The sequence below is a fragment of the Panicum virgatum genome, chromosome 6K (genome assembly GCF_016808335.1).
Source record: "Panicum virgatum strain AP13 chromosome 6K, P.virgatum_v5, whole genome shotgun sequence".
NCBI lineage: Eukaryota > Viridiplantae > Streptophyta > Magnoliopsida > Poales > Poaceae > Panicum > Panicum virgatum.
In genome coordinates this window covers 26,958,643-27,101,976 of record NC_053141.1, presented here as the reverse complement: position 1 = coordinate 27,101,976, position 143,334 = coordinate 26,958,643, and the positions used below count along the sequence as shown (strand labels likewise).

Here is a 143,334-nt window from a genome sequence, read left to right as displayed (position 1 = left end):
GCTAGGTTAGGCCTTGCAAACGGGTTGGATGATCCGGTGACGTATTAGATGCTTTGCCTTAGTCTTAATAGGGAATTAATAAGGGAATCGGCTTTAGCTTGTTCTTAGGCCTCTATTCTGGTTAAGGTTCAGTTATTTATTACGCTCATTAGGCCTAACTACGTGTAGGATGTTCCGATCTAGCAGTGAATCTTTTTACCGTTGTGGATTAGATTAGCTAGATTTAATCGAATCAGCTTTACAGTTATTTGCTTTATTTATCAATATCTGGATACATACAGATCCAATCTGACACCGGGACTCGATCGGCTCTTTAAAGCCGATGCAAGAGTCGTCCCGGGGAGCCGATCACGGCTCGGACTTATGTTTGCACGTGTTTGTGTATGCAGACAAATCATCGCAAGCACGTTCGCACCTTCCTGATCGGGTATAGGTCAGGTGGCACGCCCTGCGTCTTATAAAGCCGCGGCGTGTGCCAGGATTGCGGGCCGTTGACGAGGGAGCAGTGCCTGCCAGCGCCCCGGCGACCTCCCGGCTCTTCATATTGCCTGTCGCTACTCGCCGGTGGGTTTTGACCGACAACAGTGCTCCGCTAGCTTTGTGGCCCACTTGCCAATTCTGCCGGAGGCCTTTCTATTCTCAAACATGTTCTGAAGAGGGAACGAAGTTGGAACTTTTATCTTGTGACTTTGGAAATAATATCGGATCTTCCACGAAGCCATGACAACTACATATGCCATTTTCTCCATTTCTGAATACAAGAGTTTTGATCCATTCAGGGCTTCAAAGACAAAGTAGATGAGGACCTGCTTGAGTTCGCCTTCGACTGCGCGCTCTTCCACAAGAGCTGCGCTGACTACTGCGCCTGATGTGGCGATGTACAACAGAAGCTCTGCCTTCTCCGAAGGGCTGCACATGATGGCCAGTTTTTCTATGTATGCCTTCAAGGCTTCAAAGGCCTTCGCTTGTTCTTCGCCCCACTGCATGTTGCCAGATCCTTTCAGTGCCTTGAAGAAAGGAAGACATTTTTCTGCCGATCTGGAGATGAATCTGTTCAGCGAAGCTAGTCGGCCTGTCAACTTTTGGACCCCTTTCTTCGTAGTTGGTGGTTTCATCCGCCTAATGGCCTCAATTTTTTTAGGGTTTGCCTCTATGCCCCTTTCAGTGATCATGCAGCCTAGTAGCTTGCCTCTTCGGACGCCGAAGACACACTTTTCAGGATTCAATTTCAGCCCATGTCGGCGAAGGTTTGCAAATGTTTCACGAAGATCTTGAATGTGATCTTCCCTTTTCCTGCTTCGAACGACCACATCGTCAACATATGCGGAGACATTTCTTCCCAGTTGGTCTCTGAGCACTTTCTTAATCATTCTATTGAAAGTTCAACCCGCATTGCGAAGGCCTTCTGGCATTCTCCCGAAGGGAGTGGTGAAGCTAGTTTTCTCTTCGTTCGCCTTGTTCATGAAAATCTGATGATAGTCGGAGAAACAGTCCCATGCTCAGCATTTCTGAACCAGCTGCCATGTCAACCAATGTGTCAATGCGGGACAAAGGATATTCATCCTTCGGACAAGCTTTGTTGAGGTTCGTAAAGTCAATCCACATTCACCACTTCCCATTCTTCTTCGGTACCATAACAACATTTGCCAGCCACTCTGGGTATTGCACTTCGCGAATAACCCCCGCATCTAGTAGTTTCTGGACCTCGGCCTGCGTGGCCTTCTGGCTTTCTTCGGACATTGACCTCTGGCTCTGCTTTATTGGTTTTTCCTTTGGGTTTACTGTGAGCGTGTGTTCAATGACTTCTCGACTGACTCCTCGCAAGTCCGACGAAGACCAAGCGAAGACATCTTGATTATTCCGCAAAAACTCTAGAAGTCTTGCTTCTTCAGCCTCCTCAAGGTCCTTGCCGATGACCACCATGCGGTCGGGCACGTCTTCGCACAGCGATACCTTCTTTGTGTGTTCCGCTGGCGACACCCCTTCGTTTTTATGGTTTCTCTGCATGTCTTCAGTAGCAAATGCTTTGGCATCCTCTTCAGACGCTTCAATGGCATGCACCGTCTTGTTGGCACTGAATGTGTTGTCTTCGCATCTGTGCGCTTCTTCTTGATTGCCGTAGACAGTGACAACTCCACCTGCCGAAGGCATCTTCATACACAAGTATGGCTAATGAATCACTGTTGCGAACTTTACTAGTGTGTTGCGGCCGAAGATGGCGTTGTAGGGGTAATTGATGTCCACCACATTGAAGGTTATCGCTTCTATTCTCTGTATAGCCCCTTCGCCAAACATGACGTTGAGCTCTATCTTGCCGAGGGCTTCAATTCTCTTGCCTCCAAAGCCAATAAGAGGGTACTGCGATTTCTGCAAAGCTTTCTCTGTGAATCCCATCTTGACGAAGCACTGCCATACCAAAATATCTGCGGGAGCTACCATTGTCGACTAAGATCCTCCCTACATCATTTCCTGCGAAGTGTACTGAAGTTTTGCCGAAGTTGGGTCTGATGACGAGGGGGTCATTGTGAGGGTAGTATTGCACCCGAAGATCCGCCTGTGTGAAGGATATCGGGACATGTTACCACGGGGTTCGGAAGCATTTGCCTTCGCTCACATGAGACACAGTTCTAAAGTATTCTTTGCGCCGCCTCTTCGTCTCATGCACTGGTTCGTTGGATCCTCTTCGTTGGATCTTTCCAGTATCTGTCCTGGTTCTAGCTTTGGTGGTGGGGGTAATGGCATGGAGCTCTTTGACCATGTGTTGGCGTACTGCGGAGCGGGTAGCATCGGCATCGGCTGGTGCGAAGGTGGTGGCATGGATTGCTGCGAAGGCAATGACATTGGAGGTGTGTATGATGGGTTGTAGTTGTAGACTGGGTATGATATTGGCCAATTTGGTGTTGGGGTCCAAGTGGTGGGTGGAAAGGAAGCTTGTTGCGGTTGTTGCGAGGTGTAGTTGACTGGTTTTGCTGACAGGGCATTCTGGCGCTCGAGCTTTGCTTTCCTTTCGATGGCGATGGGGCATTCATTGGTCCAATGGCCTTGATCTTTGCCATGGAAGTAACAGAATGGTGTTTTTCCTCTTCGGTCCCCCTTTTCTCTTCGGCCTTTACGGTCTTCGTGGTTGTATCTGTCTTCGCGGCTAAACCGGTCAACACGGCTAGACCTGTCTTCACGGCTAGATCTGTCGTCGCGATGATCTCTGTCACTCCTACTCTTGTGATGCCTGGATTCTCGTGACTCCTCTTCGGAGACACTGCTGACAGTTTTCTGTTGCCTCGACTAATCGGAGTGTCATGGCTTCGAGTGCGACCTCTCACTATTCCGTGACTTCTTCTGCTCATTCATCTCTTCGAGTCTTCGCCTCTTCACGTGGTCGGATACACAATATTCTTGCATTATCTCGAACAACTTGGTGACTGTCTTCAGCCTGCGCCAGGATAAGTATTCTCCGCATGGGGCCTAGACTGATCCCTTTGACCACTGAGTCAATGATGCTCTGATCAGCAACGTCTGGCCCTCTTGCGCGAAGCTTTATCCGGCTCTAAAGGTACTCATGTATAGTCATGTTGGTGGAGAGCGCCTTCGGAACGGACGAACACTACAACAGTGAGGAACGAGCGCTCCAGGCGAAGAGAACAAATCAAAATAGAACACAAAGGCTTCACACAATCAAGCGGAATTCTCTCTCTCTATTCAATGTGTCCCATCAATGTACAGTGGTCCGGGTATTTATAGGTGACGGTTCACCTACCAATCCCCATAATATACACCGTAATACCCTCCAACAACTATATTCCCAGAATATTCCAAGGACAAGATGGTATTTTTACACCACATAGTGGAGCACGACTGGACTCTCTACTGTTCTCCGGGCCTAGCCTGGTACGTCATCAATCGCCAGCCCGGTCTTCGTTACCTTCAGGAACGCCACCTTCATGGAAGCCCTTCGGCCTTCGCCCGAGGGCTTCGCCTCTCCGTACGGCTTCGCTAGATGTCTTCGCTTGACGGCTTCAGCTCTTCGCCAGGCTTCGCCAGATGTCTTCGCTCGACGGCTTTAGCTCTTCGCCAGATGTCTTCGCCCGCCGGCTTCAGCTCTTCGCCAGGCTTTGCCAGATGTCTTCGCCTGCCGGTTTCAGCTCTTCGCCAGGCTTCGCCAGATGTCTTCGCCTGCCGGCTTTAGCTCTTCGCCAGGCTTCGCCATCAAAACCGGAAGGCTGGGTCGGTGGTGATCTTCACTCTGACTCTGACGGCCCGCGGGCCTTTGGTCGATGGCCGAAGGTGGCGACCCCAACAAGAGGGCACCTTGCTGGGCCGAAGGGCGCCTTCGTTGAAGCAGGGGCGCCCACTGCAGGGCCGCATTATCGCTTTGTGGGCCGAAGACGTGGCGCAGCGTGCTGGGCCGTCTTCGCCTATGGCAGAAGCCATGGAGCGCCGTTGGCCGAAGGCTGGAGGTGGCCGCTTTCTGCTGCGGGCCGAAGCTTTGGCACGTGTTGGACGGGCCGAAGCCAAGACGCTGGGCCGAAGTTTGATGAAACGAAGTGGGCTTCATCTTTGAGCCGATGATCGCTTGACTAGTTCAGTGCCTGCACTTGGAGCGGGCTTGCTGGAGCAGAACCGAAGGCAAAACCTGATGCCAACGCCTGGTGACGCTGGTTGGAGCAGGCGGTCGGGCCGAAGGAGTCAGCGCGTTGCGCAGCTGACCGAAGGTAGTGGATCATCGACAAAGACTATTTTGGGTAAAAACTATTTCTGACGAAGGTCCATGACCGACGAAGGCTGTTATTGACTGATGAAGACCCATGGATAGTGTGGTGAAACGAACCGACCGGTGGGCGCCAAACTGTTGAGGAAAAGGCTCCGCCAAGCAGCAGGAGAGAAGAAGGGCACAAACAGTACACAAATATGAGTGAACTCAGGAGAGAGAGCCCCCTTTGACCCCTTGGGTCAGCTATATATATAGGAGGCGAGGAGGTGGCAATTTGCCCCCGGCCCCTTGACAAATATAATATTTACAAATAGATCCTTGGGCTATCACATGAGGCCCATTTACAATATGGGTTGGGTCATTCCCCCAACACATGGTAAGGGAGTTGTGAGTCTTGCCGTCAGCCTCCCAGGCTCTTGTAGGTCGCCATGCCAAGTTGTAGGTCCTGCATTGAGAAAATTGTTATTATAGAATCCTAAACAACAGGCTTCGCTAAAATGTCACCCGAAACATTTGCACTTCGGAATATATGACATTGTGACCATTTTAATTCATTTGATAATCCTAAATACATGTGTAATCTAAGCCTCCTGGGGTGCGGCGTTGGGGCGGACGTCTCTGTACATCGTCGTGGGTGGCAAGACATTCTAGGTCCGCTCGCCGGTGTGCCTGGCGGAGATCTGCGGCTCGACGGCGGACGCCACGGCGTCGCCCATCACATTGCTTGACAACGAGCCCGCCATGTTTAGGAAAATGGTCGCGTTCGTGAACGCTGCCGGCCGAAGACGACGAGCTCGGGGAGGCGCGCATCAAGACAGTGTGGTGCGGAAAAGAACACCGCTCCTTCTGCAAACTGCTCTTGTTTTGGGCGACATGTACCGCCGCCCGGAGCTGAAGGGCAAGTGCAGAGACTCTGTTTGCGGTGGAGAAGAACATGCATGGCGACTGCTACAGAGGCGGCCAGCAAGCCATGGATAGCGGCAAGGCACCCAGAGAGCAGCCAAGGGCCACATCCAGCCAAGGCCAAAGGGCCACGTCCAGCCCCTTTTGAATGAGTAATGGCAAAATTGTCATCTCAGGCCATAATACATGTATTTAGGATTATCAAATGAATTAAAATTGCCATAATGTCATGTATTCTGAAGTGCAAATGTTTCGGGTGTCATTTTAGCGAAGCGAACGTTAGAAGTCCTATTTTAGCGAAGCCAGTTGTTTGGGATCCTATAATAGCAATTTTCTCACCTGGATCATGCCCTTTTCTTCCTGTTCTTATTATCATGGATTCTGCTTCATGTAGCTAACGTAGGTTTTAGTTTTGTAGGAGGGAAGTGTCGTTTTGGGTCTTCTGCTGCTTGACAAAGGGAAGCAACGCCTTCTAGGCTTTACGTTAGGTAATTGCTGGTGAATCTTTCTCCTCACCTGCATATTTTTCTTTTTGTTGCTCCTTTCTCACTACGGGAAATGGCACGTTTGCCGTGCCCTTTGCTAGTTACCCTGCAGTTGTTATTAGTATGGATTGTTGGTTACCTCTGCAGATTGCTAAGTTTGTTGGAAAGCATTGTACAGGTGAATGAGTTCTATGACCTGTGTATTTCTGAATCCAGGAAGGCATTCTAGCAGAGTTATGTTTGTGTAGTAATTCCCTCTTCCTGATAGTTCTTTTAGTAATTCCTTCTTCGTGATTGTTGTATTGGTAATCTTGTGAACTAGTTGAGTTGAATTGAAAAAAAAAAGACCTACAGGTAATTTTGTTCTGGTAGTTAAATAGGTGGTCATTTTACAAGTCAGTGCTTTCTCATCATGTACTGCTGATTCCAGCAGTGTCTACATTTGCTAGCTGTTTGTTTTCTTCATCATTTTATTTAGAATAACACTTGAATGCTATTATAACATATAGGCTAGTTGCCATGGATCTGTAGTTGCTTAAGGATCGACTAGGACATATACCTTTCACAAAAAAAAAACGCTGATAGTGCTGTGTTGATTCATTTCAGAATTTAGAGCAACTTCCTCACAAGACAAAAAAACTTCCGCGGGGCAACAAACTCCATGCGTTGCATGTACAGAAAAATGAGTGAAGGTTAGAATGTTAGAATCCCTTTTTCTTAAGTGTTCTTTTTCCTGCTGCATCGTTTCGTAGTTTTTGCTTTTTTTTTATTTTCTGGTTTTGTTGCCCTGAATCGTTACATGCTATTTTATGTGAGTTTTGATTGACTAATAATATTTTCCTCACAAAGTATAGATAGGGAATACATAAGGTTAATCAAATATTGCATCCTGCCTGATAGTTTGCTTTAACCCTCATATGTACATACATGTGTGAAATGTAGCAACTAGCATCCAGCCTGATGGTTTGTTTAAATACAGTTATATTTTCCTTTGACTTTATCGCTTGTATACATCCTGAAGCTTTAACTTGAACATCATTTTCTGACTTCTCTTTGAACAGCCCGTGTGAAGTATGACTGTTGGCTAGTGGATGCTTGTGGGAAGCAAACATGGTGGCAGCGAGGATGGATCAAACATATATACCATGCACAACTGCAGAAAATATTTTTAGGGGCGGGTAAAACAGCATTTGTAGAGGCGGGCACGATACCCGCCCCTGTCTGTCGCAGCTACAAATCATCTTTGTAGGGGCGGGCCCTGTAAATGTGTTTCTAGGGGCGGGTCAAGACATCAACTGCCCCTAAAGATTTATTTCTAGGGGCGGGTAATCTGCTACAGTACCCCCACTCCTTTTGTAGGAGCGGGGTACATTTGAACCCGCCCCGAAAAAAACCGGGCAATGCTACAAATCATTTCTGTAGTAGTGATGCATGACTTAATATAGGAGCAAATAATTGTCTTGTGAGGGGGAAAGAAATGATACTCTGATAGTTCTGTGATGTTAATGTTGAATGCTTTTTATTTTGGTGGAACTTTTAAGTTAATTGCTACCTATGTTAGCTATATAATTGTACCTATGTCGCTTAGCTGGTCAATTTTAATGGTCCAGATTTTTTGGATCCATAAAAATGGTTGAATAAGTGGTTTTGTGGGCTAGAAAAATATTTAGTCAACATTAGTGGTCTGCTTTTAATATGGGCCCACTAATAAAATGGGTTGCGTTTAGTCACATCTATGTCATCAGCCATGTCATCATTCACATAATTGGCAATGTCAGCTTCCACGACAGTGTCCATGTCAGCAACCACATCATCATCCATGTCAGCAGCCATGTCATGTGGCTATACAATCTATTATGTTCATTTTTGTCGTAAACACTAGGCCTGGGCTGGGCTACGCGGACTCAAAACCAATCTATGATGGTTAAGAAACATCATGGATTGCTTCAATCCATGACGATTTTGCTAAAACCGTTGATCGAGAAGCAATCCATGACGATTTTGCTAAAACCGTTGATCGAGAAGCAATCCATGACGATTTTGCTAAAACCGTCGATCGATTTAAACTAGGAAAAAGTCTAAATTACTCCCCTCAACTATAGTCAAAATTTGAATAACCCCCTAAACTATAACTTGGTTCGGTTTACCCTCTAAACTATGTCATTTAGTTCATTTTACCCTCGTAATATAATTTGTCTTTTTTGTTTTTTATACACAAATTGAATTTTAATTTCAAATTTTACAAAATAGTAGTGGATATTACAATAAATATTTTAAAAAATTATTAGAATTTTTCTTGATATTTTTCATATAATTTTGAGCTCCAATAATTAATTTATTATTAATTACCCTAATGTGATGTATTTTTCTAATATGTTTTATGATGTGTACTATCATCATGTAAAATTTCAACTTACAACTCCACCTATGCATGGAGAAATAAAGACGAACTAATTGTATTAGGGGCTAATTTGAACCAAAAATCATAGTTTGAGAGGTAAAATGAAGCAAACAATAGTTTAGAGTGTTATCCAGACTTTGGCTATAGTTGAGGGGAGTAATTTAGACTTTTTTCTTGAATCTATGATGCTCAATTCATAATCCATGACGTTATTCAAAATATTCATATACACTGTTTTATGACGTTTTGTTCAACGATCTGCTACGAATTTTTCCGTCAGAGATTAAATAGTCTCTTGTAGTGCAATTTGAGAAGTTTCTAGAGGATATTCAAGTTTCTCTATTCCCTGTCAACTGCTTGTGGAGATTGGTCGTTCCACTGCAGGAATAAATGCAAGGTTGAAATGCTTATTTATTTATTTCTCTTCATCAACCCATTTTTGGTTTCTAATAAATAACTACAATACTTATGATATGGCTACTTATTCACTTTTATTGTTATATCTGTGTAATTTTAATTCTAGCGCAGATTTATTGCTCAGTTTATTTCTTCAAAAACAGGTGTGACGAAGTGGAGCTACCACGTTTCGACTGAGTATTGGACTGTGTGAATTCGTAAATATGCAATGACCTGACAGACACTGGACCTCACCACTTCGAAGCTCAGGCCTCTCGCATGGGCGTAATGGGCCGGCCGTATACAAAAAGGAGGCCCGTGTATGAGCGAACTACTGGGCCTTGGTACTTCATTTATAAGGCTAGCAACGAGTTATCTACATACTGCCTCCGTTCTAAATTATAAGTCATTTTAAAAATCTTGGAGAGACAAAGTTTTTCAAATTTGACTAAATTTATATAATAATATAATAATATTTATAATAATAATTAAGTATCATTAGATTCTTTGTTAGCTATATTTTTATAGTGCACTTATTTGATGTTATAAATCTTTATATTTCTCTCTATATTTTTGGTCAAACTTTGAGATTGTTTGACTCTCCAAGATTCTTGGAATGACTTATAATTTGGAACGGAGGGAGTAACTCATTTGGCAATTTATTGTAAACTTCATGTTAGCGAGCACTTATAACAAAATAATATTCAAATAAAGGACAAGCACGTGAGAGGATAAGCTAAATTTATTAATGATGATTGTACGTACCACTCCTACATGGAAACCCACTCTCCATTTTACAGAAATGATGAACCATTTTACATTTAACGACAATGTGGGACCAAACTTTACTGTATCATTAGCGGTGAAACATTACCTACATGTGCCGCCGCGACGCAGGCGCGTGGCTGCTGTGTCGGTGGAGCAGCAGCAGGCGGCGGCGAAAGCTACATTCCGAGAGTGCACCATGCCGAGGCTGTTTCTGAAGTGCGGCACGAGCACGGGCGGCGCCCCCGAGGCTGCGGACGCCGTGGGTGCACAACCTCCCGGCGTTCGACGTGGCATCCAGCACGTCGAGGGCGAGGCCGCTGGAACCCGCGCACGCCCACGCGCCGCGCCACGCCCGGTCCGTGTTCGAGCTGCCGTTCGATGCCGCGGCGCTGGAGGAGGAGGAGGAGGCGAAGGCGAAGCTGGGACCCGGCGGCCGTGGCACGACATGCGCTGCCGGTTGGACGGGCCGGCGTCGTACGACGTCGTCGACAACTTCGAGCAGCGGTGGAGGAAGACCAAGAGGTTGCGCCTGCGGGGGGTGCTACCATTCGGCGAGAAGGCGCACTGGATGGACTGTATAGCCTGAAACTGTTTTGAGATGTTGGTTTGACTGTTGCTCGCATGTTCTCGCTTTGCAGCTAAGGACTGTATAGCCTGAAACTGTTTTCAGATGTTGGTCTGACTGTTGCTCGCATGTTCTTGCTTTGTAGCTAAGAGCAGGTAGCAGGACGAGAGCAGCAGCTGAGTGCTGAACTGGTGGCTCTCGAGTTGAAGTCTGAACACGCTGCGTCTTTTCCGCAAGCCATCTGTGTAAATCTTCAAGCAGTTTCTTCTTTCACATTAGTTTGCCCATCATGAAGCAAGAACCAAGAGTTGATCGGTGCTGTTAGAATCATGTAATGCTCGGAGCTGTGTCACAAATTATTTTGAACGAAGTTGGGCAGTGCTCTGTTAATTTCAATCGTGAGTGTTGCTTGCTCTGTTAATTTCAATCATGAGTTTATCCACTTGGGGACCGGATATGATTCCATGCTTCGTTTTTGGACAAGCAGTGGCCTCTCTGACTTCGCAGTCAGGGTCCAGTCGAGCTGTGTAGGCTATAGCAAAGTTGGCATTCGCTTTATTCAGTTTCGTCAGAGCTACGCAAGAAGAGGTGCTGCAGAGCAGTCGGCGTTTAAGCTAACAAGTGGTCGACTTCAGCTCGTCGTCGTCCACTCTGCATCCAACGGCCAGTAACCGTGTCTTTTACCTATAACTTTAAGTCTTTAACCCAGACAGTGCATTATAGGCCTGGGGGATCTGGGTGGTATGGTATTCCGTCAATGAACTAGTATGAACCCTAGGTAGAAATAGGATAGTTTAGCGCTCGTCGTCTCCCTGGCGGCATGAATCGAGATCTTGTATCGGATATTTATCTTGATTCAGTCAGCTAGCTATCCGTTCCTGCCATATCAGTTCTTGATCTGCAATTTTGTTCGAGTTCTCGTTTTCCTTTCTACTTTTTCCTCTCAAGCTGATTTGTCTGAAGCTCTGTTACTGCAATTTATGTGGCAATTTCATTGAGGCCAATCCAGATGATGTCTACTGGTGCATGCACGCCGAAACCACATTCCCATGGACAGAAGGTCGATGGCCCCCGCGCCGCACAACTCACAATCACCGGGTCAAGTGTTCAGCTCGCTCTCGTAATTCTGTTCGCCGACCCTGAAGACCCTGACTGAACCCAATGATGCACGCGTCGCGGTGTCGTCGTCAGATCAGGCAGGCGCTTCTAGCAAAACCAGCCCCTCTCCGCCGATTGGCATGACAATCGACTGCGGGCGCAGCGTGAAGCGCACGAGACCTCCGCTGCCGCCGAGGTTACTTCGGGGCATGCATGAGGCGTGGTTGGCTGTGCTTGTTTCAATTACTACAGTATCTTTCATCAATTAAATTTAATTAAAACTACTAATTTGGATGAGCACCTATAGACATTGAAAAGCACCCACAACCACAGTAAAAAAGCTCTATGACTAATTGGATTGGTCATTACAATCCAAAATAGACTCGATTAGTTCAGAATTAGTTTTTGTTTAACATATTATCAAACATCGGGCTAAACTTAGTCCGATTTTAGTCAATCCAAACAGGGCTTTAGTGTGCACACACAAGCCTAAGTGTATGAGTCGGTAATGTACCATTTTTTTGTCCATGACAATTTGTTCCGTCCTCCTGAAACTTTCCTTTTTCATTGACATGTACCCTTTCCACATCGTTGGCGCCTAATGTGAATATGATTCGTGTTAAGGATGTGTTTAGTTGGTGAAAAAGTTTGAATTTTGGTACTATAGCACATTTTGTTGTTATTTGAAAAATAATGTCCAATTATGGACTAATTATACTTAAAAAATTCATCTTATGGTAATCAGTTAGACTATGTAATTAGTTATTTTTTCAACTGTATTTAATGCTCCAGGTATGTGTCCAAAGATTTGATGTGACGTATACTGTAGGAAACTTTTTCGAAAACAGGGTCTAAGTGTTGTATGACTATCTCTTCTACTAGATGAGTTTTGTTAGTTTTGTTATTAGTTTTTTTGTGTTCTTACTGTTATGAAGAATTAGAATTAATGATTAGTTTCTGTAATAGTTAATTAGATTAGTCATTAGACGGTTATCTTTCATGAAAGGGCCATCATGAAAGGGCTTCCACGAAAGGACCAACTCACGAAGGGACATGTCCCTTCGACCTCCTTGGTCTTGTATATAAACAGTGATGTCTATCAATCAAGACAACCAATCATTCATTCCCTCAATTCTCTTGCTCTCTCAATTCTACACTTACAACACTTACTAGGGGTGGTAATAGGCCATGGCCGTAGTGGCCTCTTCACATCCCATCAAGGCCTTTAAATTTTTTAGCTCAAAATTATATAAGATTAAGTCTGGCTCTTAGATTTTCTAGTTCAAAATTTTGGGCTCTTTACCACCCGTTCTTACTCCTCGCTTAAAGTGCAATTGTGGTTATATCCTTATTTTTAACTTTATGATTTACCTTTATTTTTCACGAGTTATTACGATTTTACACTTGGTCTTGGGGTAAAATTGCAATGACTTGAAAAGAGAGCCTCTTTTTTATAGTTCTATATGTGTTGGACCTTTTTTCGAGCAACTTTACGTGTTGGACCTTGAAAAGCTTATTATTGGTAAATGGTAAATGAGAAAATATTGGCACACTAGTCGATCTTGGACCAAGGCCAGACAAAAAAAAACCACACTACCACGGACCCGGGCGCCATCATCCAATCGTCATGGATAAGGACGGCCTTGAATCTACCCAGGGAACAGATTCGCCAAGCGGGCCCCACTCTTTGAGGCCAGCCCGGCGTGCCGCTGCCGGTCCCGCCGCCCCGCCGCCTTCTTCCCGTGCACACGATAGCGCTCGGACCTCGGAGGTCGCTGCTGGAGGCTTGGAGCCTTGTGCAACGTACAGTGGGAGCCACCCCTTCCTTATCCCTGCCCTTGCCTGTCGTCCCCTGAATTATGGAATCCCCTTCTCCCCGTTTGCCAGATATTTTCCCTTCTACGTCTGTATCCCATTGGTTTGGAGCAGTTTGAATTCCATCTTGGATAACATTTTGTCTCCTCTTTCTGGAACGTTTACTAGACCTTCTCCAAAAAAAATTCATTCTTTAGAGTTTAGACTCTCCCAAATAAAAATCTTTATACCTAACCTTTTTTAGGTGAGAGCCAAATGAAGACGTGGGTCGTTCTCACGCCTAGTGCTTAACAAACACAAATAAACTAAACTATACTGCGTAACAGCGAGCTTTCGTGCAACTTCTTTATTTCCTCTCAACATTATTGAGGTCGTTGTACGCGTACTAGTCAGCTATCACTCCTATTGTGCTGGCAATCAGTAATAGTATTTTTCTCTCACACAAATCAGCAGCAGCCACCAGTCAGTCTTTCGTAACAAATCAGCACCAGTCACAGTCAGTCGAAAAGAGTGCAGATGTTGAGATTAAGACGTTGACGTGATGAGCTAGTGCTAAAAAATGTGGTTACCCACCTCTACACGGCTTCCTTGGTCCCAGCGATGCAGCGCAACCACATCTGCCTGACTGTCCATTCGTTCTAATCAAGCTGAATGCCGTTGCCCACACAATCTGCATTTATATGTTGAGCTGCTGCACATGATACGGCCTAATTTATGCCTTGTTTGGTAGGGATCTTGGTTTTTATTCTCATAAGAAACAATAAGATCCTTTTCATACGGTACCACTAGCAAGTATCTAGAATCAGAAACAGCCGAAACCTGTAATTTTTCATTTTGAACGTTGCTGGCAGGATCCTGCCAAGCTTGCATTAATATAGGAGAGAAATCTGTGTATTTTCCTTTTTCTACAAAGAAGAACAACTTAAAATAATATTTATCACAAGATTCTCTTCTGCCCCATAGATACAATATATTTTTTCAGGTAATACATACAATTTTGAATGAATCCAAAATCATCGTATCATCCAAACGGTCGGACAAATCGATTCTCATTCAACAAACCAACATTTTTAAGAGAAAGAAAGTAGTAAAAAAAAAAAGAATGCGAAACTCCACCAATTGGGACATAACTTTTCTTTCGCTGAGATGTTTACATCTGCTATAGAAACAAGCATAGGTACAATTTAGTTTTCCTTATTTTATTTCCATAAATAAAAGATAATACAAAGTACACCTATTTGGGAAAAAAAAGGTGAAGCGGAGGGCGGTAAAAAAATCCGTTTAAAAGAGCCCTAGCCAATTTTAATGGATGATTTCATTTTGTTATTTCTAAAATTGCCACATCAACTAAACACAAATACAACCTAGTTGAAACTCACTCCAAAAAAGCATTGTTTCATGTGTGCTATTTCATAGGCTCTGTTTAGATGCGTAAACTATGGGGTGTAAAGTACTGTAGCACTTTTGTTTGTATTTGGTAATTATTATCCCGTCATGGGTTAATTAGGCTCAAAAGATTCGTCTCGCAAATTATAGACAAACTGTGTAATTAGTTATTTTGTTTAGCTACATTTAATACTTCATGCATGCGTTGAAACATTCGATGTGATGGGAAATCTTGTAAAGTTTTGGAATTTTAAAGGCAACTAAACAAAGGCCTTAATTCTTAGACTCATTAAAAGTTGGTAACCGTACTTATATGATTTCATCTAGATGAAACTCATTTCCACTCTGTTCGGCTGGCTGTGGCTGGTGGTTGTTGCCGATTTGTTGTGAGAGAAAAATACTGCTGGCTGACTGGTGCTTATTGTTGCTGATTTGGTGTGAGAGAAAAATATTATTGGCTAATTGCAACCGAATAGAGTGGATCTCCCTCGTCATTACTCAAAAGTCGCATCATCTAAATTGGTGACACGCTTTTGGTATGATGATGTAATAATCGACAATGGCTGTATGAATTGGATGATGCAAAAGGACAAATCTTTCATTTTTTAAAAAATTAAATTGGTGATATGATACTCTATTTAATATGCATAAAACTCTAATGAAATTTTCACTAAAAATGACCTACTCCTTCCATCCCGAAATGACCGCCGTTTTACCGTTTGAATTTCGTTTTACAGGTACGAGGCAGCTAGGTCTATTTGGACCCACACCTAGTACAACACTATAATATTCATCCCCTCCTGTCAAAAGAGCTAGACACGTGGACACATTTCCCTCCGTATATTTGCTGGCTTTCTGGTTCCTTGGTCCCGCACCTCCCTATTCCCCGTCCAATCTCTAGCTCTTTTTTTTGTTTTTGAGTAACTATCTCATATCTGATTCATATCAAAAAAAAATAATTGGTAGTATAATAAAATGACAATTTGACACAAGACGATATAAAGAAAATATAATAACACCGAAGAGTTATCTGGTCATCTTCTTCATCCGATTGTTCATCGTCCACCGGAGCTTAAAAAACACACTGAAAAAGATAGTAAGGGAAAGAGATACCTGCAAATGGCATCGCCACATAAAACTTTAAAGACCACAAAAACCACTCGCTACTTGCAACGAGATCTAGCAATCGCTGAAAAAATATCGGCTTGGGGAACACCCCGAGCAACACAGACTTGCAAGGAGCAAGGAGCAGGCCGATGCAAGAATACGGCGCTGGGTAGTGTGCGAGTGGGACAGGTCATAGATGTATTTTCGTCATTTCTCATATACATTGATAGGGAGTAAATATTTAACATTTATAGCTTTATACATGGTCTCAAATCATGAAATGCTTAAATTCATTGCAACAGTCTCCACATGGAAAACTAAAAACCACAAAGTAATTCACGTCCTCCCCGGAGCACGTGGAGTCCAAAATTACACCTTCCGGTGCCTTGCATCAGTTGGACGAACACAATTTTTTTCACAGAAAACGGTTTTGACAAAACAAGGAGAGAGAAAAGGAGAGAGAAAGGGATGGGTGGTGCTGGAAGGGAAACTGGACCGGCCTTATCCGATCCACCGCAAGTCCGCAACGCCAACGCGTCGGCCTGCGCGCGCTCCTTGGCTCTTGCCCTGCCAATGCAGAGAGAGTGGGAACAGACAACGCCCTGACCACTCACGACTCTTCCTCCCTTGTCCAGACCTTACTCCGGCGTGTTTATATCCGTAAAATGGTAGTAGAAAGATTACATCGGATGCTGTAGTATTTTTGTTTGTTTGTAGTAATTGTTGTTCTACCATGACCTAATTAGGCTCAAAAGATTCGTCTCGTCGTGTACATCAAAACTATACAATTAGTTTTTTTATTTACCTACATTTAATACTTCATACCTGAGACAAAAAATTGATGTAATAAATGAATAGTGAAGTTTAAAGATAAAAATTTTGGAGCTAAACACAGCCTCCGGCGTCAGCCGTCACAGGCTCACAGGCCGCCGAGCGAAGCGAAGCGGCTGCCGGTGGAAAGACGCAAATGCCCCCGGTGGACAAGGACGCGGGGGTGATTGCATCTTCGGGGACAGAGTGTTCGTGCGTGAGCAGGTAATGGCGTTAAGAGGGCTTCTAGAGGATGATGCTAGTTTGACATTTTTCGCCCCACTACGTGGCTCCGGGGCTGGCTCTGGGCTCTTGTACAGTACATCGGCTTAGTTTATTTGCCACATTTGTAGAGCCTACATGCATTTTCTCTTGGACGTTAGGATACTTTAGTTTATTAGGATGTGTTTAGTTCCCCCAAAAAATTTACGCCGTATCCGTCACATCGAATTTTTGGACATATGACTGGAGTATTAAATGCAGTTAAAAAAATAACTGATTTCTACAAGATGAATTTAATGATGCTAATTAATTCATGATTAGACATTAATTGTCAAATAACAACGAAATGTGCTACAGTAGCCAAACCCAAACTTTTTCACCAACTAAATACCCCCTAATTGTGTGTATGTGTTGTCGGTCAAAACCTACCGGCGAGCAGTGACAGGCAACACGAAGAGCCGGGAGGTCGCCGGGGCGCTGGCAGGCACTGCTTCCTCGTCAACGGCCCGCAATCCGGCACACGCCGAGGATTCCGGAGAATGTAAGGCGTGCCACCTGACCTATACCCGATCAGGAAGGTGCGAACATGCTTGCAATGATTTGCCTGCATACACAAACACGTGGAAACGTAAGTCCGAGCCGTGGTCGGCTCCCCGGGACGACTCTTGCATCGGCTTTAAAGAGCCGATCGAGTCCCGGTGTCATATTGGATCTGCATCTATCCGGATATTGATGAATAAAGCAAATAATTATGGAAAACTTGCTTCAATTAAATCTAGCTGATTCGATCCACGACAGTAAAAGTGTCACTGCTAGATCGGAACATCCTACACGTAACTAGGCCTAGCGAACATAACAGATAACTAAACCATAATAAAAAATATAGGGCTAAGAACTAGCAAGAGCCGATTCCCGGAACAATCCCTATCAAGGCTAAGATAAAGTATCTATTACATCACCGGAACATCCAATCCGTTTGCAGGGCCTAACCTAGTAGATATTGAGCTAATTCTTAGAAAATAAGAACAAACTGTAACAGATTGGATCTACTAGATAGAAAAGAAACAAGGTGTTAACTCTATGCAACTAATCCTCTACGATGAGAACTAGCTTAAGATAAAGCATGAACACAGAGAAAACATGATATTCGTAGATGGTAAGCAATAAGAGCATATAGATCTACTAAAACCCATGCTACGAACATCAAGATAACTAGCACTACTCGCCATCAAAAACGTTTCAGTACGAGTAGTACCAAGGTAAAGGCAAGAACAATACTGCCCTGATCGCGAGAAGCGATCAGGGCAGCATGGCGCTTACTTGGATGAAACCCTAAGATTAGGGGTGGCGGTGTGCCGAGAGTTGTTGTTTGCGAGACGTGATGACGTTCTCTTTTTTACGAATACCATAGGGTACATATTTATAGTCCGGAGACTTGGGAAACAATCTAAACTAATGTGTCCATATCAGACTTCATCTCTAACTCAATCTGAACTAAATCTAAGGATACATGGCCCACATGGCCCAAATGCTCGCGCAGGAGCCGATTCGTAACCCTTCTTTAATTTCTTCTTTAAGCCCAACTCACTCGCGGCCCATTAATTAACCCTGTTAATTTATGGCGATAACACATGCCCCCCTAGTTTTGGCAATGATAATTCCAAAACCACTCCGTCGCTTCATCTTCCCGTTAATGCTCATTAAAACACACTGCAACCACTAAGGAAGACGCAACGTCTCTGCAACTGGCTCCTCGTAGAATGTGAAACTGCCGATCCGTCTTCCATCCTTTTACTATTTAATCTCATCCCGAATCGGCTCTCTTCACGGCAAACTCATCTTCTTCCCAAAGCCAAGTAGCACAGAAAACCCCACGTCCAGTAACCATGGCGATTTCGTCCTCCTCCGGCTCCAACTCCTTCGAAGATTCTCCCTCCTCCTCTTCTCTTTCTTCTTCTTCCCTCTCCGCTTCTTCCATCGACTCCATCCCGGAGAGCCGAGAGCCGACTCCTGAGTGGAACCCGATGGCAGCGTACGAGGCGCTGGCTCCTCTGCATTGGGATGCAGAGGAGTTCGACTTCGGGGTCGTCTCCGAGGAGTACGAGCCCGAGACCGAGGGCGAAGACCTCCAACTCCTGTTCCAGGAGGAGTTGGAGAGCAGCGACGAAGAAGACTCCTCCTCGGATGGAGCCGATTCCTCCTCGGAAGAGGAAATCGGCTCCTCCTCCAGTGACGAACCGATGGGCGGAAAGTCCTTCCGGTTCCTCGGGTCCTCCGAGGAGGACAGCGAGGAAGAGAGCGGCGGCGGCTGCGGCTGGAGCGACGACGTCGAGACGGACGGCGGCAGCAGCGCCTTCGACGGCGCCAGCGACGACGACGACGACGGTGGGGATGCGCCGGCCCGAAGCCCCAAGCGCCGTAGGTACTAGGTACCTACGAGCAGTAAACGTAGTACTGTAGGAGTAGGATTGTAAAGCCGAAGGATTATTCCTTTGTCAAATCGGCTTTCCTCTGTAAAAAAACCTTTCCTTTTAATGAGGTTCATTGTCTTTCAATTCTATGTGTTCGGTTTACTCCCCAAAAAGCCGATGGCAACGCATCTAGCTTCCATTAATACCTAAGAGCCGACGAAATTCAAACTGGAAGCAACCCGCATAAGAGTAGAACATCACTTCCACTTCGAACCCAACTCAAAATACACTTCCAAATCCGAGCGTAATTCGAAAATCCAGCTCTACAAATTCGAGCAAGAACTCTCTAATCATCCGTAATTCGAATCAGAGCCCACAGCAACCAAACCCTAAGTCAACAGATCTGAACCATGACAGACTCTGCAGCTCAGACAACGAATTCTGCAACCGATGATGCGGCAATCTGCGGCCTGAAGGTAACATCCAACCCAATCCTTTTAACTTTCTTCAGCTTATCAAGCCTCTGAACAAATTAAACTCTGAAACATGACACCATATGTAAATTTCTGAATCTCTGAACTTCAGGTGTCAGTCATCCTCCTGCCGCATCCTTCCAATCCAAAATCTTTCTGTCTTGGCCCACGAGCTTACGAAAATCCCATAGATTTGATCTCTTGTAAAGCAAATAGGATCCCTTTCGTAAGTCAAAACATTGATTTGAACCTCTGGGCCGACTGCTTAAGAGCCTGGCCTAACCCCCTTGAGAGCTGGACTACATAGTACAGCAGAGTAGCAAAAGTTTATATGCCCTTGTGGCAGGAATTGAACATAGCCGATGCACTTAGCTTATCATTATCTCCTCTTGACAAAGATGAAAATCTTCTGAAAACCATCGGCTATTTTTGGTCTGATGCTCTGAACTGTTTCTCCTTTGGCCACAGTCCCATGACCCCTACTCTGCTAGATGTCACCATGATCACTGGCCTAGACATTGGATCTCCTAATCCAGCTGCCCACAAAATGGCAGAAGCCCCGTTTAAACTTTCATCCAAAGCTAACTGTACAAACTGGGGCACTTACATGTGCCAGCACAGGAAAACAAAAGGTCCAGTGACTGAAAAGGAACACACAGCCTTCTTAAATCTTTAGTTAGAACATTTCATCTTCTGTGGTCCTTCTTTAGCTCCAACTAAGAATTACCTTTCTTTGGCCTACCACCTGGCCCATGGCAACCGCACCGGCCCAGGCAAACTTTTTCTTGGAGAAACATACAGATGTCTCCACTTGATGACAACCAATTTGCTTAACCAAAAGAAACTCAGAACTGGAGGTCCTTGGTGGTTCATTCAGTTATGGGCACAACTTTACTTTAAGCATCAGATCCCAAACTTTCAAAGCCTAACCAATAACTCCTTTCTCGACGAAAACGGCAAGCCAATTAGATGCACTAGCTATGGCCAAGCCTTATTCAGCCTTCCTGGCAGCAAACTGAATCCAACAGATGCAGCAAACTGGTTCAGAGTTTTCTATAAAGGCTTAGAAAATCCCCTTTATTTCCCATTCACTGAATCTGAATCTTTTGAGAACCCAACTGCCTTCAGACTAGGATAGTTTTGCTGATGACAACAGCACTCGGCATCTATACTCCCTGATGATTCGACCTGGCTTCCTTCCTGTTGGCATGAGTACTTCCAATAGAATTATCAAACCAGGCTATGAAACCTATCAACTAGTCGTAGCAGCTCGGCAATTTGGCTTAGGACAGGTCCCTCCCCACTTCCATATTCACCACTTGGTGGAGAGTAGAGCCGATCTGCCTGACGGTCTCACCAGTTCAAGATGATACAGCATGTTTGACAACCTTCACATTCCAATACCAGCCGATCTGTCCTTCACTTCCTCATCAATCGACTTCTGCACATGGTGGGGAATGTGGAAAACTCACATTTTCAGAAAAGCTCTAGGTCCTCGACTGCAGCAAATTGACCCTGAATATGTAATCCCCGAGGAAGAAGTACTGAATCTGTGCACTTTATCCCTTCTGAGTCCTCTATCCATTTATTCGTCTAATTCTTGCTCACCTCTCTTACAGCAACAAGATGATCCAGCACCTGTGACCAGTAATGGGGAACCATTCCACTTTCTTCCAACTGCTCCTGATGTCCTCTTTTGCAAGGGATCACCATCAATGAAGAAACTGATAATGGCTGTTCAGCCAGACTTACTTCAGTCGGCTTCTAAACGAAGACAAACTTCTGCAAGTGCTGCCCCCCGAGTGCCAACTAAGAAAAGGAAGATGATCACGAGGCGAGTCATCAAGAAATCAGCACAAGCTTCTCCGAGTCCATCAGAGTCTAACACCAACCAGGTAACTCATCTTTCTAAAAACCTCTCCTTTATTGTGTATATATGTATTCTGGTTGACTGTAATTCTATTTCCAGGACGCAGCTGAAGACATCCCTAATACTAGCAGCTCAATGCAACACGAAGTCATCATTCACAAAGCTGCAACTGGAGCAACTGAAACTCCCAATGCTCTAACGGATGTGCATGATGAACAGGTTGACATAATCGAAGCCCCTGTTATCACCTCCAATCCAACTGGATCGGCCACACTTGAACCGATCATCACTCCTTGTTCAGAACAGGTAACTCTACGAGCCGATTTAAATCAGCTGATCACTCCATTAATGCACTTCGCTCCCAACTAATCTTCATTATATCGGCAGGGCTTCAATATTTCAGACCTGCTCTCCTTTGACCCAGCATCAATGGGACTGAATGCACCGAATGCAGAGGTGCAATCACCACAGCAGCCGATTACAGTTACAAATCAGCTTCAGAATATCAAGCGTCTGCTCTCTGCTCCAATTACTGCTCTAGTTAGTGATTCCAACGAAATAAAGAACATCTTCGAGCAAATAGAATCCCAACTCCCGGAGCCATTGCAAATCAAGCTCTGGCCAGCCAGCAATCTTCCATTCTTCCGGGTAGAAGTGAATAGAGCACAACAAAGAATAGAAGCACGTCATTCTCAAACTTCTCTGAAAGTTGACATTGTCCAAAAATGCAAGGCCCTCAACCAGAAGAAGGCAACTCTAGATATCGTGTCAGCCGATAGATCATTCTGAAACTCAACACGCCTTGATCCGGCCGTAATCTCCCATGGTGACACAGCATCTTGGCCGTAGACCAAATGGTATGGTGACGTTTTGATGGATCCGTGACACGAAATTCGATATGCCCACAAAGCTTCTGACAACACCTCGTACCAGTGCCTAGGATATTCATCGATCTTTCTTTTGATCAGCTTGATCAGGCTCTGGTTGGATGCATCAGCTTGTCCATTAGCCTGGGCATAATATGGGGATGATTTGATCAGCTTGAACCCCATGTCATCAGGAAACTTTCTAAATTCCTTCGATATAAAGACTGATCCTCCATCGGTCGTAATGGTCTGAGGGATCCCAAACCTATGAATGATGTGCTCTTTAACGAAATTGATCACATCTTTTGATGCCACCGACCTCATGGGTACCGCCTCTACCCATTTTGTGAAATAATCTGTAACAGCTAACACCCATTGGTGGCCCTTGCTAGACGGTGGGTTAATCTGGCCAATCATATCCATGGCCCAACCCCTGAACGGCCACGGCTTAATAATAGGATTCATTACTGATGCCGGCACTATCTGAATCTTGCCGAATCTCTGACACGCCTGACACCCCTTGTAATATTCGAAGCAATCTTCAAACATGGTAGGCCAGTAATATCCCGATCGCCTAATCAGCCATTTCATCTTAAGAGCCGATTAATGAGTGCCGCAGGCTCCTTCATGAATCTCATGCAAGAGCCGATTCGACTCTGCAGGTCCCAGACAATTAAGCAGTAGCCCTTCCAAAGTCCTGTAGAACATGTCGTCCCCAATCAGAACATACTTCATGGCTTTGAGCCTTATCCTTCTGGGTGCCCCCCGAGCCGAATCCTTCAAATAACTGAAGATATCGGCTCTCCAGTCTCCGGGTTCTAGAAACTGAACCTCAACATCGACTCCATCGGCTGTTTCCTTGTAGCCGGAAGCCATTTGTGCCAAATCATTGGCTTCATTGTTCAGAGTTCTGCGTATCCAGTGGAAATTAATGTACCTGAATCGTGACATCAACTCACGGCATTGCATCCATATTGGGAAAAGAGCTTCGCTCTCACATTTGTATTCTTCCGTGAGCTGAGAAATCACCAGCTTCGAATCCCCAAATATTTCCACTGCCTCTGCACCAGCTTCCAAGAGTAATTCCATCCCTCTGCGCACAGCTTCATATTCTTCTAAATTATTGGTGCATGGAGCAGTCATTCTGATGGAAAAAGAATAAGTCACCCCCTGCGGTGATGCCAACAGAATTCCCACGCCGCATCCATCATCACATGCCGATCCGTAAAAAAACATGGCCTAGGCATGTATAAACAGTGCAGCTATATCAGTGCTGACCCTGTCTGCCACGAGATCCGCCAGTGCCTGTCCTTTGACTGTCTCCGCAGGCTGATATCGGATATCGAACTCCGATAATGCAAACATCCACTTCCCGAGTCGGCCTTTCAGAACCGGAGCCGACAACATATACTTAATGACATCCGATTTGCATATGACAATCGTTTCCGCCGAGAGCAAAATATGACGAAATGTAAAGAATAAACAGAGGCAAAGCTTCTCGATCTCAAGGTACCAGGTCTCGGCGTCTAACATGCGCCTGCTGAGGTAGAAAACCACCCTCTCCTGGCCGTCGTGCTTCTGAACCAGTACTGAAGCAATGGACGTGTCACCCACGGACAGGTACACGTAGAAAGGCCTATCTTGCTGGGGTGGAACCAACACTGGAGGTTTCGATAGATATTCCTTGATTTCATCAAAAGCCTTCTGTTGTTCTGCCCCCCAGTGAAACTCAGCATCGGACTTGATTTTCACCAGACCCATGAACGGCTCGATGTGCCCAGACAGATTGGAGATAAATCGTCTGACAAAGTTGATTTTGCCGATGAGCTTTTGTAACTCTTTCTTCATAGTAGGCGGTCTCATTGTCCTTACGGCTTCTTGACTTTTCAAGCCGATCTCGATTCCCCTCTCGTGCACCAGGAATCCTAAGAACTGACCGGCTGATACACCAAAGACACATTTCTTTGGGTTCATTTTGAGCCCAAACTTCCAAGTCCGCTCCAGGACCTGACGCAAATCTTCCAGGTGTCCCCCAGCCGATGTGGACTTGACCACAACATCATCAATGTAGATCTCTACCAACTTGCCGATGAGATCATGAAAAATGTAATTCATGGCACGTTGATACGTTGCACTGGCATTTTTCAACCCAAAGGTCATGACCAAGTACTCGAACAACCCGACCGCACCTGGTACTCTGAACTCGGTCTTGTGTACATCCTCTGGGGCCATAAAAATCTGATTGTAGCCGGCATTACCATCCATAAAACTCATCATCTTATGACCAGCCGCTGCGTTGATCAATGTTTCCGCAACAGGCATCGGATACTCATGTTTTGGCGTTGCTCTGTTGAGATCTCTGAAATCTACGCAGACTCGCCATCGGTCATCTTTCTTTTGTACGGGGACCACGCTGGATATCCACTCCGCATACCGACATGGCCTGATAAACCCTGCATCCAGCATCTTTTGCACCTCTTTCTTAACCTCCTCTAGGACTTCGGCATTCATCTGCCGTGCTGGTTGCTGAAACGGCCGAAATCCCTTCTTAAGCGGGAGCCGATGCTCGACGATATTTCTATCTAGACCGGGCATCTCAGTATAATCCCATGCAAAACAATCCCGGTTCTCCTTCAACAGTGCTACCATTTGTTCACGCAAGATCGGGTCTAACTTTTTGCTGATAAATGTCGGTCGCGGCTTATCCCCGGGACCAATATCAACTTCCTCCAAATCGTCAGCAGACGTAAACCCGTACCCTAACTTGCCGCCGTCTGAAAGATCGACATCGACAGCAAACACGGGGAGATAACAAGAAAAATTTTCCGGCCAACCGCATGGGCTGGCCGTTCCCATATTGCCATTATTATTCAAAACTGAATGCTCAGCAAAGGCCATTGCTTGTACATAATGTAACAATTGAGACATCAAGTACATATTACTCATTTTTTGGGGCCGGTCGCTGGGACCGGCCTCTTTAACCTTGCTGGATTCTGTAGCTCGCCGGGATGTGTCTACTCTGTGAGGCCAGTGGATAAGACCAGCCTCAGTCCGTTTTTTGTCGCTTCAATCCGATCACAGTCCTCCAGCGCGATCCCTGAGATCGGCTCTTGCCCTTCCGCATCCCAGGCATTCATGTCTGCAAGCGAAACCTCGCTGGAATCATCTGCACGGACCACCTCCACTTCATCGCCATCCCACTGGACCAAACATTGGTGCATCGTGGAAGGGACACAACAATTGGCGTGAATCCAATCCCTCCCAAGCAGCACTGTGTACGTACTCTTGCTGTTGACGATGAAGAATGAGGTTGGGACGGTCTTGCGGCTAATTGTCAACTCTACATTGAGGACGCCCTGCGCCTCTGACGGTTGACCGTTGAAATCATTGAGCATAACGTTGGTCTTGATGAGATCAGCAGTAGAACAACCCAATCGGCGCAGCACTTAGTACGGCATCAGGTTGACTGCGGCGCCAGTATCGACCAACATTCTATTCACAGGTTTGCCATCTATGAAGTCCTTGAGATACAATCCCTTCAGGTGCTTGTAGCTTTTCTCCTTGGGCTTTTCGAAGATGATCGGCTGTGCGCCGAGATCCAGCTGCGCGACGGCCAATTCTTCCGGTTGGGGTGCCCAAAACTCCGATGGGAGCACGAACACCATGTTCACATCAGCCGATGGCTTCTCATCGGCTCTTGGCTGCTTGGGGCGCCACTCCCTCCTTGGAGGATGCCTCTCCTCCCTTCGAGGTCGTCTGACTTGCTCCGCGAGATCTGGACATGCTTTCCTCAGCACGTCGAGGTACTTTGCTTCCGCCTCTTTGAGATTGCGCAGGCGCTGCACTCTGCGCTTTTGTGATCGGCTGAGCCCGTCAGGACACCATCGTGGACGATGATACTTGTCTTCCTCTTCTGGCTTGAGATCATCCCCGGGTGGCCGCCTCACACGGTCACCGTGACGTGTCCTGGGCCCTAAGCGCTGGAACACCGATGTCTCGCCTTGCTGGCGTCCCCGAGGCCTACACTCCAAGCAATCATCTATAGTAGGCAATCGGCTCATGCCGGAGTTCCAACAGTACCTGAAGAACGGGCAATGCCAGTGGTCGCATATAGCCTGGCGTCTCCCCAGCGTCCTCCCTGTGCGGTGCTCATATTCCTCTTCTTCCGATTCATATCGGCGGCGCACTTTGTACTGATACTGGTATTTTTCCAGAAGCTGATTGGAAGCTGGGAGCTGATTGCGGATGTGACGCACTTGTTCTTCAGTAACATGTTGCTGCTCCGACTCGTGTTCATCCTGGGGCCGTTTGCCAGAAACGGCCTCCTTCCTCTGCTCTACACGGCGGCGGATTGGGTCCTGCCATGTTGATCTGAAACGGCAAATTCTAACCCTCAGCTCCAAGATCTGACAGCTCCACCACGTTAGCCTACGGGAACGGTTGACTGTCCACTTTCATTGTGTGTTGGGCTAGAATTAATCGGCCTTGCTCGATAGCCGATTGGATCTGCCGACGCAGTTCCTTGCAGTCATTCGTGGCATGAGTGAACGAGTGGTGCCACTTGCAGTACAGCCTCCCCTGCAGCTCTTGTGCCGTTGGTAGCTTGTGATTCTCTGGGAGCTTCAACTGCTTTTCCTTGAGCAGTAAATCGAATATCTGCTCTGCCTTGGCCACATCAAAGTCAAAGCCCTTCACAAGCCCCTTCTGTTTGACCCATTTGCACGGGACGGGGTTTGCCCCCCGGGTCCACTCTGCTACAGCCAATTCTTGTTCCTCGCCAGAATCATCGGAATCACTAGCTTGGGCCATATTAACATGGTGCTTGTACTTTTCTTGGTACAAATCAGGGTGGTAGTGTTCATATGCCGTAAGCTTCTGCACCATGTGTGCCAGAGAGGTGAATTCCAACTGAAAAGCCAGATCCTTGATCGGCTTAGCGAGTCCAAGAACTGCCAAATCAACCGCTTCCTTTTCTATTATGCGCGACGTGTAGCATCGGTTCTTGACCTCTCGGAAGCGCTGCACGTACTCTGAAACACTTTCCCCTCGCTTCTGCCTGACTTGAGCGAGGTCGGCAATCCCAGCTTCAGCAGCCTCTGAATGATACTGGTTGTGAAACTGATCTTCCAGCTGCCTCCAAGTCCGGATCGAATCTGGAGGCAATGATGTGTACCATCCAAAAGCAGAACCCGTGAGAGACTGGGAGAAGAAACAGACCCTCAGGGGATCTGATACTGAGATCATCCCAAGTTGCATCAGGTATCGGCTCACATGTTCAATGGAGCTGCCTCCTTCTGATCTGCTGAATTTGGTGAACTCCGAAAGCCGATACTTGGGTGGCAACGGGATCAAATCATAGTCACTTGGATACGGCTTGGAATAGCCGATCGCCTTTCTCTTGGGCAGGATGCCAAACTGGTCCCTCAGTATTGCACTGACTTGCTCCACACTAAGAACTCCTGGGGCCGAGGGCTCAGCACTCGGCCCGGTAGCATACTTTGCCAGCCATGCATGTTTCTCTGCGTCTGCAACTGAGGCTCCTGTACCCACCAACTGCCCCGTGCGTGTTGCGCTGATGTTGTCAGGTATATACACGCACGTGTAGCCATGCGGGATCTCCTTGGGCGGTTCGTTCAGGAACTGGCCCTCTCCAGGATCACCGCCGATCTTGTACACGACGTAGATTGGCGAGCTTTGCTGTCCTGCTGCCGCGAGTGAATATGGCAATGGAGGCCCAGACTGGAGCGAGGCTTCCCCCTTGTGACTCCCCAAGATTGGTCTTGACGGGGAGTACTGGTTCTTGATCACCTCCTGGACAACGCGATGTGCCACGCGCTCAAGCTCTTTCACCAGGCTTTCTGAGTGCCGATGGAGCGTATGAGCCACCATATAGTTTATCTCCTGGCGTAGGGCCCTGGTTCGCTCCTCTGACGGCACGGACAGATCAACGTTGTCGAGAGCGCCCTCCGGTGAGAACCCCTTCCATCTGATGCCATGGTTGCGGGTCCTCTCAAAAGAGCCGATGAGATCAGCTTCGAACTGAGCTTTGACCTCATCGTATTTTTGCTTGTGCTCTGGAGTCAGCTCTTCATATGTGACAGGTTTGGTGACCGGCGGAACCGGTGCTTGGTCCTGAGCTCCTGTCATCTCTGCAGCGGGCGTCGTTGTTGATGAATGTCCCACCGGGCGTGCTAGAATGTGTTGTCGGTCAAAACCCACCGGCGAGCAGTGACAGGCAACACGAAGAGCCGGGAGGTCGCTGGGGCGCTGGCAAGCACTGCTTCCTCGTCAACGGCCCGCAATCAGGCACACGCCGAGGATTCCGGAGAATGTAAGGCGTGCCACCTGACCTATACCCGATTAGGAAGGTGCGAACGTGCTTGCAACAATTTGCCTGCATACAGAAACACGTGGAAACGTAAGTCCGAGCCATGGTCGGCTCCCCGGGACGACTCTTGCAGTCGGCTTTAAAGAGCCGATCGAGTTCCGGTGTCAGATTGGATCTGCATCTATCCGTATATTGATGAATAAAGCAAATAATTATGGAAAACTTGTTTCAATTAAATCTAGCTGATTCGATCCACGACAGTAAAAGCCTCACTGCTAGATTGGAACATCCTACATGTAACTAGGCCTAGCGAACATAACAGATAACTAAACCATAACAAAAAACAGAGGCCTAAGAACTAGCAAGAGCCGATTCCCGGAACAATCCCTATCAAGGCAAAGATAAAGCATCTATTACATCACCGGAACATCCAATCCGTTTGCAGGGCCTAACCTAGTAGATATTGAGCTAATTCTTAGAAAATAAGAACAAACCGTAACAGGTTGGATTTACTAGATAGAAAAGAAACAAGGTGTTAACTCTATGCAACTAATCCTCTACGATGAGAACTAGCTTAAGATCAAGCATGAACACATAGAGAAAACATGATATTCGTAGATGGTAAGCAACAAGAGCATGATAGATCTACTAAAAGCCATGCTACAAACATCAAGATAACTAGCACTACTCGCCATCAAAAACGTTTCAGTACGAGTAGTACCAAGGTAAAGTCAAGAACAATACTGCCCTGATCGCAAGAAGCGATCAGGGCAGCATGGCGCTTACTTGGATGAAACCCTAAGATTAGGGGTGGCGGTGCACCGAGAGTTGTTGCTTGCGAGACGTGATGACGTTCTCTTTTTTACGAATACCATAGGGTACATATTTATAGTCCGGAGACTTGGGAAACAATCTAAACTAATGTGTCCATATCGGACTTTATCTCTAACTCAATCTGAACTAAATCTATGGATACATGGCCCACATGACCCAAATGCTCGCGCAGGAGCCGATTCGTAACCCTTCTTTAATTTCTTCTTTAAGCCCAACTCACTCGCGGCCCATTAATTAACCCTGTTAATTTATGGCGATAACACATGCCCCCTGGTTTTGGCAATGATAATTCCAAAACCACTCTGTCGCTTCATCTTCCCGTTAATGCTCATTAAAACACACTGCAACCACCAAGGAAGACGCAACGTCTCTGCAACTGGCTCCTCGTAGAATGTGAAACTGCCGATCCGTCTTCCATCCTTTTACTATTTAATCTCATCCCGAATCGGCTCTCTTCACGGCAAACTCATCTTCTTCCCAAAACCAAGTAGCACAGAAAACCCCACCTCCAGTAACCATGGCGATTTCGTCCTCCTTCGGCTCCAACTCCTTCGGAGATTCTTCCTCCTCCTCTTCTCTTTCTTCTTCTTCCCTCTCCGCTTCTTCCATCGACTCCATCCCGGAGAGCCGAGAGCCGACTCCTGAGTGGAACCCAATGGCAGCGTACGAGGCGCTGGCTCCTCTGCATTGGGATGCAGAGGAGTTCGACTTCGGGGTCGTCTCCGAGGAGGACGAGCCCGAGACCGAGGGCGAAGATCTCGAACTCCTATTCCAGGAGGAGTTGTAGAGCAGCGACGAAGAAGACTCCTCCTCAGATGGAGCCAATTCCTCCTCGGAAGTGGAAATCGGCTCCTCCTCCAGCGATGAACCGAAGGGCGGAAAGTCCTTCCGGTTCCTCGGGTCCTCCGAGGAGGACAGCGAGGAAGAGAGCGGCGGCGGCGGCGGCTGGAGCGACGACGTCGAGACGGACGGCAGCAGCAGCGCCTTCGACAGCACCAGCGACGACGACGACGGTGGGGATGCGCCGGCCCGAAGCCCCAAGCGCCGTAGGTACTAGGTACCTACGAGCAATAGACGTAGTACTGTAGGAGTAGGATTGTAAAGCCGAAGGATTATTCCTTTGTCAAATTGGCTTTCCTCTGTAAAAAAACTTTTCCTTTTAATGAAGTTCATTGTCTTTCAATTCTATGTGTTCGGTTTACTCCCCAAAAAGCCGATGGCAACGCATCTAGCTTCCATTAATATCTAAGAGCCGACGAAATTCAAACTGGAAGCAACCCGCATAAGAGTAGAACATCACTTCCACTTCGAACCCAACTCAAAATATACTTCCAAATCCGAGCGTAATTCGAAAATCCAGCTCTATAAATTCGAGCAAGAACTCTCTAATCATCCGTAATTCGAATCAGAGCCCACAGCAACCAAACCCTAAGTCAACAGATCTGAACCATGACAGACTCTGTAGCTCAGACAACGAATTCTGCAACCGATCATCCGTAATTCGAATCAGAGCCCACAACAACCAAGCCCTTATGGCAGGAATTGAACATAGCCGATGCACTTAGGTTATCTTTATCTCCTCTTGACAAAGATGAAAATCTTCTGAAAACCATCGGCTATTTTTGGTCTGATGCTCTGAACTGTTTCTCCTTTGGCCACAGTCCCATGACCCCTACTCTGCTAGATGTCACCATGATCACTGGCCTAGACATTGGATCTCCTAATCCAGCTGCCCACAAAATGGCAGAAGTCCCCTTTAAACTTTCATCCAAAGCTAACTACACAAACTGGGGCACTTACATGAGCCAGCACATGAAAAGAAAAGGTCCAGTGACTGAAAAGGAACACACAGCCTTCTTAAATCTTTGGTTAGAACATTTCATCTTCTGTGGTCCTTCTTTAGCTACAACTAAGAATTACCTTCCTTTGGCCTACCACCTAGCCCATGGCAACCGCACCGGCCTAGGCAAACTTTTTCTTGGAGAAACATACAGATGTCTCCACTTGATGACAACCAATTTGCTTAACCAAAAGAAACTCAGAACTGGAGGTCCTTGGTGGTTCATTCAGTTATGGGCACAACTTTACTTTAAGCATCAGATCCCAAACTTTCAAAGCCTAACCAAGAACTCCTTTCCCGACGAAAACAGCAAGCCAATTAGATGCACTAGCTATGGCCAAGCCTTATTCAGCCTTCCTGGCAGCAAACTGAATCCAACAGATGCAGCAAACTGGTTCAGAGTTTTCTATAAAGGCTTAGAAAATCCCCTTTATTTCTCATTCACTGAATCTGAATCTTTTGAGAACCCAACTGCCTTCAGACTGGATAGTTTTGCCGATGACAACAGCACTCGGCATCTATACTCCCTGATGATTCGACCTGGCTTCCTTCCTGTTGGCATGAGTACTTCCAATAGAATTATCAAACCAGGCTATGAAACCTATCAACTAGTCGTAGCAGCTCGGCAATTTGGCTTAGGACAGGTCCCTCCCCACTTCCATATTCACCACTTGGTGGAGAGTAGAGCCGATCTGCCTGACGGTCTCACCAGTTCAAGATGATACAGCATGTTTGATGTAACACCCGGTTTATAAAAGGACATAAACCGAGCAATCATATACGTGCCAGGATAAAGTCACACGTATATATAACAGAATGAACAATATATCACAGCACATATCACGTAAAAAGATATAATAAAGCGAGTACGAATGTTATTTATTACAATAATGACAAAAATGTCTGGTACAGAGTATGCGGAAGCGTAAAACATAAACGAAGCCTCTCGGAAGCTGGGCACCACAGGGACGTCGACTGGGAGAGGAACGCCTAGAAGTCCTCGTAGTCCTAGTAGCGCTGAGCGAACTCCCTCGCGTCGGCAGGAACTGAGCAGCAGTAGAGTGTCCCCAAGAGAAAAAAGAGTAGAGTAGGCAAGAGTGAGTACACAACTTGTACTCAACAAGTATAACACAAACTATGAGGCTCTAAGGTTGGCTGACTCAACTTCATTTGCTTTTAAGTCTTGGCAAAATTTTATTAAAGCTAATTATTACAAGTTGATGAATTACCATAAACCCAGTTACATAGTAATTAATCAGAATTAATTTTGATACTACTGAGAACCAAACCGAACCAAACCACCCGGGGAAACCTGCCTCGTCAAAGGAAGATAACCCCACTAATCAAAAGGAGGATCTGGGCTGCTCATGACCGTGAGCACGGCTAGTATTCCAGTTTTACACTCTGCAGAGGTTGCACATCTTTACCCACAAGTCGTGAGCTACACTAGTTGTTCATCACACTTCCTTAGGTGAGATGACTAGCAAGCACACTACGAGGCCTTTACAAAGAATCTCGTTGGTAAGGAGTAACCGCGAGGGTGGATCGGCGACTATGGAGCAGGTCTAGTGGGCGTCAAGACACGAAGCACAGACGAGGCCACTCAGCACGAGGGCCACAGAAGCTTACCGCCCCTGCCCCGCATGTAAGTTACTCCAAACCAAAAAGACCTAATTATTACGCCAAGACCGTCCCATTCTAGTCTTGTGGTAGCGCTGTTGTCCCAGGTTGTCGCTCTATGAACCGGTCCTTATGGAGAGTGACCAACCAAGCACTAAGCACCGTGCTGGCCCCCTAAACCAAGTTTCTAACAAAACATATTTTAACGAGACGTGAGCCATCCAAGCACGAAGCACAGAGGGCCACTCCCAGAATTAAGTTGCATAAACCATTAATCAAATTAATTAAAAAGGACCAAGTGTGTTATAGCGCGGCACCTAGCACAACTAACCAAAATGCAACCCAAGGTAATTATATAAAGGATATAAAGTGGCTAGGAAAGTCCTTATAGGCATACAGTATTAAAATGCAGTATGAAATTGTAATTAAAGGTGATAGGTGGTGTTCATGTTATACTTGCCTTCCTCATACTGCTCCTGCTGCTGCTCAAACTGGTCAGAAGATGGCTGCTCCGGGTACTGGTACTAGGGCTCCTCCGGTAGCTCAACGTCTACTCACGAACACATGGCCAAAAACAAGGCAACAACATAAACATACATGCAAACAAAGGCTAACACTAAGAAATAGTACAACAATACATAAAAACAGCATACTAAACTAATCTAAAACTATTCTACGCATTACAACGATCGCGTGGACATAAAGAACGCCTAAAACGGAGCTAAAACGCAAAATCTAGGCCAAAAACAAGTTCCAGGGACCTATTTGTAAGAAAACTGGAGTTCCAGGGGGTTTTTGGGCAAAACCGCGGACTAAAATGTAAATAAAGGATAGACCCCGGGGCTAACGTGCAAAACCGAGGGCTCTAGACTGCGGGTTCTATTTCTATAAAGATCTGGGGTCTAACTGAATAAAACAGGGCCCGGTTGGAAATAGTTTTGAACGGGCCCGGACTGCGGGTTGAATCCTAAGAAACCGGGGGCTCTTTAACAAAAACACCAGCCCGAACCGGTATCTAGGGTTCTGCATAGCTCTTTTGCCTACTCTGTGCAATCCTCTGATTTTCTCGCACAGCCTGAACCATCTGCTCTGCATCTTCTATGATATCAGGGCCAAAGAGCTGCTTCTCACCAATCTGATCCCAATAGAGAGGAGTCCTGCACTTTCTGCCATACAATGCCTCGAAGGGGACCTTCTTCAGACTGGCCTGATAGCTGTTCTTATATGAGAACTCAGCATACGACAGGCACTTATCCCAACTAGTACCATACTGAATAGCACAAGCTCTCAGCATATCCTCCAACACTTGGTTGGTTCTCTCTGTCTGCCCATCTGTCTGAGGATGATAGGCGGTGCTGAATCGTAGCTTCGTAGCGCAAAAAGAACCGGGGATGGTTGCGGGTGATCACCGGGCTCGAAAACGAAGGTGCTGGCCGGGCGTAGTCAGTGGCGGCGTTGTCCGGCGGCGTGGCGTGGACTGGTGCTCGCGGAACTGGCCGGCGGGTGATCCTCCGGGCTACAGATCTTTACTGATCGACGAGTGAGGTCGCTGCGAAATGGTACGAGGGGTCAGAGAGTCCAGCGGCCAATGGTGGCGAGATAATTCGACGTCGGAGGTGCTCACCGGCAGCGGGTCGGGGTGGAATTCCCGTGCGAGGCGTGGGGCAGAGGGTCGGAAAGGCGGCCGTGTCGATCCTGGCCCCAAGGCGGAGCTCCTGCGGCGGCTCTCGGTGGCGGGGGGCGCGGTGGAGCTGCGGGACCACGGCGGGCAGGGGGCGTTGCATTGCGGAGCAAGGCGGGCGGCTCTAGGGTTTGATGTAGAGGGTTGGTGGCGAGATAGGGTCTAGGGGCTGCGGCGCGGGTGGTTAAAAGGCAGGGCAAGGCAGGGATTGCGGCGGGGCGCAGCGGGATAAGGATCCCGGCGAACTCGCCGGTGATATCGGCCGTCCGTTGCACGGAGGGGGAAGAGAAGGGGGAGGGGGCTCTGACGCGTGGGGCCGCGCGTCAGAGGCGGGTGCACGGACGAGCGGAGGAGCTGGCTGGCCTGTGCGTTCGGGCGTTGACGTGGGCTGAGCGCGGCTGGGCGCGGGGGCGCGGGATGGGCCGCTGGGGTCGAGTGCGAGCGGAAAGGGGCGAGCTGGCATGCGCTGCTGGTGGGCTGCAGGAGAGGGACAGGTTGGGCTGGTGCGGTCTGTTGGGCCAGGAGAGGAGGAGTGGGCCGCCGGGTTGTGCTGCTCACGGGTTTTGGGCTGGGTTGGCTATTGGGCTGTTTCCTTCTCTTTTCTATTTCCTATTTCTACCAAACTAAACCTATTTGAACTCAATTTGAATTTGAATTTAAACCACACTCAAACCAATAAAATTATGCACCAGCATGCACAACTGCGGCTAACTCAAGATCATGAGTGGGATAGTTCAGCTCATGCCGACGTAACTGCCGTGAAGCAAAAGCAATCACTCTGCCCTCCTGCATCAGAACACAACCAAGACCATCCTTCGAAGCATCACAGTACACCGTGAACCTCTTGCTCTGGTCAGGCAGAGTAAGGACTGGCGCCGTAGTAAGCCTCTTTTTCAACTCATCAAAGGCCATCTGACGCTCATCTGTCCATATGAATGCCGCATTCTTCTCTAGCAAGGAAGTCAAGGGCTTCGCAATCTTGGAGAAATTCTCAATGAACCTCCGATAATATCCTGCTAAGCCCAAGAATGACCGGACTTCCTTCACCGTCTGCGGTGTCTCCCACTCGAGCACATCCTTCACCTTACTCGGATCAACTGCAATACCTCCCTTGGAGATGATATGACCGAGGAATGGAACCTCGTCAATCCAGAACTCGCACTTGCTGAACTTAGCATACAGCTGATGCTCCCTCAATCTCTGCAACACTAGCCTCAGATGCTCTTCATGCTCTTCCTCTGTCTTGGAGAAGATCAGAATATCATTAATGAAGATCACCACGAAGACATCCAGATAATCCATCAAAACCATGTTCATCAAGTGCATGAAGAAAGCCGGGGCATTAGTCAAGCCGAAGGACATGACCGTGTACTCATAAAGCCCGTACTTGCAAGTGAATGCCGTCTTCGGAATATCCCCAGGACGGATCCTCAGCTGAAAATAACCTGAACGCAGATCAATCTTCGAGAATATACGAGCACCTCGAAGCAGATCAAAGAGATCCTCAATACGGGCCAGTGGATGCTTGTTCTTGATAGTAACTGCGTTCAGCTCCCGATAATCAACACACATTCTCTTCGAGCCATCCTTCTTATCTACTAGCAACAATGGAAAAGCCCAGGGAGAGAAGCTGCGACGGATATAGCCCTTGGCTAGCAACTCATCAATAGTCTTCTTGACTTCCTCATGCTCTATAGGTGCCATGCGGTAGGGCCGCTTTGCAATAGGAGCTGTGCCAGGCAAGAGATCAATAGAAAACTCGATGTCGCGTTCAGGCGGCATACCAGGCAAATCATCCGGAAAGACATCCGGGAATTCGGACACCACGCGAATACCGTCCGTGGGTCTAGCCTCCATCTGATGAAGAAATCCCGAAGGCTCTGAAGCACTAACTGTCACCTCTTGTCCATCAGATGCCGATAAGTGAACTATCCGCTGAGCACAATTAATACGGACTCCCCATCTGGTAAGTGTCTCCATGCCCAAAATCACATCTATCCCCGAGGAATCAATGACGATCAAACCAGTGCGGAATTCTACCCCCTTTATGACGATACTAACTCTGGAACATATAGAATATGTATGTATCTGGCCCCCAGGTGAGGTAACTACCATAGCTGTCCTCATACAAGAAACTGGTATACCATGCTTCTCGGCAAATGACTTGGAAATGAAAGAATGAGTAGCAGCGGTATCGAAAAGCACTGTAGCGGGGTGAGAGTTGACCATGAACGTACCAATAACCACGTTAGGAGCCTCGGACGCTGACTCGGCCGTAACGTGGTTCACCCGACCCTGTGCTGGCGCCCTAGGCTGAGCTGGGCGCCCCTGCTGTCCCGCTTGCGCCTTCCGGGGGCAAGAGTTGGCGTAGTGCCCCGGCTGGCCGCAGTGATAGCAGGTGCGAGGGGGTCCCTGAGCCTGCTGTCCGGCAGGAGGAGCTGCCTGCCGTGGAGCCTAAGGTGCTTTCGGAGCTGGTGGAGCAGCACGAGCCGGAGGTGCCGGTAACCTCGGGCCCTGACCTGCCTGCTGCTACTGTCGAGGCGGGTCCTGCTGCGGCCTCTGCTGGTACTGCTGGGGAGGCCGGTACTGCTACTGCTGGTACTGCTGAGGCGGCTGGAGGCGAGGACGAGTGTTGCTGCCGGAAGCAACGGGGACAATCTTCCTCTTCTTGTCCTCCATCTCCAGGTGCTTGCGCTCAGTGTTGAGCGCGCTGTCAACCAGATGGTTGAAGTCGTCGAAGCGGAGGTTGAGCAGCGCGTACTGGAGGTAGTCCTCAAGACCCTCCATGAAGTGCTCCTGCTTCTTGCGGTCATCTGCAATCTCGGCAGGGGCATAGCGAGCAAGCTGCAGAAAACGATCACGATACTCTGTGACCGTCATAGTCCCCTGAAGCGAAAAAGACAGATATATACATATCAAAGGATTAATTCATGGTTTAGAAAGATAGAACAAGGGGGTATTAGCTCAAAAGGAAACGCTGAATGATTATTTCTGAGATTACCTGCTTCAGTGCAAGGAAACTGGGTCTAGTGGGCGTTAAGACACGAAGCACAGAAGAGGCCACTCAGCACGAGGGCCATAAAAGCTTACCGCCCCTGCCCCGCAGGTAAGTTACTCCAAACCAAAAAGACCTAATTATTACGCCAAGACCGTCTCATTCCAGTCTTGTGGTAGCGCTGTTGTCCCAGGTTGTCGCTCTATGAACCGGTCCTTATAGAGAGTGACCAACCAAGCACTAAGCACCGTGCTGGCCCCCTAAACCAAGTTTCTAACAAAACATATTTTAACGAGACGTGAGCCACCCAAGCACGAAGCACAAAGGGCCACTCCCAGAATTAAGTTGCATAAATCATTAATCAAATTAATTAAAAAGGACCAAGTGTGTTATAGCGCGGCACCTAGCACAACTAACCAAAATGCAACCCAAGGTAATTATATAAAGGATATAAAGTGGCTAGGAAAGTCCTTATAGGCATACAGTATTAAAATGCAGTATGAAATTGTAATTAAAGGTGATAGGTGGTGTTCATGTTATACTTGCCTTCCTCGTACTGCTCCTGCTGCTGCTCAAACTGGTCGGAAGACGGCTGCTCCGGGTACTGGTACTGGGGCTCCTCCGGTAGCTCAACGTCTACTCACGAACACATAGCCAAAAACAAGGCAACAACATAAACATACATGCAAACAAAGGCTAACATTAAGAAATAGTACAACAATACATAAAAACAGCACACTAAACTAGTCTAAAACTATTCTACACGTTACAACGATCGCGTGGACATAAAGAACGCCTAAAACGGAGTTAAAACGCAAAATCTAGGCCAAAAACAAGTTCCAGGGACCTATTTGTAAGAAAACTGGAGTTCCAGGGGGTTTCTGGGCAAAACCGAGGACTAAAACATAAATAAAGGATAGACCCCGGGGCTAACGTGCAAAACCGAGGGCTCTGGACTGCGGGTTCTATTTCTATAAAGATCAGGGGTCTAACTAAATAAAACAGGGCCCGGTTGGAAATAGTTTTGAACGGGCGCGGACTGCGGGTTCTGGGCCGTTGGATCTTGATCAAAAGGCTCAGATTCATTGGGAGTCAGATCTAATCGCGTGCGTCCGAAACCAATCGGACGGCCCTGGGGCTTTGGGCGCGCGGGCGGCGGCGGAACGCACGGAGCGTAGCGGCGCGCGAGGGAGCTCGCCGGAGTTCGCCAAATCCAGCACTCCGGGGGTCGGTTTGAGCCGGGGATGGGCCGTGGAGGATGCTCGTGGCACGTGTAGTCCACCTGGGGTGCTGGTTAGGTTTGGGGAGGTTCGGAGCACTGAGTTCGGCGGCCATGGCGGCTCTGGGCGGCGAGGCCTCACCGGCGTGCGGCGTTCTAAGGGCTCTAGGGGCTACGGCCTGTACATTCTAGCGCAAAAAGAACCGGGGATGGTTGCGGGTGCTCACCGGGCTCGAAAACGAAGGTGCTGGCCGGGCGTAGTCAGTGGCGGCGTTGTCCGGCGGCGTGGCGTGGACTGGTGCTCGCGGAACGGGCCGACAGGATGATCCTCCGGGCTACAGATCTTTACTGATTGACGAGTGAGGTCGCTGCGAAATGGTACGAGGGGTCAGAGAGGTCCAGCGGCCAATGGTGGCGAGATAATTCGACGTCGGAGGTGCTCACCAGCAGCGGGTCGGGGTGGAATTCCCGTGCGAGGCGAGGGGCAGAGGGTCGGAAAGGCGGCCGGTGTCGATCCTGGCCCCAAGGCGGAGCTCCTGCGGCGGCTCTCGGTGGCGGGGGGCGCGGTGGAGCTGCGGGACCACGGCGGCGCAGGGGGCATTGCATTGCGGAGCAAGGTGGGTGGCTCTAGGGTTTGATGTAGAGGGGTTGGTGGCGAGATAGGGTCTAGGGGCTGCGGCGCGGGTGGTTAAAAGGCAGGGCAAGGCGGGGATTGCGGCGGGGCGCAGCGGGATAAGGATCCCGGCGAACTCGCCGGTGATATCGGCCGTCCGTTGCACGGAGGGGGAAGAGAAGGGGGAAGGGGGCTCTGACGCGTGGGGCCGGCGCGTCAGAGGCGGGGTGCACGCGATGAGCGGAGGAGCTGGCAGGTGGGCCTGCGGTTCGGGGTGTTGACGCGGGCTGAGCGCGGCCTGGGCGCGGGGGCGCGGGATGGGCCGCTGGGGTCGAGTGCGAGCGGAAAGGGGCGAGCTGGCATGCGCTGCTGGTGGGCTGCAGGAGAGGGAGCAGGTTGGGCTAGTGCGGTCTGTTGGGCCAGGAGAGGAGGAGTGGGCCGCCGGGTTGTGCTGCTCACGGGTTTGGGCTAGGTTGGCTATTGGGCTGTTTCCTTCCTCTTTTCTATTTCCTATTTCTACCAAACTAAACCTATTTGAACCCAAATTTGAATTTGAATTTAAACCACACTCAAACCAATAAAATTATGCACCAGCATGAATGTACAAACAAGTTGAACCTAAGATAAATTTTAATTACTTGAGGAACAAAAATTAGATTAAATGGCATTCTAAACACATTAAACCTTAGAAATTTAAATAAAGCCAATTAAATTTATTAAAAAGTGCTGAAATTTAAACTAGGGTGTTACATTTGACAGCCTTCACATTCCAATACCATCCGATCCGTCCTTCACTTCCCATCAATCGACTTCTGCACATGGTGGGGAATGTGGAAAACTCACGTTTTCAGAAAAGCTCTAGGTCCTCGACTGCAGCAAATTGACCCTGAATATGTAATCCCCGAGGAAGAGGTACTGAATCTGTGCACTTTATCCCTTCTGAGTCCTCTATCCTTTTATTCGTCTAAGCCTTGCTCACCTCTCTTACAGCAACAAGATGATCCAGCACCTGTGACCAGCAATGAGGAACCATTCCACTTTCTTCCAACTGCTCCTGATGTCCTCTTTTGCAAGGGATCACCATCAATGAAGAAACTGATAATGGCTGTTCAGCCAGACTTACTTCAGTCGGCTTCTAAACGAAGACAAACTTCTGCAAGTGCTGCCCCCCGAGTGCCAATTAAGAAAAGGAAGATGATCACGAGGCGAGTCATCAAGAAATCAGCACAAGCTTCTCCGAGTCCATCAGAGTCTAACACCAACCAGGTAACTCATCTTTCTAAAAACCTCTCCTTTATTGTGTATATATGTATTCTGGTTGACTGTAATTCTATTTCCAGGATGCAGCTGAAGACATCCCTAATACTAGCAGCTCAATGCAACACGAAGTCATCATTCACAAAGCTACAACTGGAGCAACTGAAACTCCCAATGCTCTGACGGATGTGCATGATGAACAGGTTGACATAATCGAAGCCCCTGTTGTCACCTCCAATCCAACTGGATCGGACACACTTGAACCGATCATCACTCCTTGTTCAGAACAGGTAACTCTACGAGCCGATTTAAATCAGCTGATCACTCCATTAATGCACTTCGCTCCCAACTAATCTTCATTATATCGGCAGGGCTTCAATATTTCAGACCTGCTCTCCTTTGACCCAGCATCAATGGGACTGAATGCACCGAATGCAGAGGTGCAATCACCACAACAGCCGATTACAGTTACAAATCAGTTTCAGAATATCAAGCGTCTGCTCTCTGCTCCAATTACTGCTCTAGTTAGTGATTCCAACGAAATAAAGAACATCTTCGAGCAAATAGAATCCCAACTCCCGGAGCCATTGCAAATCAAGCTCTGGCCAGCCAGCAATCTTCCATTCTTCCGGGTAGAAGTGAATAGAGCACAACAAAGAATAGAAGCACGTTGTTCTCAAACTTCTCTGAAAGTTGACATTGTCCAAAAATGCAAGGCCCTCAAACAGAAGAAGGCAACTCTAGATATCAAAGCTGACGTGTCTGCCAACATGAACCGACTCGACCTCCTGAAGAAAGAATTAGCGGAACTCGAAGAAAAGGTCCGCACCACCAAGAAACTCATCCAGGCCGAGGAAGCTTCTATTGCAAACTCCAAGCAAGAAACATAGGAAATAGCCGAGCAGATACAAGCAAAGTTTGCAGAGATAAGCACCTTGAGTCGACAGATAGTAACAGGCGAAGACAAGGATGACGAAGCAATCATAGCACGAGCAGACTCCGTCCGCACAGAAGCCATCCATGCCACAGAAGAATTTCTGAACTAATAGATAGGCTTAAGAAACATTTAGTATTGCCTGTTAACTTGAAACTTGTAACTGTTTAAAACATCTTAAGTCGATGGTCGCACATCGGCTGTCTCGCTTCTCATATATTATCTCTCTTTCTTTTACTGGCCAACTCAACGTGTTGGCCTCTCACGATTTTTTTTACTGGCCAACTCAACGTGTTGGCCTTTAATGATTTTTTTACTGGCCAATTCAACGTGTTGACCTCTCATGATTCAGCCAGATGGATTTCATTGGCTTTTGTCATTCACCCTCCCACATGCTCGGGAAATATTTCTTGAGGTGCTGGCCATTGACAGCCACATGAAACTTGACACCATCCAACTCCTCAAGCATGTAGGCATTTCCAGGCAAAACCTGATCAACCTTGTACGGCCCGTGCCAAGTTGGAGACCACTTGCCATATTTTCTGTCTTTAGTTCCCAATGGTAAAACTGCCTCCCAAACTAGATCTCCAACCTGGAATTCTTTCGGCCTGACCCTTTTGTTGTACACACGAGCAACTTTAGCCTTGTTTTCCTTAATTTTCTCAAGCGACCAAAGTCTTAGCTCTGTAAGATCCTCCACATTATCGTTCATCAATGTAACACCCTAATTTAAATTCCAGCATTTAATAATAAATTTAAATGGCTTTATTTAATTTTCTAAGGTTTATTGTGTTAGACTTGCATTTAATCTAAAATTTTGTTCCTTAATAATTAAAATTTTATCATAGGTTTAAATTTTGTTGTGCATTCATGCTGGTGCATACTTTTATTTGAGTGTGGTTTGAATTCAAATTTAAATTTGAATTCAAACTTTGTTTGAATTAGAAATAGAAGAGAAGAAGGAATAGAAAAGGAAAGAGATTAGAAAAGGAGCCCAAACCCCTAAACCCACACCTAGGGAGCCCACTAACTCAACCCAAAACCAGCCCGAGCCCAGCTTCCTTTTCTTCCTTCCCACGTCCGGCTCGGTCCACCTTCAGCGACCCAGCCCAGCACGGCTCCGCAGGCCCACGCTTCAGCCCAGCTCGCGCAGCGGCCCGTCCCGCTCCCCTGCAACACACGCCACGCCCAGCTCCGCGTCAGCGCCCGACCTGCAGGCCCACCTGCCAGCAGCCCTCCCCGCTCAGCCGTGTCGCCCCGCGCCGCGCGCGCTTCAGTCGCTGACAGCCCGGGCCCGCATGGCAGCTCGTTCCCCTCCGCGGAGCAACAGAACCGCGGGCGCGGCCGAGATCTCTGGCCGCAATCCCCGCCGCGATCACGACGAGCACCCCCCCGAGATCCCCGGACCTGCTCCTTTAAACCGCCTGCGATCCCTTGCGCCCCTCACATCCACGCGGCAGCCACCCCAAACCCTAGCGCCGCCGCCTTGCCCAGAGCATAGCACCCACCGCCGGTAAGCAACTCCGCCGAGGCAATTCCACGCCGTCGAAGCAGCCCAGGCCGACCTGACTGCCGTGACTCCCTCGCAGGAACTCCACGAGTCGATCTGTGGAGTCCAGGAACCGGAGACGGCCCGCGGCAGCCTCTTCGTCGAACTCTGTCCGTGCACCTCTGCCAGACCTCGCCGCCGGCCGACCTACACTGCAGCAATCCCCACCCTAGGCCCTCGGTGAGCACCAGCACGTCCTCCTTTACTTATTAGGCTAGCTCTTGTAGGCTGTAGCCCACAAAATTGACAGGGACGCCGTTCACCGGCGCTCCGCCGCCGCGCAACCGCGGTCCGCCGTGGCGGGAACCCCGCAACGCAGCACAGCCCCGCATAGTTCTCGCCTGCGGTTGCTTTAGCGCCACGCCCTCACGCATACTTGTTAGCGCCTAGACACGAGCCCCAGAGACGCGTGAGCGCGCGTGCCGTGGAGCACCGCCGCTAAAACCCGCCGCCGTCCATGCTGGCGCCGCCCCGAGCCTCCCCGAGCGCCGTTTAGAGCCCAGGTGGATCACGCATAGCGTGTTGGCCATCCCAGACCCTAAGCCGCGTCGAATTAAGCCCTGGAACGCCGGATTCGCCTACTCCGGCGACCCCTCCGCCGCGGGAGCCCTGTTCCCGACGAGCCGCGCCGCCGCTCCGCGCTCCCTCCACCCTGGGCCGCCCGATCTCAGATGGACGGCCACGATTAGATCCAGTTCCAATCTGTTCTTAGCCATCCGATCCAGATCCAAGCGCCTAGATTCAAACATACCCCTTCGGCCTGGCTCTTTTTCTAAAGAGGCCCTCGGTTTTTCCCTATTTAACCCGCCGTCCCAGCCTGTTCGAAAGTATTTACGGATTAGGACTGTTTTATTCACTTAGGCCCCTGAGCTTTCCCAAATTAGTACCCGCCGTCCAACCTTGGTTCTTTTATGAGTTAGACCCTGGAGTTAACGTTTAATTCTGTTTAGGCCCTCGGTTTTAGCAGAAAAGTCCCCAGAACCCTATTTTTATTACAAATAAGCCCCTGAACCTTGTTTATAGCCTAGAAAATGCGTTTTAGCTCCATTTTAGACGTTCTTTATGTCCACGTGATCGTTGTAATGCGTAGAATAGTTTTAGCTTAGTTTTTCTCGCTGTTTTTATGTATTGACGTACTTTTTCTTAGTTTTTGTTAGAGTTTGCTTGTATGCTTATTATTGTGCATTGTTTTGGCCATGTGTTTGTGAGTAGACGTTAATCCATCTGAGGAGCCCCAGTACCAGTACCCGGAGCAGCCATCTTCTGACCACTTTGAGCAGCAGTAGTAGCCGTACGAGGAAGGCAAGTGTAACATGAACAACCTATCACTTTTAAATACATTTTCATACTGCATTTAATACTGTATGCCTATAAGGATTTCCTAGCCACTTTATATCCTTTATATGTATCCTTTGGGTTGCATTTTGGTTAGTTGTGCTAGGGTGCTGCGCTATAACACACTCTGGTCCTTTTTAATTAAATTGATTAATGGTTTACTTGAACTTAATTCTGAGAGTGGCCCTCTATGTGGATGAGTGGCTCACGTCTCGTTAAAATATGGTTTTTGTAGAAACATGGTTTAGGGGGCCAGCACGGTGCTTAGTGCTTGGTTGGCCACTCTCCATAAGGACCGATTCATAGAGCGACAACCTAGGGACAACAGCGTTACCACAAGGCTAGAATGGGATAGACTTGGCTTACTAATTAGGTCTTTTTGGTTTGGAGTAACTTACCTGCGGGGCAAGAGTAGTAAACTTCAATGGTCCCTGCTCCTCCGGCTTGGTCTGTGCTTGGATTGCGCTCCTGTGCTTGTACCCCTGGAGGTGGGCCCCATCATCGCTGACCTGTCTCTCGCGGTTACGCCTTACCAACGAGATTCTTTGTAACGGCCTCGTAGTGAGTCGCTAGTCATCTCACCTAAGGAAGTGTGATGAACCTCTAGCATAGCTCACGACTTGTGGGTAAAGATGTGCAACCTCTGCAGAGTGTAAAACTGGTATACTAGCCGTGCTCACGGTTATGAGCGGCCCAGATCCTCCTTTTGATTAGTGGGGTTGTCTCCTTCCGACGAGGGAGGTGCCTCTCGGGGTTACCTTGGTGGTTTTGGTTTGGTTCTCAGTAGTAACATGATTAATTCTGATTAATTACTATGTAACTAGGATAATGGTAATTCATCAACTGGTAGTAATTAGTTTTAATAAAATTTTGCCAAGACTTAAAAGCTAATGCAGTTGAGTCAGCCAACCTTAGAGCCTCATAGTTTGTGTTATACTTGTTGAGTACAAGTTGTGTACTCACTCTTGCCTCTTCTCTACTTTTTCCTCTTGGATACGCTACTGCTGCTCAGTTCCTGCCGACACGAGGGAGTTCGTCCAGCGCTACCAGGACTACGAGGACTTCTAGGTGTTCGTCTCCCAGTCGACGTCCCTGTGGCGCCCTGCTTCAGCTTCGGAGAGTCTTTATCGTATTTTTGTACTTCGCTTCCGCTGTATCAGACATTTTGTCATTATTGTAATAAATAACATTCGTATTTCGATTTATTATGTCTTATTCTTGATATGTGCTGTGATATACTGTTCATTCTGTTGTATATACGTGTGACTTGATCCTGGCACGTATATGATTGCTCGGTTTATGTCCTTTTATAAACCGGGTGTTACAGAGTGGTATCAGAGCCATATCGACTGTAGGACGAAGCCTAGATAGAACTGGTCGAGTTTTAGGACTTCTTCTCTCCAATCCTTGTCTGCTGAAACTATTTTACTATTATACCCCTTGACTTCTATGACTTTTTACCCGTCTTGCCTTGATTTCTCTCTCTGAAGAATAGTTTTCGTAGACTTTGGCCTGAATCAGTCATCTGACGACCATGAGTATTAGCTAGTGACCCTTTTATAATAATACGATAGCACGCTCTGCGACGCGTTGTGTTAGTCGAGTCGTATGTTAAACTCGGCTAAGTTGTGAAAATTGTCTGCTTGTTATTATGCTACATGTTTGATTTGGATTTTTGAATGATTGTATAGCTTAGTAGTTTAAATTTGTTTAAAGAAAATCACTCAGGTGTTAAAGTTAACTAATTAATAAAATGAGTTAGATCGTTGGGGGGTAAAACAGTCCACTCTATCCTGTCTACTTTATCATGGCTGAGTCTTTTTCCGCAAAGATTATCATATCCATCTGAATTTATTCCTGCAATGTCCTTACTCGTGAAATCTTTTGTCCAAAATCAGATGGTGAACACCAGGCGTGGTTCTGACCAGCAGGGGCAGAACAACCAGGGTCAGAACACCCAGGGGACCGGGATCCCGATGCCTCCGCCTTTGACTCCGGAGCAGTACTTCCAGCTCCAGATGCAGATGATGGCCACCCTGAACAACACTGTTCAGGCTCTTCAGCAGGCTCACACTCAGCCTCCGCCTCCTCCACCGCCGTAGCCTCGCGACAGGCGTGCTGAGTTCCTGAGGGGTCACCCGCCGACGTTCTCTCACACGTCCGACCCTCTTCCGGCTGACGACTGGCTCCGTGCAGTGGAGCGTCAGCTGGACATCGCCTAGTGCGATGATCGTGAGCGCGTCTTGTACGCAGCAGGATAGCTGCGGGGGGCAGCTTTGGACTGGTGGGAGTCCCACCCGGTTCATGACCGCGAGTCTCTCACTTGGCTCCAGTTCCGAGAGCGGTTCCGCAGTCACAACGTCCCCGCGGGCGTTATGAAGATGAAGCAGAAGGAGTTCCTTGCACTGAAGCAGGTAATCTTAAATATAATCATTCAGCGATTTCTTTTGAGCTAATGCCCCTTGTTCTATCCTTATGAATCTTGAGTTAATCTTTCGATATCTATCTGTCTTTGTCACTTCAGGGGACTATGTCGGTCACTGGAGTATCGTGATCGCTTTCTGCAGCTTGCTCGTTACGCCCCTGCCGATGTTGCGGATGACCGCAAGAAGCAGGAGCACTTCATGGAGGGTCTTGAGGACTACCTCTAGTACGCGCTGCTCAACCTCCGCTTCGACGACTTCAACCATCTGGTTGACAGCGCGCTCAACACTGAGCGCAAGCACCTGGAGATGGAGGACAAGAAGAGGAAGATTGTCCCCGTTGCTTCTGGCAGCAACACTCGTCCCCGACTCCAGCAGCACCAGCAGTACCAGCAGCCTCAGTACCGGCCTCCTCAGCAGTACCAGCAGAGGCCGCAGCAGTACCCGCCTCGACAGCAGCAGTAGGCAGGTCAGGGCCAGAGGTTACCGGCACCTCCGGCTCGTGCTGCTCCACCGGCACCGCAGGCTCCGTGTCCAGCAGCTCCTACCGGACAGCAGGCTCAGGGACCTCCTCGCACCTGCTTTCACTGCAGCCAGCCGGGGCACTACGCCAACGCTTACCCCCGGAAGGCGCAGGCGGGACAGCAGGGGCGCCCAGCTCAGCCCAGGGCGCCACTTCAGGGCAGAGTGAACCACGTGACGGCCGAGTCAGCGGCCGAGGCTCCCAACGTGGTTATTGGTACGTTCATGGTTAATTCATATCCAGCTACAGTGCTTTTTGATACTGGTGCTACGCATTCCTTCATTACTCAGTCTTTTGTCGAGCATCATGGTATTCATACTAGCACATTAAAGAGGTGCCTGTTAGTATCTTCACCGGGAGGACAGCTGAGGTCTCACACTTACTGCCCGAGAGTCAGTGTTTCCTTGAGGGGAGTAGAGTTCAGTACTGATCTGATGGTGCTAGACACCAAGGGCATTGATGTCATTCTGGGAATGGAGACTCTGGCCAAGTGGGGAGTTCGAATAGATTGTGCTCAGAGGACAGTCTTGCTATCAGCTTCCAGTGGCCAAGAGGTTGTTATCAGTGCAGTAGAGCCTTCTGGATTTCTTCATCAGATGGAGGCTAGACCCACGGACGGTATTCGCGTGGTGTCTGAATTCCCGGATGTCTTTCCGGATGATCTGCCAAGTATGCCGCCTGAACGCGCCATTGAGTTTTGTATTTATCTCTTGCCTGGCACAGCTCCTATTGCAAAGCGGCCCTACCATATGGCACCTATAGAGCATGAGGAAGTCAAGAAAACTATTGATGAGTTGCTAGCCAAGGGCTATATCCGTCGCAGCTTCTCTCCTTGGGCTTTTCCATTATTGCTGGTAGATAAGAAGGATGGCTCGAAGAGGATGTGTGTCGATTATCGGGAGCTGAATGCAGTCACTATCAAGAACAAGCATCCACTGCCCCGTATTGAGGATCTCTTCGATCTGCTTCGAGGTGCTCGTATATTCTCGAAGATTGATCTTCGTTCGGGTTATTTTCAGCTGAGGATCCGTCCTGGGGATATTCCGAAGATGGCATTCACTTGCAAGTATGGGCTATATGAGTATATGGTCATGTCCTTCGGCTTGACTAATGCCCCGGCTTTCTTCATGCATCTGATGAACATGGTCTTCATGGATTATCTGGATGTCTTTGTGGTGATTTTCATTGATGATATTCTGATCTTCTCCAAGACAGAAGAAGAGCATGAGGAGCATCTGAGACTCGTATTGCAGAGATTGAGGGAGCATCAGTTGTATGCCAAGTTCAGCAAGTGCGAGTTCTGGATTGACGAGGTTCCATTCCTCGGTCATGTTATCTCTCAGGGAGGCATTGCTGTTGATCCGAGCAAGGTGAATGATGTGCTAGAGTGGGAGACACCGCAGACAGTGAAGGAAGTCAGGTCTTTCTTGGGCTTAGCTAGATATTATCGGAGGTTCATTGAGAATTTCTCCAAGATCGCGAAGCCTTTGACTTCTTTGCTAGAGAAGAATGTGGCATTCATATGGACTGATGAGCGTCAGAGGGCCTTTGATGAGCTGAAGAAAAGGTTGACTACGGCGCCAGTCCTGACTCTGCCAGACCAGACGAAGAGGTTCACGGTGTATTGTGATGCTTCGAAGGATGGTCTTGGGTGTGTTCTGATGCAGGAGGGTAGAGTGATTGCTTATGCTTCACGGCAGTTACGTCGGCATGAGCTGAATTATCCCACTTCATGATCTTGAGTTAGCCGCAGTTGTGCATGCTCTGAAGATTTGGAGGCATTACTTGTATGGACAGTGGTGTGATATCTACACTGATCACAAGAGCCTCAAGTACATTTTCACGCAGAATGAGCTGAACATGCGGCAGAGAAGATGGCTAGAGTTGGTCAAGGATTATGATCTGGAGATTCACTATCATCCGGGCAAGGCCAATGTTGTAGCAGATGCTCTGAGCAGAAGAAGTTATGTCAACATGGCCGTGGCTTTCCAGATGCCTCCAGAGTTATGCGAGGAGTTCGAGCAGTTGAGTCTGGGCTTCTTGCATCATACCTCCAAGTGCAGCATTTGAGGCAGTACCGACTCTAGAGTCAGAGATCAGGCAGCATTAGAAAGATGATGAGAAGCTGCAGGAGATCCGTGAGTTGCTCAAGAAGGGCAAGGCCCCTCATTTCAGAGAGGATGATCAGGGTACCTTGTGGTACAAGAACCGGATCTGTGTTCCAGATGTGAAGGATCTCCGGAAGTTGATTCTAAGTGAAGCCCATGATACAGCTTACTCTATTCATCCGGGCAGCACGAAGATGTACTATGATCTGAAGGAACGTTTCTGGTGGTATGGGATGAAGCGTTCAGTGGCAGAGTATGTGGCTATTTGTGACACCTGTCAGCGTGTCAAGGCTGAGCATCAGAGGCCAGCAGGTCTATTGCAGCCTTTGAAGATTCCAGAGTGGAAATGGGAGGAAATCACTATGGACTTCATTGTTGGATTGCCTCGTACTCAGAAAGGGTACAACTCGATTTGGGTAGTAGTGGATCGTCTGACGAAAGTTGCTCACTTCATTCCAGTGAACACTACTTACTCCGGTGCTAGACTCGCAGAGTTGTACATCTCTCGGATTGTCTGCTTACATGGTGTGCCCAAGAAGATCATATCTGACAGAGGGTCTCAGTTCACTTCTCGATTCTGGGAGCAGCTTCATGATTCTTTGGATACAAAGCTGCGTTTCAGTACGGCTTATCACCCTCAGACAGATGGGCAGACAGAGAGAACCAACCAATTGTTGGAGGATATGCTGAGAGCTTGTGCCATTCAGTACGGTACTAGTTGGGATAAGTGCCTGTCATATGCTGAGTTCTCATATAACAACAGCTATCAGGCCAGTCTGAAGAAGTCCCCCTTCGAGGCATTGTATGGCAGAAAGTGCAGAACTCCTCTCTATTGGGATCAGATTGGTGAGAAGCAGCTCTTTGGCCCTGAGATCATAGATGATGCAGAGCAGATGGTTCAGGCTGTGCGAGAAAATCTGAGGATTGCACAGAGCAGGCAAAAGAGCTATGCAGATGGCAAACGGAGAGACCTGACTTTCAGTGTTGGTGATTATGTGTACCTGAAGGTGTCTCCGATGAGAGGAATCCGCAGATTCAATGTCAAGGGGAAGTTAGCACCTCGGTATGTGGGACCATTCAAGGTGCTAGAGCGGAAAGGCGAAGTTGCTTATCGCCTGGAGTTACCTCTCAGCCTCTCAGGAGTTCATGATGTCTTCCATATATCTCAGCTGAAGAGGTGTCTGTGAGTACCCGAGGAGCAGGCACCACTGGATGGGGTAGATGTCCAGGAAGATCTGACTTATACTGAGCATCCGGTGACGATTCTGGAGACATCAGAAAGGGTTACTCGGAACAAGCGCATCAAGATGTGCAGAGTTCAGTGGAGTCACCACAGTGAAGCTGAGGCTACTTGGGAGCGACAAGATGAGCTGAAGAAGACATATCCAGATCTCTTTGCTAGCCAGCCCAGCTAAATCTCGGGGACGAGATATCTTTAAGGGGGTAGGGTCTGTAACAGCCTAATTTAAATTCCAGCATTTAATAATAAATTTAAATGGTTTTATTTAATTTTCTAAGGTTTATTGTGTTAGACTTGCATGTAATCTAAAATTTTGTTCCTTAATAATTCAAATTTTATCATAGGTTTAAATTTTGTTGTGCATTCATGCTGGTGCATACTTTTATTTGAGTGTGGTTTGAATTCAAATTTAAATTTGAATTCAAACTTTGTTTGAATTAGAAATAGAAGAGAAGAAGGAATAGAAAAGGAAAGAGATTAGAAAAGGAGCCCAAACCCCTAAACCCACACCCAGGGAGCCCACTAACTCAACCCAAAACCAGCCCGAGCCCAGCTTCCTTTTCTTCCTTCCCACGTCCGGCTCGGTCCACCTTCAGCGACCCAGCCCAGCACGGCTCCGCAGGCCCACGCTTCAGCCCAGCTCGCGCAGCGGCCCGTCCCGCTCCCCTGCAACACACGCCACGCCCAGCTCTGCGTCAGCGCCCGACCCGCAGGCCCACCTGCCAGCGCCCTCCCCGCTCAGCCGTGTCGCCCCGCGCCGCGCGCGCTTCAGTCGCTGACAGCCCGGGCCCGCATGGCAGCTCGTTCCCCTCCGCGGAGCAACAGAACCGCGGGCACGGCCGAGATCTCCGGCCGCAATCCCCGCCGGGATCACGACGAGCACCCCCCCCCCCGAGATCCCCGGACCTGCTCCTTTAAACCGCCTGCGATCCCTTGCGCCCCTCACATCCACGCGGCAGCCACCCCAAACCCTAGCGTCGCCGCCTTGCCCAGAGCAGAGCACCCACCGCCGGTAAGCAACTCCGCCGAGGCAATTCCACGCCGTCGGAGCAGCCCAGGCCGACCTGACCGCCGTGACTCCCTCGCAGGAACTCCACGAGTCGATCTGTGGAGTCCAGGAACCGGAGACGCCCCGCGGCAGCCTCTTCGTCGAACTCCATCCGTGCGCCTCCGCCAGACCTCGCCGCCGGCCGACCTACACTGCAGCAATCCCCACCCCAGGCCCTCGGTGAGCACCAGCACGTCCTCCTTTACTTATTAGGCTAGCTCTTGTAGGCTGTAGCTCACAAAATTGACAGGGACGCCGTTCACCGGCGCTCCGCCGCCGCGCAACCGCGGTCCGCCGTGGCGGGAACCCCGCAACGCAGCACAGCCCCGCATAGTTCTCGCCTGTGGTTGCTTTAGCGCCACGCCCTCACGCATACTTGTTAGCGCCTAGACACGAGCCCCAGAGACGCGTGAGCGCGCGTGCCGTGGAGCACAGCCGCGCAAACCCGCCGCCGTCCATGCTGGCGCCGCCCCGAGCCTCCCCGAGCGCCGTTTAGAGCCCAGGTGGATCACGCATAGCGTGTTGGCCATCCCAGACCCTAAGCCGCGTCGAATTAAGCCCTGGAACGCCTAGATTCGCCTACTCCGGCGACCCCTACGCCGCGGGAGCCCTGTTCCCGACGAGCCGCGCCGCCGCTCCGCGCTCCCTCCACCCTGGGCCGCCCGATCTCAGATGGACGGCCACGATTAGATCCAGTTCCAATCTGTTCTTAGCCATCCGATCCAGATCCAAGCGCCTAGATTCAAACATACCCCTTCGGTCTGGCTCTTTTTCTAAAGAGGCCCTCGGTTTTTCCCTATTTAACCCGCCGTCCCAGCCTGTTCGAAAGTATTTACGGATTAGGCCTGTTTTATTCACTTAGGCCCCTGAGCTTTCCCAAATTAGTACCCGCCGTCCAACCTTGGTTCTTTTATGAGTTAGACCCTGGAGTTAACGTTTAATTACATTTAGGCCCTCGGTTTTAGCAGAAAAGTCCCCAGAACCCTGTTTTTATTACAAATAAGCCCCTGAACCTTGTTTATAGCCTAGAAAATGCGTTTTAGCTCCGTTTTAGGCGTTCTTTATGTCCACGCGATCGTTGTAATGCGTAGAATAGTTTTAACTTAGTTTTTCTCGCTGTGTTTATGTATTGATGTACTGTTTCTTAGTTTTTGTTAGAGTTTGCTTGTATGCTTATTATTGTGCATTGTTTTGGCCATGTGTTCGTGAGTAGACGTTGATCCATCTGAGGAGCCCCAGTACCAGTACCCGGAGCAGCCGTCTTCTGACCACTTTGAGCAGCAGCAGGAGCAGTACGAGGAAGGCAAGTGTAACATGAACAACCTATCACTTTTAAATACATTTTCATACTACATTTAATACTGTATGCCTATAAGGATTTCCTAGCCACTTTATATCCTTTATATGTATCCTTTGGGTTGCATTTTGGTTAGTTGTGCTAGGGTGCCGCGCTATAACACACTCTGGTCCTTTTTAATTAAATTGATTAATGGTTTACTTGAACTTAATTCTGAGAGTGGCCCTCTGTGTGGATGAGTGGCTCACGTCTCCTTAAAATATGGTTTTTGTAGAAACATGGTTTAGGGGGCCAGCACGGTGCTTAGTGCTTGGTTGGCCACTCTCCATAAGGATCGGTTCATAGAGCGACAACCTGGGACAACAGCGCTACCACAAGGCTAGAATGGGATAGACTTGGCTTACTAATTAGGTCTTTTTGGTTTGGAGTAACTTACCTGCGGGGCAAGAGTAGTAAGCTTCAATGGTCCCTGCTCCTCTAGCTTGGTCTGTGCTTGGATTGCGCTCCTGTGCTTGTACCCCCGGAGGTGGGCCCCATCGTCGCTGACCTGTCTCTCGCGGTTACGCCTTACCAACGAGATTCTTTGTAACGGCCTCGTAGTGAGTCGCTAGTCATCTCACCTAAGGAAGTATGATGAACCTCTAGCGTAGCTCACAACTTGTGGGTGAAGATGTGCAACCTCTGCAGAGTGTAAAACTGGTATACTAGCCGTGCTCACGGTTATGAGTGGCCCAGATCCTCCTTTTGATTAGTGGGGTTGTCTCCTTCCGACGAGGGAGGTGCCTCTCGGGGTTACCTTGGTGGTTTTTGTTTGGTTCTCAGTAGTAACATGATTAATTCTGATTAATTACTATGTAACTGGGATAATGGTAATTCATCAACTGGTAGTAATTAGTTTTAATAAAATTTTGCCAAGACTTAAAAGCTAATGCAGTTGAGTCAGCCAACCTTAGAGTCTCATAGTTTGTGTTATACTTGTTGAGTACAAGTTGTGTACTCACTCTTGCCTCTTCTCTACTTTTTCCTCTTGGATACGCTACTGTTGCTCAGTTCCTGCCGACACGAGGGAGTTCGTCCAGCGCTACCAGGACTACGAGGACTTCTAGGTGTTCATCTCCCAGTCGACGTCCCTGTGGCGCCCTGCTTCAGCTTCGGAGAGTCTTTATCGTATTTTTGTACTTCGCTTCCGCTGTATCAGACATTTTGTCATTATTGTAATAAATAACATTCGTATTTCAATTTATTATGTCTTATTCGTGATATGTGCTGTGATATACTGTTCATTCTGTTGTATATACGTGTGACTTGATCCTGGCACGTATATGATTGCTCGGTTTATGTCCTTTTATAAACCGGGTGTTACAATCAAGTCTGCATACTGTTTAGCCGATAGATCATTCTGAAACTCAACACGCCTTGATCCGGCCGTAATCTCCCATGGTAACACAACATCTTGGCCGTAGACCAAATGGTATGGTGACATTTTGATGGATCCGTAACACGAAATTCGATATGCCCACAAAGCTTCTGACAACACCTCGTGCCAGCGCCTAGGATATTCATCGATCTTTCTTTTGATCAGCTTGATCAGGCTCTGGTTGGATGCATCAGCTTGTCCATTAGCCTGGGCATAATATGGGGATGATTTGATCAGCTTGAACCCCATGTCATCAGGAAACTTTCTAAATTCCTTCGATATAAAGACCGATCCTCCATCGGTCGTAATGGTCTGAGGGATCCCAAACCTATGAATGATGTGCTCTTTAACGAAATTGATCACATCTTTTGATGCCACCGACCTCATGGGTACCACCTCTACCCATTTTGTGAAATAATCTGTAACAGCTAACACCCATTGGTGGCCCTTGCTAGACGGTGGGTTAATCTGGCCAATCATATCCATGGCCCAACCCCTGAACTGGCCACGGCTTAATAATAGGATTCATTACTGATGCCGGCACTAATCTGAATCTTGCCGAATCTCTGACACGCCTGACACCCCTTGTAATATTTGAAGCAATCTTCAAGCATGGTAGGCCAGTAATATCCCGATCGCCTAATCAGCCATTTCATCTTAAGAGCCGATTGATGAGTGCCGCAGGCTCCTTCATGAATCTCATGCAAGAGCCGATTCGACTCTGCAGGTCCCAGACAATTAAGCAGTAGCCCTTCCAAAGTCCTGTAGAACATGTCATCCCCAATCAGAACATACTTCATGGCTTTGAGCCTTATCCTTCTGGGTGCCCCCCGAGCCGAATCCTTCAAATAACTGAAGATATCGGCTCTCCAGTCTCCGGGTTCTAGCAAACTGAACCTCAACATCGACTCCATCGGCTGTTTCCTTGTAGCCGGAAGCCATTTGTGCCAAATCATTGGCTTCATTGTTCAGAGTTCTGCGTATCCAGTGGAAATTAATGTACCTGAATCGTGACATCAACTCACGGCATTGCATCCATATTGGGAAAAGAGCTTCGCTCTCACATTTGTATTCTTCCGTGAGCTGAGAAATCACCAGCTTCGAATCCCCAAATATTTCCACTGCCTCTGCACCAGCTTCCAAGAGTAATTCCATCCCTCTGCGCACAGCTTCATATTCTTCTAAATTATTGGTGCATGGAGCAGTCATTCTGATGGAAAAAGAATAAGTCACCCCCTGCGGTGATGCCAACAGAATTCCCACGCCGCATCCATCATCACATGCCGATCCGTAAAAAAACATGGCCTAGGCATGTATAAACAGTGCAGCTATATCGGTGCTGACTTTGTCTGCCACGAGATCCACCAGCGCCTGTCCTTTGATTGCCTTCGCAGGCTGATATCGGATATCGAACTCCGATAATGCAAACATCCATTTCCCGAGTCGGCCTTTCAGAGCCGGAGCCGACAACATATACTTAATGACATCCGATTTGCATATGACAATCGTTTCCGCCGAGAGCAAAATGTGACGAAGCTTTGTGCGTGTAAAGAATAAACAAAGGCAAAGCTTCTCGATCTCAAGGTACCTGGTCTCGGCGTCTAACATGCGCCTGCTGAGGTAGAAAACCACCCTCTCCTGGCCGTCGTGCTTCTGAACCAATACTGAAGCAATGGACGTGTCACCCACAGACAGGTACACGTAGAAAGGCCTATCTTGCTGGGGTGGAACCAACACTGGAAATTTCGATAGATATTCCTTGATTTCATCAAAAGCCTTCTGTTGTTCTGCCGCCCAGCGAAACTCAGCATCGGACTTGATTTTCACCAGACCCATGAACGGCTCGATGCGCCCAGACAGATTGGAGATAAATCATCTGACAAAGTTGATTTTGCCGATGAGCTTTTGTAACTCTTTCTTCGTAGTAGGTGGTCTCATTGTCCTTACGGCTTCTTGACTTTTCAAGCCGATCTCGATTCTCCTCTCGTGCACCAGGAATCCTAAGAACTGACCGGCTGATACACCAAAGGCACATTTCTTTGGGTTCATTTTGAGTCCAAACTTCCTAGTCCGCTCCAGGACCTGACGCAAATCTTCTAGGTGTCCCCCAGCCGATGTGGACTTGACCACAACATCATCAATGTAGATCTCTACCAACTTGCCGATGAGATCATGAAAAATGTAATTCATGGCACGTTGATACGTTGCACCGGCATTTTTCAAACCAAAGGTCATGACCAAGTACTCGAACAACCCGACCGCACCTGGTACTCTGAACACGGTCTTGTGTACATCCTCTGGGGCCATAAAAATCTGATTGTAGCCGGCATTACCATCCATAAAACTCATCATCTTATGACTAGCCGCTGCGTTGATCAATGTTTCCGCAATAGGCATCGGATACTCATCTTTTGGCGTTGCTCTGTTGAGGTCTCTGAAATCTACGCAGACTCGCCATCGGCCATCTTTCTTTTGTACGGGGACCACGCTGGATATCCACTCCGCATACCGACATGGCCTGATAAACCCTGCATCCAGCATCTTTTGCACCTCTTTTTAACCTCCTCTAGGACTTCAGCCTTCATCTGTCGTGCTGGTTGCTGAAATGGTCGAAATCCCTTCTTAAGCAGGAGCCGATGCTCGACAATATTTCTATCTAGACCGGGCATCTCAGTATAATCCCATGCAAAACAATCTCGGTACTCCTTCAACAGTGCTACCATTTGTTCACGTAAGATCGGGTCTAACTTTTTGCTGATAAATGTCGGTCGCGGCTTATCCCCGGGACCGATATCAACTTCCTCCAAATCGTCAGCAGACGTAAACCCGTACCCTAACTTGCCGCCGTCTGAAAGATCGACATCGACAGCAAACACGGGGAGATAACAAGAAAATTTTTCCGGCCAACCGCATGGGTTGGCCGTTCCCATATTGCCATTATTATTCAAAATTGAATGCTCAGCAAAGGCCATTGCTTGTACATAATGTAACAATTGAGACATCAAGTACATATTACTCATTTTTTGGGGCCGGTCGCTGGGACCGGCCTCTTTACCCTTGCTGGATTCTGTAGCTCACCGGGATGTGTCTACTCTGTGAGGCCAGTGGATAAGACCAGCCTCAATCCAATCACAGTCCTCCAGCGCGATCCCTGAGATCAGCTCTTGCCCTTCCGCATCCCAGGCATTCATGTCTGCAAGCGAAACCTCGCTGGAATCATCTGCACGGACCACCTCCACTTCATCGCCATCCCACTGGACCAAACATTGGTGCATCGTGGAAGGGACACAACAATTGGCGTGAATCTAATCCCTCCCAAGCAGCACTGTGTACGTACTCTTGCTGTTGACGATGAAGAATGAGGTTGGGACGGTCTTGCGGCCAATTGTCAACTCTACATTGAGGACGCCCTGCGCCTCTGACAGTTGACCGTTGAAATCATTGAGCATAACGTTGGTCTTCATGAGATCAGCAGTAGAACAACCCAATCGGCGCAGCACTGAGTACGGCATCAGGTTGACTGCGGCGCCAGTATCGACCAATATTCTGTTCACAGGTTTGCCATCTATGAAGCCCTTGAGATACAATCCCTTCAGGTGCTTGTAGCTTTTCTCCTTGGGCTTTTCGAAGATGATCGGCTGTGGGCCGAGATCCAGTTGCGCGACGGCCAATTCTTCCGGTTGGGGTGCCCGAAACTCGGATGGGAGCACGAATACCATGTTCACATCAGTTGATGGCTTCTCATCGACTCTTGGCTGCTTGGGGTGCCACTCCCTCCTTGGAGGACGCCTCTCCTCCCTTCGAGGTCACCTGACTTGCTCCGCGAGGTACTTTGCTTCCGCTTCTTCGAGATTGCGCAGGCGCTGCACTCTGCGCTTTTGTGATCGGCTGAGCCCGTCAGGACACCATCGTGGATGATGATACTTGTCTTCCTCTTCTGGCTCGAGATCATCCCCGGGTGGCCGCCTCACACGGTCACCGTGACGTGTCCTGGACCCTAAGCGCTGGAACACCGATGTCTCACCTTGCTGGCGTCCCCGAGGCCTGCACTCCAAGCAATCATCTATAGTAGGCAATCGGCTCATGCCGGAGTTCCAACAGTACCTGAAGAACGGGCAATGCCAGTGGTCGCATATAGCCTGGCGTCTCCCCAGCGTCCTCCTGTGCAGTGCTCATATTCCTCTTCTTCCGATTCATATCGGCGGCGCACTTTGTACTGATACTGGTACTTTTCCAGAAGCTGATTGGAAGCTGGGAGCTAATTGCGGATGTGACACACTTGTTCTTCAGTAACATGTTGCTGCTCCGACTCGTGTTCATCCTGGGGCTGTTTGCCAGAAACGGCCTCCTTCCTCTGCTCTACACGGCGGCGGGTTGGGTCCTGCCATGTTGATCTGAAATGCCAAATTCTGACCCTCAGCTCCAAGATCTGACAGCTCCACCACGTTAGCCTACGGGAACGGTTGACTGTCCACTTTCATCGTGTGTTGGGCTAGAATTGATCGGCCTTGCTCGATAGCCGATTGGATCTGCCGACGCAGCTCCTTGCAGACATTCGTGGCATGAGTGAACGAGTGGTGCCACTTGCAGTACAGCCTCCCCTGCAGCTCTTGTGCCGTTGGTAGCTTGTGATTCTCTAGGAGCTTCAACTGCTTTTCTTTGAGCAGTAGATCGAATATCTGCTCTGCCTTTGCCACATCAAAGTCAAAGCCCTTCACAAGTGTAACACCCGGTTTATAAAAGAGCATAAACCGAGCAATCATATACGTGCCAGGATCAAGTCACACGTATATACAACAGAATGAACAGTATATCATAGCACATATCACGTAAAAAGATATAATAAAGCGAATACGAATGTTATTTATTACAATAATGACAAAAATGTCTGATACAGCGGAAACGAAGTACAAAATACGATAAAGCTCTCCGAAGCTGAAGCAGGGCGCCACAGGGACGTCGACTGGGAGACGAAGCACCTAGAAGTCCTCGTAGTCCTGGTAGCGCTGGACGAACTCCCTCGTGTCGGCAGGAACTGAGCAGCAGTAGCGTAGCCAAGAGGAAAAAGTAGAGAAGAGGCAAGGGTGAGTACACAACTTGTACTCAACAAGTATAACACAAACTATGAGGCTCTAGGCTGGCTGACTCAACTGCATTAGCTTTTAAGTGTTGGCAAAATTTTATTAAAGCTATTTACTACGAGTTGATGAATTACCATTAACCCAGTTACATAGAAATTAATCAAGATTAAACATGTTACTACTGAGAACCAAACCAAAACCAAGCCACCAAGGTAAACCCCGAGAAGCACCTCCCTCGTCGGAAGGAGATAACTTCACTAATCAAAAGGAGGATCTGGGCCGCTCATAACCGTGAGCACGGCTAGTATACCAGTTTTACACTCTGCAGAGGTTGCACATCTTTACCCACAAGTTGTGAGCTACGCCAGTTGTTCATCACACTTCCTTAGGTGAGATGACTAGCGACTCACTACGAGGCCTTTACAAAGAATCTCGTTGGTAGGGAGTAACCGCAAGGTTGGATCGGCGACTATGGAGCAGGTCTAGTGGGCGTCAAGACACGAAGCACAGACGAGGCCACTCAGCACGAGGGCCATAGAAGCTTACCGCCCCTGCCCCGCAGGTAAGTTACTCCAAACCAAAAAGATCTAATTATTACGCCAAGTCTATCCCATTCTAGCCTTGTGGTAGCGCTGTTGTCCCAGGTTGTCGCTCTATGAACCGGTCCTTATGGAGAGTGGCCAACCACGCACTAAGCACCGTGCTGGCCCCCTAAACCATGTTTCTACAAAAACTATATTTTAACGAGATGTGAGCCACCCAAGCACGAAGCACAGAGGGCCACTCTCAGAATTAAGTTCAAGTAAACCATTAATCAAATTAATTAAAAAGGACCAGAGTGTGTTATAGCGCAGCAACCTAGCACAACTAACCAAAATGCAACCCAAAGGTATATTTAAAGGATATAAACTGGCTAGGAAATCCTTAAAGGCATACAGTATTAAAATGCAGTATGAAATTGTAATTAAAGTGATGGGTTGTTCATGTTATACTTGCCTTCCTCGTACTGCTCCTGCTGCTGCTCAAAGTGCTCGGAAGACGGGTGCTCCTGGTACTGGTACTGAGGCTCCTCAGATGGATCAACGTCTACTCACGAACACATGGCCAAAACAATGCACGAAAATAAGCATACAAACAAACATTAACAAAAACTAAGAAACAGTACATCAATACATAAAAACAGCACACAAAACTACTCTAGAACTATTCTACGCGTTACAACGATCGCGTGGACAAAAAGAACGCTAAAAACGGAGCTAAAACGCATAAACTAGGCCTAAAACAAGTTCTAGGGGCTTATTTATAAGAAAACTGAAGCTTCAGGGGCTTTTCTGCTAAAACCGAGGACTAAAACATAAATAAACATTAATTCTGGGGTCTAACTCACAAAAGGGCAGGGGCTGGACGGCGGGTTCTATTCTGAGAAAAGCCAGGGGGTTATCTGCTAAAAACTGGGCCCAACTGTAATTATTTTTGAAAGCGCCTGGACTGCGGGTTGATTTCAAAGAAAGGCGAGGGCTCTTTAGCAAAATTAACAGCCCGAAGCGGTATGCGTGGTTTCTGGCCGCTGGATCTAGATCTGAGGGCTTGGATCAGATCGGCGCGGGATCTAATCGTGGCCATCTATTTCGGATCGGGCGGCCAGGGCGGTTCGGGCGTTCGGGGCGCGGCGGCGCCGTCGCCGGAGCTCTGCTCCGCGGCGGATGGTCGCCGGCGCAAACCGAATCCGGTGTTCCCGGGCTCGATTCGGGTCGCGGTGTGGCTCTGGAGCACCGCTCCGGCATGGGTAGTGCACTAGGGTGCCTAGGGATGCGCTGCAAGGCTGGGGGCATGCCCACCGACGGTGAGGCGGCTCTGGGCGTGGCGGCATGCCGCCGGCGAGCCCCGTTCTGGCCTCGGAACGGGTTCACGGGCCTCTAACTTCTAGCGCATAACAATCGGGAAGATGCAGGGGTCCTCACCGAGGGTTCAAACCGGCGGGACGAGGCGTGGCAGCGCCGGAGACGATGGCGAGCGGCGGCGGACGGCGCTGCGCACAGGACCAAGACGTGGCGGGGCTTCTCCGGGCGCCTGGACTCCGCGGGTCGGCTCGTGGGGCACCTGCGAGGTTGGAAGGTGGGTCAGGGCGGGACAAGATCCTACGGCGGCGAGCAATTGCTCGGGAGTGGACTCACCGGCGGGGATGGCGTCGGATCGAAAAATCTCAGCGCGGCGTGGAGAAAACCTTGGAGTTGTGGTCCCAAGGAGGGTCGCGGGGCCTTGGCGAAGCTGCGGCGCGGCTAATGGCGGTCTGGGGTGCGGCGGGGCGGCGCGTGGCCACGGCGGCGCCGTGCTCTGCTCTCACGGAGCGGGGGGAGAGGCGGCTAGGGTTTGCGGGCGGCGAGGGCGAGTGGATGGGGTGCAGAGCTGCGGCCGGGGGGTGCTAAAATAGAGGCCGGCGGGGATCCTGGGAGGTCGCGCTCGATGGTAACCCCGCCGAGATTTGCGGGCGAAGGGCGCGGCCGTTGCGCGGCGAGCGCTGTGCGGGGGAGAAGAACCTGCCAGTGGGGCCGGCCTGGCAGCGGGTGAGGCGGGGAGCGCGTGCGGGCCGGCCAGTGCGGGGTCTGCGGGAGGCCGGTGCACCGGGCTGGGTCAGACGTGGGAGCTCCGGGTCGCGCGGGAGCGAGTGCTGGGCTTCGGCGCGTGGGGATCAGCTGGGCTGGCCATGGGCTGAACGGGGGCGGGAGCGGGCCAGTTGCGGGTTGGGCTGGGCCGAGTCGGTGAGCGGGAGAGAAGAGTGGGCCGGTGCTGAGCTGCTAGCTGGGTTTTGGGCTGGGTTTTGGGTTTTCTTTTTCCTACTCTTCTCCTTTTCTATTTCTAATTCAAACAAAGTTTGAATTCAAATTTGAATTTGAATTCAAACCACACTCAAATAAAATTATGCACCAGCATGAATGCAACAAAAATTTAAACCTATGATAAATTTTAATTAATTAAGGAACAAAAATTAGATTAAATGCCAACTAAACACAATAAACCTTAGAAAATTAAATAAAGCCAATTTAATTTATTAATAAATGCTGAAATTTAAATTAGGGTGTTACAGACCCTACCCCCTTAAAGAAATCTCGTCCCCGAGATTTAGCTGGGCTGGCTAGCAAAGAGATCTGGATATGTCTTCTTCAACTCATCTTCTCGCTCCCAAGTAGCCTCAGCTTCACTGTGATGACTCCACTGAACTCTGCACATCTTGATGCGCTTGTTCCGAGTAACCCTCTCTGATGTTTCCAGAATCTTCACCGGATGCTCAGTATAAGTCAGATCCTCTTGGACATCGACTCCATCCAGAGGTGCCTGCTCCTCGGGTACTCGCAGACATCTCTTCAGCTGAGATATATGGAAGACATCATGAACTCCTGAGAGGCTGAGAGGTAACTCCAGGCGATAAGCAACTTCGCATTTCCGCTCTAGCACCTTGAATGGCCCCACATAACGAGGTGCTAACTTCCCTTTGACATTAAATCTGCGGATTCCTCTCATCGGAGACACCTTCAGATACACATAATCACCGACACTGAAAGTCAGGTCTCTCCGTTTGCCATCCGCATAGCTCTTCTGTCTGCTCTGTGCAATCCTCAGATTTTCTCGCACAGCCTGAACCATCTGCTCTGCATCATCTATGATCTCAGGACCGAAGAGCTGCTTCTCACCGATCTGATCCCAATAGAGAGGAGTCCTGCACTTTCTGCCATACAATGCCTCGAAGGGAGACTTCTTCAGACTGGCCTGATAGCTGTTGTTATATGAAAACTCAGCATAAGACAAGCACTTATCCCAACTAGTACCGTACTGAATAGCACAAGCTCTCAGCATATCCTCCAACACTTGGTTGGTTCTCTCTGTCTGCCCATCTGTCTGAGGGTGATAAGCCGTACTGAAACGCAGCTTCGTATCCAACGAGTCATGGAGCTGCTCCCAGAACCGAGAAGTGAACTGAGACCCTCTGTCAGATATAATCTTCTTGGGCACACCATGCAAGCAGACAATCCGAGAGATGTACAACTCTGCAAGTCTAGCACCGGAGTAAGTAGTGTTCACTGGTATGAAGTGAGCAACCTTCGTCAGGCGATCCACTACTACCCAAATAGAGTTGTACCCTTTCTGAGTACGAGGCAATCCAACAATGAAGTCCATAGTGATTTCCTCCCATTTCCACTCTGGAATCTTCAAAGGCTGTAACAGACCTGCTGGCCTCTGATGCTCAGCCTTGACACGCTGACAGGTGTCACAAATAGCCACGTACTCTGCCACTGAACGCTTCATCCCATACCACCAGAAATGTTCCTTCAGATCATAATACATCTTCGTGCTGCCCGGGTGAATAGAGTAAGCTGTATCATGGGCCTCACTCAGAATCAACTTCCGGAGATCCTTCACATCTGGCACACAGATTCGGTTCTTGTACCACAAGGTACCCTGATCATCCTCTCTAAAATGAGGAGCCTTGCCCTTCTTGAGCAACTCACGGATCTCCTGCAGCTTCTCATCATCTTTCTGATGCTGCCTGATCTCTGACTCTAGAGTCGGTACTGCCTCAAAAGCTGCACTGGAGGTATGATGCAAGAAGCCCAGACTCAACTGCTCGAACTCCTCGCATAACTCTGGAGGCATCTGGAAAGCCACGGCCATGTTGACATAACTCCTTCTGCTCAGAGCATCTGCTACGACATTGGCCTTGCCCGGATGATAGTGAATCTCCAGATCATAGTCCTTGACCAACTCTAGCCATCTTCTCTGCCGCATGTTCAGCTCATTCTGCGTGAAAATGTACTTGAGGCTCTTGTGATCAGTGTAGATATCACACCGCTGCCCATACAAGTAATGCCTCCAAATCTTCAGAGCATGCACAACTGCGGCTAACTCGAGATCATGAGTAGGATAATTCAGCTCATGCCGACGTAACTGCCGTGAAGCATAAGCTATCACTCTGCCCTCCTGCATCAGAACACACCCAAGACCATCCTTCGAAGCATCACAATATACCGTGAACCTCTTCGTCTGGTCTGGCAGAGTCAGGACTGGCGCCGTAGTCAACCTTTTCTTCAGCTCATCAAAGGCCATCTGACGCTCATCAGTCCATACAAAAGCCACATTCTTCTCCAGCAAAGAAGTCAAAGGCTTCGCGATCTTGGAGAAATTCTCAATGAACCTCCGATAATATCTAGCTAAGCCCAAGAAAGACCTGACTTCCTTCACTGTCTGCGGTGTCTCCCACTCAAGCACATCCTTCACCTTGCTCGGATCAACAGCAATGCCTCCCTGAGAGATAACATGACCGAGGAATGACACCTCGTCAATCCAGAACTCGCACTTGCTGAACTTGGCATACAACTGATGCTCTCTCAATCTCTGCAACACGAGCCTCAGATGCTCTTCATGCTCTTCCTCTGTCTTGGAGAAGATCAGAATATCATCAATAAAGATCACCACGAAAACATCCAGATAATCCATGAAGACCATGTTCATCAGATGCATGAAGTAAGCCGGAGCATTAGTCAAGCCGAAGGACATGACCGTATACTCATATAGCCCGTACTTGCAGGTGAATGCCGTCTTCGGAATATCCCCAGGACGGATCCTCAGCTGAAAATAACCCGAACGAAGATCAATCTTCGAGAATATACGAGCACCTCGAAGCATATCGAAGAGATCCTCAATACGGGGCAGTGGATGCTTGTTCTTGATAGTAACGGCATTCAGCTCACGATAATCCACACACATCCTCTTCGAGCCATCCTTCTTATCTACCAGCAACAACGGAAAAGCCCAAGGAGAGAAGCTGCGACGGATATAGCCCTTGGCTAGCAACTCATCAATAGTCTTCTTTACTTCTTCATGCTCTATAGGCGCCATACGGTAGGGCCGCTTTGCAATAGGAGCTGTGCCAGGCAAGAGATCAATACAAAACTCAATGGCGCGTTCAGGCGGCATACCTGGCAGATCATCCGGAAAGACATCCGGGAATTCAGACACCACGCGAATACCGTCCGTGGGTCTAGCCTCCATCTGATGAAGAAATTCAGAAGGCTCTGAAGCACTGACTGTCACCTCTTGGCCATCAGATGCCGATAAGTGAACTGTCCGCTGAGCACAATCAATACGGACTCCCCATCTGGTAAGTGTCTCCATGCCCAAGATCACATCTATCCCCGAGGAGTCAATAACTATCAAGCCAGTGCGGAATTCTACCCCCTTTATGACAATACTAACTCTGGAGCATATAGAGCATGTACGAATCTGACCCCCAGGTGAGGTAACTACCATAGCTGTCCTCATACAAGAAACCGGTATACCATGCTGCTCGGCAAATGACTTGGAAATGAAAGAATGGGTGGCACCGGTATCGAAAAGCACTGTAGCGGGGTGAGAGTTGACCATGAACGTACCAATAACCACGTTAGGAGCCTCGGCCGCTGACTCGGCCAGTCACGTGGTTCACTCGAGCCTGTGCTGGCGCCCTGGGCTGAGCTGGGCGCCCCTGCTGTCCCGCCTGCGCCTTCCGGGGGCAAGTGTTGGCGTAGTGCCCCGGCTGGCCGCAGTGATAGCAGACGCGTGCAAGTGTCGAAGCCTGCTGTCCGGTAGGGGCTGCCGGACGTGGAGCCTGCGGTGCTGGCGGAGCTGGTGGAGCAGCACGAGCCGGAGGTGCCGGTAACCTCGGGCCCTGACCTGCCTGCTGCTGTCGAGGCGGGTACTGCTGCGGCCTCTGCTGGTACTACTGGGGAGGACGGTACTGAGGCTGCTGGTACTGCTGAGGCTGCTGGAGTCGAGGACGAGTGTTGCTGCCGGAAGCAACTGGGGACAACCTTCCTCTTCTTGTCCTCCATCTCCAGGTGCTTACGCTCAGTGTTGAGCGCACTGTCAACCAGATGGTTGAAGTCGTCGAAGCGGAGGTTGAGCAGCGCGTACTGGAGGTAGTCCTCAAGACCCTCCATGAAGTGCTCCTGCTTCTTGCGGTCATCCGCAACCTCGGCAGGGGCGTAGCGAGCCAGCTGAAGAAAGCGATCACGATACTCCGTGACCGACATAGTCCCCTGAATTCACAAAGACAGATAGATATCGGAAGATTAACTCAAGATTCATAAGGATAGAACAAGGGGCATTAGCTCAAAAGAAAACGCTGAATGATTATACTTTAGATTACCTGCTTCAGTGCAAGGAACTCCTTCTGCTTCATCTTCATAACGCCCGCGGGGACGTTGTGGCTACGGAAGCGCTCCCTGAACTGGAGCCAAGTGAGAGACTCGCGGTCATGGACCGGGTGAGACTCCCACCAGTCCAAGGCTGCCCCTCGCAGCTGTCCTGCTGCGTACAAGACGCGCTCACGGTCATCGCACTGGGCGATGTCCAGCTGACGCTCCACTGCACGGAGCCTGTCGTCGGCCTGAAGAGGGTCGGACGTGTGAGAGAACGTCGGCGGGTGACCCCTCAGGAACTCAGCACGCCTGTCGCGAGGCTGCGGCGGTGGAGGAGGCGGAGGCTGAGTGTGAGCGTGCTGAAGAGCCTGAACGGTGTTGTTCAGGGTAGCCATCATCTGCATCTGGAGCTGGAAGTACTGCTCCGGAGTCAAGGGCGGAGGCATCGGGATCCCAGTACCCTGGTTGTTCTGACCCTGCTGCTGGCCAGAACCGGAACCGGTGCTCCTGGTGTTCACCATCCGATTTGAACAAAAGATTTCACGAGTAAGGACATTGCAGGAATAAACTCAGATGGATATCATAACTCTTTGCGGAAAAAGACTCAGCCATGATAAAGTAGACAGGATAGAGTTGACTGTTTTACCCCCAACGATCTAACTCATTTTATTAATTAGTTAACTTTAACATCTGAGTGATTTTCTTTAAGCAAATTTAAACTACTAAGCTATGCAATCAGTCAAAAATCCAAATCAAGCATGTAGCATAATAACAAGCAGACAATTTTCACGACTTAGCCGAGTTTAACACACGACTCGACTAGCACCACGCGTCGCAGAACGTGCTATCGTTTTATTATTAAAGGGTCACCTAGCTAACTCATGGTGGTCAGATGACTGATTCAGGCCAAAATCTACGAAATCCATTCTTCAGAGAGAGAAATCAAGGCAAGACGGGTAAAAAGTCATAGAAGTCAAGGGGTATAATAGTAAAATAGTTTCAGCAGTCAAGGATTGGAGAGAAAGAGTCCTAAAACTCGACCAGTTCTATCTAGGCTTCGTCCTACAGTCGATATGGCTCTGATACCACTCTGTAACACCCGGTTTATAAAAGAGCATAAACCGAGCAATCATATACGTGCCAGGATCAAGTCACACGTATATACAACAGAATGAACAGTATATCATAGCACATATCACGTAAAAAGATATAATAAAGCGAATACGAATGTTATTTATTACAATAATGACAAAAATGTCTGATACAGCGGAAACGAAGTACAAAATACGATAAAGCTCTCCGAAGCTGAAGCAGGGCGCCACAGGGACGTCGACTGGGAGACGAAGCACCTAGAAGTCCTCGTAGTCCTGGTAGCGCTGGACGAACTCCCTCGTGTCGGCAGGAACTGAGCAGCAGTAGCGTAGCCAAGAGGAAAAAGTAGAGAAGAGGCAAGGGTGAGTACACAACTTGTACTCAACAAGTATAACACAAACTATGAGGCTCTAGGCTGGCTGACTCAACTGCATTAGCTTTTAAGTGTTGGCAAAATTTTATTAAAGCTATTTACTACGAGTTGATGAATTACCATTAACCCAGTTACATAGAAATTAATCAAGATTAAACATGTTACTACTGAGAACCAAACCAAAACCAAGCCACCAAGGTAAACCCCGAGAAGCACCTCCCTCGTCGGAAGGAGATAACTTCACTAATCAAAAGGAGGATCTGGGCCGCTCATAACCGTGAGCACGGCTAGTATACCAGTTTTACACTCTGCAGAGGTTGCACATCTTTACCCACAAGTTGTGAGCTACGCCAGTTGTTCATCACACTTCCTTAGGTGAGATGACTAGCGACTCACTACGAGGCCTTTACAAAGAATCTCGTTGGTAGGGAGTAACCGCAAGGTTGGATCGGCGACTATGGAGCAGGTCTAGTGGGCGTCAAGACACGAAGCACAGACGAGGCCACTCAGCACGAGGGCCATAGAAGCTTACCGCCCCTGCCCCGCAGGTAAGTTACTCCAAACCAAAAAGATCTAATTATTACGCCAAGTCTATCCCATTCTAGCCTTGTGGTAGCGCTGTTGTCCCAGGTTGTCGCTCTATGAACCGGTCCTTATGGAGAGTGGCCAACCACGCACTAAGCACCGTGCTGGCCCCCTAAACCATGTTTCTACAAAAACTATATTTTAACGAGACGTGAGCCACCCAAGCACGAAGCACAGAGGGCCACTCTCAGAATTAAGTTCAAGTAAACCATTAATCAAATTAATTAAAAAGGACCAGAGTGTGTTATAGCGCAGCAACCTAGCACAACTAACCAAAATGCAACCCAAAGGTATATTTAAAGGATATAAACTGGCTAGGAAATCCTTAAAGGCATACAGTATTAAAATGCAGTATGAAATTGTAATTAAAGTGATGGGTTGTTCATGTTATACTTGCCTTCCTCGTACTGCTCCTGCTGCTGCTCAAAGTGCTCGGAAGACGGGTGCTCCTGGTACTGGTACTGAGGCTCCTCAGATGGATCAACGTCTACTCACGAACACATGGCCAAAACAATGCACGAAAATAAGCATACAAACAAACATTAACAAAAACTAAGAAACAGTACATCAATACATAAAAACAGCGCACAAAACTACTCTAGAACTATTCTACGCGTTACAACGATCGCGTGGACAAAAGGAACGCTAAAAACGGAGCTAAAACGCATAAACTAGGCCTAAAACAAGTTCTAGGGGCTTATTTATAAGAAAACTGAAGCTTCAGGGGCTTTTCTGCTAAAACCGAGGACTAAAACGTAAATAAACATTAATTCTGGGGTCTAACTCACAAAAGGGCAGGGGCTGGACGGCGGGTTCTATTCTGAGAAAAGCCAGGGGGTTATCTGCTAAAAACTGGGCCCAACTGTAATTATTTTTGAAAGCGCCTGGACTGCGGGTTGATTTCAAAGAAAGGCGAGGGCTCTTTAGCAAAATTAACAGCCCGAAGCGGTATGCGTGGTTTCTGGCCGCTGGATCTAGATCTGAGGGCTTGGATCAGATCGGCGCGGGATCTAATCGTGGCCATCTATTTCGGATCGGGCGGCCAGGGCGGTTCGGGCGTTCGGGGCGCGGCGGCGCCGTCGCCGGAGCTCTGCTCCGCGGCGGATGGTCGCCGGCGCAAACCGAATCCGGTGTTCCCGGGCTCGATTCGGGTCGCGGTGTGGCTCTGGAGCACCGCTCCGGCATGGGTAGTGCACTAGGGTGCCTAGGGATGCGCTGCAAGGCTGGGGGCATGCCCACCGACGGTGAGGCGGCTCTGGGCGTGGCGGCATGCCGCCGGCGAGCCCCGTTCTGGCCTCGGAACGGGTTCACGGGCCTCTAACTTCTAGCGCATAACAATCGGGAAGATGCAGGGGTCCTCACCGAGGGTTCAAACCGGCGGGACGAGGCATGGCAGCGCCGGAGACGATGGCGAGCGGCGGCGGACGGCGCTGCGCACGGGACCAAGACGTGGCGGGGCTTCTCCGGGCGCCTGGACTCCGCGGGTCGGCTCGTGGGGCACCTGCGAGGTTGGAAGGTGGGTCAGGGCGGGACAAGATCCTACGGCGGCGAGCAATTGCTCGGGAGTGGACTCACCGGCGGGGATGGCGTCGGATCGAAAAATCTCAGCGCGGCGTGGAGAAAACCTTGGAGTTGTGGTCCCAAGGAGGGTCGCGGGGCCTTGGCGAAGCTGGGGCGCGGCTAATGGCGGTCTGGGGTGCGGCGGGGCGGCGCGTGGCCACGGCGGCGCCGTGCTCTGCTCTCACGGAGCGGGGGGAGAGGCGGCTAGGGTTTGCGGGCGGCGAGGCGAGTGGATGGGGTGCAGAGCTGCGGCCGGGGGGTGCTAAAATAGAGGCCGGCGGGGATCCTGGGAGGTCGCGCTCGATGGTAACCCCGCCGAGATTTGCGGGCGAAGGGCGCGGCCGTTGCGCGGCGAGCGCTGTGCGGGGGAGAAGAACCTGCCAGTGGGGCCGGCCTGGCAGCGGGTGAGGCGGGGAGCGCGTGCGGGCCGGCCAGTGCGGGGTCTGCGGGAGGCCGGTGCACCGGGCTGGGTCAGACGTGGGAGCTCCGGGTCGCGCGGGAGCGAGTGCTGGGCGTCGGCGCGTGGGGATCAGCTGGGCTGGCCATGGGCTGAACGGGGGCGGGAGCGGGCCGTTGCGGGTTGGGCTGGGCCGAGTGGTGAGCGGGAGAGAAGAGTGGGCCGGTGCTGAGCTGCTAGCTGGGTTTTGGGCTGGGTTTTGGGTTTTCTTTTTCCTACTCTTCTCCTTTTCTATTTCTAATTCAAACAAAGTTTGAATTCAAATTTGAATTTGAATTCAAACCACACTCAAATAAAATTATGCACCAGCATGAATGCAACAAAAATTTAAACCTATGATAAATTTTAATTAATTAAGGAACAAAAATTAGATTAAATGCCAACTAAACACAATAAACCTTAGAAAATTAAATAAAGCCAATTTAATTTATTAATAAATGCTGAAATTTAAATTAGGGTGTTACAACAAGCCCCTTCTGTTTGACCCATTTGCACGGGACGGGGTTTGCCCCCCGGGTCCACTCTGTTACAGTCACTTCTTGTTCCTCGCCAGAATCATCGGAATCACCAGCTTGGGCCATATTAACATGGCGCTTGAACTTTTCTTGGTACAGATCAGGGTGGTAGTGTTCATATGCCGTAAGCTTCTACACCATGTGTGCCAGAGAGGTGAAATCCAACTTAAAAGCCAGATCCTTGATCGGCTTAGCGAGTCCCAGAACTGCCAAATCAACCGCTTCCTTTTCTGTTATGCGCGACGTGTAGCATCGGTTCTTGACCTCTCGGAAGCGCTGCACGTACTCTAAAACACTTTCCCCTCGCTTCTGCCTGACTTGAGCGAGGTCGGCAATCCCAGCTTCGGCAGCCTCTGAATGATACTGGGTGTGAAACTGATCTTCCAGCTGCCTCCATGTCCGGATTGAATCTGGAGGCAATGATGTGTACCATCCAAAAGCTGAACCCGTGAGAGACTGGGAAAAGAAACGGACCCTCAGGGGATCCGATACTGAGATCATCCCAAGTTGCGTCAGGTATTGGCTCACATGTTCAATGGAGCTGGCTCTTTCTGATCCGCTGAATTTTGTGAACTCCGGAAGCCGATACTTGGGTGGCAACGGGATCAAATCATATTCACTTGGATACGGCTTGGAATAGCTGATCGCCTTTCTCTTGGGCAGGATGCCAAACTGGTCCCTCAGTATTGCACTGACCTGCTCCACACTAAGAACTCCTGGGGCCGAGGGCTCAGCACTCGGCCCGGTAGCATACTTTGCCAGCCATGCCTGTTTTTCTGCGTCTTCTCCTGAGGCTCCTGTACCCACCAGCTGCCCCGTGCGTGTTGCGCTGATGTTGTCAGGTATGTACACGCACGTGTAGCCATGCGGGATCTCCTTGGGCGGTTCGTTCAGGAACTGGCCCTCTCCAGGATCACCGCTGATCTTGTACACGACGTAGATCGGCGAGCTTTGCTGTCCTGCTGCCGCGAGTGAATATGGCAATGGCGGCCCAGACTGGAGCGAGGCTTCCCCCTTGTGACTCCCCAAGATTGGTCCTGACGGGGAGTACTGGTTCTTGATCACCTCCTGGACAACGCGATGTGCCACGCGCTCAAGCTCTTTCACCAGGCTTTCTGAGTGCCGATGGAGTGTATGAGCCACCATATAGTTCATCTCCTGGCGTAGGGCCCTGGTTCGCTCCTCTGATGGCATGGACAGATCAACGTTGTCGAGAGCGCCCTCCGGTGAGAACCCCTTCCACCTGATGCCATGGTTGCGGGTCCTCTCAAAAGAGCTGATGAGATCGGCTTCGAACTGAGCTTTGACCTCATCGTATTTTTGCTTGTGCTCTGGAGTCTCTTCATATGTGACAGGTTTGGTGACCGGCGGAACCGGTGCTTGGTCCTGAGCTCCTGTCATCTCTGCAGCGGGCGTCGTTGTTGATGAATGTCCCACCGGGCGTGCTAGAATGTGTTGTCGGTCAAAACCCACCGACGAGCAGCGACAGGCAACACGAAGAGCCGGGAGGTCGCCGAGGCGCTGGCAGGCACTACTTCCTCGTCAACGGCCCGCAATCCGGCACACGCCGAGGATTCCGGAGAATGTAAGGCGTGCCACCTGACCTATACCCGATTAGGAAGGTGCGAACGTGCTTGCAACGATTTGCCTGCATACAGAAACACGTGGAAATGTAAGTCCGAGCCGTGGTCGGCTCCCCGGGACGACTCTTACATCGGCTTTAAAGAGCCGATCGAGTCTCGGTGTCAGATTGGATCTGCATCTATCCGGATATTGATGAATAAAGCAAATAATTATGGAAAACTTGCTTCAATTAAATCTAGCTGATTCGATCCATGACAGTAAAAGCCTCACTGCTAGATCGGAACATCCTACACGTAACTAGGCCTAGCGAACATAACAGATAACTAAACCATAACAAAAAACAGAGGCCTAAGAACTAGCAAGAGCCGATTCCCGGAACAATCCCTATCAAGGCTAAGATAAAGCATCTATTACATCACCGGAACATCCAATCCGTTTGTAGGGCCTAACCTAGTAGATATTGAGCTAATTCTTAGAAAATAAGAACAAACCGTAACAGATTGGATCTACTAGATAGAAAAGAAACAAGGTGTTAACTCTATGCAACTAATCCTCTACGATGAGAACTAGCTTAAGATCAAGCATGAACACATAGAGAAAACATGATATTCGTAGATGGTAAACAATAAGAGCATGATAGATCTACTAAAAGCCATGCTATGAACATCAAGATAACTAGCACTACTCGTCATAAAAAACGCTTCAGTACGAGTAGTACCAAGGTAAAGGCAAGAACAATACTGCACTGATCGCGAAAGCGATCAGGGCAGCATGACACTTACTTGGATGAAACCCTAAGATTAGGGGTGGCGGTGCGCCGAGAGTTGTTGTTTGCGAGACGTGATGACGTTCTCTTTTTTACGAATACCATAGGGTACATATTTATAGTCCGGAGACTTGGGAAACAATCTAAACTAATGTGTCCATATCGGACTCTATCTCTAACTCAATCTGAACTAAATCTAAGGATACATGGCCCAAATGCTCGCGCAGGAGCCGATTCGTAACCCTTCTTTAATTTCTTCATTAGGCCCAACTCACTCACGGCCCATTAATTAACCCTGTTAATTTATGGCGATAACAGTATGTCTAAGGCCTTTTTCGCCTAGGTGCTTGGCACAAGGAGTCAAAATATGCTTGACTGCCTTGTTTGAATAATTCAGTGCCTTTAAAAGCATAGCTCAATTGACTAGATTAGATTTTTTTTGGTTAAATCTATTTATGCAGATGAAAATCCTCCTCTCAATCTTTTCATATTTACTATAAGGGGAAAAAAGTGTTCTACCCTACAATTCAAAATTCAATTGTGATTTTAACTTCTTTTTTTAAAGTTTGTGATTTTGCCCTTGTTATTTTGAAATGATGCCCCTACTCTGTAACACTGTTTGCCTTGCTTGGATTAAATGGAGGAATAAACTGAAAAAAAACGCATAGAGAAAAAAGACAGTAATGCCCCTAGTCTTGTCTCCTTTCACCCGTGGATCTTAGAAACGAATCGGGATCTCACCAACCCGGTAGGGCGGTAGGGTTTGGCGGGCCTACACCGGCGGTCCCCTTCCCACCCTCCCGTGCGCCCCCACGCCACAGCGTTGGCGCGCGCTTGCCCGACGCACAACCTGGTTGCGTTAGCGCAAGGAGGAAGGATGCGGCATGGGCATAGCACAAGAAGCAGGAGAAGCGGTGGCGCTGCGCCTCGACCTCTAACGCGCTGCCCTGAGCCTCCGATTCCTTTGCTCTCACACTCTCTCAAGAGCTAATTCTAGCACTAACACTCATAAAACTTGTGCCAAATCTATGGATTGATCAATATACTCTTGGATGACTTGGAGATGTTTCTCTGGTATGTGTGTGACTTCTAGGGATTCCAGCAACTCCAAAATGGCAGAGAGAAAACATATATATAGCCCACTAACTCAATGTAGCTGTTGGGGCTTTTATGCGTGTAGCGTCGGTTGAACCGATCAGGGACTGTCAGTTCAACCGGCCACTCTGAGCTTCAAACTAGCCATTGGCCTTTTGACAGACACTGATGTTGTCATACAAAGTGTCTGTTAAACCGATGCCCTTGTGTCGGTTTAACCGGTCTTTAAGAATTTTTTATTGTCTTCATGTAGTGTTCTGCTGCTGACGTGGCATTGCACTGACGATCGTCGGTTCAACCGGTCCCGAAAGATCTTCTGCAGCCCACCAAACATGCTCTTTGAATAATGCCAAAGTCAATGCACTGACGCTTGTTCTCTGAGCGTCTTTTAAATGATCTTTAAGAACCTCTTCACCTGGCCTTCTTTTGCAAGATCTAATGCACCACGCTGTCGTCGTTTTAAGCGGTGACCGAGTGTCGGTTTAACCGATGCTTAGTTTTCTGCTTGCACTTGTTCAAATCATCGCAACGGTCATTTGAACACCTCAATATATTCTAACTCTGGTTTTTCACTATGACTTGGCATCTCGACGGCGAATCGGACACGTCTCGACGGTGAGTTGGACACATTGAATTTTATCCACAGGATTTAGAAAGTTCTATAAATATTATCTCACAAACTTGTTAGTTTCATTGATTATATTATCATTCGATTACTAAAATCACAAAATAGTGATCTAAACGGGGCGTATTCGTTACAGCTCTAAGAGTGAGCAAGCGCATAAGTTATTAAGCTGTATGTATACCCTTGGTCACGGAAACTGTTCCACACGAAACAACCACAAACAGGAGCCGAGAGCAAAACAGAGGCACAGAGCCGAGCCAAGAAAGTAGGGGCGAAAGAGTAATTTGGGAGAGGAACTACCCCGCCCGCCCACCGTTTCATGGTTCTGATCTCTTCCAGATAAAGGCGAAAGGCAACAAAGCCCCACACCTCTTTCTGTTCCATTTTTCTACCCGAACACATCGTAATCCACAGCGATCGCCTCTCTCCACCCCCTCCTCTGAAGTTGCGCTCGTGCTCTGCTTCCTCTCGGTTCCAAGGAGCGGCGGCCATTGCTGCTGGTAAGCCGATGCTTTCCTCGCCCCCCTTTTCCAAATCAGGCTTGGCTCCGACGCGATTCTCGATCCGATTCTCGCGGCTTGCTCTCACTCTCTTAGTCTTTTCCGATTCCTTTCCCATTTATGGGTGGGATTCTTTTCTTTTGCCCTTCTCGTTTCTTGGGAGGAGGCAGCCGGTGGTAGTTTATTTTTATTTCTTTTGGGGATTTGGCTTCGGGTGAGTGCTTGACGGTTAAGCTTCGATTTGGGCGGATTCTTGCTTGCTTTGCTATCGCCTATCGCTGCTTGGTCCCGTCGATACTCGTGGTGTGGCGTGAAGAAGGATGCAATTTCGTGGATGATTGGTCCGTACTTTCATCGATTACCGTGTGTGTGGGTGTGGGCGTGTGGCGTGCATTCGGAGAAGTATGCGTTTTAATAATTTTTCACCTGGTTGCTCAGTTCAGTCGATAAGTGAGGTGACCTTGCTAAATAGTTTGTTCTAATGCTGATGCGAATCAACGGATTACTGCTAACCTTGCTGTACGGACAAATATTCCATGGTATCTCCAACTGTGGTAATGAAATTTGTTTAGGATGCTTATGCAAAATTTTTGAGGATGGGACGAAGCAACCGACACTACATTTCGGGGTCGGGGGGTAAATAATAAGCACACAATTAGGATCAGACATTGTAGATTGCAGGCCATCTCAGCTATGAAGCCAGATTGTTGGTTGATACGTCATTGTCAGGAAATGGGAAAGTGATAATACATCCACGCAGAAAACGAATCATTTTTCTGACTTTTCCGTTGCTATTTGTGACTTGGATTTATTCCCCAGGACATTATCCAGAGGCTGTGATGGATATTTATTGATTTGTTTCAATTTTACCATGTAGGCAGATTGATGGCGATGGAGGGACCTGTTCTATGCCGTCCCGCGATGCAAGCAAAACTGCCTTCTGCGGGGCTCATCAGCAATTACCTTGTCAAATCTGGGCAGCTTGGGACTGCATTCTTTGGTGCCATGTCAAAATACAGGAACATTACTAGATTCATTTCTCCAATCTCTGAACTGCCCGTGAAAAATCCCAGCCATGTTTGCTGTAGCTTCAGCTCATCTTCTGATGGTAATGGACACATGGCTGGAAACTTTAGCGAGAGTGATGAAGATTATGTTAATTCGACTGTGCTAGAAGCTGGTAATCTCTTCACACAAATATGTCTCAAGTTGTTACTCTCAATTTCTTTTCCTGATAAGATGACTTTCTGAACATTTTAATGTTCTCTGGTGAACCACTAGGAACTAATAGCTAAATGGAACAACTGAATATTTCTTGTTGCATTGCAGTTTAGCCATTCCTTTTAGCTCTGCTGTTACTGTTAGATCAGGGCTGTGATGTTGTGATGCTACCATACATTAGTCGCACTAGTCAAACCATTCCAACAGGCTGGCAACATTTCCACTGTGCATGAATTTCTACTGCAACTACTATGCGTGTGTAGTTTGGAATGGTTTATTTATTATAACAGTTTTGACCATGCCTATATCGAGTTGATGGATATGATATTCTTAAATGTAAATGATGGTTGAATATGAGTTGAGTTCTACTAATGAAAAAATGGCAAATTGATTGTCTGACAACTTAGTTAAACAAAAACATTCTATACATGTGTGTCCCCATTAACAGTTGAAAGTAAGATCTCTTGTGGTTTTCTGTCTCAGTTGAGGTTAGAAGTGGATCAGAAGGATATGTAATCAAGATGCGAGATGGCAAAAACCTGCGATGTGTGCATAATAATTCTCATGGAAGAAATATTCCAGAGAGTGCACCACAACCAGCTATTGTTTTGAGGATTGAAGATGGAAGCGAAACTTTACTTCCAATCATCGTTTGTATGTGAAACTCTTTAACTTTGATCTGTTTGCTTTGAATTTAAACTTTTAATTGATTTTCATATATTTGTATGCACTAACTTTTTGCAGTGGAGATGCCAAGTGTACTTTTGATGGCAGCTATTCGCAATGTCCACATTGTAATACCTTCTGTGACTATAGCTCTCTGCTTTGGTTTATTATCCTAGATGCAGTCTATGACACTTATCTGTTGTAGGCACGACCTACCATATATCAAGTTGTCAAGGAAATGATTGATAAAATGGGTTATGAGGTCAGCATAATTTGGAAGCTCACATAATAACATGTTGATTCACTTGCCCCTTCTATCATGATGTTTGTACTTTTTTTCCAGGTAAAACTTGTTCGTGTAAACAAAAGAATTCAAGAAGCATATTGTGCTGAACTCTATCTCACGAAGGTACTAATTTTGATAATGAAACTGCTTCGTTTTAATATATAACATTCTAAACTAGATACCACCTGTCCTGCAGAGAGAAGATCCTACAGACAGTATCACCTTTGATCTTCGACCTTCAGATGCTATCAACATCGCAGTTCGCTGCAAGGTATATTTATTATTCTTGTTGAAGGTTTTGCTAGATGCTAATTGATTCATTAAGTAGTCTGAAGTTTTCAGTTCTTGCCCTTCTCTTTGTTTCTGTAGTGGCTTTCCTTTTGATATTGGACCAATTTCTGAATCTGGTTTGTCTATTTTTTTAATAAATAACAATGCTACTCCTATGTCACTAGTTCATTGAGACAGTTAAGAAATCAAGAGACATGCTACACTGGATTTAAGATTGGACCAGTTAGATTACATCTCTGAATCAGCATTGCCTTTTTTTAATAAATTATGATGTTAGTCCAATTAGAGATGGCAACGGGTACATACCCGCTAGATAGTACCATCCCATACCCGCACCCATTACAGATATTTATACCTGTTCCAATACCTGTACCTGCATGCGCGTATAAAATCTTACGTCTATGTCCAATGCCACAAGTTCACCGAGACAGTTAATGGTATGAAGTGACATGCAACATTGGATGTTAATATACAACATTAGCCCACGAAAGTAAGCAGTTGCTATGAAATAAAAAATGGACACTTGCTTGGATTTACAATGTTTACAAAAAAATTTAGAACATCTGTGAAAAATCCTTACTCTCCATATTGATTTTACTTTCTTGACACGAACAGGTTCCTATTCAAGTTCATAGAAGTCTTGCATACAGTGATGGCATAAGGCCAGTTGAGCCAGCAAGAATGGCGGTAGCAGCTGGTGTATCGGAGGGGCTGTTGTTTACAGAACTTGACAGGTATTTTACAAATATACTTGATGTTTGTTATAGATTGCCTGAAACCAATAATGTCATGCAACAGCTGTAAGAATGCCAGTAACTTTGGTTTATATCTTCCTACAGACTTGTACTTGCATGCTTCCGTAAATTATCCCACATACAAACGAAATATTCACTCTGAATTTTGATGTACACGAGTGGGGCAGCAGACGCTGTATAAAATAGTTACTTGTGAGGGCAAAGAGGAACCGATAAATTGATACATTTTCACAGTTTGCATTGGGTGCAGTTTGAGGAGATTCATATGCACTTCACTTTTTAAGATGTAGAAAGCTTACCAACTGACCTATTACACTTGCACTTTTTATTAGACCTGATGGACAGCCCTGTGTTGAGGCTCAAGAGTTTGGATTAGTGCGGAACATGCTCATCGCAGCTGTTGAAGAGAGATACAAGGATGCCGGTAACAATACTATCACTCATTATGGCTTCATTCCAATTCATCCAGTTATCAAGTTAATGTTTCCTGAGAATCTTTCTTGAAATTGTTTGAAATGTTAAATAAGCATAACTCTGTTTCCTTTGCGAGTTGCAACCATCTTTCTGTACTTTGCAAAGGACCCTGAGCACAATATATCACCCTGTATGCGTTAATGTTGGAAAATAGTAAGCTTTAGTTTAAATAGCAGACTTGGTGCTGTTTTCTTTAAAATGTTGATTGGTTTATTTCTCGGTTTCTACAGCATCATGGAAGGACAAACTGATGCAGCTGAGGTCCAAGCGGAAGAACTGGGCCTGACAGGTTCTAAACTCGTATAGCTCTATTTTCCAGTCATTCTCCCGTCACGGATTTGTGATTGCTTCTCACTCTTGACAGTGTGGTCCGTCTTGATGGTGTAAATAAAGATGACGACCTGCTGAATTCCAGTGTGCATTCCAGATGAGTTGACACTGGTTATGGTTCTATGTAACTAGTTGTACATATTATATGGGCTTGAGAATTGGCTTCTGTAAATTCATACTAAGCTTCCAAGCAAAAACTAAAAATCTGTCATATTTGTGGGCGCCAATGTGTATGCTGTCGGAATTAAAATATCTTCTGCGACATCCTGCCCCAATTGGAATTTGGCCCATGATGGTTTATGTGTGTGCAATGGAGGTTTAGGCCTAAATTGGTGGTTGTGGTGAGTTGTACAAATATAGTATATAGGGTCAATTGGATCCATATTATTATAATTTTTTAACTTCTCAATTACGTCATTGCTATTTGTATATTCGAAACCCAGGTTACTCTACCTACTCTACGTGAAATGAAGTTGAAAGCGTAAGCAGGATAGTGGAAGTGTGAGGTTCGGCCTGCCAGTGTGTGTGTGCCGCGCAGGCTGTCCGGCATAGAACAGGACTTATTCACGGGTGTTTCTAATTTACGGGCGTCCGCTAGTTTGGATCTGTACGGTTGATTTCAGACAGCCTCATGCTTTTCCGTTTTTGGTATGTGTGTGGGTCCCAACTCAACTCACTTTCCCTTCCGCGGTCCCCTGGGATCTCCGACAGCGGGCGAAAATATTAAATTTGCTATGCATTCTTCAAAGTAGGACATAACTAATGTACGGCCGGCCGTAAATTAAGCCGGCCGTACGGCCTATCGGGTATCACATTTTTATCTGCTTTCCCTTTTTGGAAAAAAACTACACTGGTGATTCCTAAATGAAAAACACTGCATAGATAGAATATATAATTTTATTCAGAATACATACATATTATTACAGAACTGCCAAATGTGATAAGCATATCAATTTAGTTTACAGGAGTCTATTTACACATTGATTTGCCTCTCCCTCATTCCTTGACTAAAAAACTACATCACAGACAAATATTAAACTTTCATGACTCTGTTGTGATACGCATGCATCTCACAAGAAAGAACTACAAAATCTTATTAACACAAACACACATTGCCTCAGGACAGATTTGTTGTGATGCTGAAAAGTTGCTTTTGATGGACAAACTAAACAACATGTGTTGAAGTTTCCGAACTGATGGGTTGATACACCTCATTGCCCTCCATCTCCATATGTATAATGAAATGTTGTAGACCTGATTAAATGCAAAAAATATATTCATTAGGGATTTCGATGCTGGTTAAGTAAGAAATCGGGAAGAAAAAGAATATGCATAATTGACTGACCAAGAAACACTGATCTGCCTATTTAGAAACACATTATTGCCTTTTAAAATGACTTATTTTGCTGATACTTACAGGACAGTGGTGGGAGCACAAAGGAGAGAGGCAGAGGAAAGCTCACCTTGGCACCAAAAAAAAAATACAATGATGGGAGCCTTACAGCTACATGGCGGGTTATAGTGCCGATTTGTTGAGGAATCTTGCAGACAAAAAGAAAAGGAAAATCAGGTTTCAAGTTCCGAACACCATTTTTGTGTGACTGAAATGAGGAAAGAAAACAAAGATTAGTGAAAGAATAGTAAATGCAGTTAGTATTAGGAGTAAATATCATCAAAGGCTAAATACCTCTAGTAACAAACATTGCTAGTTCTATATGACCCACATTATCATATTTTTTGCTAATTCGGAAACATAACATTGCTTAAAATTTCAGATGATATTATTACCTAATCAAGAATCGTATTATTGCCGCAAATAATTACATAATTTGCTAATCCAGAACAACATTATTACCTAATGAAGTACATTTAATTGCCTACTCTCATAGCTAGTATTTCTTTCTAACAGCCTTCTAAAGTTCAATAACTAATCAGATGCACCTATAGGCATGTCATATTGGTGATATCTCAACTATAATATTTGATAACCCAACTGACCTAATTGCACTGGTCGTGCAACAACAACATCAAACATACACAACCTACCACGATCGATAGTCAAATGGCAAAAAAAGGGAAAATGTGATATCTAAGGGGATGAATGCCCAGGCAAAGAGGAATGAGTGTAAGATTTGTAGGTCAACCAAGTCACACTGCTCCAAAAATGTATAGAGAAATAAGAAAGGAATATTTAAAATAATATCTAAATAGAATTTAAATGCCTCCTAAAATTCATACAATATAAATCTTCAGGCCTTATTCTCTAGCACCAAAACAGTATGGACCAGTACAATCATTAGATTTGTGTGAGTCTGCTATGACACTAAAACAAGGAATTGAATCAATATGAATAACCAGAAAATTGCCTAAATTGATGAAGATAGATAACCAACAAAACAAAAAATTGAATCACTATTAATAACCAGCAAAATCACCTAAATTGATGAGGATAGCTAACAGCAATACAAGGAATTGAATCAGTATTAATAGCCAGCAAATCCACCAATTCAAGCCTTGTGTGAGCTTGTTCATGCCTAGCTGTACAACTAACCAGCAAACTAGACACAAACAATGAACCGGGGGGGGGGATGCTTATGGAACCATATCATTGCCCATCTGTAATTATATTATTCTCTAATTCCTACATATAAATTGCCTAAATGTTTACCTAGTGTTGATATTTTTGTTGTTACATATAGGGAAAATGCTTATTGGAAACTATATTATTGTCCATCTGTAATAATATTGTTGCTTAATTCCTACCTATAAATGCTTATAAGTTTTATAAAAATGCTAGTTTAGCATAAGTTGCATGCAATGCTTATGTACTAATAAGCAAAAAGCAGAAACTTTTCTAAATTGGTTCGTGTGAACATTTTAAATGCTAGTTGGATAGTATTAAAATCCCTATTGAAATTTATTAGAGTGCTAATGATGAACATGCATGCAACCAGTTTGAGGAATGCAAGATAAAAACTATCTTCCATGCATTAATGCAAAAAGCCAAAGACTATGCAGAAAAAATAAACTCAGTAAAAGAGATGGATGAATGCAAATTTAATCTAAAAGGAAACTGAAAATTGCTTATCATAAGCTATAGAAATGCTACAAGGAATAGGCATAATTGCGGGTGAAAAATAGTGTAGTTGTCATCGTAATCAATATTTCTTAAACAAAAAATAGAAACTACAAGTTGCCCAGAAAAATGTGTTACTGCTAGTGGGTGTGTGCAAGGTTATTATTTGTATCGCAGAAGTAGGTGAAATCACATTATGCGAGGTTATTTTCGAAAGAAAAACAAGTGTATGATTCTACATATGCAAAAATGTCCTACCAATTTAAAAAGAAGCATTATTAAGCTAAGATTAGTCTTATCACCGCCACCCACACCAATATGAATATATTATGTAAAAACCATTTAGAAAGAACACTGTTTGAAATGTGTTCTTCATCAGTAAGCTGCCTTTGTCTGTGCTATGAAAAACTAACACAACGTCGAAAGCTAAAGATTTTGTAGAAGCTTCCATTTCATGTGCTAAGTGCTGATGTTCCCCCGACAAATAGCCACCCACTAGCAGCGAGAGGAACTAGACATATCATTTCATATACTGGACTAGAGAAAAGGTGGGGGTCTGCTTGATTCACCTTCCAGCTAGCAGCAAAAGACGGTGTCATCTCCAGGGCCTCAAATTTGCAGCCAACATATGCTGAAACATAAAGAAAACACTAAGGTGGATTGGAAGGTGGGGTAAAAATGTGAAGAAAATGAAGTAAAAATGAAGATCTTGTTCAAGGGGGTCTCCGAAATGGTCTGACGCCCCTGCCCTTTCACCCCCCACCCGATGCAGAGGATTTGAGCCCACTCCCCTGCACTTCTACTAAAATCTCTGCTGGTGGATACGAAAATCAACCAGCAAATGTTAAAACAACCTCTACTTCCCTAAACCATCCCCCAACAAAATTACTACCAAAATGTCGCCAAAACAACAGATTTCTCTACTACTAAAAAAAGGCTAAGAGTGACAAAAAATTCAGCAGTCGGTCTTTCATCCTTCGTCATTTGGTTTTCGTCCGTCCGCCCCACCCCGCCCACCTATCCCGCGACCTCCGTTAAAAAAAAAACAGGATCTCGATCCCGTCTGTTGCCGCCTCTCCCATCGCTGCGCGCGCCGTCCTCCGCCCGCCGCCGTGCGCGTCCTCCTCCCCGGCCCCGTGCGCGGCCTCACCCATTCGCGTTTCCCCCTCGCCGTCACCGTCTGAAACCCAAACACCATGTCGAGTCCGCCTCCTTGGACCACCGCCACCGCTGGACCCGACTGCCTGCAGCACCAGTCCATTGACGCCGCTACCGCCGGACTGCACCGTCGGCTCGTCGAACTCCGGTCTGTAAGCACCGTTGTCCCGTCCACACCCTGATATGCTGATCATTGGCCAAAATCAATCCCGGAGGGGGTGCCGCAGCTAACCTGTTTTGATTTTTGAATTGCTAGAACCCTGCTCCGCCCTCCAATCCAGACGTTGCGTAACACATCGCGCCGCCGCGCAGTTCCTGGCATCCCGTCCTCCCGTCGAGACGGTGGTCGCTGCTAATCCGCGCTCCGTCCACTACCTGACGTCGCCACGATGCGCCGCCACGTCGCGCTGCCGCACAGTTCCGGCATCCCGTCGTCACATTGTGTCGGAGGACCGCTGGCACGTCGTCACCATCTGAGGTAACATCCACGGCTAGTTCTACGACCTCATCAAGCTCCTTCACATCGGCGGCGACGCGCCTGACACCAACTACGTCGGTCAGTCCCCCTGCCTCTTCTAGCCTCCTGCGACCTGTGCTGGGTTATCGTCAATCTATTAATTTGTCAGGTGGTTCAATCTGGTTCTCGTCAATCTATTGATCCTGCTGGGGAACTGAGGTGCTCGGGCTTCAGGGCTGGGAGCACCTGCGATGAGCTTACTAACGCTAAATGGATTGTTGAAGCTCTGTTGCTTCATTGTTCAATAACTGTTTCATGTTGTTATTATGCTTTGGATTAGTCGATTTGGGTATCTGTTGACTGCATATTGTATTTTATGTCCGTAGCCATCATTTGAGCTGACACTGAGCTTCAATAATTGCAGCTAATGTTTATCATGGTGACCTGAAGCCCAAGAATATTTTAGCGAACTCTAACTACAAACTGAAAATATGTCACTTTGGACTAGCACGAGTTGCATTCATAGATACCCCAATAACAGTATTTGGGATGGTATGTAAGGGGGAAAAATTTGTTCTTTTGTTTATTGGATTGAATGATAATGGATATCAAATTTGATACATATGCCCTACAGGATTATGTTGCAACAAGATACAAAGATCCCGAGCTTTTTGGATCCTCCTCCTCCATGGTGAGCCCTATAGTTATATCATACAAATGCTCACTATATTGACAGAGGAATTCAATTAGCAATTACGATTCTTTGAGCATATTATTCTCTCCCCCCCCCTTTGACAATGAGTTCTATCATGGCATGTTACTACATTTCACCATTGTCTTGTTAAATAACTCTGTATATATTTAGGTGGAGATATAAATGCTTGTCTTTGTTGTTCTATATTTCATTTTTTAATTCCTTTTTAGGTTCGGAATGAGAAAGCAAGAAGGTACTTGAGCAGCATGAGAAAGAAAGACTCAGTTCCATTTTCTCAGAAGATTCCCAATGCAGATCTTTTGGCACTTAAAATATTGGAAAAGCTATTAGCGTTTGACCCAAAGGACGTTCAACTGCAGAAGAGGTAATCCTTTGGTGCTCTGCCACATTAATTTTTTCTACTGCCTCAGTTCATTTCCCTCTATGAAATTGGGCCTGTGATGTTGCTTGCAACCTTACTTGGTAATCCTAAGTGTTTGTGAGGTTCTTTAAATACCCTTTTGTGTTAGGCATTGCGTGATCCATACTTCAAATGTCTTGCCAGGGTTGAAAGAGAGCCATCCTGTCAGCCAATCAAAAAAGTGGAATTTGACTTTGAGCACAAAAGAATGTCAAAGGAAGAGATAAGGGAGTTGATATTCCGTAGAAACTGGAATATCACCCACAATTGCTGAATAGCTACATGAACGACACAGAGAGGACAACCTTTCTCTACCCAAGGTTTTAGCTTTTCTGTATTTTCACATTTATGGTGCTTTCTACATGCATGTATTTACTCATGTATTCCTTCGTTTCAACTATCTCATGGGATATGGGAATACTCGTTGGCTATGTTACACAGTGATGTTGAGCAGTTTTCTGATCTTAAAGAAAGAGTAAATGTCACTGGCGGTCCCCAAACTTGTGCCGAGATTTCAAGTAGGTCCCGGTACTCTCAAAATGCACATCTAGGTCCCTGAACTTGTCCCGAGTTCTCATCCCGGTCCCGGTACTCTCAAAATGCACGTCTAGGTCCCTGAACTTGCTAATCCATTTCATATAGGTCCAAATCTCCATAACATGCTCTCCAAACAGTACGATTAAGTGAACTAACAGGTGGGGCCCATATGGCAGTCACAGCGTCATCGATCAGAGCGTGTACAGCCCCTGACTAAAAGAACTGAAGAGAGAATGAGTAGTGTTAGCTTAGCTCTACTCAATGTTCAATAGCTGACAACATTCAGCAACGTCCTATTGGCTATTGCTGAATGTTGCTGAATGGTGTCAGCTATTGAACATTGAGTAGAGCTAAGCTAACACTACTCATTCTCTCTTCAGTTCTTTTAGTCAGGGGCTGTACACGCTCTGATCGATGACGCTGTGACTGCCATATGGGCCCCACCTGTTAGTTCACTTAATCATACTGTTTGGAGAGCATGTTATGGAGATTTGGACCTATATGAAATGGATTAGCAAGTTCAGGGACCTAGATGTGCATTTTGAGAGTACCGTGACCGGGATGAGACCTCGGGACAAGTCCAGGGACCTAGATGTGCATTTTGAGAGTACCGGGACCTACTTGAAATCTCGGGACAAATTTGGAGACCGCCAGTGAAATTTACTCTTAAAGAAATGTGATGCTGAATCCCACAAGACAACAGCAGGCTGCTACCGCATCTGGGAAAAAAAAGGTGATGGTTTGTCCCAAAAACGAGGCCCCTCGAAGGTACAAAATCTTTCTGGCGACAATGCCTTTCTCCGCTGCTCTCTTGAGTTGTTCAGTTTAGTTGATCGAGTCTAGACCTCCATGTTTTGAATACACACTTATTTGTTGCCTACAGCTATCCACTGCTAGCTGAAATGCTTCTCGATTCATGATCCTCTTTCTTATTTGGTGATGGGATTCTGCTGGTCAACTGGATTAGATAAGTGGTTTCATGTTTTTTTACTTTAATTTGGAGCAATCACTTGAAACAATCTGTATCTTTGGATTAATTATGTCTGGTTGAACAGGTATTGCTTTTCCTTCAATCCAGGCAGTTTCACAACTGATAAATGCTAAAAGCATCTTTGTTTTTTTCCTGGAAGATAAAACAGGTGCTCTGTTTACAAACAGTCCACTGATAGGATCATTGGCACATTATTTCTGATCTCAATGAATAAATGCCAAAACAAATACAAGGAGAATAGTTTGGCAAATCCAGCATAATTCTTAGGAGGGGCTTATTTCCACCTATAGATAACTTTAACCTCGCAGTGCATCTATGACAAAAATTGTAGAAGAGGCTTAGGAGGAGCTCCATTAGTCCAATGGCGGTAGGAGAGGCTGGAGTCCTTCCAGACCCACCATTGGCTCCGCCTCTGGTTTGAGTACTTGCCTGCCGTTGTTTAAGTAGACCTAGCTGAAATTGTCAGGTACCAGACAAAAAAAAATTTGTATGGGGATGAAATAGTTTCAATTAAGCGTCCTGTACAAATTATGTATGCCTTAAGCACTTTCTTTTCATATATGCACAATGGAGAAACTATATTTATGGCACCGTTTTAATTATGCGTTTGTGTTATTTGTTCATGCTTGGTTGACAATGTTACATAACATTGCTATTTTGGTGAATAATCTTTGTGCTGCGGTTATAATTTTTTTTCTGCCCGTAGCAACGCACGAGCATGAACCTAGTGACTAAAAAAACACCTATATCTAAGCTGCCAAAAAAATGGGATGGGTCAGTTTCACTCACCCGTGTGCAATTTTTTTCTCTGGCAGAGACCGCAACAAAACCTTCATGTGCTAGAAATCTGAGCAAAAACCACGTATGAACAAGGGGGATGGGGTCTAGAAGAACACATCGCACAAAAAAAGGACCCCTCACCTGACCCTGTGCTTTCCCCCCACCAGATTGCAGAGGAGCACAGGCAGAGCGCGTGGGGAGATGTTGATGTCTCCTTGCAACCAAAAACCACAGAAAAAATCAGAGACAAAAAGGGGGACGGGGATTTCAGCTACAGGAAGGGAGAGGTATGTGGAATCGCTGACCTCAATTCTGATTCTGCTCTGCCAGATTCCGAGCCACGAGATGCTGCTGCTGCAGATCACCAAAAAAGCCCCAAAATCATAGACGACTTGTAGAGAGATTCAGGGGTGCGCGGGATGGGGATGAACTCACCTATCTGATCTGCGTTTCCTGCACTCCTCCCCCGCCCCCTCCACCCCTCCGGATTCCTGCTGCTCGAGGCGACGACCTCAACCAAAAAAAACCACAACGAAATCCTGGATCAACCGCCGTGGATCGAAAATGATACTGCGCGGGAGGAAACATTCACCTGGGTATGATCTCCACTTCAACCCCGCGCCGATTCCCCGCTGCGTGTCCAGATGCGCGCGGTCAAAATCGCCGATGGGTGTGAGAGCAGATGGAGGAGAGAGAGAAAATCTAGAGAGAGAAGATGAGTAGAAGAAATGAACAGGCGCGCGACCCGATGTTTTCAATAAATTTCCCTCTGGTTTGTATAAGGTGGGACTAGACTGTCAGGGGCCGAGCGCCGCGTGCGAATGACGAAACATTGGACCGGCTCGTTCGATGGACGATGGACGGTGGATTGAATCAGCCATTCCACCGGACAAAAAAAATAGCCTGCTGTTATATAGTCATTAGGGCATGTACAACCCACAGACGGGGTTCCGTTTTTAAACACCTCGAATCTACCATACAGACAGGTATAAAGACACATGATACAATCCAGAGACCGAGTCTATCTATAAAGCTGTTTAACGCTTTGCATATAGGTAGGATCAACTTGTAAATAAATTTCTGTATACCATTGTGTGATTAGTTGATAGAAATATATGAAGCATAAATAAGAGCAACTGAATTACAAGATATTCTCTCTACATACGCAATAGTGGTTGTTCAGAACTTCACTAACAATAGCACTAAAAAATTCCAGCAATTACAAGTCATCAAGGACAACAAACCGACAAGAAACAATCCTAAATCATCTACAAACCTAATCGATTCTGTTACTTGCAAATTCCACCTAATTTCACCAGCACACAACTAAAACTCTAGCAGTCATTTCATCAAGCACCTGGCGAGCACCAACAATAGCTACCCTGATTCCTCACAGCGACACAGCCACCAACAATAGAAGGCGGAGCTTCTTGCCGAGCTCCCGGGAGCGGACGCGCTGCATGCTGCTGGACCTCCTGTTGCCGTTGGGCAAGCTTCGGGCATACCTGCACCTTTCCCTCCCCATACCCATAAGTTAATTATCCAATCACTACCCTACCCATAACCTGCCCACTTTAATTTGTCCATACCCATTGGATAACGGAGAAATATATCATGGATATGGGTAAGGCCATATAACACAGGATATGAATAACAATAAAGCCTGGTCCATTACGTACAGCGCTAAAGCAGTGAGCCTGCAGAGCGATTGTTGCTTGATGCTTATGATACAATAATTTGAGATAATAAATAATATTTAAAAGAGAATCCTCTCGACATGCACTACGTGTGGATCGATAACAATAGACTCGATTTGTATCTCTACAGCTGGGGTTACACGAAAAATTAAAAAAAAATTGACAATGTTATCATGCGCCACGAGCTTAGGCGCTAATCAACGCCTTTATTTGACGATCGCTGCCGGATACAAGATGACTACTGAAGTGTTGATTGCAGTTTCCTTCCCAGCCGACTTCCGTCGCCACTCCCTGGTGCCATTTGCCTATCGAAACTGAATGGCAGTGTCATTTCCTAACATCTTAGTTCTAGTCCTACAACAAAATAGATGAAGTTAGAACTTAATAGTGTTGATTGCAGTAAGCATAACCATCAATTCACAATTACAAAAGATAACAAAAGTGTACTAGTCTTAACAGTAAAACAGTACTTACCGTAGCCATCAAAATAAGAAAAAACAAGTGATGCCATGCAATACTGCAAGCAGGGAAAACAAGAAAGCCTACCTTAATCATCATTAGTTTGATCTTCTTCATTTGGAGTTGGTACAGATGATTCATTAGCAGGTATGCTATCTTCGACAACTCTAGGATCAACTGTTTGAAATAAAATAATGTTAGAAAGCCATATTCAGAGCAGTGGACATGAAGATCACGCAAGGAACTGAAATTGAAGTGATTGCATTTAAAGTATAAGAAAAGCAGCTGCATGAAAAAGAATCATTACTTGAGGCTGACACCTTCAGAGCATAAGTTAATTGAGTTGTTTTCCCTCTCTTCTGTGCCATCAGAGCTTCCAACAATCTCATGAGGTTCCATTTAGCTACTGCATACAAAATTCAATTAGCCATTGCACATCCAGTTCATAATCTAACATATTCAGAGATTAATAGCTACTGCACAGCCGCAGCTACTGCATACAAAATTTAATTAGTCATTGCACATCCAGTTCATAATCTAACATATTCAGAGATTAATAGCTACTGCACAGCCGCAGCTCGGCCGAGCTTCCAACAATCCCATGAGGAAGCTGGAGGAAGAGGATACGAAGGTGAGTATTTCTGAATCTTCTCAAGACAGTAAAGAAAAAGGCTCTGTCTAGACAGTTGTGTCAGTATCCTGATGGTGCATCTAGTGATGTAGGAGTACATAAATATCATCTGCTCAACTAGACAATAAGGTTTAAGAATAGAAAGCCTTGCAGATTTTCTTTGTGCATATGCTGATTCAGAACATTGGAGCTAATAGCACCTGATAGTAGCAGAAAACTTCACTAGAATCTGGAGCTAATACTGATGGCAAAGCTCTATAACTACCATACGTGCTGCACATAATATTGACTGGGCGATGGCCGATCCATCTAATTGCCACGGCAAGCAGATCCACGCAGCCCAAGAACTATAAATTCGCAAGGAAGAATTGGGGTGTTAGGGTGTGGGATTTTAACCTACTGCTGCTTGGCGGCCTGCTCCTTGAACTTGCTCGCCTGCTGAAGAATCAGGATCCACGACAAGCAGATCCACGGAATTTGAATCAGGAACTGGATGGGGAAAAAAGGTGGAAGCAAACAAAAATACAAGAAAGAAGATGAGGAGTCTATACCGGTGGCGATTGAGGATCGGACGACGGTGCCAGCCTCGCAGGAGAAGCTTCACGAGGTCACCCGCTGCGGCGGCGGCGGCCCGCGGCCGGAATCCTTCGTAGCGAATAGTTTGGGTAACGGGGAAGGATGGATAACCACAGTAATACCCTCCCTGTACCCTCCTCACAAATGGGTATATCCATACCCTATCCGTTTGAGATGGATACACCCGTACCCTACCCGTTTATCACGAATGTGGATATGGGCAACGGGTGCAGATATCCACCGGCAACTTGAGCTGGACTGCATCTTGCGCTCCATGATCGACAGCGCCTGATCCAGGTTCCCGTCCCTCACCTGCACCACGATGCCCCGGACCTGCTGCAACTGCCCATCGTGCCGCACCTCCATCGCCGACGGACGCACCACCGCCGCGATCCCCCGCGACGCCCTTGCCAATGTTTGTTGGAGAAATAGACAACTGTAAGTTTAAATTCCGAACTAGATTTATCATAACGAGAATTAAACCTAACATGCATGACTCTAACATACAGATAATACGTATATCATAAACATAATCTTAGAAAATATAATTATGAAACAGATCTGATCACAAAATACGTACTGTGCGGGAGCCGCCGGGAAGACGAAAGGCGCAGATGAGACGAAGACGGTCCTTTGAACGGAGCACAGCAACCGGCGTTGCAGACGACGGTACGCCGCAACTCCTGACTTGGACGGAGGACGAGCCGTGGCGAAGAAGATGAGCAGTCGCACTTAGCGCTTCCTAAAAACCTTATTCGCCCTCTCTCGGTGCAGTATCACAAGAGCGAGCGGTTTCGGAGACATGATCTCCCGTTCGCCGGTGCATGCTGTCGTTCGGGATGGATTAGACTATGATGGCAGCGCAGCAGCGAGAAAGAGGCAAAACTCTAGATTTGTAACCCTAGCTCAGTTTTGTAACTTTAGCTTGAGTTGATGTGTATTCTGATGGTAGCCTATGGGTTAGATATATAGGAGATCCATAGGACCTCCTCAACTTTCTCTAACAATGTGGGATTAAAGGTTTGCACCCTAACTCACTTCCTTCATGTACCATGGGCCTTTGAGATTTATTTGGAATTTCTGAAATTGTTCATGGGCCTAGCCCAAATTCCATCAATCCCCACCAGATCTCAAATACCCATCAGAGATTTTGCCTGTCTCTCACTACTGTTTATATACTAGTCTTTCAGCAAGGACTGTTAAGTTGAACTCTCGCTTAGAGCTTCAAGCTACACTCATTCACAACTTGAACAATGGACTAAGCCTTGAATTGCAAATTTTGTGCGAACAAGATTCACTCAAAGCCCGAACCAGTACACGACAGCCAGTAGCCTGCTCCGCGATTGGAGCATATACGTCGTACTCCCTGGTCTCTTCATGAGTTTACTAGAGATCACCCAAATCTCACAGACTGCGACGTTAGATAGTCAGACTCATATAGGTGTGTTCTTTCAAGAATGCTCTTTAGGACAGCACCTTTGCTCATAAGAACCAACAGAAACACATTAAGGCAAATAGCCAACATGCCTTACAGCAACTGAGAGTATTGCATCTTTTCTTAGAGAGGGTTTAACCATTACTCTCCTCAGTTCACCATCAGCTTGTTCTCCCCAAGTCCTAATTCACGAGATCTCCGATCACATAGGTTGGGTTACCACTGTGGCAACTTATACGGGTCTCATACCCATCTCCCTTGATGCACTATCTATCACATTCCGTGATAATCCTTTTGTAAAGGGATCTGCCAAGTTTTTGTCTATTTGAATATAAGTCACACTTATCACTCCGGAGTTACTCAACTTCCTGACAGACTTCAGTCGTCTTTTAACATGTCTTGATGACTTTGCATTATCCTTAGCACTGTTCACTTTGACTATCACCGTTTGATTGTCACAGTTCATAAGGATGGCCGGCACTGGTTTCTCAACCACAGGCAAGTCCATCAAGAGCTCACGCAGCCACTCTGCCTCAACAGTGGCTGTGTCCAAAGCAGTAAGTTTTGCTTCCATGGTTGACCGTGTCAAAATGGTCTGTTTGCAAGACCTCCATGATATCGCACCACCTCCAAGGGTAAACACATACCCACTCGTGTTATATAGCTCATCAGCGTCAGATATCCAGTTCGAATCACTATATCCCTCAAGCACAGCAGGGTGCCCAGAATAGTGAATCCCATAACTCATAGTACCTGCTAGATAGCGCATAACCCTTTCAAGTGCATGCCAATGATCAGTACCCGGGTTTGACATGAACCTGCTCAATTTGCTCACAGCAAAAGAAATGTCGGGTCTCGTTGCGCTAGCTAAGTATATGAGTGAACCAATAATCTGCGAATATCTCAGTTGATCTTTGGTAATTTTTCTGTTCTTTCTCAACATCACACTGGGGTCATAAGGTGTTGGAGAAGACTTGCTGTCGATATAGTCAAAACGGCTCAAGAACCACATAATGGGATTGTGAAAGAGTAATCCCATTCTCAACCTTAATAAGCTTGATGTTAAGGATAACATCAGCTTCTCCTAGATCCTTCATATCAAAGCTCTTTGATAGAAAGGACTTGACCTCATTGATCACATCAATGTTTGTGCCAAAGATCAGTATGTCGTCCACATACAAGCATAATATCACTCCTCCACCCCCACCATAGCGATAGTACACACATCTATTAGTCTCATTAATGACAAAGCCTGCAGAAGTTAAAGTTCTGTCGAACTTCTCATGCCATTGCTTAGGTGATTGTTTCAACCCATACAAAGACTTCAAGAGCTTACACACCTTGTTTTCTTGACCTTTCACTACAAATCCATCAGGTTGATCCATGTAGATCTCCTCATCCAATTCTCCATTTAGGAAAGCTGTCTTAATATCCATATGATGAATGATAACACTATATGAGGCAGCCAAGGAAATTAATGCTCGAATAGTGGTCAATCTAGCGACAGGTGAATAAGTATCAAAGAAGTCTTTGCCTTCCTTTTGTGTGTACCCTTTAGCAACAAGCCGAGCCTTGAACTTGTCAATAGTACTGTCAGGCTTAAGCTTCTTCTTGAATATCCACTTATATCCTACTGGCTTGCAACCATAGGGTCGTTTAGTGAGCTCCCATGTCCCATTAGAAAGAATTGAATCCATCTCACTTTGGACTACTTCTTTCCAATCATCTACATCTGAAGATGCATATGCCTCTGCAATGGATGTGGGAGTATTGTCCACAAGGTACACAGTGAAATTGTCACTAAAGGATTTTACAATCCTTTGTCTCTTGCTCCTTCTAGGAGCTTCACTGTCATCATTCTCTAGGACATGATCATGTTCATCGGATTGTTCAGAAGACTCGATAGGTGCTGCAGGTTGAGGAGTTATCTCTTTCGAAAATCTAGAATTGCTATGCATATCTTTCATAGGAAAAATATTCTCAAAAAATGTTGCATCACGAGATTCCATAATAGTATCAACATGCACATCTGGTATCTCAGATTTAACCACTAAGAATCTATAAGCAATGCTCCTCTGAGCATATCCTTGAAAGACACAATCCACTGTCTTAGGTCCCAACTTGCGCTTCTTTGGAATAGGCACATTAACTTTCGCTGAGCACCCTCACGTGCGCAGATAAGAAAGTGATGGTTTTCTCCAATTCCACATCTCATATGGAGTTTGATCTTGATTCTTGTTTGCAATTTTATTCAAGACATGACACGAAGTCAATACAGCCTCCCCCCACCATGCCTTAGAAAGACCAGCTGTGTCTAACATGGAGTTAACCAAGTCAGTCACCGTGCAGTTTTTCCTCTCGGCAATCCCGTTTGATTCGGGAGAATAGGGAGGCGTCCTCTCATGAATAATTCCATGCTTCTCACAGAATTCATCAAATATTTTGGGAAAATACTCGCCACCACGATATGACCTTAGACGATTGATCTTTCTCTCTAGTTGATTCTCAACTTCAGCTTTATAGATTTTAAAGTAGTCTAACGCTTCGTCCTTAGTTTGCAACAAATAAACATAGCAAAATCTAGTCGCATCGTCAATTAACGTCATGAAATATCTTTTCCCACCATTTGTCAACACACCATTCATCTTACATAGATCACAATGTATGAGTTCTAGAGGTGCCAAGTGTCTCTCCTCAGCAGCCTTGTGAGGCTTCCGAGGTTGCTTTGATTGCACACAACTATTGCACTTAGAACCTTTGGCAATGGAGAATTTCGGAATTAAACACATGCTGGAAAGCCGAGACATCAAACCAAAATTAACATGACACAAACGTGAATGCCAAACACTCGCATCATCGCTAACGTTGCCACAAATATGGTTCGCCGACTTATTAAAAAATCAGCAAGAGAAAAGCGGAACAAGCCTCTGCAATCATAGCCTTTACCAATGAATTGTCCATGTTTCGACACGACAAACTTATTGGACTCTAACACTACCTTAAACCCGTCCTTGCATAGGACTAACCCGCTGACCAGATTCTTGTTGATAGTGGGCACATGCTGCACGTTCCTCAGCTGCACGATCTTTTCCGAAGTAAACTTCAGATCTACCATGCCAACACCATGAACAGAAGCATGTGAGCCATTCCCCATCAGCACAGAGAAGTCCCGGACGGTCTGGTAAGAAGAAAACATAGAGATGTCAGCACACACATGAACATTAGCACCCATATCAAGCCACCAACTCGTGGATTGAAAAACTGAAAGAACTGTAGGTAAATTACCGTACCCATCTCCAGTGTTGCTCATGGTCACCATGTTGACATCCTTGGACTCATTTGCTTTCTTGGCCCTGCGGTCTGCCCGATCTGGGCAATCCTTGGAGACGTGTCCAAGCTTACCACATGCATAGCACTTTTCCAAAGCCTGGTTCTTCTTCTTCTTGAAGGTAGTGGTCTTGTTAGGCTTGTTGTTCCCTTTGTTCTTGCCATGTGGGAACTTCTGGACCAAGTTGGCGCTGGACTGACCTTGATCTTCTTTCTCAGGCACGTCCTTCTTCCGAGCCTTCTCCTCAACATCAAGAGTCGCTATCAGATTTTCAACTGATATCTCCTGTCTCTTGTGTTTCAGAGTTGTGGCGAAGTTCCTCCACTGAGAAGGCAACTTTACAATAATGCATCCAGCCACAAACTTATCATGAATAGGACACTTAAGGAGATCAAGATCCTTGACAATGCACTACACCTCATGCGTCTGTTCCACCACAGAACGATTATTCACCATCATGTAGTCATGGAAACTCTCCATAAGGTACAGTTCATTGCCCGCATTTGTTGCATCATACTTTGCAACCAGAGCATCCCATAGCGTCTTCGCCTCTGTCTCATCAATGTACACACGGACTAATCCGTCTGACAGATTGCTAATAATACATCCAATAAAGAGATTATTGGCATCATCGTACTTCTTCTGCTCTTCAGCAGTAAGTACACCCTCAGGCTTGCCAAGTCTCATGTCCCAAATGTGCATAGTAGTAAACCAGAGGCGAACCTTGGACTTCCAGATCTTAAAGTTCACGCCAGTAAACTTTTCTGGCCTTAGTGACTCAGCGAAACCAGCCATTGTTAAATCAACAGATAGCATATAATAAGATTTTTGGATTGTTGGAGAAATAGACAATTGTAAGTTTAAATTCCGAACTAGATTTATCATGACGAGAATTAAACCTAGCATGCATGACTCTAACATACTAGACAATACGTATATCATAAATATGATCTCAGAAAATATGATTATGAAACAGATCTGATCACAAAATACGTACTGTGCGGGAGCCGCCGGGAAGACGAAAGACGCAGACGAGACGAAGATGGTCCTTTGAACGGAGCATAGCAACCGGCGTTGCAGACGACGGTACACCGCAGCTCCTGACTTGGACGGAGGACGAGCTGTGGCGAAGAAGATGAGCAGTCGCGCTTAGTGCTTCCCAAAATCCTTATTTGCCCTCTCCCGGTGCAGGATCACAAGAGCGAGCAGTTTCGGAGACCTGCTCTCCCGTTCGCTGGTGCACGCCGTCGTTCGGGATGGATTAGACTATGACGGCGGCGCAGCAGTGAGAAAGAGGAAAAACTCTAGGTTTGTAGCCCTAGCTCAGTTTTGTAACTTTAGCTTGAGTTGATGTGTACTCTGATGGTAGCCTATGGGTTAGATATATAGGGGATCTATAGGATCTCCTCAACTTCCCCTAGTAATGTGGGATTAAAGGTTTGCACCCTAGCTCACTTCCTTCATGCACTATGGGCCTTTGAGATTTATTTAGAATTTCTGAAATTATTCATGGGCCTAGCCCAAATTCCATCAATGCCTCCACTTGCCGCCGGCACCGCCGCACACTCGCTATCCCCCACCTACTCGTGCTACACGCTCCCTTCGAAGGTGAGGAGAGTGCGAGGTCCTGATGAATCAGGTGGATTGGGCGAAGTGAGAGCCAGAAAATATGTCAGGAGATGGATTTGGTGGGTGGAGATGGATTTGGTGTGGAAAACTCCTGCACCCCCAAATCTGCTTGGGTGTGGCCATCGGCCGCTGCTGCGCGGGATCGGAGCGTGCCATCGGCTCTAGGAGACGAGGCTGTACAATGGTAGCTGTGTCGTCTCCTCCACCTTGGAGCACGGGACAGGGGCGTCACCTCACGAGACGACGGGGAGCCCGTCTCTCAGCTGCACTGGGGGCTTTTCTGAAAAAATTTCATCACCGAGACGGGAAAAAGACGCGCATTGTACGTGCCCTTACCTTCAAAGTAGCATAATAAACTTTTTAAAAGCTATTTTTTTCGAGATGTGGGATAACTGGGTGTAAAATATGGGCGGGGGTGGAAATAAAAGTAACTTTCAACAAAAAAAATATAACAAAAAAAGAAGGAAGTGAAAAAAATATATCAAAAAAAGTTTTGATAAAAACAGTTGTTAAAATATTTGTTAAAATTTGTTGACATAGCTCAAAATGTTTTTTGAGTAAAAAATGTATTGAGTAAACAAAATTGCGTGCTTAAACATTTGTGAACTAATCAATTACGAGAAGAAAAAAGATTACTATCGCAAAATAAATAAAATTTGATTGAGGGAATTTTAAGAAACAAATTGAAAAAATTTGGAGAGAAAACTTTTACATCCAAACAAAAAAAGTTTGGGTAAAAAAAATTTTGCATCAAGAAATCGGGGTAAAAAATTTTGTATGAAAAAAAAACTCATCTCCCCAGCACCGGCGCCGGGCCTCCCCGCCGCCAAGCCGCGCCTCCCCGGCGCCGTCGAGCCGAGCCGCGCCACCCCGCCCCCTCCGCCGCCGGCGCCGCGCCGGCCCCGCCCCCGCCGCCGCGCCGCGACTCCCCGGGGCCGCCGCTGCCCCTCCCTGTCGCGCCGCCGCTCCACCTCCGCCCCCGCTGCCGCGCCACCTCTGCCCCGGGCGACGCGCCAGCGCCGCACCGCTGGGAGCCTCCTGCTGGATCTGGGAGGAAAGGGTTAAGGGAGGAGAGGAAAGGGAAAGAGATAAGGGAAAAAGAAAAAAAAATAAAGGAAAGGAGGAGGGGGAGTCTGCGGGATGGATAGCGTGAGGACTGAGAGGAATCGACCGTGAGTTTTGAAACTCATGGACGACCGCAGAAACAGCATTGGGCTTATTCACGTATATCGAGAGAATGCTCTTGGCATCCAAAAAGAAAAGGGATTGTTATTGCTCATTAACGGTGTCTAGTGTAACCCATAATTAAAACTGAGGAAATGAAACACCCATGTCCTCAAATGTTCGTCTAAGTATGACTACTTCCGTTCCGGATATTTTGGTTTGTCTTAAGTTAAAGTAGTCTAAATTTGACTAAATTCAAAACTTATAAGAAGAATATTAATATTTCACAATTAAATAAATTATAAAAATATATTTCATAATAGATCTAATTATTTTAATTTAAAATTTAAAATATCATTACTATTCTCTATAAATTTGTAGAATAGTTTAAGTTAGGACAAACTAAAATATTTTATATTTTAGTATGGAGAGAGTACATGATAAAAGTTTGTGTCGGTATAGAAGACCACATCTTCACATCAAATAAGGACGAACTGCATGTTTAATAATAAGAAGTAAAATGGATCAGCCAGTAAAGCTTATATTCTCTAATTTGATAAACAAGAAGACTGAAACAAAGAGAGAGAAAAAGCGTCGATTAACCCTGTAGGCGAAGGAAGGACAAACAATGGACCTGTGAATGCCAATTCATTTGGGACAACGGATGAACTTGAACATCAATTGAGTTGGTGTGCCTTTTATCCTTTGTATATGTTCAAATTAGTACAAATTAACCTTAACTAACTAAATTGTTGCACTAATAACCTCAGCAGCTTAACAATGGTTTAAGCACTGCTTAGCAATGACATATGCCGAATCGAACCAATCGCTACATACAATACTCCAATGCGAATTCATTAAATTTCTTACCCATTGTTTCCCATTTCTTCCTTTGTCTACTTATGCACTAACTCTTGTAGCGGCTACAATGACAGAGCTAGATGGAGGACGATGGGACATGCTATTTGTTATCATGTGGTTGCCATGCATCTTCTTTCCTAGGTTAGGGCATAATATATATATGGTAGCTAGCACAGGGATGTAAATGGTATGCATATTTTTCGTCCGTATTCGAATTCGATCTGGTTTGGAAAAGTTTTTATCCGTCGGTATCCGATTCCAGATATTCAATATCCGTAACTGATCCGTATCCGAATTCTAAAAAATTATATTTTCATGATGTCGATATCTATTACATTCTTATCCGGCAAAAACTAACACTATCCGTATCTGACTCCGTATTTGAATAAAATTATGAAAATAAATATAATATCAGTAGTATTCGATCCGTTACATCCCTAGCTAGCACCCTCGGCCCGCGTGGGGTGGCAAACTAGGATCAACCTCAATTCAACAAAGATTTTATAATAAAGATACTAGCCATAGGAAAGACAATTTATAAATTTTTCTAAAACTTGTGGGTGGGCTTTATATTTTTAATTTAACATATGACATGGTTAAGTAGTGCTTAGTCCCATGGTTACTTGGTCCGCTACTAAACTGTTATTAAACCAGGGTGTGATGACATAAGGCCAGTCTCTGTGCGAGTTTCATGGGCATAATTATCTAGACTGAGAACTAGATAATCTACTTATCATATCAATAAAATTGATGATAATATTTAATGTTATGAAATCCTCTATGAAACCCCATTGAAACTGACCTAAGTGCACTAATTTAGATAATTAAGAGATTTAGTTGCTCGAGTCGAGATATATGGGATGAATATTACAGTTTTGTAATATAAGTAAAGGATAAAACACCCTTTTCCCTTTGCCAATGACCCAACGGTAGCAGTCAAAACCTACACCTCAAGCAGGCCATTGTGCCCAAGATTAAATGGGCCGGGTTGGCAATTGACACGTATCTTACCAACTAAGCCTGGTGCATTCTCTCAAAGCTCAGATGTAACACCCCTATGTTAATCGTGGTGCTAATCACATGCTTAACTCAATAATCATGGGGCTTAACTTGTCATTAGCGCTAATCAAGTTGCATAATAAACATCAACTTAGCTGAGTTCAATCCCATTTTTCGCCATGATCCGAGTCTCAAATCAAGTTTCACCCAAAATCAAAGTTGTAGACCTTCTCTTCCTCTGCAACTTCTATTTTGGCCAAATTTTAAGTTCCAACATAAATTTTGAGTTTTGGATTGTTAAAATCGGGTCAAATTATTCAAACTTGTTCACTGTTTCTTCATGTGCTTCCACTGTGCTATCCCGGCGCCCATACCAGCGACTGTGGTCGCCGGCGAGCCTCTCCACGCGTCGGCCATCGCACCTCGACCGCCGCTCGAGCCGTGCTTATCCAGTCCCGGCGCCCAACTCCGTTTTCCCCTCCCCTCTTCTGCTTCCTCGAGCTCGCACCGAGCCCGAGCACAAGCAGAGCCGCCGCCGGCACCCTCCGACCAAACCCCGCCGCCCCCTTTTGATTTCCTCGCGCCGCAACCCCCGCCGCCTCACCCCACACCTCCTCCGCCCTTTCCCCAAGCCCGGCCGACCCTCTCCCCGGCCGAATCGGCCATCCGACTGTCGGCTACCATTGCCATTCCACCGGAGCTTCGCCTCCTCCGTCGAGCTCCCTCTCCCGGCCCTCTTCCGTCCAAATCGATCGCGCGGTGAGCTTCGCCGCTGTCTCCTCCTCCTCCCAGCCCTCTTTCCCCTTCGATCCGGGCACAGTCGCTACCGGAACGTCGGTGTGCCGCCGCCCCTGCCCTGCCTCCACCGCACTTCCGCCGAGGGCAGCCCCTACGCGGGCCCCTGCAATGTGGCCGAGCTCCCCCGCTCCGCTGGCCCGCCTTGGCTGCGGGCCTGCCCTGCCGTGCCGTCGGCCGGCCACCGCCGACGGGGAATGCCATGCCGCCGCCGTGCCAGCCATGGCTGGCCATGGCGTGCATGAGCACGGGAGGGGCTAGGCTGGGCCTCTCACTGACCCGTGGGGCCCAGCTGTCAGCCCCTGTTTAGGATAGGGTTGTTTTCCAAAAATTAGTTAATTTCGGCTGAGATTTTGAAAATGCATAACAAATCACAAAAAAATGCTAAAAATGAAAATTAATTTTGTTAGCTTAGTTAGATCCAGTGGTTCAGAGGAAAATTATCCATGCTTGTGTTATATTAGTTTTGCATGTGTTATATTTTACTTTGTGCTCAAGATTATTTATTTTGTATCTGTAGTTCGGTTTGTCTAAAATCATAAAATTTATGCTGTAGCTTACTCTTTGCAAGGGTAGTTTACTATAAAATTTTCATGTGCATAACCTATGTGCATTTTTGTGGATCTATTGTTGTTCAGTTTCTATCCTAGGGCTAAAATAAATGTTTTATGCTATCAATAAATGTTGAAATTTTTTTGTTGCATACCTTATCAATGTATTGTCTTGCTGGTAAATTTTTGTGGCTATATCTTTTCTGCAAGTCAAGCTTTTGTGTTTGTTTAGGTTCTAGTTGTAGTTTTCCTTTTGTTGTTGCTAAATAAATCCTTGTATGCATATATGCTTTTCAATAATTTGTTTGATCAGTTGTAAATGATGCTATCTGTGTCATGATCATAATGAGGGTTAATTTTATTTGACTTGCTTAAGTTTGCTTGTTAGGGAAATAAATCTTACTAGTTGGTACCTTTACTTTATGTATGCTTAGCCTTTTCTAAACAAGTTGGATAATACTTTTGAAAGGAAACACTTTAGACTAAACTAAGTGAAAACTGAACTCAGCCATTTGTACCAAGTTGTTTTCTTTTGTTTTTGGCTTGCTATCGTTACTCGTTAAATGTTTGCCCAGTCCCGCCTTTCTTTATTGCCTTGCATTGCATCAGGAGCGCCATGCATCATTTCATTGCACCGCTATTCCTCTAATTCTTGCATGGCATCTTTTTCGTACGTGTAGATGCCACGAACGAAGTAGTCTACGAGCTGGTTGCTGAGCCGGACCAGGAGCCACAAGCAGGAGGGCAGCAGGGCGAAGAAGCAGTTGAGCGAGTTCCAGAAGAAATCGCTAACCCCGCTGACCTGCAAGACAAGCCCCGGAGCATAACCTTTAATTTCAACATTCGATGTTTATTTAAGTATTTTTGCATTTACGTTTCTGGAAGTTGTATGGAACCCTAGTATGCATGTTTCTCCCTAGGTACCTATGAGTATCTACTAGTAGGTGTAGGTCGTTAGTTCTGCCATACTTAATTAGGATTAGGTAAAAGACGAGTGATTCCTGTCACTTGCGAGATATATGACCTTGTTACTTCTGGCAAAGTTACTTGAGAATGAATCAATGAGGAAAGAGAAATGGAGACCAGGCGGAGATGATTTTGGTTATGAAATGCATGGGAAAGTGAACTTCCGCCTGTGTCGATTGAGGACCATACCGTTATTAGCCCTGATGACTGAGGATTGAACAGTACTAACCACATGCCGGGAGTAGGAGGTAGTCGAAACAAGTAAGCTCATTACTTGATTCACAACGATACTTTGAATCACGACTTGCTACTCTGGGAGTGGGATGATGGCGTGTGTTGTAGTCGCCCTCGGGTCCACTGGGTGTTCGCTGTGTGGGGCTCCTCACCCGGGTTTTGACAGGCGTGATTCAGACGTCGGGATGATGATGGGAACAGTTGACGTGTGTGGTCCGACGGGGTTGCACATGTCGTGTGAGTTAGGTCCACCTTGCAAGGTTAAATCGGATCGATTCGTCGTCTCTCTCGGTTAAGAGAACCTTGGTCACTGCGTCACATCATAGTAAAGAAGTGGAATAAGAATTGAAATGTGAAGATAGAATATTGTTTCTGTTGATTTTGAAGAATTAATCTGATCTACCATGTGTGCTCTAGATACTTAAGCAAACCTAGATGGTATTCAATATACTAAACGTGAGATAAAATATTGAAAGTAAAGATCCAGTATTTGTAGCTTTTCAGCAAAACAAACCCCAGAGCCAAAAGCCTGCATGTCTAGGAGTCGGCTAAGTATATACCATAGTCGGGTAAGTCTTACTGAGTATTAGTATACTCAGGGTTGTTGTTGTAACCCATCTGAGCTGGTTGTGTCCCTGCTGACTTCGAGGAGGCCTATGCGTCCTGGATTGGACAACCGCTTTCTCCTAGGTGGACCGTCGAGTGGGTCCCGTCTTCCCCCATGAAGCTCGGGCAGGTTGGCATCACATCGGTGGGCAGGATGTGAAGCTCACCTTGTATCGTCGTTCGTAGCTACCGTATTGTATTTCGAACTCTATTTTAATTTCCGCTGCTTTTGAACTCTGTAGTTTGTATTCAAAACCTTTATGTAAAACCAGTGTTGTAAATTAATTTGAGAATCTCTGTATGCTTGTATCATCTGTGCTCGTCTTCGTACGAGACTTCTAGTGCAAATTGTGATCCTAGAGTATAGTAGTTTAGTCGGGAATTATTAGATAGACTGTCAGATTACATCATTTTAAATGCGTGGTAACTTGATTATTTATTAAAATGATAGTTAGCACACTTAAGCCGATTTAATTTGGCCAGCTCTGCTACATCAGACCCTCCACGTAAGTTACTTTTCTACCCACCGTTGATCAGTGAAGGAATGGTAAGGATAAAAAAAATAGTAAGACACATGACTACGTAACAATAGAAGATGGGATTGGTCCCCTCTTGACCTTTCTCGATAGGTTCTTGGTCTTCTACACTAGAGGAGTGACCTTTGAACTTCAAAAGCTCCCCGTTCACACGCCAAGGAGGAAATAAAAAAAGCTCTAGTAAGAAAAGGCATTGAACAGTCCCCTTAATGTGTATCGGTGATGGGTTGAATTGTCTCGCACATCTACACACCTATGATGATCTCACACACGTACATTTAACAATCCAAATTAAATTTGACTGAGCCCGCAACAAAATTTTATAAGCACAGATATATACGTCTGTGACGGGCCTCTCGAGGGCGCCAACGGCACAGCATTTTTCTAGTTCCCTCTGAAATGTGAATTCTGATGAGAAATTTCCAGCAAAAAATAGGATAATGAAGAACTATTTCTGAAAAGAAGCATTCTCAGAGTGCTCGGTAGAGCTGGCTGGGGCTGCAAAACTGCAGAACCAACTAGCACCAGCAGCTGTAGCCAGCCAACTAGCACCAGCAATCTTAGTAGGTATGAGTATTTGAACTTGAACTTACAACGTTACATCTTCAAAAGCTGAATCAGCGATCTTTCTTATCATCACATTCCAAACAATGTTTTCTTGAGTCGTGACCACGATCGACATGATTGGATGTAGAGGCGACTAGATAGAGGGCACTCGGGTTAGTACAGTAGTGAACACAACCTTGTTGATTAGGGTCATGTCGCGTCTGAAAGGAGGCATTGGATCGGTCGATTTACCGTCGACTCTATCTCGCCGTTTTACCGTTTACTCCACCTGTCCCAAAATTTTGTGATTCAAAAATTTCCGAAAATAAAGGAGCAAATAGCACAAGATTCATTATGTATAGCAGTATCAACAGCCGGCAGAGAAATGAACAAACAAAACTGAGGGAAGGCTTCGTCCACTCTTTCGCCAAAAAAAAGATGTTCTCGTCCACTAGTTTGCTTCGGTGAAGCTTTGTGAAGCTGGGAGGCACCCCCCTACGGCCCTGCTAGTTTGCTTTAGTGAAACTTCGTGAAGCTGACAAGCATCCTCTATGGCTCTGATACTGCTGGACATATGAGCTGTTTCGTAGGGACAGTTCGTCATTTACCTTTGCTCTTGATTACCATATCAATTCATAGAATATTAAACTATTTTGGGATAGAGGGAGTATGTTGCATCCAAATACTTCTGATGTGTCTTTTAAATAAAAGAGACTACTCATTTTTTTGTGGCTGAGAAGATATGATATGGATCAGATGCAGACCGTGCTATAGCATGTTTGGATGGATGGACGGGTGGCTGGGAGGCACTATTTCAACTGAGAGACTGGTAAGTACTGTTAGAAATAATCTATGTTTTCATGTAATGACTTGTACACAGATTATATAAGTGTATAAGCGAATCCTAATGTGATACGCATAAGGATGGTTAGTCCTAGAGATAGATGTAGTTTGAACCATATTCCTCGTATCACAAGTTGTAACAGAACTCCATGTAAATCACGCCGGGATTGTTGTAGCCTGGACTATATAACATGAAGCCGTGGTAAGCCGAGTTTGGCTATCCACGTTACCGTCTAATCTTTCATGGTATTCAGAGCCATCTTCTTCAATTGCATCTACTGCCATGGCTTCTACTTCCTCCAACGCTGCTGTGCTGTCCTCTCTCGGGCCTCAAGTTTCAGAGAAACTTACCCGCGACAACTACATCCTATGGAAGGCGCAAGTTCTACCTCCCATCCGAGGAGCACAGCTTGAAGGGATCCAAGATGGGACCACTCAAGCTCCGCCCAAGACCATAGAGATCATCAAGGATGACAAGACCAAAGAAATCGTCCCCAACAAATTGTATGCAACTTGGGTAGCACAAGACCAGCATCTCCTCGGGCATCTGTTCAACTCCCTCAGCAAAGATGTCCTCGGGCAGGTGGCACCTCTGACCAAATCGGCAGAAGTTTGGGCCGCCTTGGAAACCATGTTCTCAGCGCAATCTCGCGCACGAGTAACAAACCTGTGGATGCAGCTTACAAACCTGAATAAGGGAAGCATGACAACCGAAGTGTACTTCAGCAAGATGAAAGCTCTAGGAGATGAGCTTGCTGCCGCGGGCAAACCTGTCCCTGATGATGAGATGGTGTCTTTCATCCTCTCTGGCCTAGAGATTGAGTATAACCCGATTGTCTCATCTGTTTTGAATCGGACAGATGAAATCTCTCTCAGTGATTTGTTTGCACAAGTCACAGCATATGAAACACGTTTGGAGATGTTCCAAGATCAGCACTCCAACTCTGTAAACCAGTACCAGTCATCAGTGAACTCGGCGTCAAAGGGGCGCGGAGGAGGCTTCAATAATCGTTGTCGCGGTCAAGGTCGTGGCCGTGGCCGTGGTGGACGTGGTTCTGGTGGGCAAGGCAGCCCCAATGGCACCAGGATAGGAGGACAGAACAACAATGGCGGCAGCAATACAAAACTCAGGTGCCAAATTTGTGATCGGGCTAACCATACAGCACTTGAGTGTTGGTACAGGTTCGAGGAGGATTACCAGCCAAGTACCAAGATGGCTGGAACAGCATCAACAGGATATGGAGTCGACACGAACTGGTATGTTGACAGTGGCGCAACAGACCATGTTACAAGCGAGCTTGACAAGATGACAGTGCGAGATAAGTATTCTGGACGTGAACAAGTGCACACTGCGAGCGGATCAGGTATGGAAATTTGTAACACTGGTCATGCAACTTTACATACCCCAACTTGTGATCTTCTCAATCATATCCTCCATGTTCCAGGAGCCCATAAAAGCCTTGTATCTGTTCATCGTCTTGCTACTGATAATAATGCATACCTTGAATTTCACCCAAACTTTTTTCTTATAAAGGATCGAGCAACGAAGACAATCCTTCATCGAGGAAGATGTGAAGGAGGTCTTTATCCGCTTGTCACAAATCCTTCAGAAGCAAGCCAACCTAAGCAAGTCCTTGGAGTTAGTAAACCATCTACATCAAGATGGCATAGTCATTTAGGTCATCCAGCTTTACCTATTGTTAAAAGTGTTCTTAGAAATAATAAACTTCCCTTTGTCAGTGATAATGATAGCTCAGTTTGTGATTCATGTCTGCGTGCAAAAGGCCATCAGCTTCCCTACTACAAATCTAATAATGTTTCCGCTGCTCCACTTGTTTTGATTCACTCGGATGTCTGGGGGCCGGCTCCTGAATCTATTGGCAGGCATACCTACTATGTGAGCTTCATTGACGACTATAGTAGATATACTTGGATTTATCTTTTGAAAAGAAAATATGATGTATTCCAAGTTTTCCACAACTTTCAGAACCTTGTCGAAAGGAAGTTTGGTAGAAAAATTCTCTCTATGCAAACAGATTGGGGAGGAGAATATGAGAGGTTGAGCTCCTTCTTTGAAAAAATAGGCATTGCTCATCGTGTATCTTGTCCTCATGCCCATCAACAAAACGGCTCAGCTGAAAGAAAACATAGGCATATAGTGGAAGTAGGTTTGGCTCTCCTTGCAAATTCTTCTATGCCTTTAAAATTTTGGGATGAGGCGTTCCTCACTGCAACCTATCTTATAAATCTCCTTCCTAGCAAAGTCATTGATTACCAAACTCCTGTTGAACTTCTCTTGCATGAGAAACCAGATTACTCTTCCCTTCGCATTTTTGGCTGTGCATGTTGGCCAAATTTGAGGCCGTTCAATCCTAGAAAACTTGCTTTTAGGTCCATCAGATGTGCCTTTCTTGGGTATAGCTCTATGCACAAGGGATTTAAATGCTTAGACATCAAATCTGGACGTGTCTACATATCAAGAGATGTTGTGTTTGATGAAGCTGTCTTTCCTTTTGAGAGTCTTCATGAAAATGCTGGTGCACGGCTGAGACAAGAGATTTTACTCCTTCCTGAACATCTTTTAAATTCCAATGTTGGGGCTGTAGATTGCATTGATCACATTGTTACTAATGACCATGACCATAATGATTCTGTCTCGAGTTGTGACTATGATACACAGGATTTTTCTGCAAGAAATTTGAGGCACACCAGAGAAGATATGGGAGCAGAAGAACAAATTGGCGCAGGTACAAACTCCATTGTTGATACGCCTGCAGCTGTCAGTGCTGGATCTCAAGCGGATTCGCCCGTGCCCGGATCACACAGGGGGGTAGGACTGCCTGGACCGTTCGGGACTACAGGAGCAAATCCGTCGCCATCAACTGTTTTGGACTCGGCTGCGGGGAGCGCTTCACATGGCGACACGGTAGCAGAACCGGCGCACATGATTCCTCCAACGGAATCCTCTGTGGTTTCTCCAGAAATTGCTGATTCAGCCACAACTCCTCAACGTCCAAAGACAAGATCACAAAGTGGGATCTCCAAACCTAAAACTTATACTGATGGTACTGTTAGATATAGTATGCTTACTTCTACAGGAGAACCACGAGATGTTCATGAGGCACTTGGTGATGATAGATGGCTAAAAGCTATGGAAGAAGAGTTGGGCGCACTTCACAAGAATAATACTTGGCATTTGGTTCCTCAGCAGCAAGGCATAAATCTTATTGATTGCAAGTGGGTGTTTAAGGTCAAGAGGAAATCAGATGGCAGTGTCGATCGCTATAAAGCCCGGCTGGTAGAAAAAGGTTTTAAGCAAAGATATGGAATTGATTATGAAGATACTTTCAGTCCAGTAGTAAAAATTGCTACTATAAGATTAGTATTATCAATTGCTGTTTCAAGGAATTGGTGCTTAAGGCAGTTGGATGTGCAGAACGCGTTTTTGCATGGTGTTCTTGAAGAAGAGGTTTTCATGAGGCAACCACTAGGTTTTGAGAGTGCAAAATTTCCTAATCATGTCTGCAAACTAGATAAAGCAATCTATGGTTTAAAGCAGGCACCACGGGCTTGGTATTCTCGTCTCAGTACAAAGCTATATGATCTTGGTTTTAAAGCATCGAAATCTGATGCTTCCTTGTTTATCTATTTCAAGGAGAATGTGACTATTTTCATGCTTATTTATGTTGATGATATAATAGTCACGGGCTCTTCTCCGGAAGCTATTTCAGCATTACTTCAAGATTTACGAGCTGACTTTGCCATGAAGGATCTAGGAGATCTCAATTATTTTCTAGGCATTGAAGTGAAACAGATCTAGGGAGGCATTGTACTATCACAAGGAAAATATGCATGTGATATTCTGCAAAGAGCTGGAATGAAGAAGTGCAAGCCATCCCCTACACCTCTGTCGGCCACTGAAAAATTATCCAAGGATGATGGAGAGCTTCTGTCTCCTGAAGACAGTACTAGATATAGAAGTATTGTGGGAGCCTTGCAATATCTTACTCTTACACGTCCTGATCTGGCTTTTGCTGTCAATAAGGTTTGCCAATTTTTGTATGCACCTACCACTGTACATTGGTCTGCAGTCAAACGAATCTTGAGATATGTAAATGGTTCGGTTCATCTTGGGATAAGAATCAGCAAGTACAATTCAACTTTGGTAAGTGCATTCTCCGATGCAGATTGGGCAGGAAACCTTGATGATAGAAGATCAACTGGAGGTTTTGCAGTATTCTTTGGTAGCAACTTAATATCCTGGAGTGCAAGAAAACAGGCCACTGTTTCAAGGTCAAGCACAGAAGCCGAGTATAAATCTCTAGCTAATGCTACGGCTGAGATAATTTGGGTTGAAGCTTTGTTAGCAGAATTGGGAGTGAAACGACAACAAGCATCATGTCTCTGGTGGGATAATTTAGGTGCCACATATTTATTAGCAAACCCAGTGTTTCATGCAAGGGCAAAACATATAGAGATAGATTTTCATTTTGTTAGAGAAAGAGTAGCAAGGAAGCAGCTACAGATTCGATTCATACGGTCACAAGATCAGTTAGCAGATGGTTTTACAAAGGCTCTACCGGCAAGAAACTTTGAAGAGTTTAAAGTCAACCTTAATCTAGAACACAAACCAGGTTAAGGTTGAGGGAGGCTGTTAGAAATAATCTATGTTTTCATGTAACGACTTGTACACAGATTATATAAGTGTATAAGCGAATCCTAATGTGATACGCGTAAGGATGGTTAGTCCTAGAGATAGATGTAGTTTGAACCATATTCCTCGTATCACAAGTTGTAACAGAACTCCATGTAAATCACGCCGGGATTGTTGTAGCCTGGACTATATAACATGAAGCCGTGGTAAGCCGAGTTTGGCTATCCACGTTACCGTCTAATCTTTCAAGTACGGCATTCCCAGCCCAGTCAATCCCAGTCCAGTCTGGGCTTTTCCGGCTAGCCGAATGAGGTTTCGCCCTTTTCTCTAACCGGCCGGACATCTGTATTTCCAGTTGAAAAGATTTTTCCCCAACCGTGTCCCAAAATCGTAGCGACCAGCAGTGGCATCTAGCCGGCTGACGGGCAGAGCGCGATGGAAATATCCATTGTCCAGCACATGTCCAGAGGGTTCTGGAACGCCAGAGTCTCCAGAACTCACTACGTCCTTCATCCCTCCTCGTGACCTCAGTGTCGTATCTCCTCCACTCTCTGTATAAAACCCACGCGCACCGCCAGTCTCTCTGCACTGTCGCACTCGTCTTCTTCTAATCAGCCAAGTAGCCAGCCAAATCCAAAAGCTTTTTTTCTGTTTCTCCGATCGTCAGCAGTTGAGGACGACGATGCAGCAAGCGGTGGCATCATCCAACCTGCACGCCATCACCACCTCCCCCGCCGCTCCAAGAAGCAGGTTCACATGGACCAGCCGCCCTTCCTGCGTGGTGGTGCCACAGAGAGGCTCCGTCAAGGCGCGGTCCATGAGGAACGGCTCCACGGATAGCCTGGACCACCTGCAGCGGGCGTCCAAGCCCAGGCAGCAGCAGCAGGGAGGGAGCGCTCCAAGTCCAAGGAGACGCCTCATCCAAACCACCCCATTTGGTAAGCCATCCGCCTTCAATTTCTGGACAATTTGAGCTCACTAATTTCGTTAGAATTTTAACATTCCGCGAACGAAATCATTTTTTTTCTCATCGTCTTCCTCAATCCTCATAGGGCTGTGGGACAGCTTCCCGGAGGCGAGGACGCTGGACCAGATGGTGCGCACCATGGAGCGCATCATGGACGGCGAGGGCGACGACGACGGCCGGGTCCTCGTCGTGCCGGCGGCGGTCGCGGCGAGCGCGGTGCCGCGCGCGGAGGCGGGCAACGGCGTCGCTGTGCCTGCTGCAGCAGGAGGAGGAGCTGCCACGGGCGCGGCGTACCGGCAGCGCGGCGGGCGGACGCCGTGGGAGGTCAGGGAGCGCGCGGGGGAGTACCTGGTGCGGTTCGACATGCCGGGGATGTCGCGGGAGGACGTGCGGGTCAGCGTGCGGGACCGGACGCTGGTGGTGGCCGCCGAGAAGGCCGCGGTGGCGAAGGAGCAGCACGAGGACGAGGAGGAGGATGAGGAGGGGGAGCAGTGGCCGGCGGCGAGCTTCGGGCGGTACCGGACGCGGTTCGAGCTGCCGGAGAACGTGGACGTGGAGAGGATCGCGGCCGAGGCGAGGGACGGCGTGCTCTACCTCACCATCCCCAAGTTGTCAGCCGGGGGAAAGGTCGTCAACATCCTGGTGCAGTGAAGTGGCCAGCTCCAAGAGATCTACCACCTTCTCGATGGAACGACATGCATCTGCACCGCTGTTCTATTTTTGATACTAGAAATTGAGTATGTCCGTAAAATTACATTTTATGGATGGACATAACCTGCTGTGTCATTGAAGATCTCGAGACTGTGGGTCAATGGGTACATTTTTTTTTTGTAACAGCCGAATCAGAAAGAGCTCGCAGGATGTACAATTGAGGTGCATTCATCGGTAAAGAACTTGCGTAATACTCCCTCTGTCTTTTTTTTTGACTTGTAATACTCCGTCTGGGATAGGAGTGAGCAAGTTACTACTCGGTATGTTGTCAACAGTACTCTAAAATAAATTAATATTTAGACAATTGACAACCAAGAGGGAGGGGAAATGATGAAACTGCATCAACTTCATCTCATCAAAGAAGCACAAGTGATTAACTTAAAGGTTAGTTCCGCTATCTCAGAAAGAGCAACACGGTGGTGTGCATACCATAAATCTCAGCATTTCTGCTTGTGAGGTGCAAGAAGCAGAATGTCATGGCGGTAATGGCTATCTTAGTTCCATTACTAAAAGAAAGCAATTGTACTATGTAAGCACAACTTTTAATTTTGAGCCTTCGATAAAAATTCTATGACCCATCATTGGAGAGTGTGGGTCTGAGTATTTTTTTTTTTTTGGTAACAGTCGAATGAGAAAGACCTCGTAGGATGTACAAGGTGCATTCATAAGTGAAGAACTGGCCTAATACTCCCTCAGTCCGGGATAGGAGTGAGCAACTTAGCAGACCTGTAAATTACCATATTTGAAAAAGGATCTGTCTCCTTATAAGGTGACTTAGGGTGTCTTTGATTGAGCTGTGGCTTTTAGAAAAATTGCTGTGGGCTGTGAAAAAGCAGCTGCAGGAAAAGCAGAAGGCCGTTTGGTTAGAGGTGCTGTCAAACTATAGACTGTCTGCAAAATACTTGTATTGCCCCCAAATGTCTGGGACATGTTTATATGGAAATTACTCGAAACATACTAATTTGTTCACTAATTTATATGATAATGAGTATTTAAGCAAGGTAAAACAATTCTTGATAAATAGGAAAATATCCATCTAAGGTCGGATACAACGTTGCCATCTCTCAACATAACTAGCCTCATCTCGCACTAACCAAAGCATCAGGTATCCTATCGCGGATGATATTCAAGTTTTCATCATTCTCCACTTTATTGCTAGTATCTCCTTGTGTTTGTGTTCTGCGTCTTACACATCGAGGCATGTAATCCTCATCAGCATCACACCTGTGGAACTCCTTGTCATGCAATTTGCTGTCACGGATGAAATTATGCAAAGCAAGGCAAGCCGTAATGATATGCGCCTGAGTAGTAGGATCGAAACTTGGCATGTCCTTCAAAATACGCCACTTTTGCTTCAAGACTCCAAAACACCTTTCAATCACATTACGAAAGGATGAATGTAAGAAATTGAACACCTCATACTTTTCTTGAGGAGGCTCTGAACGATTCCGAAATTCTGGTATATGGTAGGTGCTTCCTTTGAAAGGTGCAAGATACCCGGTACGGTTTGGATAACCCGAATCCACAAGATAATATTTTCCTAAAAAAATCAAGTCAGTAACATACATGATAATACAACCGATTGACATAATACAGGAAACCATTATTACCTTTAGGAGGCACAGGAAATGAAGGAAAATTTGCCAATGCATAATTGAGGATGCGCGAGTCATGTGCAGAATCCGGCCAACCGGTAACCGCAAATGTAAATCTCATGTCAAAATCACAAATAGCTACCACATTCTGAGAAGTATACCCACGGCGGTTTGTGTGGTTAACCATTTCGTCCAATGGCACTATCACTTTCACTTTCACATGTGAACCATCTATTGCTCCAATTGCTTCTTTGAAGTATGGCCAAAAACGGTTCTCTCTCACCCTTTCATGGACCGTAGAAAAAGTAGGATCTCTTGGCGTAATATTGTCCTTAGCTAACTTGCGCAAACACTTCAACACTTCATGAAACTTGATGTGAATCGTCCAAAGTGACCGTGTGAATCGATTTTCAGCTTGTGAAAATGATTGCGGTCCTCCGACGATCCACAAAAACATAGCTAATGACTCAATAGATGAAACATTCTTGTTTGAGGTCAATCCATAGTTAGAAACTAGCAAGTCATGAAGTTCATTGAAAACCTCAGGGCTCATCCGAAACATCCTGTAAAAATACCTGGGCGTTGACATACACCTGATGACCCATTGAATGCCAGTTTTTCTGGTGTTTCTCTGTATGCACTTTTCTGCAAATACTTTTCAGCATACGAGTTCCCCATCCCTCCAACCATGGTAGCATGCTGTGCTAGCTCAGCAAGCAACAATAATCCCTTTTTACCTTCAGATAAAGCTTCCAAGTGGCCATCCATCTAGAGAACACAATAATTGATAGGTGAATAATTAAAATTTTACATGCCCAACAAAGCACACCGATCACAAATCCGGAACAAGGATACATATAATGGTTCAAAACAGGGATACAAATTCTAGTGCAACACAAAACAAGGATAAAAAAATAATGGTTCAATACAAACACAAGGATAAAAAATAATGGTTCAAAACAAACACAAGGATACAAATCTAAAACAAATGACCCTAAATCAATTACGCTTCAGCATCTCCTTCTCATGCTCTCTCTCAATCAAATCGAATATTCCTTTATTTGTTTTTAGAGAGCAAAAGAACTCCCTAAAGTCCTAATCCTGGATTAGAGAGGAGGCTGTGTGTATGAGAGCAGTTCCTTCTTCCACCCCACATTCTGTCACCATATTCACAGTTTGTGCAATGGATGGGACGAGGTTGGTTGGAGGAGCGGATGATGCTTTAATACTTGTGGAGATTTTCTCTGCTGCAGTTTCTATCTTCAAACAAGTGTTCTTATACATGCGAAAAAATGGGCTCTTTTCATCTTTGTCTTCAACAGCAGTGGAGGCCCCCTTGCATTTCTTCTTTCCTTGATTCCCCGTCTTCCCAGCATTCTCTGCACGTTTTGGTACCTCCTCGACATCCTCATCACTTGCCTCGTCGGAGGATATATCTCCAGGACAGGTTGCTGATGACCCACTAACATGTGCCTTGCCAAAAATTATATGCATATCTTCAAGAAACTTTGGCCCTTGCTTCCGAAACTTCACATGCCCGCATTTGATTCCTCTATCAGGATTGTTACATCTCTGAAAGTTAAAAAAATTACAAATTAGCAAAGCAGGGCAAACACAAACAATTGAAAAAAAATATATTTACAATGATAGTTTAGTTCTTAAATCTAGGTGTTCCTACCACCATTCATCTGAGCAGTCAACAGTTCTTTTTTCAGCATCCCATTCAAGCCCAGTTGCACAGTTCTTGAACTCCATGAACACTGTGTATTCCTTTTTGAAAACATCTAGCTTGTTCTTCAGTTGTTTTTTGGTGCGTTTATCACCGGATTTATCTGCAAACTTGGAAATAACATTCTTCCAACCAGTACTCGCAAAAATTCCCATCGGCCTATTGCCGGCTTCTATTTCCTCTTTCCATGCATCAAACAAGTTCCTCACAAAAGAATCACTCCAATCTGCCTTGTCACTCATACTTGAACCAAATAAATTTTTTTTAATCAATTTACAACAACAACTAATCGTATTCTTGACACAAGAAGAAAGGGAGGAGGAACAGAGGGAGGAGGAACATACCCTACAGATGTGTAGCCGGATGGGGACGAATCCGTGGAGGAGCAGGGCGAACTGAAGCGCCCTTCAGCGTCCACCGGGAAGGCGTCCAGCAGGGTCGCACAGCGGGGACGAGGCTGGGGCGGGCGGCGTCCAGCGGCAGTCTTCCCGCCGGGAGGAAACGAGGAAAGGCCGGGGCGGGCGGCGTCCAGCGCGGTTGCAGACAGGTTGGAAGGTGACTGCTGGGGCGGCAACCGGTGGGGCGGTGGACAGTGGGGCGGCGAGCGGTGGGGCGGCGGATCGACAAACCCTAGCCGCAGTCGCGGTCCACCAGGTGCGTGCAGAGGGTCGCGTCGCGACGGGAGGGAGGGAGTCGAGCGGAACAGAAGAAGCGAATCGTTATTTCCCTATCATAACCAGCGGAATAGAAGAAGCGAATCGTTATTTCCCTATCATAACCAGTGGCATGGTGGGTAATTTTGGTCCTCAAAAGCCAATGAAAGTAGGGGGTAAGGTCCTTTTGGAATTGTACTATGGTAAAAACTGCTTTTAGGTAAAAGCTCTGGTGGCTTTTGGGCTCTGTGATTGGCTTTTGGCTTTTGGAAAAGCAAAAGCAAGTTGGAAAGCCCAACCAAAGGGACCCTTAGATTTACATATCACTGTCTCTCAACACATTTTAATTATATATAAGTCACTGTCTGGACCATTGGATGTCCATCCAAGAGTCCAAACACTACTATTAGTATTCTATTGTATAGAACAAATTTAGCGGTTCAACTTATCGTGTTAGTCTGTAATGTTGTTGTGCCCGTGTAGCTTCCCGGTTTCGCATGTATTGTTGCTGTGGCGGTTAATGGTTTTCGGGTGAGGATGTAGTCAGGTTGTACCCGTTAGACCTGACTTTTGGGCTGTATTGAAGTGTTTTGGCCCCTCTGTTAAATTATTGTGGGCTGGCTGCTCAACGTTGAGCCCAAAACAAACCAATAGCCCAGATCAACATAAAGCATATCAAGCCTTCAGCACTGAATTTAAACTTATATAATGACTTTATAGATAAACAAAAAGAAATTATGGTATTGCAAGACACTATAAAATTAGCATTAAAGGGCTGTAGTAAAAAATGGTGTAAAAAATATCATTAAAAAGCCCAATAGACATGACATGACTGTGGCCTTGTTTGGATCATGCTAGTTACTAGCACACACGTTTCCGTAAAAAAAATTTCACAGCATGGAGTACTAAATGAAGCTTATTTATAAAAAAATTTCAGGGATGGGTATAACTTTTCGCGACGAATCTAATAATAGTAATTAATCAATGATTGGCTACACTGATACTACAGTAACTATTCTCTAATCACGTGGTCAAAGGCCTCATAAGATTCCTCTCGTGAAGTAGCACAGAATTGTAAAGTCAGCTTTGCAAACTGCCTTGTTTAATACTTGTAATTAATGGTCAAAATTCTCCAGTACAACTAGTTCTGAGGAACCAAACAGGGCCTGCATATTGCATGCAGGCCTCCTATATTATAGTATACACATGCCCAACATAACCTTTTACAGAAGCTCGGGGTACATATTTATAGCCTGGACTAAACTTGCCTGACAAACAAAATATAAACTAAAAGGAAATACTAAGATATATGAGCTCTATTTGGAGAAATAGCCAAGAGTTATTTTGAGAGCTATTTTTTAGCACATGCAAATAGCCCTCCAATAAAATAACCCTTAGCTATTTGGATCCTGAGCTATTTTGCCTTTAATAAGGTTTCCTAATCATTGGGATCCTCCTGCATCTGGATTCAGCGAATTGTGCCCCGCCATGGCCCTTGTTGTGGCTGTCGGGCCCCTGCCTGCATATCAAGGACTGTTGCGTCAGCGCCGCACCGTGGTCGTGCTCCTCCCTCAGCTCAAGCTGCTCGCCTGGAGGACGACCACGTTGGCTCGGCCGACCATGAGGACGCGGATGGTGGCCAGCGGCGCCAATGGGAGGCGGCGGGTCGAATCCCGCAGCTCCGCATCCCACTCTGCCGCCACTGTGAAAGGATCGACACTAGACCTAGAGAGGGGGAGGGGGTGAATAGGCCTGTTCAAAAATTTCCTGAAAAACTGGCAGTAAAAACGTCAGGCCCAGATGATCCGGCCCTAAGTCGGATCTTCCGGACTTTCCAGGTCCGGATGATCCTACGTAGGTTCGGATGATCCGGCAAGCGAAAGGAATCTTATACGAGATTTGAAATCTACTTAGCTTTTGACGATTCCCTTTGAATAGAAAGTTGACAAGTGAAGTAAACAAGCCTGCAAACAAGATCTACACAAGAGATATGCTACTAAAAAGTAGATCGGTTCAAAACGAGCTCAAGACCAATATGAATAACAAAATGAAGAACAAAAGTAAAGGAGACACAAGATTTATCCCGAAGTTCACTCCACGAAGGAGCTACGTCTCCGTTGAGGGGCTCACAAAGAGCAGGATTGCCCTATAACCCTTTATTTTAACTAGAAAATATGTCCAGAAAGTTTCAGGTCCGGATCATCCGGGGTAGTATCGGATCATCCAACCGTGGACAGAGAGGTTCGGCTGAACAGGCCGGATCATCCGGCCAGTGCTGAAAACTTCTGTGCAAAGTGATATGTGAGTGCAAGGAGTGTCTCTCATGCATGTAATTCATCTCAATAATGCACTTTAACGATCTAGATCAATCGAACGCATCCCCCTTGATAGTACGGTGGTACTATACTCAATTTCAAATCGAAAAATTAGAATTAAACTCCGATAGGATCCACCATGTGTAGAATTTGAATTGGGGGCCTTCCTTTCATCTTCTTCTTGATTATTTTCATTTATTCCTGCACACATCTTATTGAGAGCATCATATCCCAAATTGTGATTATCAAGAATCATCAAAATCAATTTAGGGGCCTAGATGCACTTTCACGCTGCTCCGTGCCGCCGCCGCAGATCCGCATCACAGCTCCGCCGTTGCTGATCCACGCCGAGCGCCGCTACCGCATGCCCTGCTCGGCGTCGCGGCAAAGGAAGGGAGGGGTGATGGAGGCGGCGGTGGGAGAGCAGGTGGAGAGGGATGGCGAGCTGCGGCACGGATGAGGAGGCAGCGACACTGGTTGGGAAGCGGCGGCGCAGGTGAAGAGGCAGAGCAGGAGGGGGGCTGCGGCGCCGGCGTTGGCGTGGCGGCGTTGGCGGTCGAGGCGTGCGAGTCCGCTCCGCGTGGGAGGGGATGGATCATGTGCGCCAGCCGCCAGGGGAGAGAGAGTATTAATTTTCCAGTGGGCCCCACTTAAAATAGCTCAAATAGCACTTTTTGGGTGGGATAATTTTTTGGGTGGGTTATTTACAAATAACCCACAAATAGCCCTCATGTTTGGCTCCACTAGGGCTATATGAGGCTATTTGAGAGAAATAACACATAGATCTAAACATGGCCATAGACTCTGTCTTTTCTTTTCGAAGAATCCTCAATTTCTTCATATCTCTTCCCAGCACGTGGACCCATGCCAGCCATCAAGCTTCACGTTTCGTTGCATGTTTACGTTAATCACCTTGCCATATTTTATTCTTTAATCTGCTTGCTTGATCAAGCCAACAAAGCTAATACACACGCAAAAGCTCCTAGCCCTAATTAAGTCTTGCACGAGTCGCTTCCCTGGACAAACTAATCTTGCTGTACGCTGGCACGTTGTATACGATCCATAATGCCGATGTATACCAACACTCGATAATCTTTTGCTTGCTCCGAATAATCTGGATTTCATCGACGACAACGGTTGATTATCTACTTTCATATTGACACAAATAGCTAATTGTTTTATAATTCAGATTACATTAGATTTACCAAAATTCGGTGTCAATAGGAATAGATCCACGGAGATGCGCAGCTACTGGGTGGGTCCTCCACACAAAAAGCGGACCCAATCAAGGGCCCCTTTGGGAGGGCTCCCGACGGACGGCTCCGGCTCCGTGCTACAGTGCCGCGGCACTGTGTGGTACTGTAGCACGGAGCTGGAACGCACCGGCTCTTTGCTACCGTCGACTGAGAAACCGGTGGAGCTGCTGAAGCCAGGTTTCACTGGCTCCTCCCGCTCCGCGCTATAGTGTGAACAGTGACGAACAGTGACGGAGCCGGAGTCGGAGGGAGCCCTCCCAAAGAGGCCCCAAATGTGAATCAGCCCTGTACGTCCACGGAACATCGACTTACACATATACAATATTTAAGTCATCTTAAAATGAGTAAACATTTATATATATAAACGTAAAATGGTAAAAACTTTATTAGGGACTGTACCGGAGGGTTTCTCCTAAAATAATTTAACTGGTGACAACAAAACTGATGATGAAATTAAAAAAATGACTTTAACTTACTAAAAAACTTACTTTACGATGCAGTACGACAATTTGCACAAAACACGTGAAATCAAAGTCATAATAAATTCTTCCAAACACACCTGAATTGTGAGAAACAGAAACCGCGGCGTATACAAAGTGTAATCCAACTACTAGTTGTACCAGTCTACCAGAGTAGGTCGCTTTCTCGTTACCATCCCGCTCTTTGACGGTAACTCAAAACAGAGTACACCGCTTGCACCATGGCACAAACTAGCCCCATCGCCGCAGCGAGCCCAACGGCGACCCACGGGTTGCGGAAGTGCGCCCGCCGCAGCCACGCCATCCACTGCCGTGGGCGGCACCGGGACCCATCCTCAAGCGCCTGGCAAATCGCCTTCAGGTAGTTGAGGTCCGGATCGTTCGCGCTGAACACGACGCCCTTGCAGAGGTCGGAGAACAGGGCGGCGACCTCGCCGTGGTTGCCCAGGCCGTGCGAAACGACCCCTCTCCTCGACAGGAGCTCCACGTCCCCCGCCGTGCAGGCCAGCTGCGACACGAACACGCAGTACGCCGTCACGTGGCTGCCGGCGACCTCCGGGTTCCGCTGCTCCAGGGCCATCAGGTTGCGGAGGAGCCGCCACGTTTCGGCGTCGATGTTCAGCTTGGGGACCTCAAGCGTGCCGCCGCCGCCGCCGCCGTCGAGCTTCACGTCCAGGATGCTGCGGACTCCGCCGCTGCCGATGGACCGGCTCTTGAACCTCACGCCGGCGAGGTGGTACTCCGTCGCCGTTTGCCACCGGCCGACGCGACGCCTGACGGTTACTTTGTCGCTGGTGCGCGACGAATGTATAGTGGGCTTCAAGTGCATGTGCAACAGGTGCAGAAGATTGCCCGGCTCTCCCATCTCGGCGACCGCCGGCGTGGCCGCCGAGTACTGCTGCGTCCACAAGAGTTTGCGGGCATAACCGGCCATGGCGTCCGCCGCGGAAACGGTGCTTTCCGAGAGGGTTAGCTGGTGGATCTTGTCGAGCACGAAGAACGGGATCTGGTTCTCAGCAAGGTAGAACACGTCGCGCACCACCGCGACGGCCTTGAGCATGTCCCCGCCGCCTGCCGCCGACATGGTGGCGCCCTTGGCCGCGGGCGCCCCCTTCGAATCCGTGCGGCGCCCGGCGTCGACGTCGCCGAACCGGACGAGAAGGTAGCAGCCGTCGAGCAGCAGCATGCGCACGAACTCATTGCTATCCATGCTGAAGCTGTGGGCATAGCAGCTCCTCGCTCTGCCTTCGAGGCGCGCGATCTCGTCGAGGTAATCCTCCAACGCCGTGGCGGCGCCGCTCGCCGCAGACAGGACGGCGTCGAGGCATCTTATCTTCTCGTCATCCTTGGCGAGGTCCGGGTTCCTGATGCGATGGTATGGGCCGATGGAGACGTGGTGCGGGTCGTACTCCGCCGCGTCCACGTTGCGGGTGAGGCTGCCGACCTCGGCGATGATGATTGGGCAGCCGCCGGTGGGTTGCGAGGCCGTGGACGAGGAGCCCGCGACAGCCAGCTCCTCCCGCAACTGCCGAGCCAGTGAATCAATGTCGACGCCATGGGCATCTCCAGCTTTCCCTGCAGATCAACCATCAGTCATTCAGTCAACACCCGATCGAACGAGATGAAGGCAAATGGAAATTGAGCTGAAACTGATTCAAGATTTTAGCACCTTGATGAACAACCATTTGTGCTATAATAGGTACGCAATTGCCTTGGACATGGCTACCCTGGAACTAACGAGCTGGCATCCTCTTTCTAGTTGAACAGAAATACAGATTCTTGTCTTGACAGAGGGCACTAGCTGACTTCCAGTCGAATTCGAACTCCAATACTCACATTGAATAGTGTATTAGCAAAAAGCTTCTAGCAAAGGTATTGCCGTATATTGACAAATGGAGCTTACCATTTCGAAAAGACAACATGCATGGGACCTCACATGTCACAGTCAATGAAGATGGATAATCTGTGCTCTTGTACCTTTTTATGGCGTGCGCGGCATGCCCAGCGTTCGTTTTCGAGCGTTGCGTAGCCCGGGACCCGATGCCAAAATTTCATTTTCAAATTTTAGGTGATCACAAGTACCACATGGAATATTTTTTCAAATTATCAATTTATTTCTCAATGCACTAAGCATATGTGGTATGCAAGAGATCATTTTCCTTTTCAAGGTTAGCACTGATCTTATTGTGCTCAACCAACTTAGCGTTCATATCATCGCGCATTTGTTTCAAAGCCAAAACTTCATTTTTCAATTGAATGCAAGTTGCGCAAATAAGACCGCGTGAACAAGCATCATTATTCACATCACGCAATATATCATGATTATCATAAGAAGTAAGGCAAGTATCATCATTGAGTACCAAAGAGGACATGCTAGAAGGCATAAACTTCATTTTACAAATTTCAGCCCGAGCATGCTCAAGTTGGTCTACACATGTGGTATGAGTCATTTTTAGTTCATTAATTTCATCAATCAAAGAATCACAAGAACCACATGGCAAAGAAGCATTTGACTTCAATAAAGCAATCTTATCTCCATCCTTATCAAGATTATCATTCAAAATAATGTAGAAATTGATCGGCATAGCGGCTTTAGATTTCAACAAGTCATTTTCAGATTGCAAACAATCAAGAGAAGAGTTAAAATCATTATTCTTTCTAAGCATGGCATCACAAGAATTGCAAAGAATTAAAGCACGTGATTTTCAATAAGCAGTTTCATATTTCAACCTAGCAATAGAGTATTTCATCTTCTCATTTTTTTCTACTCAAGGCATCACAAAGCTCTATATTTCTCATATTTCCTTATCACAATCCTTAGACCCATTGCACTCTTTTGGCCTGCGATTGTACTCACGCATCGTCAGCTCGCCATCCTCATAGCCATCAAGAGAATCCATCACAATATCCACTTCCCGTTCTAAAGCTCAGATCTCCAACCTACAGACAAAGACATACCACTAGAAGAGCTCGGTGTCATAGCTCAAAACATTGGTTAGGATTAGTCAAAATCAAGCTCAAATCGCCAAAATCGAATCGGCAAGCCAAAGCGCTTTCTCTGTTTATCGCACTGTTGATTACAAAGCCCATTAAAGTAGTGTAATCCTTAACCAAGCTCTATACCAATTGAAGGACCGGAACGAATCACCAAAGGAGGGGAATGAATGAGAGCCTTTTTAAAAAAATTCTTCTCAATGAGAACAAGATCTACGTCCGAAATTCAATTCAACATGCCTCTCATCTAACCGCCCAGGTGACACAAGTCAACTCATGACAAACTCACCCTAGGAATCATTAGGAAAAGCTCAACACAAAATGGAAGCAAGCGAAAAGCAATTTACTCGAGCAAGGTACATCACAAAGTGCAAAGCGAAAGCAATGATTTATCAAAGTGCCAAAAAAAACTTTTTCAAACCAGACTCGTAAAAGAGCTTACTTCAATGAGCATGCAACGATTCAATAATAATTAGCAAAGCTCAAAATCAAGTGGAAGCAAAGCTTATCTAAAGCCATTCAAAAGACTCGCCGAAAAGACTAGAACTAACCAACCTCGATTAATTAATAGGTATGCAAGCAATGATCAGAGAGATCAAAAGCTAATTAACAAAAGCCAACTAAGCATGGGAGAATTTAATAGCTATTAGCAAGATCATTAATATTAGTAACACAAAGATACTAGCTAATTTACAGACATGTAATCAATAAGAAAACACATGTGCATGAAGAAAATTAGTGAGGGGAGAGAAATTTGCTTACTGGGCTGCTTCCCTGTTTGACTCGTTGCCCACGTGGGCTTGCTCCCCCGCGTGGCCTGCGTGGCCTGCTTCCCCACTCCCCAGTAGGCAGCCTGTTCTGCCTAGCCCCGCTCGCACTAGGCCTTGTGCCTAGCAGAGGCCTTGGGGTGGGTGGCCTGCCTAGGCCGGCGCCTAGGCCGCTTGCTCCTACCCCGCCACTGACCTGTCCGGTCGTGGGCCCACAAATGGGCCGCTGCAGCCTAGCTGCAGTGCGCCGCCCAGCGTTTGGCAGCGAGCATAGCACCAATCTTATACTTCTTTTATTAAGTGTTTTCTTTTATCACCTTTCAGTATTTGAGATTCGTGCAATCAATTTTATCCATTCATCCCTTCCTTCAACTCTAATCCTACCCCAGCACCTCCTTCTTCCTCCCGTGCGCCGCCGCTGCCTCCGCCATCACCCTGCGGGCCGCGCGCCTTGTGCCGCCGGCACTCTGCCGTCACCGCAGTTCCACCCTGCGCCGCACGCCGCTCTCCCTTGCACCCATTAGAGCTACTGCCGCCGCCACAATGTGGTTCCGCTCTATGCAGGGTGCCGCTCGCCGTTGCGCCCATCGGAGCTGCTGCCAGCACCAAAAAAGAAGGTGAGAAATAAAATGGAGGTTGAACATTTTCAAAATATTGGTTCAACGTTGTTCAACACTTTCCAAAATGCTGATTCAATATTTTTGAGATGTTGGTTCAACATTTTTCAGTAAATGGATCATTAATTGGGTCTTGATGAGCTTATAGATGATCATCAACTAGATCATCAACATTTTCACGAGATATATAAGGATGGCAACGGGTCGGGTTCGGTTCGGGTGGAGTGTCTGGGCACCCAAAACCGAAACCCGAACTTAAAACCCGAACCCAACCCGAACTCCGTTTCGGGTACAAATTCATACGCAAAACCAAAACCAAAACCCACGGATACCCGAAACCCGAATCCGAAACCCGAATTTTTTTTACAAACCAGCAATAGCATTTCCAAGTTTCCAGCAGATAACAAACAGTCAAAAATGGACAGTAGAGTTGAGATTATTACAACATTCAAACATTCCAGCAACAAAAATGTCCAGCAACAAAAAATGACAATTACATTCAAACATTCTAGCAAGACGCCAAGACAATAGAGTTGAGATTATTACAAACTATTTAGATTATTACAAAGAAAGCAAAACCAGAGTACCAGAAAGGGAGCACTCCAAGTTCAATACAAGTTTAGTACAATACAAATCAACATCCATAGTCCAAACAAATAACTGTAGGCCTCTAAACAAATAACATTATTACATAGTTCATCATTTTCATTCATTCATCAATTATGGTGGAATCATCTTCATCCTGTGAAATAAAAATAGAGAGATTAGCTCATTACTTAAATGTTCATCACAAGTTGAATATGTAAGTAAATAACAGCAATACCATTTCTTCCTCTTTTTCATCAAGACAAGTCATCAAAGCACCAACGAAAGTAGACTGAGACCCTGCATTGATATATTCACAAATTAGTACTATAACTTATATATATGGAACGAGACCACATAATTATAGAAATTACACTTACCTAACATATCAGCATGAGACCATGCTTGCATACACATAAGTGCTTCAATCATTGATGGGGCAAGCCTACTATGATGTGGACCGGTTATTCTACCACTAGTGCTAAATACTGACTCGGATGCCACCGTTGTCACAGGAATGACAAGGACATCACGTGCAATTTTTCGTAACGTTGGGTATTTGAGCCCTGCATGTTGCCACGATTGAATTACATCCAACTCTTGTGTCCTAGGCAGGAGTGGCTCTTCCAAGTACAAATCTAACTCTGTTCGCACATAAATGGAGGTCACAGTTGGCAGCTTAGACATGTAATCATCAAAAGTGTCAATCTAATCCTCATCGTCCATCTGACTAGGAGCACTAGGTCTAGTTTCAGCACCATCTGTTGTGGCAACATCCTCCATAGAATCTTGGTAATCCAAAACCAGATTGTACAGCAAGTCTTTAACTTTGTGAACAGCTTCCATAGCAATACTTTCTAACCCATGGATTTTGAGGAAAAGAACATTCAATAGTTGCAATTTATACCTAGGATCTAGGACAGCAGCAACAACCATCAAACCATGCACATCTGACCAATACTTGTTGAACTTTTCTTTCATTTTAGTAGACATTTCTTCTACCATAGGTATATCACTGCTTTGCTACTTCCTAATTGCCAAAAAAATGTTGCATATTTTGGAGAAGAAAAGGTTGGCTGTGACATATCTAGTGCCTGACAGTAGCTTAGTTACATCATAGAACATCTTTAGCCTATCACAAAGCTCTCTAGCAAACTTCCAATCATCTTCAGATGGAACACATGGAGCACGAGAAGCAAGGCGCTCAAAAACATCTTGGTAAATTAGTGCAGTACTAAGCATAATATAAGTTGAGTTCCATCTAGTTCTATAATCAAGAGCAATTCTTTTTTCATATTTTCCTTTCATTTGTGCTGCCATTTTCTCAAATTTCTCATGTCTTTTAGGAGTGGCTGACCAATATGCAACACTATCACGCACCTTATCAATTTCCTTCTCCATGACACTCATTCCATCTTTCACAATCAGATTTAAAATATGTGCAGCACAACACATATGAATTAATTTGCCCTTCAACATACAAGAGGGGAGTGGTAACTTGCCTTCCGTAGTAGCCTTGTTCTTTGCAAGGTCGTCACCATCAGTGCCAATCAGATTCTTCATGAGGTTGTCATTGACACTACAATTGTCAAGAGTTATAGTGGACAGATTCCTCTCAATATGCCAATCTAGTAGAACTTCATGAAGAACATCAGTTATAACCTCTGCTGTATGTGGTGCTGGAACATAAATAAATCTACAACAAAAAATATCATAAGTGAATGTGGTGGACAGTTTGCATAACACAAAAACACAAATGCTGCAATTTATAGTTACCTAATAAGAAAACTCTTTAGCTTCCAATCGTCATCTAGAAAATGGACTGAACTGCCTTGTAACCTTTCCTTTGGTGGTTTGCTATCCACAAGTCCGTAGTAAAAGCAACACGAGAACTCAATTTCTTGATATAATTAACCATAGATTGCTTCTGCACTTGATACATATCCAAGATATCCTTCCTAATTGTGTTTCTAGACACTAACTTGAATGCTAGCTGCAATGCAGCACAGAACTTCCGAAATCCAATATGATACACCATGGAAAGTGGATAGTCATGGACAATAATCATTAAAGCAAGTTCTTTCCTAGCGACATCTTGATCAAACACATATTTCTCTAATGTGACCGTGCCATCTTTCGGATTTGCAGATAATTTAAGAGTTGATTGTGTTAAACCTTTTCTAGTGATTCTATCTTCACATACAAGAAGGTGATTCTTCAAGTGAGTTGTACCATTTCTTGTCTCCCCACCTAAATGTTTTTTACACCATTTGCATTTTGCTTTCCAATTCCCATTTACATTGATCAAATCATAGTCTTTCCATACTTCAGATCTTAGCTTCCTCTTTTTACCAGCAGGGGCATCTTAGCTTCGTCTATCTCTATCACATCAGTATTACCTTCAGTTGCCGGTGTTGCTGAATCGGATGGCGGTGTTGCTGAATTAGCTGCAGGGCGTGGACGAGTTTGAGGATGTGAACCCACAGATTGGGATGCAACAGCAGCTTGAGATCCACTTGAAGCACTAGGAGCTGACACAGCTCACTTCCTGTCAAATGCAAAAAGGAAAAAAACATACATGGGTTTGGGGGATGATGCATGAAATTCAAGATCCAGGAAAGGGCTATGCCGCCATACCTCCTAGCCTTCTTGATTCGCGGTCATGGAGTGAGGGCGGAGCGCAAACAGGACTGCAGGAGGGGCCGAGGTCGTGGCTCGCGAGTGGATCCGTGTGGCGCGGCCACCGTCCGTCGGGCAGGTGAGCCCCTGCGTGGGGGCGCCGCGTAGAGCAGCCGGCCGAGGACCCGCCGAGGCGCCGGCGCGCCGCGCCGAGCGTCGGCTGTGGAGCCGCCGAGGCGCTGTGCCGAGCTCGATGCGCCGATGCGGGTGTGCGCCCGTGCGGCGGCGGCTGGGTGGACTCCTGGCGGCTTGGTCTGACGAGGCGGAGGGGGTGGGGGTGCGGCCGTGCGCCCAGCGCCCGTGCGGCCGTGCGTGCGCTTCCGCCGCTGCGGGGTCGGTGTCGGGGGTGAGAGTGGGACGGTGGGTGCCTGGGTGGGTGGTCTGAGACTGAGGTTGTTATATACCTAGGGTTTTTCATGGGCTTCTATTGGGCCGCATGGTTTTGGGCCCCCGATGGAGCTCCGCGGGTCCAGTCTGGAATCCGTCCCAAATCCGAAATGTTTCGGGTACCCAAAACCGCAAATCCGCAGGTGAAAATCAGAACCCGAACCCAAAATTCGCAAACCCGAAACCCGCGGATATCCGCCCCGAACCCATTCCGCTGCCATCCTTAGAGATATATAAGAGCCCCGCGATGAGAGCTTGGCTCCTTGCATGCGAACACAGTGGCACCACCGCTCACTTGGGCTCGCCGCACAAGCCGCCGTTTGCCGTGCCGACGCTAGCTGCTGCTGCAGAAGCTGCACCACCACTACGGCGCTCGTGCACGCAGATCTCTGCGTAAAGCTTGCACCATGAACAGAGACGAAAATGAGAGGAGGAGCACACTCACAAACCAAATTTCAAATAAAAAATACTTGCTTAAATCACCACGAATCGAAATGAAACTCGAGCCATAAATGCTCAGCCAATACTGTACCCATCATATGACATTGCATCAAGCACCATCTCCTCCATTTTGTTAGCTATGCTAGCATAATTATCACCAATATTAAGAAGCTCATTCTACTCATATCAAGTCCCGCTGTGCTGTCTGATTGTCACACTTTGCTTCATCATCCTGGTAGGTTGGATTGTCAGGGAGCCTTTCATCGCCATCTAGGCAAGCGGTTTGCTGACCGGTAGATATTTATTCACCCATAAGACCTGCACTCGATCATTAACACCCTCCTCTCCATGCTGGTTCCAACACAAGTAGTCACTCATGAATCCCTAGATGACCAGATGAGCCTGCACATGCAATGAAATTGGGACCTTTCTCGCATTCTCACAATCAATGCACGGGCAACAAATGGCAGAAATGCACCGATCCAACTTGTCTGCTGCGGCAATGAATGGCTTTATGCCAATTAAATACTCTTCATTGAGACGGTTCACCAGATACATCCACCTCCTATCTGTCTGCCATCTGCATTGTTAAGCAAGAAAATTATCAATAATATCCAAGCAAAATGAATACAGGTCATGACAATATTGAAATACTTATAATAGCACTCAAAGACATACAAAAGCATGAACAATTAAATTAATGGTGGGCCTAAAACTGCATTTGGGCCTCAATTAAGAAAAGAAAAGCCTCGCCTTTGGCCTCCAGAGCACCTGCTAGCCAATGGGCTCAAAATATGCTCAATGCAAGATGATCATCAATTTCTCTATGCACGCACACACAAAGAGATGAAATTAAGTGCGCACACACAAAAAGGATGCATTGTCAAGCATCATAGAGAGCTATAGCACAAAGCTCACCTTCTTGGAAACCCCTGGAAGACCCATGGCAGAGAAGGATGGCCGGGCCGGACAGGATGGTGGCGGTGGTGCACGCGGCGGTGGACAACTGCTTCTTCTCAAGGGTACGGTGGTGCAGGCCAGCGGGCATGTAGGGCGAGGCATTTGTGTGGCCCCGGACAATCCTGATCAGCTTGCCACTGGGCGAGGCGTGCGCGTTGCGGGCGGCTGGCCGCAAATGAGGCCGGGTTGTGCCGGTGGTGTCGGCCGCCCGGCAATGTGTGCGCAGCTCCCACAAAGGACACCCGTGAGGGCGGCGCTTGTGTAAGCTGCCGGCCGGCCTGTGATTGAGCAGCGGCGAATGTGCGGGCGCACGGCCGTGGAACTGGAGAGCAGCTGATGAAACAAAAAGTGCTCTACCCAAGAAGAAAGGCAAAGGGAGGCGCGCATGGTTAAGCAACGTCTCGCTTCAACAAAATTATAGGAGACGGAGATTTCCAAGCCGCGACACTTTTGATCTGAGTATACAGGAGACGCGGACTACAAACTAGGGTCTCCTATTAAAAGAGGTATAGGAGATGCTTTGTTTCTGGTGCACATAGGAGACGTTTTTTAATTCCGCATCTCCGAATACTGTGTCTCCTTTGCTTGTTTCTTACATAGTGTCGTGAGGCGGAAGCTGCAGAAGATGATGTGAATAAGGAATAGATCAGTTCACAGTGGGGTTGACTGTACGGCAGTGCTTTAGTCAAGCAGTATCACAAGAAAACGAAAAAACCATATAGCTAGTCTTTCCAGCCTCTTTATTATTTTGATCCTTTTTCCAATATATGTGCTTTGGCTGATGAGGTAATTTCAATAATATAAAGCTGTTCAAGGCTTCAAGCGATCACTTTATTCTTATGAGTTATAAACCAAAACGTGGAAAAAGGAATATGAGAAATTATGTGGTACGAGAGCCTTTTACTTTATGAGAAGGCCATATATGTGGTACGAGAGCCTTTTATACATGCAGGTATACAGCACTCCTGAAACTCGCTCAACCCTGGCACACCTCTAGATTTAATTTCTACTTCGATTTTCCCTGATTGTAACTCAAAACAGAGTAAATTGCTTGCACGATGGCGCAAACTAGCCCGAGTGCTGCCGCCATGAGCCCAAAGACAAGCCACGGGTTGGCGGAGTACTTGTGCAGTAGCAGCGCCACCCACCGTCGCCGGCGGCTGCGGTACAGTTCGGCGAGCTCCTGGCACGTCCCCCTCAGGTAGTTGGAGCCCGGGTCGTCGGCGTCAAACTGGATCCCCTTGCAGAGGTCGGAGAAGCAGGCGGCGGCCTCGCCGTGGTTCCCAAGGCTGTGGTCGATGACCCCTCTCTTCGACAGGAACTCCACGTCCGTCGCGGTGCACGCCAAATGGGACACGAAGATGCAGTACGCCGTCACGTGGCTCCCGACAGCGGGGTTCTGTTGCTCGAGCGCCATCAAGTTGCGCAGGATCCGCCATGTATTGCCGTCGATGTTCAGCCGGGGCACCACCAGCGTTCCACTGGCTCTGTCCAGCGTCACCTCGAGGATGCTGCGGGTTCCTTCGATGCCGCCGACGAGGCGGCTCTTGAAGTTCACGCCGTTGATGTGGTACTCCATGGCAGTGCGGCACCTGCCTACAGGCTCGCCGGTTCGTGACGACGGCGATGCAGTAGCAGCAGGTTTCGAGAAGTGCATGTGCAGAAGGTGCAGCAGGTTGCCTGGCGGCCGAGCGTCGTCCTCCACCGCCCCCGTGAAGTATTGCTGCTTCTCCAGGACGCCGGAGATGTGCCCTGCCATCGCCTTCACCACCGGAGCTCGGCTACCTGAAAAGGTTAGACTGTGGATCTTGTCGATGACGAAAAATGGTATCTGATTCTCTGCGAGGTACAGCACATCCCGCACCATCCATGCTATCTCCAGCTTGTTCCCGCCCCCTGGTGCCGCCCATGCTGTGCTTCTCTCTTGTTGACCCTCTTGCCCGTGCCCATTGGCAACAGGCGAACCGTCGCCTGCTGCCGGTGCTTGGCTGCTCTGTGCGGATCCATTGGCAGGAGGCGAACTGTTGTCGGTGTTCAAGTCGCCGAACCAGTCGATCACGTAGCAGGCGTCGAGAAGCAGCATGTGCAGGAACTCCATGCTGCTCATGTTAGTGAACATGTGGGCATAGAAGCTCCTGGCACGGTCTTCGATGGGAGCCAACTCGGCCAGGTACGTCTGCACCGTAGTGCCGGGGCTCGCCCGGCTAAGAATGCTGTCGAGGCTTGCCAGCTTATCGTTCTTCCTGACGATGTTCGGGTTCCTGTTCCGGTGGTAGGGGCCGATGGAGACATAGTGCGGATCGTACTCGTGCTCGTCGACGTTGCGGGTCAGGTCATAAACCTTGCCGATGGCAAGGGTGGAAGATTGAGAGCCACCGCCGTGGTGTTGGCGCCATGCAGCTAGGTCGCGCTCCAAGACTTCGGAGGAGGAAGGGATGTCCACAACAACGGCATGGGGGTCGCCAGATGATGGATCTGCAGGAAATCAGTCAGCAACATAGTGTGACGCGTCAACTAATAACAATTATTGGCTATTAGTGCTCCCATTAATTCTACTGGCCGGGAAACAACAAAACTGAGAGGATCTGGGGAGAACATTCGTTGTCACCTTGCTGATCTCCCATTTCGTCTGCAACTTGTTCAATAGCTGCGTTCCTTCAAACTCACCTGAAGGTAGCTCCCTAACTAAGCTATACAATTTGTTCATGCTTCATGTTACCACCAAGGGACATATATATAGACCATTCAACAATCAATTCTACACGTGCATATTTTGTCCACTCACTTTTGCATTCCATTGCGGTAAGGTCGAGTGGATGATTCATGTGCAATGGTAATGCCGGCAAAGTAAATCTACGGTGCAGGAAAAAAGGGCTTAGTGGGAAATGTACTATCGTTGGTGACCTTTCGACCTTTGCCGAAAGTGCCCAGCTTACCAATCAAGGCATATCTCTGCTCCGATCTTATTATCAGACTGGAGCTGAAAAGAACAAAGCTACACAATTTCTTTTTTTAAAGATCTTGAACCTTCCGGTTTGGCATATATTAATAAGAAGAAGAGAGTTGACTCTGTTTATAGATAAACCGGGTCCGAAAACATCATAAACTACAACTACCACTACAAAACTACAACTAGCAACACCGGCTGGTTGGATTGGGACATCAACCCGCGCCGTACCACACCAACTCAACTCAAGGATGTTTGGTTGGATTGGGACATCAACCAGAACCCACACAACTCTGCCCGGTTGGATTGGGACATCAACACGAGTCTCAGTGGAACAACGCTCAGTCGGATTGGGACGTCGACACGAGCCACCACCCTACCAACTGCTAAAAACAGAAGGAATAAAAAGAAGAAAAAACACCCTTTCAGAAGCAGCCATCACTGAAGCAAGTGTCCCTGCAAGAAATGCCGACGACACCATCTGTGCGGTAGAGATGCCAGACGTCGCCTTGCCTTCAGGAAGGTCATGACGCCAAGGCGCCAATGACGCTGTCCCAATAAGGGAAGGATTATCATCCGCATCATCATTGCAGTGCAACGAAACGGCCGGCGCCGCTAGCCCACCATCATGGCGCTGTTGGGGAGCCTCGCAAGGCCGCATTCAACGATGCCACCACGACGACGCTGACATACGCCCAAGCAAACCGCTGTCAGCCACGTCACCGCGGCGCCGCCGACACACTGCCGCACCAATCGCAGACGCTGCCGACACACTGCCACACTGCCTCGAGTGCCCACTCGTCCGCCATGCCAGAGACACCACGGAGAGAGCAGACGCCACGTGTCGACCAAGGGTGCCGCCGCGGCCACGTCGAACCACGACATGCAGGCGTCCGTGGCCGCGTCCGATGCTAGGAGACGCCGAGCACGGAACACCGGCGCCATCATGGTTAGGCTGAGCAACAGCCCGACGCATGTGCCACCCGCAGCCGTCCGCCCACGCGCCCCCCGACGCACCCTACATCACTGGCCATGGCCCCCCGCCGCCGCAAAACAGCCTTCGCCGCCGCCACCGCCGCCGCAAGACCCTGGCAAGCCGAGAGCCCAAGGACGCAGATCCAGTGCCCAAAGTGGCGGATCCGGACAGCCCTCCGGATCTATCCACGGATGGCCAGAGCAAGCCGCCGCCGCCATGGCTAGGTCACCTCCCAGAGAGCGGGGGGACGAGAGGAGGAGGACAGTGGAGTCCTGCCGCCACCTTCCTTGCGGCCGCGCGGGCTTCCGGTGGCCGCTCAGGTGACGGCGAGGTGAGGGAGCGGCGCTAGAGGACCGGCGGCGGCGGGGCCTGGAGTCCCGCCGGAGCCGTCCCACGACGCGGGGAAGAGATAAAGCATATCCAAAGCTACACAATTAATCCTTCAGTAGAAAAAATAACTTGGAAGGTGGGGTGACCGGGCCCGTTACATCGTGCGCGTGAAAGAATCCGGGAGTGATCCAGTGCCATCTCTCACTTGAAAAACAAAAACTTAATTTAGTTCTATTTTGCTTCCGTTACATATCATCATAATTATTCCTTGTTGCAGATTAGGTCTCATCAATAATTAATTAAGATCATAACTGGATCCAAAGAGCAACAAAATGATAAATAATAAGTAATATGTCTGATACACAATTGGGTCTTAATAAGTTCAATTCTGTAGTTAAAAAGTTAACTGGATGTATTATCGGAGATTTAGACAGACAACGAAATTACTACTACCCATACAATATCTCGGTATCAAGGAACTAATAAGGTTGATTAGCGTGATAAATAATCGTGATTAGTGGGACAACTCGATAACATTGATCTCAATACTAAAACACGTACCAATTCTACACGTGCATATTTTTTGTAACACCTCAGGTGTTAATCATCTGTAATTAAATTAATCACGGTCTTTAGTTCAAACTTACGTGACAAATCACCAAATCAAATTTGTTCCAGTCAGCTTGGACGGACCGGTCTGACCGGTCGGGGCAACCGATCTGACCGGTTGAAGTTGGGTCAACCGTTTTTGGGCCCACAACATTTAAACCACACTATCTCACTCTCACACTCACTCTCTCACCGTCAGCTCTCTCCCTCAACCTCTCCCGAGCTCTCCCTCTCGCCCCAAACCCTAGAATCCGAAATCCTCCCTCTCCTTTTGGTTCCAAGGCCTAGAACGAATCAAATCGACGTGGGACGTTTTGTCTCCACGATTCCCTCCCTGGGGTGCCTGGGATTCAAGTCTTCGTGCAAGAAGGAGCTCACTCAAGGTATTAAAGCTTGTGTGGGTCGATCTCTCATTCTAGCTAATTTTAGGCGATTCCCTCTGGTCAAACAGTTTTAGTTCCTAGAAGGGTTTTAGAATTGGTGGGCGGATTTCACCGCGACATGAATTCTAGCTTCTGGCATTGGTGGACCGGTCTGACCGGTCAGAGGGACCGATCTGACCAATATCAAGGTTGGGTTAAGTACGACCGGTCTGACCGGTCGGATGGACCGGTCTGACCGGTATAGCAGGGGCTGAGAAGGGTTAATAAGTGGTAGTTGGTGCAAGTAGTGGGAATTTATTTTGGTTATTGATTACCTGTTAATTTTTATAAATCATGCATGCATTTCTCATATCATATGCATATGCACACATGTAGCAGCCACGGCGGAGGAAGTGGTGTACGAGGTGGTTGCGGAGCCACCGGAGCCGCTAGAGCAGGCCCAGCAGGAGGAGAGGCGTGAGAACTAGGCCCGAGGCCCAGTGGACCCTAGTGCTGAGCTGCAGACGCAAGTCAAGCCCCGGTGCACATCCTATTATTTTAAACTATGATTCACTATATATGTAACTATTACTTGTGCATTACGTATTAGGAGTTGTTTGAAATCTTAGTTGCATGATCCCTAGGTTCCCTTGAGTTGATACTAGTGGGTATAGGTCGATAGTGAAGCTACGCTTAATAGTCTCAGTAGAAGTCGAGTGATTTCTTGTTACTCGTGAGATGTAGGATACTCAGAAGTCGAGTAATTTCCGGTTACTCGCGAGATATAAAATATGTTATATTCTAGTACATGAGTTATTGAATTTGGTATGGAATGAATGGAAGGTTGAGACCGGACGGGAAATGATGATTATGTATAGGTATGGCAGCAGGACAGGGTTCCTGGGTGTCTTAGTCCCGTCTGTGTCGGTTAAGGACCGTACCGTTGTTGGCCCTGCTGATCATGTTTGAATTGTACTAACCGCATACCGGGAGTAGGAGGTAGTCGAAACCGGTAAGCCTAGTACTGCCTCGTTTCGAAAGTACAGAACTTCATCACCACCCCTTAGGGCAATCGAGTAGTCGCAGAGAAACGGGATGCATATGTTTACTTTTGGTGGTCTCACGTTGAGCTCGGCTGACTATATGAAGGTGGGGCGGTTCTATAGTTCGAGGAGGGGAGGGGAATAGTTGGTGCGTGTGGTCCGACGGGGCATATGTGTGCCGTGTTGGTTAGGTCCACCTTGCAAGGTTAAATCGAATCGATTCGCCGTCAGTCGCTCTCGGATATGAGCACCTTGGTCACTGCGTCACATCGTACTATTATGATGGAATGATAGTTATTTATATATGATGTTGAATACAATGAATTATTATTTATTGCTGCACAATGTTTGCTATAGTTGGTTTATGCAAATATTAGATTATAGTTAATTTATATAGAACTTGGAGCTAAAATATTGAAATTAAGGAATTACTTTACACGCTTTTTCTGCAAAAATAAACCACCAGCCAAAAACCTTGCATGTCTAGGTATGTGGGCTAAGTATACCCACTGGTCGGGTAAATCTTGCGGAGTATTAGTTGCTCAGGGTTTGTTGCCACCAAAAAATTTTGTTTCAGGACACCCCGACGTCGACTTCTGCCCCTGCTGTATCAAGTTCATCCGCCGGGATGCAGGGGGGTGGGAAGTGGTGGATCGAGACCTGTAGGCTAGGAGGCCGTGGGGTTGCGCATGCGTGGGCTGGATGCGCACCCTGTCTGTTTTGTTGGACCGGTCTGACCGGTTGGATCAACCGGTCTGACCGGTTATGTTAAAGCTGAGCCATTAGAGTTAATGTAGTTGTAGGTTCTTTGCCGTTGAACTTGGCTACCCTTTTGTAAAAATTGTAAAGTATGTAAGCTATTGTATATTGAACTGGTTTGCAAAACTATTGTATTTGAACTTGGTTTGTAAAAAGGTATGTATTATTTATGTCGTGTTGTTGTATTTTCAAGTATATGTCGTGTTTGTATCATCTGCGCCGGTCTTCGCGTGGGACTACCGGTGTTGTTTCGATCGGGTCGTGGGTTGAGAAAGGGCCGTCAAATTAAACCATTAAGCTAATGTGTCCGATGTGTTCAAATGACAGTCATTATGCTTAATTTAGAATTTTAATTTGGCAGTTCCGTCGCATTTTTTACAGTTACTTTTGCATTGCATTGCGATAAGATCAAGTGAACTATCGATTCGTGAAATGGTAACGCAAGAAAAGTAAATCTACAGAAAAAAGGCTTAGTGGAAAATGTATTTTGCTGGTGACCTTTGCCGAAAGCGCTGTCATGGATCAAGACACATGTCTCATCTCTGCTCCTTCAATAGAAATTGTTTGGAAGGTTAGGTGACCGGGGCCCGTTAGATCATGCGCATGAAAGAATCTGTGAGTGGTCCAGCAGTGATGTGCCTTCTCTCACTTTAAAAACATAAGGTTAATTTAGCTCAATTTTGCTTCCCTTGCATATCATCATAATTATTTCTTTGGGTAAATTAGATCTCATCAACAATTAATATCATTATGACTGGATCCATAGAGGCACAAAATGAGAAATAATATGTACGATACAACTGGGTTTTAAAATGTTTAATTTTGTTGTTAAAAACTCAATTGGATGTATTATCAGAGTTTTAGACAGGTGATGAAATCACTACTCGTAGAATATCTAATACACCCTCTATTCCAAATTATAATTTGTTTGACTTTTTTGACGCCAAGTTTGAATGCTCATCTTATTCAAAAAAAATTGTGCAAACATAATCAAACTTAAGTCATTCTTGAAGAACTTTTATTACTAAAGCAAAGTACAAAAAAGAAGTGATATTTTGCATAATTTTTTGAATACGAATAGTAAAAAGAGTCAAACGAATTATAATTTGAAACAGAGGGAGAATATATTCCCATCTCAAAACTAAGGCGCTGATTTTTCTCAGTTATATATATATCCTCATTCACCATCAGCCTCAGCACCATATAACAGGATGGGCCATGAAATGTATGAACATATAGATTTCATGTGATTCTAAGAAAGGAAGTTTTCACCTAAGTGCTCCATTTTTAGCCTAAAAAACTACAGATGCTGTTCATGCACTACAGGAAACGGCACATTTGCCGTGTGCCTAGCCTTTTGCCGTGAGCCATAAATCTAGCACACGGCGGCAAAGAGTATGTTTGCCGTGTGCCACAAAAGGAACACACGGCAAACGTCTGGGCACACGGCAAAGAGACTATTTCCCGTGTGCCAAACAAGTAACACACGGCAAAGAGGTTGACACACGTCAAAGGTGGCTTGTTGCCGTGCGCCCACCAATACAACACACGACAAAAAAAAACGCACGGCAAAATTGAGCCTTTGCCGTGTGCCAAGGACAGGGCACACGGCAAAGATTCAGCCTTTGCCGTGTGCCAGGCAGGGAAAGCACACGGCAAAGGGCCATGCCACGTCATCCGGCCGGTCGTCCTCAAGTTTTTGCCGTGGGTCACACTTGGCACACGGCAAAGCCTTTGTCGTGGGCTTTTCGAGCTTTGCCGTGTGCTTTGGCAAAGGAGCAGTCTCCTGTAGTGATGTCATCCTTTTTCTTTCTTTTATATGGAGAGGTATTTAACTACCTTTTCCATCCTCTCATCTTTGTAAATACGAGAGTTCAACCCGCAAACTTAAGAGACAATTTATTTGAAGAATCCTTATATATGCTCACGCGGGATCCAATTCGTGCTTAAAGATCCTGCATTATAAACAGTTAAACTTCTATTGTAGGCATCTTAATTTGCAAAACAGTTAGCTCCTTTTACATGGAACGTGCATTACCTGAAAGCAACTACATACTATTCTATGTCGCTTTGGAAAAGAGCTGAGCAGAACCTTGAGGTCAGTTAAGTCAAGCACTAAGTTGATAAAAGTTTGCAATATTTAGTAGGCCACTCAACTCTGGCAAAAAATAAATGGAAATCAAGATGAGAAAGTGTTATTTAATTAATCAGAGTTTTGTTATGCATTAAAAGTAGGGGGTTTTTTTTGGCACAAATCAAAGTTTCTTATCTACTTGGTTTTGTGATTGGGATCAAGATCGAAGTATTAATCTTCTACTCTAATAGCATCAACTTTTCTTACTTTTTGGCTGATTGGCAGCCAACCACAGTCACGCTGGGAAAGTAGTGTCCTAAGATGAACTGAAAAAAAAATGGTGATGGCCAGGTCATCTTGATATCCATGCTTTTGGTCACTGATTTACTAGTGACTGCAGGTAGATTTAGGTACACTAGTCCAGTGTTTTAGTGTTCAACAAAATAGACTCCATCAACGCATTCCAGGTCATGCAACCATCATATTCAGATTTGCTAGAAAGTAAGAACTGGGTTTCTATCCTCCTTTGAGCTGCCACGACAAAAGGTTAAAGAGGAAAGATGCATAATACTGTTCAGTACATCTTAGTGCTTTGACTGACTTGTGAACTCTAAAGGTATCTTTCTGGCTAACAGTTTGTCCATAAGACCATCAAAGTGCCATTCAAATAATATTTCAGTCTAACTAGCTAGATATGTGAATCTTTGGCTCGATCTAATTAATTATAAATGGAATGCAAATTTAAGTGGCCGCATTTAGTTCCTTTGGCATAAATTTTTTGAAAGAGAATCTTGCTATTTTGGAGTACTAAATAAAATCTATTTACAAAACTTTTTGCACGGATGGGTTGTAAATCGCGAGATGAATCTAATGAGCCTATTTAATCCATGATTTGCAAAATGAAATAATTATACAACATCGGCAGACGGTGCTATCTACTAACCCTACAAGATGAAATAATTATTTGTAAGTGGTCAAAATGTTGTAAATCTGCTAACCTTAAACCTTGTTGATCTTCCATTTGTCCACAAGATCTTCCGTTTGGATTATTTGTTCCAGCACCGGAGGAGGTTTAATTAGTTCATGTGATATTCTAAACCTCAAAACCAAGAAACTTTAGCTTTCTACTTTTCTTCAGCCGCCACAAAAGCTATAGAGGAAAGAGCATATACTTGAAACATCTCGGTGCTTGACTGACTTGAAACTCTTTATTATGTCCACTGCTCACTGTGCTAAAAATAACTTGCACGTCGTGTCGATAATGTTACACTTTTGATTAATCTGAATCGCGCTTGTCTGTATATATGTTTAAGCAATGTTTGTTGAAGCCTTGCAGCAGGGTAGTGTTCAGCTGTGCTAGCTGCCGGAGTGAGAGCTAGCTGGGCATCAGCCGACTCCGAAGAACGGAGCCAAATATCTTGCAGACAAATGGAAGATCAACAAGGTTCCAGGAATTTCGTTTTTGTCTTCCATATATATATTAAAAATCAAACTTGAGAAATGTTACTAATCATACTCTTTTATCGACCGACCGTTATTTAATTTGCAGGGCAAGCTGACGATTCCCATGTCGTGAACATCCCTCCCCTGGTACAAGAGTTGAGGGAGCAACTGGCCAACGACCACTCCTCGGAGGTGCAAGTGCAATTCGGCGGTGGCTCGCCGCCGTGCCCCATAGTCATCGCCGAGGTGGGACACCTGACCCGAAACGTCGACGAGGCGATGTATGACCCTCACCGCATCTCCATCGGCCCCTACCACAAGAACCCGGACCTCGCGATGGAAGCCGAGAAAATACGAAGCCTCCGAGCAGTCCTGTCGGCGGCGAGCAGCAGCGCGGCGTTGGAGGTGTACGTCGACGAGCTGGAGCGCCTCGAGGACCACGCGAGGAGATGCTACGCTCACTCGTTCGGAAATATTTCGAGCAGGGAGTTCGTGCGCATGCTGCTACTCGACGGCTGCTACGTGCTGGCCCAGTTCGGCGGTGTCGGCGGCGTACGACGCTGGAACCATGCGGGTGCTGGCATGTCCAGTGGCCATGTTGAGGGCGGCGCTCCGCCGGCGGCGGCACCCAGCGGCGACAGGCTCGAGACCGTTGCCGTAGTGCGCGACGTGTTCTACCTTGTCGAAAACCAGATACCATTCTTCATCCTCGACAAGATCCTCCAGATAACTGTTTCTGACCCCAGCGCCCACGCCGCGGGCAGGATCATGTTGTACGTCCACGAACTCCTGAAGAGGCTGCAATACTGCTCGGTGGCGCCGGCGCCGGCGCTGAGGCCAGGCAATCTGCTGCACCTTGTGCACATGCACTTCGAGCCCACTAATCCCCCGTCACAAACTGCCGGTGAAGCCCCGGGCGGCAAGAAGCTGGGCCGATGGCGCACGGCGACGGAGTACTACTTCGTCGGCGTGACCTTTAAGCCGCGGCCGCTCGACAGTGGCAAAGTCCGAAGCATCCTCGACGTGAACCTGGACAGCGGCGGCGGCACGCTGGAGATCCCGCCGCTGAACATCGACGCCGAGACATGGCGGCTCCTGCACAACCTGATGGCCCTGGAGCAGCGCAACCCGGGGGCGGCGGGGAGCCACGTCACGGCGTACTGCGTCTTCATGTCGCAGCTGGCGTGCACGGCGGCGGACGTGGACCTCCTCTCGCGCAAGGGGATCATCGCGCACGGCCTCGGCAACAACAGCGAGGTTGCCGGTCGTTTCGCCAACCTCTGCAAAGGGATCCTGTTCAGCCTGGACGACCCAAGCGGCAACTACCTGCGGGCGACGTGCCGGGCGCTGGAGGAGCGGTTCCAGAGCCGTGCGCGCCGGTGGATGGCGTGGCTAGGGCGCAAGTACTTCGACAACCCGTGGCTCTTCATCGGCCTCGTGGCGGCTGCCGTTGGGCTAGCCTGTACCGTCGTGCAAGCTGTGTATGCTGTTTTATCTTACAACTAGGAAGGACGGTCATGGCGATGTTTGTAATTTGGGTTGAACTCGGAAAGTTCATTCTCTAATGGCATCAGATAAAGTTGGCGCAAGAAGAAATGAGGGCAAACAAGAGATTGTTCAATGTTAGGCAATCTTCGTATTTCTGCATCAAGCTTGTTTTCGTTTATTTTCTTGTGCTGACGACCACCATAAGAGAATCAAGATGCAAAACAGAAGTCAGGTGGTTTAGGATTTGTATCCAGAACTCAAGAACTGAAATCTTTGGCATGTGCACAACATAAGGGATGAAGAGTAGAAGAGGTATTCTGGACTTTGCTCACTTTTAAGCAAGTTTTAGCAACTCTTGCCTAGCTAATTACTAAAGATCTTTTTGGGGTCCAACTAAAGTTAGCAAGATTTTAGCAAAACCTGTTGGGATTCAAAGTTGCTAATAAACTTTAGCAACTAAAATTTAGCAAGAGCATCCAAAGAAACAAGGGTTATACCAGTGGCATCAGCGTTTCCACACCTTTGGTCTTTTCAGCGGACCCAATGCAACTTGATGCTTTTCTTCCTTCCAATCAGCCAGTCGAGAACGGAAAGCAATTGAGGACCATCGTCGCATTGGAGTAAAAGCTACTGCCCTCAAAATGCAGTAATCAATAAGCATCTAAGCTTTACAGATTGTTATTATTAGGCCACTAACTCTTTTTGCTCCGTGGCAAGGACATTGGACAGAATCAATTGTAATGTTTGTCCATTGACGATATCAAGGATCTAGTTATTGTAATATTTTCCACTCCCTGCCCTATTATTTTACATTGATTTTTTTGTTTGACTTTTCATACTTCTTTAATCATTGGGTAATGGTGTGATATACTCCCTCCGTATTGGTAAAAGAAGTCGTTTAGGACAGCGACACGGTCTCCAAAACACAATTTTGACCTCTTATTTTTTTAAAAATATTTATAGAAAAGTGATGTACGTAAACTTTTATGAAAGTATTTTTCAAGACAAATCTATTCATATAATTTTCACATTTGTAAACTCAACAACTTAAAAATTATTGATGATTTATATTCCCAATGTTTGATCCAAATCTTGTCCAAAACGACTTCTTTTACCAATACGGAGGGAGTATATGGACAATCATAGTGGATATGGTTTATCCGTCAAGAAAGATTGAAACAAGTGTCTAAAAGTTATGGGACGACATGCTTTTTAGACAAGATGGAAAGGCAGTGCAAAACATAAGAGGCGGTGCTCGAAAGCGAAATCCTACGATATTGAGAAATACTAGCATAAAAAAATGAAATAGACAGTACGGTCCAAAATTCTCCATATGCATGATGGAAACTGCAGTATTTTTTATTTTTCTGTGATAGCTTTTTGAGTATTTTTTGTTTCATTGTTATCTTGGTATGTTTACCTTGCTCCTGTTAAAATTTGATAATTTTTGAAGCTCGGGAAGACCTTGATTTTGGTTTTTGAAGGACGGCCGACGTTTTCACCCCTCACCTTCTCTTCCGAGCCCAACTCTCAGCGGCGACCACCTTTTCCTCCGCTACTGCTCCACATCT

The 143,334-nt window shown here is 46.8% G+C and overlaps 7 protein-coding genes, 3 long non-coding RNA genes and 1 other non-coding gene across 14 annotated transcripts; 5 read left to right on the top strand and 6 right to left on the bottom strand.

Annotated features, from left to right (window-relative positions):
- Window positions 1-9,822: 9,822 nt before the first annotated feature.
- LOC120639153 lies at window positions 9,823-10,622 on the top strand. The gene is made up of 2 exons (XR_005661291.1): window positions 9,823-10,261; window positions 10,372-10,622. It is a non-coding gene; the product is annotated as an uncharacterized LOC120639153 (long non-coding RNA).
- A 65,045-nt stretch (window positions 10,623-75,667) lies between these two features.
- Window positions 75,668-80,390, top strand: LOC120712138 (bifunctional nuclease 2-like). 3 transcript variants are annotated; one of them, XM_039997858.1, is made up of 11 exons: window positions 75,668-75,950; window positions 76,828-77,130; window positions 77,655-77,825; window positions 77,916-77,965; window positions 78,043-78,099; window positions 78,181-78,246; window positions 78,320-78,394; window positions 79,030-79,148; window positions 79,502-79,593; window positions 79,874-79,932; window positions 80,008-80,390. In XM_039997858.1, exons 2-10 carry the CDS (start codon window positions 76,836-76,838, stop codon window positions 79,927-79,929), a joined length of 981 nt encoding a protein of 326 aa, XP_039853792.1. In that variant the 5' UTR covers window positions 75,668-75,950; window positions 76,828-76,835; the 3' UTR covers window positions 79,930-79,932; window positions 80,008-80,390. The 3 variants fall into 3 exon arrangements, 2 of the variants coding, with proteins under 2 accessions (XP_039853792.1, XP_039853793.1); XM_039997859.1 differs by having other exon boundaries at window positions 75,798-75,950; window positions 76,832-77,130; XR_005690710.1 differs by having other exon boundaries at window positions 75,803-75,950; window positions 79,502-79,932.
- Window positions 80,391-80,893: 503 nt separating this feature from the next.
- LOC120712141 lies at window positions 80,894-83,612 on the bottom strand. The gene is made up of 2 exons (XR_005690712.1): window positions 82,212-83,612; window positions 80,894-81,574 (listed from the first exon to the last, which is right to left on the bottom strand). It is a non-coding gene; the product is annotated as an uncharacterized LOC120712141 (long non-coding RNA).
- Window positions 83,613-87,398: 3,786 nt separating this feature from the next.
- Window positions 87,399-89,612, bottom strand: LOC120713361. The gene is made up of 7 exons (XM_039999344.1): window positions 89,482-89,612; window positions 89,253-89,289; window positions 88,680-88,881; window positions 88,523-88,598; window positions 88,229-88,441; window positions 88,097-88,154; window positions 87,399-87,756 (listed from the first exon to the last, which is right to left on the bottom strand). Exons 1-7 carry the CDS (start codon window positions 89,610-89,612, stop codon window positions 87,661-87,663), a joined length of 813 nt encoding a protein of 270 aa, XP_039855278.1. The 3' UTR covers window positions 87,399-87,660.
- Window positions 89,613-89,722: 110 nt separating this feature from the next.
- LOC120712140 lies at window positions 89,723-91,582 on the bottom strand. The gene is made up of 5 exons (XR_005690711.1): window positions 91,426-91,582; window positions 91,271-91,312; window positions 90,551-90,649; window positions 90,331-90,420; window positions 89,723-90,138 (listed from the first exon to the last, which is right to left on the bottom strand). It is a non-coding gene; the product is annotated as an uncharacterized LOC120712140 (long non-coding RNA).
- A 15,128-nt stretch (window positions 91,583-106,710) lies between these two features.
- LOC120639369 lies at window positions 106,711-106,843 on the top strand. The gene has a single exon (XR_005661374.1). It is a non-coding gene; the product is annotated as a small nucleolar RNA Z247 (small nucleolar RNA).
- A 4,303-nt stretch (window positions 106,844-111,146) lies between these two features.
- On the top strand, window positions 111,147-112,471 carry LOC120712137 (small heat shock protein, chloroplastic-like). The gene is made up of 2 exons (XM_039997857.1): window positions 111,147-111,535; window positions 111,650-112,471. The coding sequence occupies exons 1-2, from the start codon at window positions 111,280-111,282 to the stop codon at window positions 112,213-112,215; spliced, it is 822 nt and encodes a 273-aa protein (XP_039853791.1). The 5' UTR covers window positions 111,147-111,279; the 3' UTR covers window positions 112,216-112,471.
- Window positions 112,472-114,965: 2,494 nt separating this feature from the next.
- Window positions 114,966-115,754, bottom strand: LOC120713360. Its single transcript, XM_039999343.1, has 2 exons — window positions 115,572-115,754; window positions 114,966-115,442 (listed from the first exon to the last, which is right to left on the bottom strand). The coding sequence occupies exons 1-2, from the start codon at window positions 115,752-115,754 to the stop codon at window positions 114,966-114,968; spliced, it is 660 nt and encodes a 219-aa protein (XP_039855277.1).
- Window positions 115,755-120,268: 4,514 nt separating this feature from the next.
- On the bottom strand, window positions 120,269-122,231 carry LOC120712136. Its single transcript, XM_039997856.1, has 2 exons — window positions 121,972-122,231; window positions 120,269-121,877 (listed from the first exon to the last, which is right to left on the bottom strand). Exons 1-2 carry the CDS (start codon window positions 121,985-121,987, stop codon window positions 120,472-120,474), a joined length of 1,422 nt encoding a protein of 473 aa, XP_039853790.1. The 5' UTR covers window positions 121,988-122,231; the 3' UTR covers window positions 120,269-120,471.
- Window positions 122,232-130,541: 8,310 nt separating this feature from the next.
- Window positions 130,542-132,488, bottom strand: LOC120712135. 2 transcript variants are annotated; one of them, XR_005690709.1, is made up of 3 exons: window positions 132,341-132,488; window positions 130,670-132,207; window positions 130,542-130,629 (listed from the first exon to the last, which is right to left on the bottom strand). XR_005690709.1 is itself a non-coding variant. In XM_039997855.1 (2 exons), the coding sequence occupies exons 1-2, from the start codon at window positions 132,354-132,356 to the stop codon at window positions 130,739-130,741; spliced, it is 1,485 nt and encodes a 494-aa protein (XP_039853789.1). In that variant the 5' UTR covers window positions 132,357-132,488; the 3' UTR covers window positions 130,606-130,738. The 2 variants fall into 2 exon arrangements, 1 of the variants encoding a protein (XP_039853789.1); XM_039997855.1 differs by having other exon boundaries at window positions 130,606-132,207.
- A 7,539-nt stretch (window positions 132,489-140,027) lies between these two features.
- Window positions 140,028-141,896, top strand: LOC120712134. Its single transcript, XM_039997854.1, has 2 exons — window positions 140,028-140,276; window positions 140,382-141,896. The coding sequence occupies exons 1-2, from the start codon at window positions 140,261-140,263 to the stop codon at window positions 141,779-141,781; spliced, it is 1,416 nt and encodes a 471-aa protein (XP_039853788.1). The 5' UTR covers window positions 140,028-140,260; the 3' UTR covers window positions 141,782-141,896.
- Window positions 141,897-143,334: the final 1,438 nt, after the last annotated feature.

Bases quoted from the DNA above. Each gene is read 5' to 3' on its own strand.
- LOC120712138 (XM_039997858.1), top strand. From the start codon at position 76,836: ATGGCGATGGAGGGACCTGTTCTATGCCGTCCCGCGATGCAAGCAAAA. The intron at 77,131-77,654 runs GTAATCTCTTCA...TTTCTGTCTCAG, and splicing joins TTCGACTGTGCTAGAAGCTG to TTGAGGTTAGAAGTGGATCA. The intron at 78,247-78,319 runs GTACTAATTTTG...CCTGTCCTGCAG, and splicing joins CTGAACTCTATCTCACGAAG to AGAGAAGATCCTACAGACAG.
- LOC120713361 (XM_039999344.1), bottom strand. From the start codon at position 89,612: ATGGGGAGGGAAAGGTGCAGGTATGCCCGAAGCTTGCCCAACGGCAAC. The intron at 89,290-89,481 runs GTGAGGAATCAG...GGAATTTTTTAG, and splicing joins TTGTTGGTGGCTGTGTCGCT to TGCTATTGTTAGTGAAGTTC. The intron at 88,442-88,522 runs GTGAGTTCATCC...GGTGATCTGCAG, and splicing joins AGGAAACGCAGATCAGATAG to CAGCAGCATCTCGTGGCTCG.
- LOC120712137 (XM_039997857.1), top strand. From the start codon at position 111,280: ATGCAGCAAGCGGTGGCATCATCCAACCTGCACGCCATCACCACCTCC. The intron at 111,536-111,649 runs GTAAGCCATCCG...CAATCCTCATAG, and splicing joins CATCCAAACCACCCCATTTG to GGCTGTGGGACAGCTTCCCG.
- LOC120713360 (XM_039999343.1), bottom strand. From the start codon at position 115,754: ATGGGAATTTTTGCGAGTACTGGTTGGAAGAATGTTATTTCCAAGTTT. The intron at 115,443-115,571 runs GTTGACTGCTCA...TTTAACTTTCAG, and splicing joins GGGATGCTGAAAAAAGAACT to AGATGTAACAATCCTGATAG.